The sequence below is a fragment of the Peromyscus maniculatus genome, chromosome 4, assembly GCF_049852395.1.
Source record: "Peromyscus maniculatus bairdii isolate BWxNUB_F1_BW_parent chromosome 4, HU_Pman_BW_mat_3.1, whole genome shotgun sequence".
Classification (NCBI taxonomy): Eukaryota; Metazoa; Chordata; class Mammalia; order Rodentia; family Cricetidae; genus Peromyscus; species Peromyscus maniculatus.
Window position 1 is genome coordinate 97354312 of NC_134855.1, and position 116626 is coordinate 97470937.

Below are 116626 nucleotides of genomic sequence, written 5' to 3' on the forward strand. Positions count from 1 at the left end.
GTAACGGAGTCTGGCCTGGAACCCCTGATCTTTCTGCCTCCACTTCCCAAATGCTGGGATTACAGGTCTGCACCACTATAACCTGCTACTCCCAAAGTGGAACAATTATAACTGACATGTACTCAGTGTTGGCTCTTTTTTAGAAAGTACTCTGAACACCTTTTTATATATTAACTCATTTAAAGCTTCTAAGAAATCAAAAGACAGAGGCAGGGGAGCAGGCTCAATCCTCATTTTGCTGACTGGAAACTTTCAATAAACATTTTGGAAAACATTCAGAAGGGATTTAGAGAGCAGCACAGTTATTCCCTTAATGTAGACACCAATTAGTCTCACTAAGGAGTAACTTGTCCCTGAATCCTTAGAGGACCCTTGTAAGTGGTTCAAAATTCATCAGATTTCACTCAAAGACCACCTTTAAAATTCACTGATTATGGGTTTTTTGCAATCCCGTGATGAATACATTTAAAGAAGCCTTATCAGAGGGCACCAGACTTAAGGATACCTAGAAACTCAGGAGCTTTTGTGGTTGTTTTGTGTGATCTTGGCCATGGACTTCGAATATGCTGGGGAGTAGATGTGTAGGCATTACTGTTAGGGAAAACTCTTCAGGAGTAAAGTGGTACCTGGGTTTTATTTAGCTTGAAAACTTCTTTTCAAGTAGCTAACAGTAGACAGTATTTTCTCTCTAGGGATGGCATTGTGTGTGTATGTATGCATATATATGTGTGTGTGCGTGTGTATACACACATATATACACATTTTTTATATATACATGTTTTATAAATATACACATTATACACACACACATATATAAACTAAGTCTTGCTATATAGCCTAAGCTACCCTCAAATATGTGATCCTTCTGCTGGAGTTATTACTGTTTTGAAGCATGCACATTTGTTATTGTTGGTTTTAATACTAGAGATTGAGCCTGGGGCCTTACATATGCTTCTAAGCACTCTGCCACTGATCCTCCAGCACTTTATTTATTGAGAAAGGGTCTTAGTAAGCTGCTCAGGCTAGCCTTGGACCCATTATGCAGCCTTAGGCAGGCCTGTGTTCCTTATGTTCCTCCTGTCTTAACCTCCCAAGTAGCTGGAATTACGGGTTTATAACGCCACACTTGGCAGGGATCTTTGATGTATATGGTAGTTGAGTTGAGAAAAATCAACTTACAGAGTCAAAGTGGGACAGTGAGCACAAGAGTGAGCTCATCAACCCAGCCAAGGAAGCCTTAAATTCCAAAGTTCACTATTAGAATGCATGAACTAGTGGGCTCCAAGAAGACTGGAGAACAGCCTCAACTTATTATGTATATACTCGCTAAAATACAAATCCTGCTGCATATGTTTATATATATACATATATGTACACATAGACCTTTCTGGTGCTGATCTTTTTTGTTTTGTTTCGTCTTTGTTTTTTGAGACAGGGTTTCTCTGTGTAGTTTTGGTGCCTGTCCTGGATCTTACTCTGTAGACCAGGCTGGTCTCAAACTCACAGAGATCCGCCTGGGTCTGCTGGGAGTAAAGGCGTGTGCCTAACGCCGGCGCTGATCTTTTGTCAGATGATTTTAAATTCAATACGGGGATAAAGCATTTTCTCCTCACCTCCAAACCTCTCAAAAAGAGCTAGCTTGCCTTCACCTTCCTAAACCAAAATCTGCAACCTCTGCCCAATCTCAAGTCCTAGGAATACTACCTAGCAAATAATCCAGAACCCATCTTCTTCTCTATTCTCGGTCTCTTCCGGTGTCGAAGCCTTCGTCGTCCCTTACCAAGACAGGACGACCCAAGCGAGTCTGAAACTCCTTAATATAGCTCATTAGAAGCTGCTTTCCTCCCGGGCTTCGTCTTCTCAACTCATCCCACACTCCCGACACCTGCTGCTTTCCCACAATGAATTTGAGTTCCCCAAACTAATTTTATTATCGCTGGACTTCTTCCCACGATGCTATCGCCTGGAATACTCTTCCCGAATTCTTTGGGTCGCAGTTCGCCTGTTACTAATACGGCTCAGGCAGGGAGGCTCCAGTTCTTCCACCCATAACCTCAGCGAGTTCCAGGCGACTGTCCTCCACACTGGTGGCTCCTGAAGTCGCCTTCCAAGGCTGGAGATGCATGAGCTTCCTTAGAGTGGACCCTGGTCCGGCGGCTCAAACCAGCTTCACGCAGAGAATCCCTGGGCAGCCCGCAGCTCCGACACCGCACCAGCTTCCGGCCCGCGGAAAGAGACGGAGTTAACTCCCGCCCGGAACCAGCGGGAGCGTAGCTCCGCCCCTCGCGCTGCGTCGGGGGTGGGGCGGGGCGGGGCTCCAGGCCTCGGCGAACGGCGTGCGCCCGGCGGGGGGCGGGGCCAGGGGGCGGAGCGGAGCGCGCATGCGCGGTCGCCTTTGTGTGGGTCGAGCGGCGGCGGCGGCGGCGGTGGCGGCAGTGGCGGTCCCACTGGCAGGCGGGCAAGAGGGGAGTCCCGGCGGCGTCCGGCGTGGGAGCCGGGGGACCACCATGGTAAAGAAGCGGAAAGGCCGTGTCGTAATCGACTCGGATACGGAAGACAGCGGCAGCGACGAGAACCTGGATCAGGTGAGGGCAGGCCGCGGAGGCGCGGGCCGGCGGAGCGGGAGGGCTGAGTTCTGGCCGCGGGAGCTGGGAGCCGCCCGGCCCGAGCGCCCGGCCCGCCCGGTGTCCGGCCCGCTGCTGCAGCCCCTTCCTGTCTCCCCGCTGAGTCTTAGGCCCTGGAAGCCCGGGCCAGGCCTGGAGACGGAGCCCCGAGGACTTGGCGCCTTGGGCCGGGAGGCGGGGCAGGGATCGGGGCTGATGGGCCTCGGGGTTTGGGGTACTGAAGGGGGCCGCTGTCCGCTTGGGCCGGATCAGGGCGTCCTGACTGCAGGCCGGGAGATCCGGGCCGGGCGAGATAGGAAGTATCGCTCGCCAACCCCAATGGCTGGGAGATTTTGGAGGAGGTGCAAGGGTGAGCATGGGGCTGTGGGAGGGAGAAAATAGTCTAGAAGGTGTGGACTCTGGAAGATGAAGTTTTTCAGACCAGGCGTGTGGACATAGGAGGGACACCCATAAATGTCCGGAAAAGAGCTTCCGCGGTGTTTGAGGAGGAAGACTTAGCTGTGGTCCCTTTGAGACTAGGGTCATTTGCCGTCGAAATGGGTTCCAGTTGGGATGTCAGACCCCAAAAAAACTTTCGGGAGGAGGAAAGAGGAGAGATAACTGGAAGTTGTGAACTGTGTGGCAGCGTAGAGGGACTGTGGCGCAAGCTCTTAGCCTTTCTTATGCAGCAGCCCGGAGTTCTTTTTCACTTGAAGATCGGGGAGCAAGTATTGAAAGGAACTCGTGGCCTTAGTGTCTTGAGTAGTCCGCTTTGCTTGTGTCCTCTAGAAAACACTACAGAGAGGAAGCTGTTCTTGTAGCAGTACTTTGATGGTATCAGGAGATACAAAGATAGTTTCCTCCATGTTTCATGAGTAAGGGACATAAAAGAAGAGTATGCAAGATGCAATAGCTTTATAAATTTATAAATAGTAGATTACTAAATTCGGAATCTGAAATTCTGAGCCTTAATTGCTTTCTAGTCGTGTACCTTTGGTCTCCACTGTAAAAAAGAGGTATAACATCAGCCTTGTGTATTGAATTGGGCAATTGCATGGATCAAATGTTTATAATAGTGTTGGTATAAACTACAAAGTTGTTGTATAAAAACCTTCTTGGGAATTTTTAGTAATAGAGCAGAGGTCTGAGGATTAATTAGGGCTTGAAAAGGAGGGCTTTTAAGAGGGAAGGGCTGGAAAGGTTCTAAAGAAGACCCACTTACACAACAGTTTTTCTTGTTTGATACAGGTCTCAGACTACAGCTTAGTCTGTTATTGGACTAAGCCAGTTGTCTGTCTTGGCCTCTTGAGTGCAGGGGTTACAGGCATGGGTCACCACACCTGGCAAAAATAAAACAAAAGACAAACAAAACTTGTAAAAGGGTGGTAGGGAGGTGGGAAGGTAATGGGGCCGGTAAAGGACTATCCAAGGACAGGAAACCCTGCTCAGGGCTAGGAATTGAGTGAATAAATCGAAGGCATTTTCATTGAAAGACTGCTAAAAATCTACCAAAAATGTATTGCTGTCTATAAAAATTTTATTGATAAATGTTTAGACTGTCCCTCTGTTTTATGGAGTGTAGATGCAATCTTACTTTATATCTGAAATAAATTAGATAAGTACCTTGATTAAGTGCTCCATTTACATGGTCACACTTTCAAATCATGGCAAAGTTGAACATATTTTTCCCACTTTACATATGAAGAAAATGAGATTAAAGGAGCTAAGTAATTCTCTAGCAAGTAGTAGAAATGGAATTTAGCCTAGACATTTACAAGTATACTGTTTCTATTACATAAGGTTAGTATATATAGTCTTTTAGTTTTTCATATTGCAAAATGAAAATAATGTGGCTTTTAACTTGTTTATATTTGTTTGTATATATATTGTGTGCATTGGTGTTTTGCCTACATGTATGTCTGTGTGAGGGTACCAGATTCCCTGGAACTGGAATTATAAACAGTTGTGAGCTGTCATGTGGGTACTGGAACCAAACCCAAATCTTCTGCAAAAGCAGCAAGTTCCTGTAACAGCTGAGCCATCTCTCTAGATCTTGGTTTGTTTTTGAGGTAGGGTCTTGCTATGTGGTCTGTGCTGGGTTTGAACTTGAGGTCCTCCTGCCTTGGCCTTCAGGGTGTTGGGATTACAAGCTTGAGCCATAGCCACATCCTGTCTCATGGCCAGCTTCCATGTTGCTAAAACTGACGGTTTTTGTTTTTGTTTTTTTGGTTTTTCAAGACAGGGTTTCTCTGTGTAGTTTTGGTGTCTTTCCTGGATCTCAGTGTGTAGACCAGGCTGACCTTGAACTCACAGAGATCCACCTGCCTCTGCCTTCCGAGTGCTGGGATTAAAGGCATGAGCCACCATCACCACCACCCGGCAAACTCATGTTTTTAAGATACACTAAATAGAGAAAGTTATCAAATCAATTAGAAAGATTGTTTAGGGTGCTTGGTAAAGCCTTCTTACGAATGAATCAAACGATCAGTTATTCTGACCTTACTGATTTCCCCACAGAATTCTGATGAATGATTGGGTGGATGCATCCATCGGTGGTAGAGATATTTTACCTGATCCACAAAGAGCATTTCCAGGGACTGGAGAGATGGCCCAGTAAAAGAAGCATACTGTTCTTGCAGAGGACCTGGGTTCAGTTGCCAGCACCTATATGGTGGCTCACAACCATCTGTACTTCTAGTTCTAGGGGATCAGATCGCTCTTCTGAACTCCACAGGTGCCAAGTGCATGGATGACGCATAAACAAACATACAGGCAAAACATAAACACAAAATAAAAATAAATAAATCTAAAAAAAAAAAAAAAGTATTTCCAAAGTAGTAAGTGAAGGAGGTTCCAACTTTAGATCTAATTCTAAATATCTACTTGAAAAAAGAATGTGAAATTTGTATGTGGTACCAAAAATATTTTAGGAGCAATTCTACCTCCCCTTAAGCTGCTTGTTGGCATGTTTGCTGTCAGATGGGCACTGGCTCAGAGGTCCCTTTCCTTGGACATCCTAACAGGGCACCTGTGCCTCCATTTGTTTCTGTTGTTTGTTTTGTCTGCTTGGCACTGAGCCAGGCTATCAGAGGAATCCAAGAGAAAGATCTTTGTCTTCTAGATGGCCTTACCAAAGGCTTTTAGAAGAAATTTTAGTCAGCCTGATTTTAGGACCTTAAGGAATCTGCAGAACATAGCCAGTGCATCCCAGGTCTTTCCTGACTAATGCTGAGTTTTCATTGGAAGTTTGACATTGGGCTTGGCTCGTTCCTAGTCCTGTGGAAAGAACAAACCATGACAGATCTGCCAGTGTCTAGTAGGAGAGTGGTGCACAGTTAGTAAGGAGGCTTTTACCCCAAGTTTTCAGGTGGGAATCCAAGCCATTATGTCGGAATTTCTGTAGCACCTCCAGATGAGTACTTACCTACCGAAGGGGCGGTGGGTAAGCTGCTCATGGGTAACCTTTCCTTGGTGTTCAGAAGAAGGACCGTCTGTGTCAGAAGCCACCTGGGTTGTTTGTTTAAGATGTAGGTTGACTCTAAAACCCAACACTATGTATGATGCATAAACAAACATGTGATGAAGATAAAAAAAAAAAAAGACTGGGGGCTTGAGGGACATAGTTCCTACTTCCGGTCTACTAAACCAGACCCTCAGAGACTAAAGTCCTGGATTCTATATTTGTAACAGGTACAGACTAGTCAGTTATGATTCATGTTCATGATGGAGACCACTGCTTTGTATGCAGGTTCATCTTTGTTAGTAAGAAATGTAACTAGCTGGGGAGGGAAATAGCTGCTCGTGTTTCCTCCAGTGTATCCCAGTGAAGGGCATACATGCAACCCAGAGAACTTGACGGAGATGTTTGAAGTGGCAAAGCTGCTAGCTCATTTAAATCTCGAATATGATTTAATTGGTGGAATGGCTTTTGTATTTTGTTGCTGTGCTGGCATTGAACCCAGGATATCATGCACTCTAAATACATGTTTTACTGCTGAGCTGCATACCCATCTACTAGGGGGGCTTTGTTTTTTTTTTAATTTCTAAAGATTTTATGTATATGGATAGTTTACCTGTATGTATGTTTGCATACCACATTCATGCCTGATGCCTGTGAGGACTGAAGAGGGTGTTGGATTCCCTGGAACTGGAGTTCCAGATGGTGATGAGCTACCATGTGGGTGCTGGGAATTGAACCCAGGTTCCCTGGGAAAGCCAGTGCTCTTAACCACTGAGCCGTCTTTCCAGCTCTAGAGATTCTTTTTCTTGAGTCAGTAAATCTTTCTTCTTGGGAACGTGTGTGTATGGGGTGTGTGTTTTGTGTGTGTGTGTGTGCACACACTCATGAAAGTACCACTGGAGATTAGACCCAAGGTATCACATATGCTGGGAACATGCTCTGCCACTGAGCTACACTTCCAAGCCTTAGAGGATTTTCTTTTTGCATGTAACCTGATAGTGTCCCTGTTTTTTTATTTTGGCCATCTTATTCCTTTCCATTTTTAAACTGCAGGATCCTTGTCATTGGTGCTTTTCTCAGCCCCAACCTGCCATGGAAGTGCACATCTGTAACCCTGAAGCAGGAACCTGAAGCTGGAGGAACAAGAGTTCAAGGCCAGACAGGACTACATAACGAGACGCTTTCCTTCTTTTCTCCTTCCTTCCTTCCTTCCTTCCTTCCTTCCTTCCTTCCTTCCTTCCTTCCTTCCTTCCTTCCTTCCTTCCTTTCTTTCTTTCTTTCTTCCTTTGCCTTTCTCAAAACTTGTTCAGTTATATTCATACTAAAAGTATAGTTTTATACTTTTCTTTCTTTCCTTTCTTTTTCTTCTTTCTTTGTAGAGAGAAAGTATCTCACTTGTAGCAAAGCTGGCCTGAAACTTAGCATAGTTGTTTGCCTGCCTCAGCTTTCCAAATGCCAGGATTATAGTGTGACCCACCACTCCTGTTTTATAACTCCCCCACCCCCATCAACTTGAAAGGGCAGCAATGAAATTTGTCTTCGGAGATGGCCTGGTGGCACAGACCTGTAATCCCAGCAGCAGAATCACAAGTTCAAGGCTGTTTGCACTGTAGAGTAAGCTGAAGGCTAGACTGACTGGGCAACTTGATGATATGATATAGGGATATGATTTAATGCTCACCTAGTGTGCAGGAGGCTTTAGGTTCCAACACCCACCATATTGCAAAAAAAAAAAAGAACAGTCTTTATCTTAGATGGGCCTACTAGAGATTTTCTAGGACCTCTGTTTAGCATTTTGTATAAAACATTGATATAAAGTATCTTTCTGTAAATGTTCCTCATAAAAGTTGGGAAATTGACAAGTTATGCTTTTCACTGCTGCTGTGTTGTGTTAGCCAGAGGTAGATTTTGAAGGCCATAATGAATTGCAAGTGGCAGTGCTAACCTGTGAAATACTAAGTTTGTATAATAGTGTGACGTATAGCTTGTTGCAACTTACTTACTAATTTCATTTGGCTTTTATATGGAAATGGTTAGAGAAGAGTGAAGTCTCTTGGCATCTTTGAGTAATTCTCTGTGTGTGTGTGTGTGTGTGTGTGTGTGTGTGTGTGTGTGTGTGTGATCTCAAGGGTTGCACATGCTAGGCCAGCACTCTACCACTGAACCACTCACTCTTCCCTAGCTTTTTGGTTTTTAACTTTTTAAAAATTACATTTGTTTGTTTGTTTGCTTATTTATTTATTCAGATGTGTGTAGGCTTGAGTGCCATGCCAAGTAATATGAAGGTCAAAACACAACTTTTGGGAGTTGGTTCTCTCCTGCTTTGTAGATCCCAAAGCCTGAATTCGGGTCATTAGGCTTTGTCTTGGTAGTGGGTGGCTCTCTTTACCTGCTGAGCCATATCACGGGCTCCCACTTGTGAGTGTCCTATTTTAGTTGAGAGTAATGGGACTTTAAGCATGTACCCCTACATGTAGCTAAAGAGCTAAAGATTTATTTTTAACCCCAGCTTACAGTAAAATAATTTATATATCCACTATATAGATAAATGAAATACAAGTTAATTGAAACAATACTTATAATATCCAACAAACTTAAGTTTTCTCTTCAAGTCGTGTGTGTGTGTGTGTGTGTGTGTGTGTGTGTGTGTGTGTGTGTGTGTGTGTATGTAGTTTTTCGAGACAGGATTTCTCTGTGTAATAGCCTTGGCTGTCCTGGAACTCACTCTGTAGGCCAGGCTGGCCTCCAACTCACTGAGATCCACCTGCCTCGGCCTCCCAAGTGCTGGGATTAAAGGTGTGCGCCACCATTGATCTGCCCATCTTTACTTTTAATGTTGCCTATAATGCATTAACCTTGACTTCTCCATCCTCAGAGTTAAAACAGATCCTGCTTCTGCAGCTAGGTTAGATAGTTCACTTCTGTGCTGCCTGCACTTAGGCTACTGAGGGAAAAGGTCTGCCATGAGTTCAAGGCCAGCCTGCATTGTACAATGAGATCCTGTCTCAAAAACCAAAACAAGACATATACAACCCTCTTCACTCATTCTGGGTTTCTTTCAGTTTCATGAGGGGGCTCAGTCTTTGGTGCCTCACTTCTGTACACGCCGGTCTCTCCTCAAAAATGAACACACAACATCCTCTCTTTATCCTTCAGTTCCCTAATCTCCTTTTCCTTAACATCTGTTTCAGATCTCAGCTTCAATGCCATCCTTATCAGGCCAATATAAAGCCTCACATATATCTGCCCTTCCTTCATAACCTGCAATCCAACGTAAGGAAAATGACTAGGTATCTTACCCTCTCTGCCGCCTCTTTACAAGGTCCTTTAAGGTGACAAACACTTTCATTTTGTTCATCTAACCTAACACATTTGTTGACAACAATCTCTACTGTTGAGTGAACAATAGGTATACCAACAGAACCAAATCAAAAATGGTTTGGGGCTGGTGAGATGGCTCAGCAGAAATTTTTAATGAGTTTTGTATTTTTCTTTTTCTTTCTCCGCCCCCCCCCCCCCCCCCCCCCCCCGTTTTTCAAGACAGGGTTTCTCTGTGTAGCTTTGTGCCTTTCCTGGAACTCACTCTGTAGCCCAGGTTGGCCTCGAACTCACAGAGATCCAGCTGGCTCTGCCTCCCGAGTGCTGGGACTAAAGGCGTGTGCCACCAATAGAATAAGAGTTATTTTTTCTTAAAAGCTTTGATATCGAAGGGAAGGCTGGGGATGGGAGGAGGGAGGAGAGGGGAATCTGTGGTTGGTATGTAAAATGAATAGAAAATGTCTTAATAATAAAAAAAATGAAAGAAAAAGCTTTGATATCAGAGCTGCCATGGGAGGTGGAGATAAAGATCAGTAGTAGACAGCCTGCCTAGCATACCTAGGAATGAGCACACAGGCACTCAGACAGACAGACAGACACATACACACACACACACACACACACACACACACACACACACACACACACACACACACAGAATTAATCTTAACACTTCACAAGTTAACACTGCCACTCACAAGTTCATTATAGCCTTCAAAAATCTACCTCTGGCTAACATGAATCAATATCAGTGAAAAGCATAACTTTTCAATTTCTCAAGTTTTATGAGGAACATTTACAGAAGGATACTTGCTTAACAGAGGTCCTAGAAAATCTCTAGTAGGCCCATCTAAGATAAAGACTATCCATTTTTTGTGTGCCTGCAAAGGTTAGAGGACAACTTTTGGGAATCAGCTCGCTCTTTCCACGACGGTCCCAGTGATGGATTGTGGTTGTCAGGCTTGGCTACAGCACCTTTACCTGCTGAGCTATTGAATCACCACATCCCACTTCCCCTTCCTCACTCTTGCTTTTTTTTTTTTTTTAAGATTTATTTATTTATGTACTTTATGTATATGAGTGCTCTATTGTGAGCCGTCACGTGGTTGCTAGGAATAGAACTCAGGACCTCTGAAAGAGCAGCCAGTGCTCTTAACCGCTGAATCATCTCTCCAGCCCATCCCTTCCTTACTCTTTTTTAAAAATATGTATTTATTACGTATTTATTACATTCTGCCTGCCTGTGTCCCTGCAGGTCAGAAGAGGGCACCAGATCTCATTACAGATGGTTGTGAGCCACCATGTGGTTGCTGGGAATTGAACTCAGGACCTCTGGAAAAAAGTCAGTGCTCTTAACCACTGAGCCATCTCTCCAGCCCCCCTTCCTTACTCTTAATAAACAGCCAGTGCCCACTGTTTGAATCACATTTCTTTGCCAGTGATGTCTCTATGAAAGAGAGAACATCAACAAACATCTTAAATACAACATTCTGTAGAATCACATTTCTTTGCCAGTGATGTCTCTATGAAAGAGAGAACACCAACAAACATCTTAAATACAACATTCTGTGGGTTGTTCTTCCTTAGCACCTCTTCCGGCCTTCCCAGTTCGCTCCATCCCTGTGGCTGCTTACTTGTCAGGCCACCATTTCTCTGCTCAGGAGGGAATGGGTCTCAGACCACTGCTCTACACTTCCACCTGGCCCCACGTGCTCCTCCGAAACCCTTAGTGGCTAGGTTACTCCTCTCCTCTCCTTCAGACCATCGGGTGGTTTCTTGCTGTCCTCAAATAAAATCTCTGCTTCTGACCCTGCTTTGCAGTCCACTGATACAGTTTCTTCTTCCTCTGACCCACCTCATTTCACCCCTCCCCCGTGCGTGCTTGCTTAAACATCAGCCACAGTTTCTCTTTCAGTTCTGTGACCCAGCCAGCATCATCAGCTTCATGGCCTTAGCTGTTTGGGAGGAGGCCTCTGTTGGGAACCCCATATGTCGTCCTTTCCTGGGAAGGTTTCTAATCCCGACCTCCGGAGAGCCCTCTCCTCTCCTGGCTGCAGACAGGCTCCCTGTGTGCTCAGCCTGCTTCCTTCTTAGTGCTTAACTGCGTTCCCGCTGACTTTTCCTCTTGCCCTTAAAGTCTATGAAGTAAGGAGGACATTTGTAGCTTTTCTTTGCTGTTATCTACTTGCCCTATGTTTGGAACATAATAGATGCTGGTAGCAAGGTAACCAACCAATCTAGTTTGTCTGGATTGAGGTGTTTCTATGAGTGCAGGAGTTGTAATACTAAAAAATCAGGATAGTAATGGACAAATAGTACCTAGCTGTTGATGTTTATAGAGTTAAGAAAAAAAGCTTAGCATGCTAATTAGATATGAACCCTTAAGAATTTTATTCATATGAGCCTTTTATTCTTTCTGGGTTTTTTTTTTTTTTTATACTGAAGATCCTGCCCAAGTATCTTGCACATTCAGACAGATGCTCTACCACTGAGCTATAGCCCCACCCCTTTCTCTTTCTTTTTCTTTTTAAATTTTTTATTTTTATTTGATGTGCATTGGTGCTTTGCCTGCATGTGTGTCAGTGTGAGAGTGTCTGATCCCCTGGAACTGGAGTTACAGACAGTTGTGAGCTGCCATGTGCGTGCTGGGATTGAACCAGTGCTCTTAATAGCTAAGCTATTTATCTCCCCAGCCTCTTTTTCTTTTTAAGGCAGGATTTTACTATGTAGCCCTCACTGGCCTGGAACTCGCTTTGAGGACAAAGAATCTACCTGCCTCTACCTCCCAAGTGCTGGGACTAAAAATGTATGCCACCACAGCTGGCATCTAGCCCTTTTAAAATTTTGAGACAGAGTTTTACTGAATTTCTTAGGCTGCCCTTGAACTCTCTGTAGCTCAGGAGTCCTTGGATTTAAGATTGTCTTGCCACAATCGCTCCAGTATCTCGGATTATAGGTTTATGTTATCAGTCCAGTCTCTTGCTTTATTTTAGGTCTAGTTTGTACTCTCTACTTAAATGTGGCCTTTGAACAGTGTGATTGAAACTGCTGTACAAGCTAGACACGGCATCTCTTCACAGCTAGGCCTGTAGTAGATTGGGCACTGATACATTAAGCACATCTTTGGTTTAGCTTAAATATGATAGATCATGGTGTCACCTCACACAACATTTTTCTTAAGACATGTCAAGATAAATGTGAAGGTTTTCACTAGATGAGATAAAATACAGGGATGGTAGTGAAAGAGATCACTGGCTGTAAGAACTGTGACCAGCCATTGTAGAATCATGGAGTGGGTTATAGGTAAAAGATAGGTTTGTTCCTTGTGTGTGGACCACTTTTTTTTTTTAAAGATTTATTTATTATAGGCCAGGCAGTGGTGGAGTACTCATTTAATCCCAACACTGGGGAGGCAGAGCCAGGCGGATCTCTGAGTTTGAGGCCCCTGGTCTATAGAGCGAGCTCCAGGACAGGGCCCAAAACTACACAGAGAAATCCTGTCTCGAAAAACGAAAAAAAGAAAAAAAAATTTATTTATTATGTATATAATGTTCTATCTGCAGGCCAGAAGAGGGCACCAGATCTCATTACAGATGGTTGTGAGCCACCATGTGGTTACTGGGAGTTGAACTCAGGACCTCTGGAAGAGCTGCCAGTGCTCTTAACCTCTGATCCATCTCTCTAGCCCCATAGACCACTTTAAAAAAAAAAATACAGGGGGCCGGAGAGATGGCTCAGAGGATAAGAGCACTAATTGCTCTTCCAGAGGTCCTGAGTTCAATTCCCAGCAACCACATGGTGGCTCACGACCATCTGTAATGAGATCTGGTGCCCTCTTCTGGCCTGCAGTCATACATGCTGTATACATAATAAATAAATAAATAAATAAATAAATAAATAAGTAAATAAATAAATAAATAGATAGATAGGTAGATAAATAAATAAATAAATAACAAACAAACAAACAAATAAATAAATCTTAGAAAAATACAGGGGGTTGGGGATTTAGCTCAGTGGTAGAGTGCTTGCCTAGTAAGCGCAAGGCCCTGGGTTCAGTCCTCAGCCCCCCAGGCGGGGAGGGAAGATATCAAATAAATCACCCTTAAACATCTCTTTATGTGGGTGGAGAGATGGCTAAGCAGTTAAGAGTACTTGTACCTCTTTCAGAGGACCCAAATGTGGCTCCCAGTACCCCTGTCAGGTGGCTAACAGCCACCTGTAATTTCAGCTCCAGGGGATCTGACACCCTCTTCTGTCCCTCTCATGCACACATGCACGAGTGTGTGCATACACGTGTGAACAAATAAAAATCCTATCATGTGTGCAGTATTGTGGAGACTTTTTATTGGCACATTGTTCTAGCCATCTACCTAGGAGCCCTCATTAGGATATAAAGGATTAAGCCATGGAGTGGTTTGATCAGGAGTTCCCTGAGTAGCTTTCTAGGTTGAGCTCCGGAAGTAGAGAGGTCAGTTTTCACAGTATTAAGGTCATTGTTGTCTCCACACTCTGGTAGTGTAGCTAATATGCTACACAAAGTGAAAGTGTGCTTATCAGATACATTTGGTAATGGATTTTGTCGGGTTTTTAGTATAAACTGGTACCTCTTGTTTTTTGTTTGTTTATATTTTTGCTACCCCAGGATGGTCTGGAAATCCTTTCAGTCCTAGGCTGACCTCAGGCTTGTGTCAGTTGTCCTTTTTCCGTCTTCCAAGCTCTGAGGTTACAGATTCATTGTGCAAGATAAAGGTGTGTGTGTACGTGTGTATACACGCGCGTGTGCATGCGAATGCACGTTTCTGTCTGTCTGTCTGTCTGTCTGTCTATCATCTATCCATCCATCCATCCATCCATCCATCCATCCATCCTTTTGGTTTTTCAAAACAGAGTTTCTCTATATAACAGCTCTGGCTGTCCTCATAGAGATCCGCCCGCCTTTGCCTTCTGAGTGCTGAGAGTGAAGGTATGTGTCACCCAGCAGTGAGTGTACTTTTAAGTGCATAGGTGTATGGAAGTCAGAGGACAACTTGAGGTAGTTGGTTCTGTCCTTTCACCTTGTGGGTTCTGGGGATTGAATGCAGGTTTTCAGGCTCATGACTGGTTTCTTTGACCTGCTGAGCCATCCTGCCAGCCCAGTTTCGGTAACTTTCAATGAGTATCTACTGAATATAATAGCTACTGTTTTAGGAAAGGACTTGATTGCAAGCTGTAGTCAAAATTTCATTACTGTAATGAATTAGGTTACTTCTTAGGGAGAAAGGGTGTACCTCGCTCACAATTTTGGAGGCTGGAAGCCAACAGCATGGTACAGACTCCGGCTGGATGACATCATGGTGAGAGACATGAATAGTCCATGTGTCTGTCTGCTTACAAAGCTGTCAGGAGTCAGTCATGAAGCTGTAACTTCCTTAAGCCCCACTTCTGCACACCAAAGCTAAATCAACCTCCTTTCCTCTTAGTACCATCAAGTAATTCTCCGTGGATTAAACTACTGCAAGAAGCTGGGTGTTGTGGCACATGCCTAGTTCCGACACTAGGCAGTCAGATCTCTCTCTGTGTTTCAGGCCAGCCAGGGCCACATAGTGAGGCTCTATCGCAAAACAAAAACTAACTACTACAAGAGTTAGGGGGACAAAGCATATTCAAACCAGAGCAAGAGTGTATCCAAATACATGTTCTAATGAGTGTGTGTTAAAACCAAATTCTACAGTCCTCAAAGAGATTCAAGATTGCTTAGCAGGTACAGGTGCCTGCTTCCAAGCTTGACAACCTGAATTCAGTCCCTAAGACCTAGGTGAAAGCTTCTGGTGGAAGGAGAGAACTGACTTTCATGGGTTGTCCTTTGGCTTCCATAACCATCGTACATGCACACAAACACAAATAAATGTAATAAAAAGTTTGTTTATAATTTTGCATTAAGGTAATATAGGGCAAAGTGTAATAGCAAAGGCCATCATCAAATTCACATACAATCCTATTTTTATCCCAAGTAAATAGAAACTGTGAGCATGAAATTGCTCCACAAATGAAAACAGTCCAAGTGATTTTCATCTGGTAGGTGATATACACTAAGATACATTCATATAGCGGAATGAAGTTTAGTATTAAAAATGGACAAACTTGGGCTGGAGAGATGGCTCAGGGGTTAAGAACACTTACTGCTTTTGCAAAGGACCCAAGTTCAGTTCCCAGAACCCATGTCAGGCAACTAATAGCTGCCTATCACTTCAGGTAATCGGATCCTGTCCTCTTCCGGACTCCACAGGTACTTGCACTCACATGTACATAACCCCCCCCCCACACACACACACACACACATACACACATAATTTAAAATAATAAAATGGGGTGGGGCTGGAGAGATGGCTCAGAGATTAAGAGCATTTGTTGCTCTTGCAGAGGACCTGGGTTCTGTTCCCAGTACCTACATGGTATCTGTAACTATCTAGTTATCTGTAATCCAGTTCAAGGGAATCCAGTGTCCTCTTTTGATCTCCTTATGAGGCAAAACACTCATAGATATATATAGTAAATCTAAAATCTTTTTTAAAAAAGGAGAGACTACTGTTACATGTTGCAACATGGATGAATGTCAGATGTGTAATGCTAAATGAAAGAAGCCATATTCATGCCAGTGAAATGGCTGGGCAGTTAAAGATACTTGCTGCCAAGCCTGATAACCTGAATTTGACCCCCAGGACCCAAATGGTGAAAGGAGAGAACAGATACTCAAAAGTTGTCCTCTGACCGCCACATACGTGCACCCACAAAAAAATAATAATAAAAAAAATTTACAATGAAAAGTAAGAAGCCACACTCAAAAGAGGCTGTAGGCCATGTGATTCCGTTCTTGTAACAGTCTCTAAATGGGCAAACCTGTAGGGATGGAAAACATGATCATGGTTGCTGGGAAAGGAGGAGGAAATTTGGAGGGATGCTGGGGTTCTGTATCTTGATTCTGGTAGTGTTAAACTTATGTATTTGCTAATTTCTTAGAGCCATCTATTTGAATGATATCTTGGGGGGTGTGTGTGTGCACATTTTTTTTTTGTTGTTGTTGTTTGGTTTTTTTTTTTTAAAGACAGGGTTTCTCTGTGTAACCCTAACTGCCCTGGAACTTACTTTGTAGACCAGGTTGGTCTTGATCTCATAGAGATCTGCCTGCTTCTGCCTCCTCAGTGCTGGGACTAAAGGTGTGCATCACCACACCCAGCTATTATTTTTAAACCATTAACCATAACTATCATCATAGTAGACTATGCATTTGGTCTATAGGAGTTACTTCTGGTCAAAAGAGGGATGTCCTTGTGACTTGTAGCCTTTTCAGAATATGGTATAATCATTCTCCAGTGACATAAGAAGAGTGACAGACATCTCATGACTGCTTATGAAGAAGAAGCATGTCAGCTGTTAATCTCAGAAGGTCATTTTCTCATCCTGGCCGAGGAAGGACAGTGCTCCTAAAATAGAAGGAGACGGGTAGGGAAACAAGCTTTGTACCAGTCTTCTGCTCTGCAGTCCGCCCTGCACTCCACTTCTCGGGCATGGCACAGCACTCGTCAAGGATCTACTGCCAGTATTGATTAACTGCACTTTCTTTGGTACAGTGGGAAGAGGTTTCGACTAGTAAAGCATGACTGCATTAGGAGCCAGGATTCTACTGCCAGGTTCCAGTCCTGTACTCTCATGTACTAGCTGTTACTAAGTATATTATACAGCTTAGAAACGTTGTTTAACCTCTTCTGCTCCACATGCTGCTTTTAAAAATGTATATGTAAGTGCTAGAGAGGTGGCTTAGTAGTTGAGAGCACTGGCTGCTCTTCCAGAGGTCCTGGGTGCAATTCCTATTACCTACATGGTACCTTACTACCCTCTGTAACTCCTGTTCCAGTGGATCCAACACCCTCACACAGACAGACATGCATGCAGGGAAAACATCAATGCACATAAAATAAAAATAGATTTTAAAAAAATGTGTGTGTAAAATTGTGTGTGTGTGTATGATGCACGTGGGTGTGTGATGCGAGTGTATGGGCTGATATATGTGCAGAAGCCAGCGGACAGCTTCTTGGAGTCTCTTCTTCCCTTCCACTTGACTGCGGGCTCTGAGGACCAAACTCAGGTCATCAGACTTTCGAAGCAAGCACTGAGCATCTCACCAGCCCTCCCGGTGCTTCTCTCTCTTTAAATAATGTGATAATACATATCGTGGGTTGTTGTGAAGAGCAAGTGTCAGATGCTGAGAAAAGTGCCTGGCATCGAGTAAGAACAGTCTTAATTGTCAGCGGGTATTGTTACTGCGGAGAGTTGAGCGGGTGACCCTTTGCCATGTTCTTGAATAAGCGGACTGAGAATGTGGGAGAAGTAATGGGGACCATGTGACAGTGGACAGCCACCACCACCACTCTCGTATTTAAACCACCAGGACAGGGTAGTGAATGTGGGTGTTGGGATTATCTTATTAGAATTCTGGCCATCACATTTACTTCTTACTTTCGTGACCCTGGATAGGAGATACCTCTTTTTTTTCTGATTTACATTTTCAAAATATAAAATGATCTCAGAAACTTATAGTTGGTAAGCTTTTAGATAGAATAGCCACAAATGCTAAATTTACCATGAACTACAATAAAAGATCCTTGGAGTGTTGGCTGCCTGACCTTTGAAACATGAAGCAGATTACCTTTGCACACATAGCTCTTACCATTCAGTATCGGTGGTCGGTACTCGGCTGTGTAGAGAGGAATCTGGAAGTCTGAGTAGCTGCATTTCCATTTCCTGTTTGTTTCATTCTCTCGAGAGGGCAGGTGGTGGTGAAGCTTTGGTTTTGCACCATGGATACCGCTCTTCTGTCTGTTTGCTCATATGCCCAGTGCTCATGGGTGTGTACTCAGTTGAAAGCATAGGCATGAAGTGATCAAGGCGGGCACTTTTCTATTAAACACAACTGATGTGACTGTTTCTGCCCAATTAGGAGCTCTTGTCCCTGGCGAAGCGGAAGCGCAGTGACTCTGAAGAGAAGGAGCCTCCTGTGAGTCAGCCTGCAGCCTCGTCAGACTCAGAGACGTCGGACAGTGACGATGAGGTGGGTGTGGAGGAGCTAGGCCTGTGTGATTGGCAAGCATTCGATGAAGATTCCTGACTTGATGATGCCTGATAACCTTGCTTCCTTAAACTAAGACCTATAACCCAAGACCTACAAGAACTTAGTAGGGAAAAGAAATGAGCAAAGCTTTGAATTATACACCTTACATGGTGGCCATTTTGTATTGTGGAAGGCCCAAACATAAGTTACCTTTTTAAACAAGTCATCTTTTAAATACCACTTTTATGTTAGAAAACAAATTCTAAGTCAGGCATGTGGCACATGCCTATAATCTCAGCATTCAGAAAGCTGAAGTAGTAGGATCAAGAGTTCAAGGTCAGCTTGGGTTATACCGGTCTCCCGGAGAAAGGTAATACAGAAAAAAACACAGAAATACAGAAATACAGAAAAATGCCGTATTTATTTTAGTGGTCACTACTGTGAGACACAAAGCTTTCTTTGGGAAGATTTATTACAAATCAAACAGCGTTCATTGTCTAAACCAGGGCAGTTTTCTCAAGTGTCCATGACAGAAGCAAAGCCCTGAGAGACCCAGACCATGGGTGGAAGATTGGCGGGTAGGTTTCTCATTTGACTTAAAGAACTTTTCACCTTAGTTATTTCCTGGAGGGAGACATTGCCCTCTGTTCAATCTCTTGTTCTACAGAATAGGAGATTACTTTCAACAGATTTAAAAATGTTTATTTAATAAAATGATGTTTAATTAACATCTGAACAGTATTTACCAATTCCCATTGTATGTAAATTGAGAATGTTTGCATTCTGATTGATTGTAGTAATATTCTTTTAGTCTTAAATAATTCAGTAAACCTAAAATTGCTTCTCACAGTAAGAGGTAGTAAATGTTTATTCTTTTTCCAGTGTAGGGACTGTAATTTGCCTCAGTAAAATTACATGATCTATTAGAAAATTTGTGAGGCCTATGAACTAATTTGATTTTGAGCTTTTTTTTTTTAATGCATAAACAATACAGAAAAATCTTGTTGGTATTTCTTTTGAGATGGGGTCTCCCTCTGTAGCCTTGATTAGCCAGGAACTCACTGTGTAGCTGTGACTGGCCATAAACTCCTGAGCTTCCTATCTCTACCTCCTAAATGTTTTGGGTTAGAGGCTTGTACCACCACAACCCCCTCGCCCTTTATCCTTCCTGACTGCTTCTGCTAGAAAGGTAGAGTGTGTTCGTTCACAGCTGTGTTCGAATAGATCCAGTGTCCTGGGTTGCCCTTGTTCTAACTATGTAAGTATTCTTTACCTTAGCCAAGCATCTTGAATTTGAAACTAGCTAGGACTGTGTATCAAGATCCTGTCTCAAGAAGAAACACCCAAACAAAAACCAAGTCGTCACTCCACCTCCCGCCACTCCTCAGCTGTCAGTTTACTTCAGGGAGAAAAAGCTTTCTTGTTAGGCTGTGCCCTGTCTCCCGTGGAAAGGAATTTGGAGTAGCTTTTTCCCTCTCAGGCTGTTCTTTTCAAGGTTTATTTTTTAATTGTATATCAATGTGTGGGTATGTGCAAGAGAGTGCGGGTGCCTGGAGGGGCCAGAAGAGGGCAGTAGATCCCTTACGCTGGAGTTACAGGTGGTTACGAACTGCCTGATGAGGGTGCTGGGAATGAGCACCAGCTCTGTGAGAGAAGCAACACGCTCTTAACCCCCTAGCCGTCGCTCCAGCACCCCGACAAAGTTAACTCCTGCTGCTGCCCACAGGCCACAAGCTTATTGTAGCCCCGTCTGATGGGGAATAGCAAGTCCTGTGTGAGTTCAACGATTATCTTTTCATCTAGCCCAGTATAGAGCACTTTAGAGTTAGAGCAAGTGTTTCACTGCTGTGGACAGTTGGAAGGTAACACGAGGGTGGGTTTTGTTGGGTTTTGTTTCCCCGTTTTTCATTCTGCTGCTCTGGCACTAGAGGACGCAGTGGTAGTGCCATGATCCCGAACTAGGTTGATATAGATTCTTTAGGTTGGTTAGGGGATCCTGAGGAATCCACCAGATAAGAGATTTGTGATAGGGGCTTATTGTCTTTTTTTCTCTGTCATAGTGAATATCCATCCATGCATATGCCTGGGGGGAAAACAGTACTGTGTTATATTATTTCTGCTTTGATTTTTACATCTTTGCTACTTACAAATCAGCCTTTTAAAATTTTTTGGTTGTTGTGGCCATCCTCAGTCAGCTGGTACATACATGTACCAGAAGCTTTGCTGGAATTCTTTCAAATATACTCCTTTGTCTTTGTTTCTTTGATCATTGGTCTGAGACAGGGTCTCAGTATGCAGCATCCTCCTGCCTCCATCTCCCAAGTGCTGGGATTGTAAGTGTGAGCCACCGTACCTGGTTGCTATTGTCCTTAGTCATGAATATACACAGAGATATTTTTTGGTCCCCTTAGGTTTTATAGGACAGAAAATTGATGAGAACAGTTAATTTTAACCTTTTAAATTTTTATTCACTGTTCTGTGTGTGAGTGAGTGGTAGCGTATGGGTGTGGGCACCCTTACCTTGATGCACATATAGAGGTCAGAGGATAGCTTACAGGAGGAGTCAGTTCTTTATTTCCTCCATGTGGGTTTCAGGAATTGAACTCGGGTCATCAGGCTTGGTAGCATGTGCCTTTGCTCACTGAGCTGCAAACCAAGAACAGCTCATTTAGAAGGTCAGTGGGAGCCGGGCACGGGGGCACAACCCTGATCCGGCACTTGGGAGGTGGAGGCAACATGACCAGTTCAGGACATTTTTATCTACAGATCTACAAGTTCAAGGCCTGTCTAGCTACATGAGACCCTGTCTTGCAGGGGCCAGGTGGAGGAGTTAATGAGTAGTTTGTCACAAGGAGAAAGGCTCTCTGATTTTATTTAGAGCAAGATAATAGCTACTTAATCGATATAGGGGGTAGGGGATTGGAGAAAAAAAACCTCCGTGACAGTTTCCTATTTAGAAGAATATATATACTAGACAGTAAGTATAAGATCCAACAAGTGAGGGAATAAGTGGATATTTTATGTGTAGTATTTTTTAAAGGGGAAACCTTAGGTTTAGTAATACACTGATGTGTTATTTGGGGTAAATGATTCTTGTGACACACATTAAAAATAAGCAAGGCTCTTTCTGTTTCATGTGGATCAAGCCTCAGAAACTAGAAAGACGTCAGTGGCTGAAGGTCATAATGCTGGGCTGAGGGGTGCATGCTTGCCATGCTTGAGGTCCTGGCCCAGTGCTTAATAAGAGCACTTGCTGCAGCTGGTGGTGATGGTGCACACCTTTAATCTCAGCACTGGGAAGGGGAGTGAAAGGCAGGTGGGTCTCTGTGAGTTCAAGGCCAGCCTGGGCTACAGAGTGAGTTTCAGGACAGCCAAAGCTACACAGAGAAACCTTATGGGGACAGGCGGATACACTTGCTGCTCTTGCAGAGGATCTGGGTTTGGTTCCCAGCACCCACATGTCACTTTGCTTACGTCCATAACTCCAGTTCTAGGAGATTTTTGATGCTCTCTCCTGGCATCCATGGGTACCAGGCATTCATGTGGTACACATACATACATGCAGGAAAAATACTAATACACATAAAAATAAATAAATAAATAAATAAATCTTAAAAATATAACAAAATCAAAAGTTCATGAACTCTATGTGAGACACATTCAGAATCCTCTTTTAGAAACAACTACCAGCTAGATAAGAAGGAAATGTGAATTCTTCCTTGTCCTCAGTAAAGTTGTTTGGATGCCTAAAATTTTTTTTTTGTTCAGAGCTAAATATTAGCTACATTTAAACAAAATAAAGAAATAGTAGAAATTTCTGCCTGAACAATAATTATTTGTTTGCTTTTTTAGTGTTTGACTTGTAAATTGTTATTGATTAATTAGTTGTTGAAGCAGGGTCTCATATAGTCCAGGCTGGCCTCAAACTTGGTATGTAGCAGAGAATGACTTTGAACTTGTGATCCTTCTCCTTCCACCTCCAGGTGCTGGGGTTACCGGCATTTGGACATCCTAGAGAGAGTTACTGTTTTAAAGTGTCTGTCTCCAGCATTCTGGAGAAGTCTAGCGTCTGGCCCCGCCCTGCAGCTCAGCGTCTGGCACCGCTGTATCTTCTCTCCCAGAACTTGCAGCAGTCTTTGGGAGTCGTGTTGGTGCCCACACCCCCTCTTCGGACCCACCTCTTCTTGCTGTTTATCTGCTTCACCACCCTCAAGCTCCTGCCTTCTCTTTCTCTTAACCAACCTGGCTTTTCAAGCTCTTCACTTGGACCTAGTTGTACCACTACTTACACTCTGTGATCTCTGGGTGTCTCTAATGCATGTATTAGTAGAAGAAAATGAATAGAACAAGGTATATGGTGCATACACAGAATCCCAGCATTCAGGATGCTAAGGCAGGAGGGTCAAGAGTTCAAGGCCAGATTGGGATGCATAAAGAGAGCCTATCTCAACTAAAGAGTAGAATGCTTTGAAAAAGATACAACAGCCCCCCCCTCCCGGAGCTGAGGACTGAACCCAGGGCCTTGTGCTTGCTAGGCAAGTGCTCTACCACTGAGCTAAATCCTCAACCCCCAGATACAACTTTTAATTTTGAATAAAAATGGCTGAGAGCATTTTGTTCTTGTTTTACCTTATAGATAATAATTAGTATATGTGTCCAATAAAGACCTTCACTGCTTCCTACCAAACAGTATTAATTATATTTTTTATGGCTCTGTATCACTTCTGTTCCACTTGTGGTTTTGTCTCTATAACTAGACTATAATTTTTTCTGATTTAGTGCAAGGATTCTTTATGCTTTTAGTAAGTTATGTGATTACCAGATTATAAAATACAATAGTACCTTTTGTACATTGATTAATTATACAATAGAAATAAGAGAAAGCTAAGCTAGTCTTCATGTTCTCTTAAAAATTTATGATGTTTATTTGTTTGTTTGTTTAGTGTGTGTGTACACATGCCACAGCATACATTATGGAAGCCATAGGACAGCTTCCATTCACCATGTGGGATCTAGGGTCAAACTCAAGTTTGTCAGGTGAGGCAGCCAACGCCTTAGCCGCTGAGCCATTGCACTGGCCTCCTTTGTTGTGTGGTACTAAGTTGCATTTACTGTTCCGCTCCTTTCTGTCTTTAGTGGGGCGGGGAGCAACTGCAGGAGTCTGGCTAGCTCAAATCCCACTCAGGGTCCGTACCAGTGAATAGAGAAGCCCTCTGACAGTTGCTTTGACTTCAGCACAAGAAAGGAGGGAAAGGGGCTGGAGAGGTGGCTCAGCAGTTAAGAGCAGTGCCTGCTCTTCCAGAGGCCCTGAGTTCAGTTCCCAGCACCCACGTGGTGGCTCACAACTGTCTATAGTCCTCTTCTGGCATAAAGGTGTACATGCAGATAGAGCACTCATACATAAAATAAATAAGTCTCAGGTTAAAGGCTTAGCTCTTTTCCAGTTCTTTTGACCCAATTCCAACACTGTTTGTTACTAGCCTCGCTATTATTCTTGAACACTATTTACTTGAAATGTTTTTGTTTCACATAAAAATTCAAATCAGAACCAGCATGGAGACCCATGCCTATCTCTGTGCTGGGAGATGAGGCAGAGGACCAGACATTCAAGCTCATTCTTCGATATATAGTGAATTTGAGGCCAGTCTGGGCTACGTGAGTCCCTGGCTCAAGGGGACAAATAAAAAAACAGTTAGCTCAAAGAGCCAGAATGGTTTCTTCTCTGGGTCCCAAGAGCTGGGCATGTAGATATTGCTGCCTCTTAGAGATGCTGTCTGAAGTCTTGAAGTGTCCTTGTTCTCCTGCCTCCAGAATGTTCATAGTACTCAGTATCTAGCTAGCCAAGTCTGAAGTAACCACTTCCATCCTGTGTTCCATCTCACCCTTCGACTGTTTGGAAGGAAACTGGTCCCAGGCTGCTTGTAACATCCACGCACCCTCAGGATGATATGGGGTGGTACAGTACACAACTTCTGATTTGTTATCTAACTGCTGCCCATTAAGCTGTTACCTCAGTGAGAATCAGGCTGTAGTCTGTTTTATTAAATAAGAAATATCTTCCCATGCTGGACGGTGGTGGCGCATATTTTTAGTCCCAGCACTCAGGAGGCAGAGGCAGGCGGATCTCTGTGAGTTCGAGGCCAGCCTGGGCTGCAGAGTGAGTTCCAGGAAAGGCACAAAGCTACACAGAGAAAACCCTGTCTCGAAAAACAAAAAAAAAAAAAAAAAAAAAAAAAAAGGCAATGTCTTCTCTAGCCTTTAGTTTGGGCTTTCTTTGCTATGTAATTATGTAGTCACTTGCCTGGTGTTATGTGAGGCTTACATACAGTTTGCTTAGGAGAGCAGCAGCAGGATGTCAGTATGTATGAGAGTCCTGACTGACAGCCCGATCCTCCTCCTTTCCCTGATAGTTTATGGGTAGCTTTCATTCGGGGATGTTCTGGCCTCTGTACTCAGAGTTCAGATGCAGACCAGGGGCTTTACACTGTCATAAGGTTGCATTTACTCTTCAATTCCTCTGACCCTTTTAATCTTTAGGGGAAAACGTAAAAAAAAAAAACAAAAAAACACTGAAGTTCAGAAATCATGCCTTCTTAGATATCCCTTTTGTGGCTGTTAGTATCTAGAAAAAACAAATACAGAGAGCCATCCTGATTAAAAACACCCAGTTCATATAAAGTCTCATAATGCTGAGAGGGTCTTAGAGATCATTTGGACTCTTGAAAGGTATCAACAGAGCTTCCCTTCACTACTACCTCAAAACAAATCCTCAAGGAAGAAAACATCAGAACATCAATTCTGACCTGTTTCTTTTTTTGTTGTTGTTTTTGTTTGGTTTTTTTGGGACAGGGTTTCTCTGTGTAGTTTTGGTGCCTGTTCTGGATCTCGCTCTGTAGTCCAGACTGGCCTCGAACTCACAGAAATCCACCTGGCTCTGCCTCCCGAGTGCTGGGATTAGAGGCATGTGCCCCTGCTGCCTGGCTAATTCTGTCCTGTTTCTCCCTCACTCCATTTACTGTGGAACACTGTCAATAACCGCTGCCTCAGTCAGGGTTTTGAAGGGATAGGTGAGCAGTCTCTAGCTCAATGGCCAAAGTCTTGACTATCTTCATTTATACTTTATTAGAGTCTGTATTTTAGGAGTATAAGTATTGCACAAATATTTAACTATATGTGCTTAGGGCAAAAAAATGTAGGAATATCTGATTTATACATTTTAATGTAAAATATTGCAAATGTGATCTACAGGGGTTAAAAAAAAATCTGGGATTATTGGAACCCTTTGAGTCCTCCCAAAAGTTGTCAAATTTTAAGTCTTTACTTTTGGGTGTAGAAATACAGGTGACTCTCCCCACTCTGGTGCTGGGAACTGATCGAAGGGCATTGCATGTGACAGTCTGTGTCCTACCACCGAGTACACCTTCAGCCAAAAATCTGCTTCGTAAAAGAGTTTTTATGAATTTTGTGTGTGCATTCATGTGGGCACGCACGAGTCACAGCATGTAGAGAGGTCAGAGGACAACTTTCAGAAGTTAGTTCTCTCCTCATCATGTAGGTTCTTGATTAAATTCAGGTTGTCAGGCCTGGCAGCAAATGTCCTTACTGAACCATTTCGCTGGCCTCAGAAATGTATTTTTAGGTGTCATATTCTAGTTCCCCTAAAGGGTCACATATAGCATTATTGCTTGTTTTCCTTTGGTGTCATAGAACTCACTGAGTCAGCCTCATGAGGGGAGCAGCTTTGTCATCTTTTGGAAATTGTTGGAAGAAAAACAACCAAAGTTCTTTTCACATTCAGGTTTAGCCTCTTTTTAAATCAACATTTAAATTTCTTCTGTTTTTTACCCTTGTTTTTGTCCTCCGCATAAACTGGTGAGCATCACATGCAACAGATGATAGGCAGCTCCTGGGTTCAGGCTCAGGCAGAGAAAGAGCGGAAGGATGAGGAAGCCAGTGACTTCATAGTTCTTTCCCGCTTGGGTTCACTGTGTGACTTCACATTTAGGTAGTTTTTGCTCCAGTCAACCACCTCCCCAGGGAGTCCAGAGTTTGGCTCTGTTGCACATTAGAAACCCACATCTGGAGGCAAAAATAGACCTAGCTACTCTGACTCATGTGACCCTGGTGGCTCAGTCTTTTGCTCTGAACCATCCCCTATTTCCGTGGAGGAGTCCAGAGTGCCAGGCACTGTTGGGAAAAGGTGGATTGAGGCCATTTTCCTGAGACATTAATGAAAGTACTGTATGGATGTTTGTGCCATTTCTTGTCACAAGAACCATTGGAACAATATACATTATTGACTCTTAATACTGTCTGCAGAGAAAATGGATGAATTTTTAGCTCAGCTAACTTAAAAAAAATTGAACATTGTGGACTGTTTTGAATTCTTTTAAACCAGCTTATTTTTTTTTTTAGGCATTTAAAACTAGAAATGCCTGAAACTTCAGATTTAAGATAAAATTACAGTTTCTTTCTAGGTGGTGATCTAGGTATTGAAATGTAACCATTTAGAAAGTAAATTCATAGATTCCAAAAAAAAAAAAAAAAGTAAATTCACCTATACAAGTCACTATTCACTCACATAATATTTTATTTCAGAATATACAGTTTTATATTATACCTATAATACAAATACTCAGGAGGATTGCCAGTTTGAGTTCAGCTGTGCTATGTAGGAAGACTTAGTCTCCAAAAACAAAACAAAGCGTCTTCAACAATATTTTATCCAGGTGAAGTAAGAGTGTGGATCTTAAAAGCGTATAGCTTCTGTGGGCTGCCTCCCCAGAATTACCAAAACAAGAATAAACACCACATAGCTTACAAACTGATCCTCATCAGCCAGGGTTCTTGTCCTGTTAGGGTAGGAGCAGAGACGCTGGGTTTTCATTAAGTAGTAAATGTAGAAATTTGAGTTGACAAAATTGAACAGTCTGTGGTGATGAAAGGGTCTCCATATTTAGTGCACATTTCTCAAGTGCTTTTCTCTAAAGTCATTCCAGAGTAGCAGCTTAAAATGTCAAAAGACTTTGGGCTGGAAGTACACATGTGTGCTACCTGTTGTTTTAATGACCCAAATCGCAGGTTCTCTAAGTTTAGAAGTCCAGGATCTCATGTTTATGATCTAATGAAACATTGTTACAGTGTAATCCAGATTACTTCTTTTTTTTTTTTTTTAATGTGTATGGGTGTTTTGCTTGCTTATATGTCTGTATACCATATTTGTATGCCTGGTGCCATGGAGGTCAGAAAAGGGCATTGGATTCCCCTGAAATTGGAGTTAACAGATGACTGACTGTGAGCTACCATGTGGGTGCTGGGAACTGAACCTGGGTCCCCTGAAAGAGCAGCCAGTGAGTGCTCTTACCTTCTGAGTTGTCTCTTCAGCCCCCCACCCCCGTCTTTATAACATTGCAGGTGGTAAAGTGCAGGCGTGAAGATCATGAAGATAGGAGTTCAGATCCCCAGCACCCACATGGAAGCTGGGTGACATAGTGCTGCATAACCCTACCGCTGGGGCAGTGGAGACAGGTGGATCCTTGGAGCTCACTTCCAGCCCGTCTGGCCTATCGGTGAGCTCCAGGCTCAGTGAGAGACCCTGTATCAAACGCTGAGGTGGAGAGCAGTAAGGGGAAGATACTTGACATTGACCTCTAGCTTGTACATGCACAAGCATCATGTGCATTCACGTCCTCATGTACATGTACACTACCCACAGAAAAATAAATATCACAGGAGGAGACATTGTCACCACAATGTATTTTGTGAGTTCTCTGACTGTTCCAAATCTAGTTCTGCACTTAAATGCAGTATGACTCAGTGCTCGTCTGACTGAATCAGATCCTCTGCAATCACAGTGCGTGCCCTTAACTGTTGAGCTATCTCTTGCAGCCTCACAGCCCAGATTTGTAAATGAGATTCTTACTCAGACTCAACAATCTGACTTTACTTACTGCTTCCTTGGAGTTGCCAGAAAGTTCTCCCTGTGCTTTTTGTATTTTTTTCCTGCCGGAAGTTCCCTGCCTTCCTGAGACCCACCTGAGTGCTCAGCTGTCCTGTGTACTCTAACCCAGCATGCCAGCCCTCAGCAGCTATGCTATCTGAGCCACAGAAAACAGGAAAAGTTGTTTTCACTCAGTTTTGTGCGTGTTTAAAAACACAGTCTCACTATGCAGCCCCAGGCTAGCTTCAAACTCAGAATCCTCCTGCCTCCCCTTCAAGAGTACTGGTATTATAAGCATGTATCACCTCATTAAAGTGCCTAGTCCTGTTTCAATTTTCCTTTTTTCCCCTCCTTATAGTGGACATTTGGGAGCAATAAAAATAAGAAGAAAGGAAAAGCCAGAAAAATAGAGAAGAAAGGAACCATGAAGAAGCAAGCCAACAAAACTGCCTCCTCAGGCAGTTCAGACAAAGACAGTTCAGCTGAGAGCTCAGCTCCTGAGGAAGGTGAGCTCAGCACCCAGCCCAGGAGGAGGCTGTGAGGATGGGCGGAGGAGCCTGGGTGACAGCTGGGCCTCTGCTGTTAGAGCTGGGGGCTCTCGTAGTTTTCAGTGACCATGGGTCTGTGATACCTGAGGGCTGGTGAGGCTGCTGGAGTCTGACCGTAGCTCCCCTGCATCGGTCTCCTCAGTGTTAGGACCTTCTCTTCCCTTTTCTGGGTAATTCATGGTCTGACTGAGAAGGGAAATCCCTTAGAAAATAACTCTTCCACGAAGACAGTTTAGAAATTTGTCAAGACTACTTTGACAGCTGAACTTGTTCCAGGACTAGAATGGTAAACTTTACATTTTCTTGCCCCCACTCCCCCTCCAAAAAAATGGCCTAGCCTGGTTTTAAGCCCATGTCTATGAGTGCAAATTGAATCAAGCAAATTCTGGTTTAACTGATAATTTAATATCCATTAGTAATATATGCTATCTTTTTTGTTTTATTGTTGTTTTTGGTTTTTTTGCCATTCAGGTCAAACTGGCCTTGTAGTTTCTATGTAGTTCAGGTTAGCCTTGTACTCTCTGGGTAGTCCAGGTCAGCCTCGAACTGGTGATCTTCCTGTCTCAAACTTCTGAGTCTGAGAAAAGTGAAGTAAAAAAGAATACAGAATTACTAAAATCCACTGGATGAGTTTGAGTTTGTGAGGGACAAGATGTTTATGCTGTCTAAAAGCATTGCCTAGTGCATACTAGCCCTTATGCAGGGAAATCTGAGACTAGTATCTAACCAACTAGTAATCCAAGTTAGCACTGCCAGTAGCCACAGGACCACGAATGTTAGTCTGGTCCTCCTGCTGTGATGCTACAAGGGAAGGGGGAGTCAGTTGCCTAGGGGACAGAAAACTACGGTCGCACTAGGCCTAGCATAGGAGGAAGAGGGGTGAAGGTGACCTTTTTTAAAGGGGTTGGACTGTAGCTGGCGGGGGACAGCCCACCTGTCTATCATGCTCCAAGTCCTGAGTTTGGTCCCCAGCACTATGGAGGTGGAACAGCAAAGGACATAAATCACTTTTGGAATATGCTTGCCAAGTTCATAGCCTAAATTCTTTCTTGACAGAACAAACCCATTGAAACCAAGTTGCTATTAGTTGTTGCTATTTAAACATAAATGAAATACAACTCATATTTAAATTTTGGTTTCTCAGTTGCACTACTCACATTCAGTTGTCTGTCAGCTACTTGTGGCAGTTACCATTCAAATGAATTATTAATTTATGAAGAATACAGGCTGAGGTGGAGAGATGGCTCAGTGGTTAAGAGCATGTACACTCTTACAGAAGACCTGAGTTCGGGTCACAGTAAACCATAAGTACCTGTGACTCCAGCTCAGAGAAGATTTGATCCTCTGGCCTCTGAAGGCACTGCACTTATGCACAGATCCACACACATACATAGATACATACATATGATTAAATTTATAAATAAAAATGGGGCTGGTCATTATACAGAGAAACCCTGTCTCAAAAAAATAAAAATAAAGTATAACAAAACAGAGGGAAAGAAAAAAATAGGGCTGGAAAGATAGTTCAGCGGTTGGGAGCACTGACTGCTCTTCCAGAGGACTGGGTTCAGTTCCCAGCACCTCCATGGCCGCTCACAACTGTCTGTAACTCCAAGATCTCACACAGACATGCATAACGACAAAACACCAATGCACATAAAGTAAAAATAAAAATTTATTAAAGTAATAATTTTTTTTAAAAAAAGAATGCAGGTTTCTTCACTCATGGGTATAAAGACTGAGATGCCCAAGACAGGGCATTCCCCCTTCTGTATGGCTTTTTTACTGGTGCACACTCTACAGAGGTAGGCAAAATGTGGTACACACTCTCAATTTTAACACTTGTGGGGCAGAGGCAGGACAGCCTAGTCTACAAAGAGAGTCCAGACCAGCAGGGCCGCGCAGTGAAGTCAGGGTTAACTTTCCTGTTGCTGTAATAAAATAAGGGAGAAAAGGTTTATTTTGGCTTATAAAATTTGGGGAAAAGCCCATTATGGCAGGAAAGGCATTGTGGCAGGAGCCTGAGGTAGCTGGTCACATTACATCTGCCATCAGGAAGCAGAGAGAGATGAATGCTGGCACACAGCTCCCTTTCTTTGTTTTGTGCATCCAGGGCTTAAATCCAGGAAATGATGCCACTCACTTTTAGAGTTGGTTTTCCCACTTCAATTAACCTAGTCAGGATGTCCCCTCGTAGGCATGCACGCCTGAGGCTTGTCGTCTGTGTGACTCTAGATCTAGTCAAGTGGACAATATTCACCGTCACACAGAATAGGCTTCACAGGGTAAATGTTTTCATCATACCTCACAGAAATCTGTTAAACAATATGGCAGGCTTTAATTCTTGAAAACTGTATTGGCATTGAGACTGATCCAAGCTTGGTGATGTAATCTCAGCTGCTCTGGAGGCTGAGGCAGTACAATCACATGAACTCAGGATTTGGGGGCCAGCCTGGACATCACAGTGAGCCTCCAGCTCAAAACAAAATTAATTGGGCTTGCTAGATGGCTCAGTGGGTCAAGATGCTTGCCATCAAACCCAGAACTGAGTTTGATCCCTGGGACCCCAGATGGTAGGAGATCACTGACTCCAAAGATTGTCCTCATGAGCTCTGACATATGCATGCACATACACACACTAAGTAAGTAAATGTAACAAAAAAAATAGTTAATTAAAAATTAAGAAATATAAAGGCTAATCCTCATTAAAGGATACTGGAGAGATGTGTAAAGTTTCGTAGGCAGTGTTAACAAGTGAATCTTAAATAGAGTATGGAAGTCAAACTAGTCTTTCTGTTTGTTTTAGTTTTTCAAGTCCTGGAACTAGCTCTGTAGACCAGGCTGGCCTCTGCCTTCTGGGATTAAAGTTTTGCATCACCATGCAGAGCTAGTCTACAGGTTGTTTTATAGGCCAGTAATTTCTTCACTGTAACAAAGTTGAGTTGAAAGATGGGTATGGTGGGGGGCACAGCCTATCAATCCAGAACTCAGGAGGCTGAAGCAGGAGGAGTTTGAAGATATCTTGTGCTACAGAGCAAAACCCTGTCTCAAAAAGCAAAAAAAAAAAAATGTGGTGGTTAATTTTTCCAGCCTAAATTTCCCTAATCTGTTTGCATTTACCAAAGGTGGATCAAGGAGACACCCTAAGTGCGTGGAAATGGCTGTGTGCCATTTCATCTGGGAGAGCCAGGAGGTGGCAGGTGTCCTCCTGGGGTCCCCATAATGTAGTGTGATCTGATGTTGGTCTCTGTTGCAGGTGAAGTGTCAGACTCTGACAGCAACAGCTCCTCTTCGAGTTCCGACTCCGACTCCTCCTCAGAAGATGAAGAGTTCCACGACGGCTATGGAGAGGATCTCATGGGGGATGAGGAAGACAGGGCCCGGCTGGAGCAGATGACGGAGAAGGAGAGGGAACAGGAACTCTTCAATCGCATCGAGAAGAGGGAGGTGCTGAAAAGAAGGTAGGCTCTGTGCTCCCTTTGTCTCCACAGTGTGGCGTGGGGCGGTAACCACACAGTTATTCCGTTTCTCAGTCATTACAACTTTTGATAGGTTACATGAGATAGAACACTTCATCTCCCAGGAGGATTGTGAGAGACAGTTCAGCCAAACATAATAATGAAGGTGTTGAGGGCTGGCAAGATGGCTCAGTGGGCAAAAGCAGTTGCCGCCAAGCCTGACGACCGAGATGGTCCCCAGATGCCATGTGAGGGAAGGAGAGAACTGACTCCCAGAAGTTGTTCTCTGACCTCCACAGTTTGTCAAGGCATGTGTACATTCTCCCCCCCACAAAATAAATAAAAGTAAAAATTAAAACATTTAAAGGACTTTTAACATGCTGAGTCAGGCTAGGCTATGATGTGTGGTAGGGTGATGTAGTAAATGCCTTTTCAGCTTTGAGTGTTTCAGCTCCTGTGGGTTGAGATGCAGTCGCTTACTGGACTGAAGAGAATCTGTTCGTAGGAGTGGACAGTTGGAAATCGGAGTGCTAATGTAATGTGAACCAACTAGTGTACTTAGGGTGCCATCAGCTCCACTAGTGTGTGTTAGTCAGTAGGCTTTTCACTAACTAGTCTGTGGTTCTGGTGATGGAACCCAGGGTCTCAGCATGCTAAACAAGATTTCTGCTACTGAGCTGTGTCATGCTTTTTGATTTTTAAGACAAGTTTTTGCTGGGCATAATGGCACATTAATTCCAGCACTTAGGAAGTAGAGGCAGGCGGATCTCTGAGTTTGAGGCAGCATGGTCTATATAGTGAATTCCAGAACAGCCAGAGCTACATAATAAGACCATGTCTCAAACAAACAAGCAAACAAAACACACAAAATAAATAAAATTAATTAATTTTTTAAACTTATTTATTTATTTATTTATTTATTTATTTATTTATTTATTTATTTATTTATTTATTTATGGTTTTTCAAGACAAGGTTTTGCTTTGTATCCCTGGCTGCCCTGGAACTCAGTTTATAAGCCAGACTGGCCTCTGCCTACTGAGTGCTGGAATTAAAGGCATGTGCCACCACCACCCAGTGTAGTTAATTTTTTTTTTTTTTTTAAGAAAAAAATTAAGTAAGTATATTATTTAATTTCTACCAGACAAAAATTATTGAGAAAGTCAGAATCTTGTCTTGGTCTTTGTGTTTTATATGTGTATGTATTTGTTGTGTGTAACATGTATGTAGGTATTCATGTCTGTGTGTGCATATGAAGGTCAGAAGAGGGTGTCAGGAGTCCTCTTGTACTCTGCCCATTCATTTAATCAGGGTCTATCCTGAACCTGGGACTCTGGTTTGCTTGGCTAACCTCGAAGCCAGCAAGCTCCAGTGATGATCCGGTCTCCTTCCCTTAGAGCTGGACTTACAGGCCTGTGTAGGCTGCCTGGTTTGTTATGTGGATGCGGCGATCAGAACTCGATACCTCATGGTTGTGCAGCATGTGTTTTAATCACTGAGCCGTCTCTCCAGCTCTTGAATTTAGATGTCAGTTTATTACTTAGCAAAAGTAATGTGGGCCAACTGTGGTAGCACAGGCCTGTAATCCCAGCACCTAGGAAGCCAAGGCTGCTGGCTTATTGCTGTAGGCTTAAGGCCAGGCTGGGGCTCCAGAATGAAACTGTGCTAAATAAAACAAAAGGCTGAAATGTTGGGCTGGTGATTGGCTCAATGTAAATTGCTTGCATGGTTTTCCCAAGACCCAGGCTCAGTCACCAGCACTGCTGTGCAAGCTGACCTATTTACTCAGGCTGCTTCAGGTTTCTGGCTGGGGGTTTGCCATATTTTAAGTGGCAAAAGTTTTTTCTCATCTCCCAAAAAGGTCAAAGTAAACCTGGCTTTTGTTTTGGGTAACAGAGTGCCCAGAACTAGCTTCCTTTCTGTATCTGCCTAGTATCTTGAGAAGAAAATTGAATGGGGCTGGAGAGATGGCTCAGAGGTTAAGAACACTGGCTATTCTTCCAGAGGTCCTGAGTTCAATTCCCAGCAACCACATGGTGGCTCACAACCATCTGTAATGAGATCTGGTGCCCTCTTCTGGCCTGCAGGGATACATACAAACACAATCCAGTATACATAATAAATAAATAAATCTTTAAAAAAAATATTGAAGCACCTTGGCAATTAGTTCCATTGCCTCGGGGAGCCTCTTTGTCTCTCTGGACATATTAAGTGTGTTAAGTATGATGAGTTATCCTAGACGAGAATGTTTGGCTTACCATCAGCAGAAAGTGGTGGGCATTCATTAAGTGTAAATGCCTCCAAGGTAACCTGTTTTACAGAAACCAGGACCTGGAATACTGCACAGGGGTTGTGGGTGAGGAAGGGGGACTTCTAAAGTTTGGATTCTGAACTGTGGAGAGCATAAGAGTTTGACAAAAAAATTCCAATATCACAAATTTTAAGGGTAATTTGTTACAAACTTCATATATTAGTTTTATCTTTCTGTTTTTGTTGATTTATTTTTGAAACAGGGTCTCACTGTGTATCTCTGGATAGCCTAGAACCCGCTGTGTAGACCAGACTGGCTTCTAACTCACAGAGATCCACCTGTCTCTGCCTCCTGAGTATTGTGACTAAAAGCATGTGTCACCACACACAGAGAGTTTTATCTTTTTAGGGGAAGAGAGGAGCTGGGGATCAACCCAGGGAGCTTTATCATGCTGGGGAAGTATGCTATCACTGAGCCCGTTGTTTAAATTTTTTCCTCTGTAAGGATCAGTTGACATTCAGTGACATTTTTTAGCAACTATAAGGATGTTGGAAGGTGATGATATAACTACTCGGAAACACCATGTTCTGTAGCTTATGCATTTAGTTCTGGAGAGACACAGCATAGCCACTCAGAAACACAGTGTTCTGTAGCTTATGCATTTAGTTCTGGAGCAACACAGCATAGCCGCTCGGAAAATTCTCTTCATCTTTGTAACTAGAGTTTTCCTGCCTGGCCCACAGTCAGGACAAATCTCTGTCACCCACCAGTCCCACGGCTGCTCAGACCCAACCAAATAAACACAGAGACTTATATTGCTTACAAACTGTATGGCCGTGGCAGGCTTCTTGCTAACTGTTCTTATAGCTTAAATTAATCCATTTCCATAAATCTATACTTTGCCACGTGGCTGGTGGCTTACTGGCATCTTTTCATGCTGCTTGTCATGGCGGTGGCTGGCAGTGACTCCCTCCCCCTTCCTGTTCTCACAATTCTCCTCTCTGTTACTGTTAGTCCCGCCTATATTTCCTGCCTGGCCACTGGCCACTCAGTGTTTTATTTATTGACCAATCAGAGCAATTTGACATACAGACCATCCCACAGCACATTTTTTTTTTTAAAGCTTTAATTTTGTTTTTTTGGTTTGGGTTGTGGTGTGTGTGTGTGTGTGTGTGTGTGTGTAGTTTCAGGGTTTCTCTGTGTAACTATTCTCTGTATCCTGGAACTCACTCTGTAGAACATGCTGACCTTGAACTCACGGAGATCTCCCTGCCTCTGCCTCCTGAGTGCTGGGACTAAAGGCATGCACCACCACCGCCTGGCCTTTTTTTTTTTTAATTGTTTTTTAAATTTTCTTTTGTATATGGGTGTTTTGCTTCCATGTATGTCTGTGCACAGTGTGTGCCTGGTACCTGCAGAGGCTAGAAGAGGGCCCCAGATCACCTGGAGCTGGCAGCCACAGGGTGAGTTCTGAGAAGCTAACCCAGGCCCTCCAGGAGCTCAGCCTGTGCTACTAAGCATTGAGGAGCCATCTGTCCATCCTCTAGAGACAGACGCTTGCTATGTTGTCCTGGTACCCTGAGCTCAAATAGTCCCTCCTCCTCAGTACCCACCCCTTGGTGGGACACATGTGTGCCTGTGCTCAGCTTCACTTCATGGTTTTAAGTTAATCCATGTAACATATATTAGCACTTCAGTCCTTGTTAGAGCTGAGTAGCATTCCATTATAAGTGTATACTATGGTTTGTGAATTTATTCAATTGTCATTAAAGTTGTTCCTGCCTTTTTCTGTTATGAATAATGCAATTATAAAAGTTGATATTCAAATATTTGAGTGCCTATTTTCAGTTAATTTGGGTGTATTCTGCTGCATTTTTGTTGATACACAATTATTTTCTTTATTGAAACCGAGTTTCACATATCCCAAGCTGGCCTCAAACTCACTATATAGCTGAGGGTGACCTTGAATTCTGATCTGAATATTTTCCCTTAAGGCCATTCCAATTTTATGCTTTTGAAGACTTTGTTCTTTTTTTTAATATTTTTATTTTATAATTAATTTAACTTTACATATCATCCACGAATTCTCCCGTCCTCCCTCCTCCCACTCCCCTTGTTCTTTTAAGTTTATTTTTATGTGTATGAGTGTTTTGCCTGTCTGTGTACCACAGGCGTACTTGGTGCCCACGGAAGCCAGAAGAGGGCATCACACTCCCTGAAGCTACAGACAGTTGTGAGCTGCCATGTGGGTACTGGTAATCGAGCCTGGGTCCACTGGATGAGTAGACAGTGCTCTAAATCACTGGCCCCTCTCTCTAGCTGCACAGGCGACAATTTTAATGTACTTACGGTACATTGGAGTTTCTTTCAGGAAGCCAAGAAATTATTTTTCTGTGAGTGTCTGAGACTCTCATGTTCCAAAAGTGTTCTACTGCTTTCCTTACTTCCTGTCCCCTAGCCGAGTAGAAACCAGCCTTCACATATATTTTATTACTTTTTAAAACTAAGTATCTTTTAACCAGGTTTGAAATTAAGAAAAAACTAAAAACAGCTAAAAAGAAAGAAAAGAAAGAAAAAAAGAAAAAGCAGGAAGAAGAACAAGAGAAGAAAAAGCTGACTCAGATTCAAGAATCTCAGGTAAGTGGTCATCCACAAGTGGGCTGAGGCTGTGGGCGGGAGCATTATGCCGGAGACGGCACCGGTAGCCTAGGTTGCTTGTGCAGATTGTTCCAGCGGCCTCACCCTGGGTCTCCTTAGTCTCTGAACACCATTTCACTGTTGCCTACACCATAAACTCCTTCCGACTTGTTCACTCAAGTCTGGCGAAATAGGAGCCCACTAGAGTGGGAGCATCCCTGAAGGGTAAGTTGATAAACTTCCTTTCCCAAATAACCAGCTTGAGTATGTTCACTGAGACATGCGTCACCCCTCTGCATTTGAAATAACATGTCAAAAGATATTAGATCATAACATAGAATGTCTTCCGGAAGAGTTCACTCTGATCATTTTTTTTTCTTTTTTGAGACAGTCTCACTGCATAGCCTTGGCTGTCCTGGAACTTGATACATAGACGAGGCTGAACTCCTGAGCGCTGGGATTTATAGGAGTTCACCACCACACCCAGCATGATCATTTTTAGATTTGTTATCTATTAGGCAAGTAAAAAGAGGGCTAGGTTTACTTCTACACCTCTTTGTCCACAGAATCCCCTCTCTTAGACAGTTTTTTGTTTTGTTATTTTCAAGACAGAGTCTTACTATGTAGCCCTGGCTGTCCTGAAACTCACTCTCTACACCAGGCTGGCCTTGAACTCAGAGATCCACCTGCCTCTGCCTCCTGAGTTCTGGGACTAAAGTCATATGCCACTGTGCTCAGATAGGTTTTTAAGTTTGTACAGTTAGGAATTCATAGGGTTGAAAGTGTTGGTTGTTGACATAGAGAATCTTAGCAACACTGAGTAAAAAAGCCACCCATACATACCTCTGCAGGTAACTTCCCACAATAAAGAGCGGCGTTCCAAACGGGATGAGAAACTAGATAAGAAATCTCAAGCCATGGAGGAGCTAAAAGCAGAGAGAGAAAAACGGAAGAACAGAACAGGTAAGTGGAGAAATGAATATTGACTTGTTTTCCTTTTTATAGCTCTATATTTTATGGAAGCTTCCAGACATAATGGTAGTAGTATAACGATCAGCTCTGTTCCCATTATCCAGTCTCTACTTATTTCATAGTCTTTCTTGTTAATCTATATTTCCTCGTGAAGTGAATGCCAACATCACTGTATTTTAACTGTAAATAATTCAACGTTTCTTATAGACAAGCAGCCCAGTGTTGTTGTGTGTGCTAGAGATAGAAGTCAGGGCTTTGTGCATGTTAGCCAGGCGGCCCTCTCTACTAAGCCACCTCCAGGGCTCATGTTTGTTTTGTTTTGTTTATCTGAAAACATTGTCTCATAGCCCATGCTGGCCTCAACTCACCATGTAGCTAAGGATAACCTTGAACTTCTGATCCTCCTGCCTCTCTACCTTCTGAGTGCTGGGATTATAGGCTTGTACCATTAGGCTCAGTCTCATATATCTCATTTTGAACCTAACTTTTTTTTTTAATATTTATTTATATATTTTATATACATGGATACTCTGTCTTCATGCACGCCAGGAGAGGGCATCAGGTCCCATTACAGATGGTTGTGAGCCACCATGTATGTGCTTGTTGAGAATTCAACTCAGGACCTCTGGAAAAGCAGTTAGTGCTCTTAACCACTGAGCCATCTTTCCAGCCCGTTTTTGTTTTTGAGATAAGGTTTCACTGTGTAGCCCTGGCTGGCCTGGAACTTGCTGTGTAGACCAGGCTGGCCTTAGCAAAGATCTGCCTCCCTGTGCCTTCCACGTTTGCCACTGTGCCCTGTTAAACTTTTCTTTTTTTAAAATTTAAATGTAATTTTTAAAATTTATTTCAAAATTATATGTCTGTTTTGTCTGCGTGGATATTTGTACCACATGTGTGCAATACTGTGGGAAGCCATAACAGCATCAGCTCCCCTGAAACTGGAGGTACAGACAGTTGCAAGCTACTCTGTGGGTGCTGGGAACTGAACCCAGGTCCCCTGCAAGAGCAGCAAGTGTTCTTAACTCTTAACCATCTCTCATCACATTAAGTTCTATACCATAAACACATGCATGCACACACAGACATGCACATAGAGTAGCAGGGCTTGATAGATGCCTCAGTGGTTAAGAGTGTATCCTGTACAATCATGAAGAACTATAGTTTGGATTCCAGCACCCACTTAACAAGCTGAGCATCTTGCAAATGCCTAAAACTCCAGTTGCGAGGATTCTAATGCCCTCTTTTTTTTTTTTTCTTTTTTTTTTAAAGATCTGTCTTATTTTTTTTTGGTCAGAGCTGAGGACCGAACCCAGGGCCTTGCGCTTGTTAGGCAAGCGCTCTACCACTGAGCTAAATCCCCAACCCTCTAATGCCCTCTTGGCCTCTTCACACAAGCAAGAGCATGCACCCACCCACATACATGTACATAGACACACATACACATGAATAAATCTTTGCCAGGGGGGATTGGTTTTGATTTTTTGAGACAGGGTTTCTTTGTGTAGCCCTGGCTGTCCTGAAACTCACTCTGTAGACCAAGCTTACCTCAAATTCAGAGATCCTTCTACCTCTGCCTATGGAGTGCTAGGATTAAAGGTGCGTGCCACCACTGCCTGGCTATAAGTCTTTTTTAAAAAGCATTGAATCCCTCATGATGCAATGTATCCTCAGTGTTTGGCTCCCTCTTCAGCAGAGATCCCCTGAGCCTTGTAAGGAGAGAGTATGATATAGATGCCCCATTTAGGACTGGGCATTCCGCAGTTTTATTCTCTGTACATGTACCAGTTGTGGGAATTGTTTTTAATATCTATGTGAACTTATCCATGTTTTGTTTTAATCTGGTACTGCTGTTATTCTTCATATTCAATTAGTCAACCAGTTATGGACCCTTGACAAGACCCCCGTACTCCTTTCTCTAAACCCTTCTTTCCCTTCCCTTTCCCTTTGTTGGTAAAATTCCTTTCCAGGAAGAGACTAAGCAACATCTATTCCTCCCCTCAAGGTCCCAAGGAGGCATGATCCCACCAGAGTTCACTCTGGAGAATCAGTGAGTTTATTGGGCTTCCTTACAGACATGGTTGTATTAGTTAGGGTTCTCTAAGAGTAACAGAACTTACAGAATGATTTCTCTCTCTCTCTAATATATATTATATAAATAATATGTTACATATAATATATTATATAGATATAGGGGTTTATTAGAATGACTTGCAGGCTGTGGTCTAACTAATCGCTGGACCGACAATGACTGCCTATGTATGGAAGGTTCAAGAATCCAGTAATTGTTCAGTCCACAAGGCTGAATGTCTCAGCTGGTCTTCAATATACACCGGGATCCGAAAGAAGTAGGCTCTGATGCCAGTGGAGGAATGGACTTGCTAACAAGGGTGGGAGGAAGCAGGCAGAAAGAGAGAGCTTCCCTCTTCCATGACCTTTTATATAGGCTCCAGCAGAAGGTATGGCCCAGATTGGAGGCAGGTCTTCCCACCTCACAGATCCAGATTAGAAGTGGATCTTCTCACTTCAAATGATCCAATTAAGAAAAAAAAAAAAAAAAAAAAAAAATCTCTCACAGGTGTGCCCAGCCATTTTTCTGTTTTAATTTCAGATGTAGTCAAGTTAACAACCAAGAATAGCCATCGTAATGGGTGAGGTATTTCTTACAGAAATGTAAGTGTTCCTTCCTCCAAAAGCCATATCCAGCAGAGATGAGGGCTTCCCTGAATAGATGGAGCAGCCCCACTCTAGTCCCCCACCCCATACTCTAGTGCCCGCCCCCCCAGCCACATGCAATTATAGCAAAGTTACATACAACAGGTGGTAGGGATCTGCTGGGATATTCTGGGGAGGGTCTTGTGACCCTCTCTTTTCACCCCTCCCTGAGGGGGTGTAAATAGTCAACAAGCCCAGCTAGGGTAATCCTTTTACAAGGGGGCTCAGCTGAACTCCCCAAGATGGCTTTTGCTTGGCTCCAAGGATAATCCTGCACAAAATTCTTCTTTCTCTTTTCCTGACCAAGCCAAGATTGGACTAGGACTTTGTACATCTTAGGCAAGTGTTCTGTCATTGACCACAACCCACACCTTTAGTCATTTAGGAAAGTAGGATGCTGGGAATGGAACCTAGGTTTCAGGCATGCCAATATGATGCTAAGCCACATCCTTAGAGTGCCATAACCCCTCCAGTCTATATACGTTCGTCCTTTTTAGATTTGGAATTAGCCATTTCTCTTTCTTTCTCTCTGTGGTTTTTTTGAGACAGGGTTTCTTAGTGTAACCTTGGTTGTCCTAGAATTTGCTCAGTAGACCAGGTTGGCCTTGAACTCACAGAGATTTACCTGCCTCCGCCTCCTGAGTGCTGGGATTTAAAGGCGTGCACCACCACCGCCCAGCCTTAGCCATTTCTCTTTAAAAGCCTTTTTTGCTGAGCAAGTTAGAGAGACTACAGTCTGGACAGAAGAATATTCATTCTACTGATTATTTCTTCCAATTTTGTACCTTTTCAGTGTACAGAGCTAGGATTTTGGTTCATTTGTTTGTTTGTTTGTTTTTGTTTTTTGTTTTTTTGTTTGTTTGTTTTTCTTCGAGACAGGGTTTCTCTGTGTAGCTTTGCGCCTTTCCTAGAACTCACTCTGTAGACCAGGCTGGCCTCGAACTCACAGAGATCCGCCTGTCTCTGCCTCCCGAGTGCTGGGAATAAAGGCGTGCGCCACCACTGCCCAGCTGTTTGTTTGTTATTTAAAGATCACATCAAGAAGCTAGGCAGAGGCTGGAGAGATGGCACAGCAGTTAAGAGCACTGGCTGCTCCTCCAGGGTGTTCAGGTCACAACCCCCACGTGAACTGCACACAACCACTGGAACACCACTTCCAGGGAATCTGGTGCCCTCTTCTGGCAAGGCATGCACATGGTACATAGATATACATGGAGACAAAACAGCTATGCATATTAAATAAAATAATGATTTTTTAAAAATCAAAGAAATGATTTAGGTGTGATAGTGTACTTGGAAGGCAGAGGCAGACAGATTTCTGTGAATTCAAGGCCAGCCTGGTGTAAAGAGTGAGTTCCAAAAAAGAAAGAAAGAAAGAGAGAGAGAGAGGGAGAGAGAGAGAGAATCCAAGAAGCTAGGCATGGTGGCAACACAGCTGTCTTTGTAACAACTTGAGAAGCTGGGGTAGGATAATGGCTTGAGCCCAGGAATTTGGAGTTTGAAACTAGATTGGGTAACATAGCAAGACCCTTAGCTCAAAAAAAGGGGGGGAAAAAAAAAGAAAATTTCTATGTATCTCATCATACTTGCGTTTGTTTGTTTGGTTTTGTTTTTTGAGACTGGGTTTCTTTGTGTAGCTCTGTCTGTCCTGGAACTCTATTTATAGATCAGTTTGGCCTCAAACTCACAGAGATCCACCTGCCTCTGCCTCCCAAGAGCTGGGAGTTTTTCTTTTTACTTTTTCTTTCTTTTTTCTTTTTTGCTTTTTAAGGCAGGGTCTCTCTTTGTAGTTAGTTGTAGCTGTCCTGAAACTCACTATGTAGACAGGCTGGCCTCAGACTCACAGAGGTCAGCTTGCCTCTGTCTCACAAATGCTGAGATTAAAGACATATACCACCATACCCAGCTGATGTCTCTTTCTTTTGTTTGTATGAGTTTTTGATGTTATAGCCAAGAAATCTTTGCCAGATCCAATTTGATTCATCAGTGATTTCTTCAAAGAGGTTTTTTTTTTTTTAAAGATTTATTTATTATGTATACAATGTTCTGCTTCTGCTTGCACATATCCCTTCAGACCAGAAGAGGGCACCAGATCTCATTACAGATGGTTGTGAGCCACCATGTGGTTGCTGGGAATTGAACTCAGGACCTCTGGAAGAGCAGCCAGTGCTCTTAACCTCTGAGCCATCTCTCCAGCCCCCTCAAAGAGTTTTATAGTTTTTAGTTCTTACATTTAGGTCTTTAATCCATCTTCAGTTAATTTTAATATATGGCATAAAGGGGCCAATTAATATATTTTCTTTTTTATATTGTTATGGAGTTTTCCCAACACCCATTGTTGAAAACACATTTGCCCATTTATGGTATTGTTACCCTTTAAAACAAAAACAAAAAAAAGTTGATCAAGGAATGGAGAGCTGGCTCAGCACTTAGGAACACTGGCCACTCTTCGAAAGGACCTCTTTTTGATTCCTAGGACCTGTATAGTGGCTCATAACCACCTGTAACTCTGGTTTTAGGGGATCCAATACCTTCTTCTGACCTCTGAGAACTGCTGCATGCATGTGATATACATCTATATACTCAGGCACACACACACATACACTATACACACTACATACACTCCCCCCCCCCTCTCTCTCTCTCTCTCTTTCTCTCTCTCTCTCTCACACACACACACACACACACACACACACACACACACACACACACACACACACACACCTCTAATAGATGGAAGCCAATCTGAGTGACAAACCTTCACAGTGTACAAAGTATTATTCCACAGCATGAACTTGGATCTTTGTGACATTTGGTAAGTACTTTACCAGCAGAGCTATTACCACAACTCTCCCCTGTTGATTTGAACCAGAGTCCTGTGCAGAGCAACCAGTTCTCTTAACCACTGACCCATCTCTCCAGTCCCCAAACTTAGTTTCTTATGTGCTTGTTTAACAACAACCAACAACAAACTTCTGTGATCTTTAGTATGAGAGTTTCTTCCACTGCAAATGAGCAACTGATTGATTCCATGCCAGACATCACCTGAGTGTCCTGTAACTGAGTTCAAGTGCTGAGCGGACACTGTCCATCCTCAGGTTGAGAGCTCAGTCCTCCCAGGATATCCAGGCTCTTATCTGTGCTGCTGAGCAATGGACCTCATCCTGCTTCCCTTTGATTCAGTTAATTGCTACAGTGTTGCACAGAATTCAGGCACACTTAGTTAGGTTTGTTGGTTTGTTTGTGTTTTTGTTTGAGACAAGGTCTTATATAGCTTAGTCTGGCCTAGAATTTTATGCAGTCATAGGTGACTTTGAATTTGTAATCCTTGTGTCTCTACCTCCCGGGTGCTAGGATTACAGGTATATTCCATCAGGCCTAGTTAGATGATCCCTTTATTATAAAGGCTATTACAAAGGATTCAGCTGAAGCGATTCATAGGGTGGAACATTTGCAAGAAAAACTCCCCTGTCTTTCTGGACAGGCCACTCTCCAGGAACTTGGACTGGTTCAGCTACCCAGCTTTCCATATCCTATACTATGGAAGGTTTTTGTTTTTTGTTTTGGAGGCTTCATTACATAGGAAAGTGGAGCAAGTCATTGGCCATTGGTTCTGCTTAACCTTCAGCCCCTTTCCCTCCTTAGAGAATCTCAGTCTCAGCTCTCTAATACTGCCTTGGTCTTTCCAGGGAGCACACCCTGTCCTGAAGCTACCTATGGGCTTGCAGCCACCAGCCAACTATTAGCATACTAAAAGACACTATCACTTTGAAGATGCGATGGATTTTAGGAGTTGTGTGCCAGGAAAGGGAATGAAGATGTATTTCGTAATGTCACACAAGGTATATTAAAGGAAGTTCAGCTTCCACATCCTTCTACTTGATGCCTTGCCCCTCCCATAGTGAGCATCACTTAGACGTTTCATATGTATGTAACTATACCAAGGGGATGGGGTACCACTCAGTTGGTAGGAGCTTTGCTAGCAATGCACAAAGCCCTGAGTTTGATCTCCAGCAAGTACTAACCAGGCATGATGGCACACCTCTAATCCTAGCATTTGGCTGGGGTAGTTGAGGCAGTAGAATTAGAAGTCTGAGATTATCATGGTCACATGGCAAGTACAAAGCCACTCTAAAATATATCAGACCCCTGTTTCTCTGTGTATTTCCTTTCTTTCTTCTTTTTTGTAAACATAAAGACAGACTCACATGCAGTCTTCTATGAACCATCAGTAGGTAGCATACTGTACATACATACTTACATACATACATACATACATACATGCATACTCTACATACATTCCTGTTTCTTTCCTTCCTTCCTTCCTTCTAGCTGTGTTACTTTTGTATTCTGGAGGATTTTCCTGGTTTGGGGAAATTTTTTGTTGTTGTTTAGGTTTTTTTAATTACTAGAGAAAGAACCCGCCTACATGTATGTATATGAGAACTTTTTAAATTTTTATTTACTTTATGTTTGTATATATGGGGGCACATAGATGCCATATATGTGGAATTCAGAAGACATCTTCTGAGAGTTGGCTCTCTCCTTCCACCTGTGAATTCTGGGGATCAAACTCAGGTTGTCAGGCTTGGTGACAAGTACCTTTTGAGCTACTTCCTCAGCCTGAATGTTTTTGTTTTGAGACAAGGTCTTACTAAATTGCCCACACTGGCCTTGAACTCAGCTTTCTCAGTAGCTGGGGGTATAGACAAGTACTAACCACTACACCAGGCTCTACTTCCTTTTTTTACATAGCTGCTAGAAGACTACCATCTTTTGTGAGTTAATTCTCTTGCCAGCCAGGGGGAGTAACAGCATTCACAAGGCAGTCTCCATCACCAAGAGGACAAACTTCCTTAGGATAAAGCAGCACTCCTTTGTGCTTGCGTCTGCTCAGGACCACCTTCATGCTGAGCAGCTAAGTAGTTGAAGCAGCACAGGAACCAGAGGCCTGCGGTGTTTGCCAGCTGGCCCTTGACAACTCACTTTGTCACTCAGGAAGTAGGGGTGTCTCTTCCTTTTTAATTATGTGTGTGTGTGTCTGTGTAGTGGGGTGTCTGAGGATGCCAGAATAGGGCACCAGATCGTCTGGAACTAGAATTAGACGTGGTTGTGAGCCACCTCATAAGGGTGTTGGAACTGAATCAGGTCTTCTGGAAGAGCAGTAGGAATTCTTAATCCTGAGCCATCTCTTACCCATCTCTCCTTTTTGTATGTTTTTTGACTCATTTTTCACAGCTTTAACAAAATGGAGGTGTTACGGGTGATTGAGTGGTACTCCATTTGTGGACATGGAGTTTGCTTTCATTCTTCTGCCTTTATATAGTACTGCAAATTCAAAATAAAGTTCTCCTTAAACTCTAGAAGGGTAATGATAATGGCCCAGTATTGTGATGAAAGCTTGTGATCCCACACTAAAGCAGGAGAATTTTTTTTTCCTGAGAGGGTTTCTCTGTGCAGCCCTGTCTGTCCTGGAACTCTCTTTGTAGACCAGGCTGGCCGCAAACTCACAGAGATCCACCTGCCTCTGTCTCTCGAGTGCTGGGATTAAAGGTGTGCGCCACCACCGCCTGACCAGGAGAATTTTGAGTTCAGAGATAGTCTAGACTACATAGTGAAATTTTATCAAGAGTCAAACAGTGCTGATGGGGGATGGGTTGAGAGTGCTTGGTGCTCTTCTATCCGCCATGAGTTCAGTTCCCAGCCCACGTGTCAGGAGATTCTCAAGTACCGGAACTCCGGCTCCAGGGGATCTGACACCTTTTGTCCTCCTTGAGCACCTGCACATAATGGGTGAGAGAAAGAGAGAGAGAGAGAGCGAGAGTCCACAAGAGGTAACTGAGAGTTCTCCTCATTCTTGGCCGTCTAACTTGAAGCATCTGAGTGCAGTGGAGGACAAGGGAGCAGTAGGGTGGCTCCTCAGCTCGAAGGCGTTTGCCCCAGGACTGCCAACCTGGTTCAGTTCTGGACCCCACGTGATGGGGGAGAGACCTGCCTCCTCATGTGCTCCTCTGACCTCCTCAGACATGCATACATAAAGGAAGTAATTGAAACCTTCTCGGAAAGATCGGGGGCTGGATGTGTAGCTCACTGGTAGAACATTTGCCTAGCGTGGAAGAGTCCCTGGGTTCGATCCCCAGTATGTAGGGAGGGTTGGGGAAGTCAGTGTGATTGGTAACCATTTCTGCCACCTTATAACAACCTCCTGACTTTTTTTTTAATTGTCTGTCTGTCTGTAGGACCTGATCTTGGTGCCTGAATGTTTAACTGTGGTTTACCTCAGTATGGCTCAGGTTATCACAGACCAGTCTAGAGAGGTAGATTGTCTGCTCGGGTCTTTGTCTGTGTTCCAGTTCTTTTCAGAGGTGAAAGATGAGTCGATTCCTTGTTTGTGGAGAGAACACAGGTGATTGTTTCCTCTTTTCTTCTAGCTGAGCTCCTTGCCAAAAAACAGCCATTGAAAACCAGTGAGGTCTACTCTGATGATGAGGAGGAGGAAGACGACGACAAGTCCAGTGAGAAATCAGACCGCTCATCCCGAACGTCGTCATCTGACGAAGAAGAAGAGTAAGCTGTCTATTTCATTCAGCAGGATAGTGGGGTGAAAGAGTTTATTTCGTATTAAAGGTCCCATCATTAAGGGAAGCCAAGGCAAGAGCTTGAAGCAGAAGCCAACAGAAAAATGCTGCTTATGCCTTGCTCAGTCTGGCTCTTGCCCAGCCAGCTTTCTCATATAACCCAGGACCACCTGCCCAGAGATGGCACTACCCACAGTGGCCTGGGCCCTTCCACAGCAATCATCAGCAAGAAAATGCCCCATAGACGTGGCCACAGACCATTCTGATTAAGACAATCCCCTAATTTTGTATTCCTCTTCCCAGGTATGTCAAGTAGACGACTAAGATTAGCTGTCCTAGGAGGGTTCTTGGAAGAGAAGCTTAGTGTAGGTGTGGGGTTGCATCTTTGGCTTGATTCGGTATCCTGAATTCTGCATTCATTTCCCTGCCTCTGGCTCCTGGCTGCACCCCCCTGGTCCTTTTCCCTGGGCCTGGCAGATAGGAACTGACTGCATGTCACCTCACACTGGCCTTCAGCTTCTTTTCTGGGATGGAACATCAATCTGGGCAGTGCACACTACTTTAGATTAGAGTATAGTTCTTGTCTGGTCCTTTATTTCACCTACTAAGTTGATCGAATGCTATAAGTATTGAGAATTTGATGTCTGTCTTTCTGGTGAATACTAACTATTCTTTGTTTCTTCACAGGAAAGAAGAAATCCCTCCAAAATCACAGCCAGTCTCCTTACCTGAGGAATTGAATCGAGTTCGGTTATCAAGGCATAAGTTGGAACGTTGGTGTCACATGCCCTTCTTTGCTAAAACTGTCACAGGCTGTTTTGTGCGGATTGGCATTGGAAACCACAATAGCAAGCCAGTATACCGGGTTGGTATTCTTCCCTTGGACAATTCTGCATATTTTAAATTTAATGATTGTCTCCTGGGAGTGGGAGCCGCAGAACAAATCTGTTGTTCTTCTGCCACCATTTCACTTTATTAGTCAGCTTCCCTTGTAACTAGAAAAGTAGCCCACGCCTGTAATCCCAGCACTTGGGAGGCTGGTTTGAGGACTGCTGTGAGTTGGAAGCCCGTCTGGGCTACAGAGTGAGACCCTGTCTCAAGAACAGAAGAGGCCAGGTATGGTAGCATAGACCTATAATCCTAGCACTTGAGAGACAGGGACAGGAGAATTGCCACGAGCCAATAAAGTATAGAGAGGACGAGGGAGGCTGAGCAGTAGTGTACGGCTTTAATCCCAGCACTTGGGAGGCAGAAGCAGGCAGATCTGAGTTCAAGGCCCCCCTGGTCTACAGAGTGAGTTCCAGGACAAGGAAGACTACACAGAGAAACCCTGTCTTGAAAACAAAACAAGAAAAGAAAACTAAGAACAAGCCAACAGAAGCTCCCAGTGGTTTCTGCCACCTCCCAATATTGTCAACCCAGCACATGGGCCTTTGGGGGACCCTTAGGAGTCAGACTAGCAGAAGAGGAACCGATTGTAGGAGAGTGGTTCATACAGCCGTGAGAATCATTCACAACTAACTGAAAGGTACTTGGGAGCCCAGAGAACTAGTGTGCTTGAATTGAGAATTATTTTCTCTTCCCCTTTCACCATGAAAGGGATAAAGGACATTCATGACGTAGTTGTTCAGACTTATATAATATATAGAAGTTTTGTTCATTTGAGAAATAAGTGAATGAAATTTTTCTCTGTATGAAAAGTTGCCATGTCACATACCAAGTCACCTCTAGACTCAGGGAAGAGAAAAAAGATGACTCCACTTCTCCTAGTTCTCATGTGTCCCAGCACTGTTGCTGTGGTTTGGATGCTAGAACTGAGCTGTTTTCTTTTTCTTATTTATTTTTTAGACTGGGTTTTACTGTAGCCCAACACTGACCTTACAGTCCCATCTCCCTCTCTGGACACGGACGGACACACACACACACACACACACACACACACACACACACACACACACACACACACACACACACACACACCCCAAGACAGGGTTTCTCTGTATGGCCCTGCCTGTTCTAGAACTCGCTCTGTAGCCCAGGCTGGCCTCTAACTCAAGAAATCTGCCTGCCTCTGCCTCCCAAGTGCTGGGACTAAAGGTGTACATCACCATCACCCAGCGAACTGCCCCCTACCCCTTGGAGACAAGGGTCTCAACTATAGATTGTTGGAATTGAAAGCATGCACCACCCTGCCTGGCTTGGCTTTGAACTCTTGATTCTCTGGTCTCAGCCTCCCAAGTTATAGCCATGCTTGTCCCATTGATTGTTGTGTTTGGTTTTTTCTTGTTTTCAGTTGTCATTTAATGTAGCTCTTTGCTTGTCTAAGTACTAGTAACCATGAAACTCACTTCCACACTCTTGTCATTTGAACTATAAAAATTACTCAGTAAGCCAGACATGGTAGCACATGGCTGAAGTACTCGCACTCAGAGACTGAGGGAGAAGAACAAACTTAGTCAAGGTCAGCTTGGGCTCCACAGTGAGGTCGAAAGCAGCCTAAACTACATTTAAGACTGTGTATCAATTAAAAAACCAAAAAAAAAAAAAAAAATGATCTGAAGAACTAGTTCTCGGGCTGGGAAGATGGTTCATTGAGTCCAGTGCTTTTCTCAGTCTGGGGAGATGGTTCATTGAGTCCAGTGCTTCTGCATAGGCAGGAGGGCTTGAGTTCAGGTCCCAGCAGCCACACAAAAGCTCGTCTGGCCGTACACGTTACCTCTGCTAGAGTCAGAGAGTCAAATCAGGAAGACCCAGGAGCTCACTGGTAGTCCAGCCAGAGCGTCATTCTTCCAATTCAGTGAAAGACATCATCTCAGATAGTAAGGTAGAAAATGACAGAGGACACCTGGCTTTCTGGTCTCCACATGAGCACAAACACACAGGCAGGCATACCCACTCACATGCACATACATAAATTTTAAAATCTTAAAAATAATTACTTCACTGGGCTGGTGGCACACGCCTTTAATCCCAGCACTTGGAGGCAGAGGCAGGTGGATCTTTGAGTTTGAGGCCAGCCTTACTTACCTACAGAGCAAATTCCAGGGCAGCCAGAGCTGTTACACAGAGAATCCCTGTCCCAAAACAACAACAAAACAAAAACTATATCATTTATCATTACTGTGTGTAAGGTGTATGTTGGAAAGGTACACGTGTGTGGTGTGCATGAAGAATTCAGAGGACCATGTTGGAGTTGGCTCTCTTCTTTCATGTTCATGTGCGTTCTAGAGAGGTTGTCAGGCTTGAGTCATCAAGTAGCAAGTCCTTTTACCCACTGAGCCATCTTGCCAGCCTGCTCTACCTACCTACCTACCTACCTACCTACCTACCTACCTACCTACCCACCTACCTACCTACCCACCTACCCACCTACCTACCCACCTACCTACCCACCTACCCACCTACCCACCCACCTACCCACCTACCCACCTACCTACCTACCTACCCACCTACCCACCTACCCACCTACCTACCTACCCACCTACCCACCTACCCACCTACCCACCCACCTACCCACCTACCTACCCACCCACCCACCTACCCACCTACCCACCTACCTACCTACCTACCTACCTACCAGCTATCTCTATCTGCCTGTCTATATCTATCTATCTATCTATCTATCTATCTATCTATCTATCTATCTATCTATCTCTATTGCTATTGGAAGTGTAATGGTGTACATGTGAAGTCTGAGAGACTTTAGGAAGCCAGTTCTTTCTTTTCACCTTATTTTGAGGTACTGTCTCTTGTTTCTGCCATCCTGTGTACTCTAGAAGACTAGCTAACTCATGAGCTTCTAGATGATTCTTCTGTTGCTGTTCTCATCTACCCATGGAAGTTCTGGGATTCCATATTTGCACCACCATATCTGGCACCACCTTATCTGGGGCATGGGATGAGGTGAGACAAGGTTTCTCTCTGTAGCCCCAGCAGTCCTGGAACCTGCTCTGTAGACCAGACTGGTCTCAAACTCAGAGACCCACCTGCCTCTGCCTCCAAGTGCTGGGATTAAAGGATTAAAGGTGTGGGCCCCCCCCCCCCAGCCCAGCTCACATCTGGCTTAATATATAGGTTCTAGATATTGAATTTGGGTTGTCAAGCTTTGCACTTAGCGGTTCTGCCTTCCTATCCATCTTCCTGGCCCAAACCTCCCTCCTTCCCTCTCCCTCTCCCTCTCCCTCTCCCTCTCCCTCTCTCTCTCTTTTTGTTTGTTTGTTTGTTTGTTTGAGACAGAGTTTCTCTATATAGCCTTGGCTGTCCTAGAACTCCTCCATAGACCAAGCTGGCCTCTTTTAAACTCAGAGATCTGCCTGCCTTTGCTTCCCTAGTGCTGGGATTAAAGGTATGTGCCACTACTGCCCGGCCCAAACTTTTCTTAACACACACACACACACACACACACACACACACACACACACACACACACACACACACACACACACACACACACTGTAGTTGAGTGCTAGAAGCCTGGACTGGGTGCTTGGGAAACAGCCAGGGGCCTCATTTGAGCCTGGAGTTGAAGAACAGCCTGGCCAACATAGTGAAGCCCTGTCCTGTCTCATTTAAAGAAAAAAAAAGCAGGGAGGGGCTTTGGGGAGTGGCTCAGTGAGTGAGAACAGTGATCACCAGGCCTAACCACCTGAATTCAACCCCCAGAACCCACATGGTGGAAAGAGAGAGCCCACTCTGTGGGTTGTCATCTGAGCTCCACATATGTCTTGGCAAGAACATTCACGTAGCCAGAATGGGGGTTGAGATGGTTTAGTTCACAGACACTTGTCTCCAAACCTGACGCTGAGGTTGATCCCTGGACCAGCGCAGGAGGAGAGAACTGATTCTCACAAGTCATCTTCTGGCCTTCTGTGACCTGGCACATCCATGCCTGCACGTGTGCACACACACAAAATAAATGAGTAGAGTAGATTTTGTCTTTGTTTTTAAGGATGGGATGCTGGGAATGTCAGCATGTGCACCACTCAACAACAATGAAAGAGGAAAAGAGCTGACCTCTGATGTTTCTGTAATGGCCTCCAGACTAATTTGCCTTTTCTCCTGCCTTGCTTACCCTGAGGATAAGGCTCAGCAGCCTTAGCCATCTGAATTCTAAGCATGAGACAGGCCCCTGTGGGCTCCTCTTTCACAGTTCTTCTGTGTTTGGATAGAGACAAAAGAATGGTGTGAACGCTCTGGAAGAGGCTTTTTACTGGTATCTGTTTTTTCTCTTAGGTGGCTGAGATCACAGGTGTTGTGGAGACTGCCAAAGTTTACCAGCTGGGTGGTACCAGAACAAACAAAGGGCTGCAGCTACGGTAAGAGGCAGGCATGAAGACAGACCCCTGTAATCCCAGTACTCCAGTGACAGAATCAGGAGGATCTCTGCAAGGTCAAGGCCAGCTTGGCGTACGTGGTGAACTCCAGGCCACCTGGAGTTAGTTACCTAATGAAATACATCCTTCCTCCCGTTCTTCCCGTCTTTTCTGAGACGAGGTCTTGCTATATAACCAAGCTGGATAATGCTGCCTCAGCCTTCCAAGGGTTGGCATAACTGTGTCACCACGCCCTGGTTTAAGAGTTCCTTCTGCGGAGGCATTAGCTGCCTTTGCAGATGGACTGCTTCTTGGCCTGCCATTGCCTCCAATATGATGTTTGTAACATTGAGCGCTAAGTATGGTCCCCACAATGCACAGAGGAAAGCTTGGGTCTGTGCTTCCTAGAAGGTAGCAAGGATGCAATATGTTGGGGTGTATAGAAGAACAGTAACCGGGTCTATGAGACAGACAGACAGACAGACACACACACACACACACACACACACACACACACACACACACACACACACACTCGACAGAGCCTGTGACGTTTTCTGGACAGTCAGGAAACTTGCTTCCTTCTGATCCTGGCTCTCAACTAGCCTCACCTTTGCCAAGTAAGGTCAGCTTTCTAGACTTACTTTCCTCTTCAGTGAAATGGCAATGTCATTGACTTGGCACACATTTACTGAATCTCTACTCTGTGTGTGGCGCTGTTCTTGACATTAGGAAAAAGGTGATGTCAAATACACAAATCCCTGCCCCTTCCTTCATGAACCCTAAGAATTCTAAAGACCCCCATATCAGAAGGTGTAACAGGAGTTTGCCAGGATCATGTAGCAGATAGCAAGTAACAGATAAGACTGTCTGTCCCCTCGCCCATTTCCTGTCACTGCATTCTTTCCACTCCCCTCCCAAATCCTCATCCCACATCCTCCCTGGTGTGTTTGAAAAGAGTTTGGGGGCGGGCAAGATGGCTCAGAGGATAAAGGTACTTGCCACCAAGATGATGACCTGAGTTCAGTCCCTGGAGCCCCTGTGGTGGGAGGAGGGAGCTGACTCCTGCAAATTGTTCTCTGTGACGCTTGCAGTTGTAAGCACATGCACGCACACATGCGCTCGCACACAAGTTTGATAGTTTTAATAAGAGCTGGTTGAGGGATCGCTGCTTTTAGAGACCTTGGGTTTAGTTTCCAGCACCCATGACCACCTGTAACTATTTCTGGCCTCCCCAGGCACAGACATAGACACTTGTGGACAGATACACATATACATTAAAAAAATTTTTTTTACATTTAAAAAAGGTGTTTTTTTTTTTGTTTGTTTTTTTTTGATTTTTTTTTTTTTGTTTTTTTTAAGAAAAAGAAATCAAAAAGAGCTGATTGGGCTAGTGTCCAGAGAAATCTCTAAGAGTATGGCATTGAGTCCCCAAACTTTGCCAAGCAATGGTCTTCAGTTCATCCCAGGAACTGTGCAGAGTGCATACTGATGCTTCCTGATGGGCTCTGGGGGTTATGATGAACAGACTTCTGAAGCACTTGCCAGGCCTCCTTGGTTTCTACTGTTAGTTTTATAAGCTAAGTCCTGGCTACCCGTTGAAACAACCCCTGGTAGATTCATTTTGTGCCTGGGCTTAGTAGGTCTAGTTGGTGCTTTAGTGGTAGTTTTTGTCTCCTTGGCAATTCAGAGGGTAGCCAGGGTTGAGGCCCACAGACACAGGTCGTATACGCAGTCTGGTAGGGTTGCTTAGCTGGTTACAGTCAGTGTGTACGTTCTTTGAGATGCTGTCTCTCTTTCGTGTAGGCATGGCAATGACCAGCGAGTGTTCCGCCTGGAGTTTGTGTCAAACCAAGAATTCACGGAAAGTGAATTCATGAAGTGGAAGGAAGCAGTAAGTGTCTGGACTGCTGGCAGCTGCTTGTGAATGTGCTCTTTCCTAAAGCCCTCACTAACGGCTTTCTTATCACATTTTGTTTGGTACAGATGTTTTCTGCTGGCATGCAGTTGCCCACTCTAGATGAAATCAATAAAAAGGAACTATCTATTAAAGACGCTCTCAATTATAAATTTAATGATCAGGACATTGAGGAGGTAAGAAACCTGAATCCCAGGGGCTGGGTTGTTTAAGACCAGATTGGAGAAGATCTGTCTTGCCTTGGCATTTTCTGTGATATGTGAAATTAATTAAAGGGTTGCTTACTATTGCTACCTCGTAATTTATACTTCATGAGACCTTCCCTATACATTCTCATCTACAGTGAGACTACATAGACTCAAGTCTATTAGGATGTGTATTCCCCTAGGCTTGGTTCTTCCAGAACTTCCTTTCATCAAACTATTTTGGTCGAATTCTTGGATCTCTGCTCTCTTGGACAGTGGCTAGCCTTACAATCCCAGGCCTTTGTTCTGCTGCTGTTTATGGATGCCTGCCTGCTCCTTCAGACTGTCCCAGAAGAATCTCTGTGACCCCAGAAACAGCACAGTGTCCCTTGGAATGAGTCTGCTCCCCCTCTGGGGAGTGGCACTGCTTTAGGATGAGCAGTCCCCTCTAACTCCAGCTTACCTCCAGATGGGCTCGCTTAGCCCAGCTACCAAAGTAGTGTAGGAATACCTCACTGCTGGTGTCTCCTCTCTGGTACAGATCGTAAAAGAGAAAGAAAGGTTCAGGAAAGCTCCACCAAACTATGCCATGAAGAAGACTCAGCTGCTAAAGGAAAAGGTAGGACTTGAACCCCTGTGCTTGTCATGTTAAGATGGAGAAATCACACTCATGTCCATTCTCTGCCCGAGTCAGGGAGAGCAGGGTGGCGGGGGACCATGGTGGGCCCTGGGGTAAGCAAAACAGGGTGTTCCTTGCTGTAAGTGCAGTCGGTCTTTTCCTAGTCCTGTGTTTGCTTTGCTATGAACCCCACTGCAGCAGGTGGTTTTCCATTCCATCCGTCGAGATAGGATGGACCTAGTTAGGGAAGTTTGGCCATGTGGCCTATATCCTAAAGCTAATTAATGGTGCGTCATTCCTGTCTGGGCTCACAGAGCCCGGTAACTAGTGGGAAGGTAGGTATTGTACTGTTATGAACAAAAAGACACCTTGACTTTGTCGAGTACTTTTGTCGCTGTTTCTTCACATTTCCTATCATTGGTTCATCGTGTGGGGTGCCTTACCTGTGCTGTATGAGCTATTTAATAGAGAGCCAGCAACAGCCAAGAGCTCACATGTCTCTCTGTGTGCAGGCCATGGCTGAGGACCTGGGAGATCAGGACAAAGCCAAACAAATCCAAGACCAGCTAAATGAGCTGGAGGAGCGGGCAGAAGCCCTGGACCGCCAGCGAACCAAGAACATATCTGCGATCAGGTGTGTTAGTGATCCTGTTTTGGTAAGGACCTGGCCTTGGCCGGCCTGTAGTCTTGTACATTCAGTGCTACACAGACCCCACAGATCTCTGGGGTGCCGAGGTGCCAAGCTGCCCCACCCCTCTCACAGCCCACTGACTGATGACGCCTCTTTCTTTGTAGCTACATCAACCAGCGGAATCGGGAGTGGAACATTGTGGAGTCTGAGAAGGCTCTGGTGGTGAGTTTTAAACTTCACATGGATTACTGAAAAAACTCTAGTAAAATGATAGGAATTCCAGCATCATGGCACACACCTGTAATACCAGCACCTAGGAGGTGGCATCAGGAGGGTCAGTAGTTCAAGGCCAGCCTCAGCTGCTTATTGTCCAAAGCCAGTCTGGGTTATATAAGACTCTGCGTCAGAAAAGTAAAATTAGGACTAGTGAGATGGCATTGCAGGTAAAAATGCTTGCCAGGCAAGCTTGGTGCCCTGAGTTCAAGCCCTAGAACCCACAGAGGTTAAAGAACCAACTCTCCAGAGTTATCCTTTGACCTCCACACAGACAATCATGGCAGGCATGTGCCTCCCCACAAATAACAAAAGAATTTAGGTTAAACAAAAAAAATTTTTGTATTATCCATGTGTGGTTTTAAATTATTGAAATGATATACTTTTAGCATGCGTTCACTCTGCTTCATATCTGCCCCTAGCATTTTTAATGTATGATACAAACTATCGGTTTTCTGGCCTGTTCTGCCCTTACATTCATTTTTATCTTTGCCATTGGTGCTTCTGTATCTGTTTTGTTGGGGGTGGGGGTTGATTCTTATTCCTGTGTCTAATTTGTTAGTTGGGTGGGTGGGGTTGGTTCTTGCTCCTGTACCTGTTCTGTTGGACTTGGTATTGCTCCAGAATCTGTTCTGTTGTTGGGGGAGGTTTTGTTTTTGTTCTGTTCTGCAGCTCAGCCTTGAACCCAGGCCTTATGTGTGCTAGGCAAGTGCTTTATCACTGAAAGGACAGACAGCTTTTGAATTTTTTCCTAGTTCCTTGCAAAGATGTTATTTATAATGTAAGCTTAGGACGAAAGAGAGGAGGAGGAGATCTAATGCATATTTTCTGTTTTAGGCTGAAAGTCACAACATGAAAAACCAGCAGATGGATCCCTTTACTAGGAGGCAGTGCAAACCCACCATCGTGTCCAATGTGAGTGCCTGAAGAGGACGTTTTTAGTTGGGACCTAGATTCTAGGACATAAAATGAATTCCATTAGGAAATTAATAAAGAAGTTAAAAATAATGTTTTTCTAGCTGGGATTTGCTTGCCTTGAGCTTGGGTCTGGATTCTTCCTTTTTATCTTGCTATAGGGCATAACAGGTAGTGAAAACCTGGGAGTTAACCCTCTGTATCAGGGTGCACTGAAAACGTGCAGCAGATGTTAACATAGGAAGAGTCCCTGATCCACAGTGTTTGCGACTAGAAACATCCCAGAGATGGGCATATTTAAAGTTGGAGATATTTGCAGTATATAGAGAGATAAATCTTGGGGATGAGGTACAGGTCTACAGAAGAAATGCATTTGTTTTGAATGTATGTATATATCACCTGAAGGTAACTTTTAATCAGACCTTTAGTACCTGTTCTTGACAATAAATGAGATCAGATGTGGAATTGTCCACACATGGCACTGTGATGGTGCATGACATTTTAGATGCTGAAGCATTATGGGTTTGGGATTTTGATACTAGAGGGGCACAGCCTGTGTATGTTGGTTAGCATGGGGGCCCAGATGGGCTGTTTTGATGGTTTTAATTGTGCTTTTCTGCAGCTGACTTAAGGGAAACTCCCCTGAGCTGCTAATGGATGCCCAGTAGTACTCGTGATGTTAGTGGGAGTAAATGGGACAGAACTTGGCATGGGACTCGGAGTGTTAAGTAGTCTTCAAAATAATTTATGTATTTTCTCTCCCAGTCCAGAGACCCAGCTGTTCAGGCTGCCATTTTGGCCCAGCTAAATGCGAAATACGGTTCTGGAGTATTACCAGATGCTCCAAAGGAAATGAGCAAGGCAAGTATAGTACCTCCCTGCAGCTGTGGAGCTAGACTGCTGGCTAGAACCTCAGAGGCTGCCCTGCTTTGTGAAGGCCTGCTGTCCGTATAGGGAGGAACGTGGGTTGGGCTTGCGGGCCTTCTTCAGCTATTGGCGAGTGTACTCACTGGTACTGAACTGTCTTCGATTCTAAACTACTACTTAGGCCTTGCCTGTGTTCAGGCCACCGACTTTCTAGACTTGTGCAGCACGTTTCCTCTAGAGAAAACTGTCCTGTGTATCCTACAGGGTGACTAGAAGAAACAGGTGACAAGTAAGGAACAGACAGCTGTCAGTGTAAAGGCAACAATGGTAATCCAGGAGGGCTCCTTCTTTAGGTGTTTGTCTTGTTCCTCTTTTCCCTTCTTACTGTGGCCTTGGCTGGGCTTGAACTTGCAGAGACCCTTCTGCCTCTGCATCCTCTGAGTGCTGGGATTACAGCTGTGGTGGCACATGCCTGTGATTGGAGTACTCAGGAGGAGAAGAAACGGGACCAGGAGTTCTAGAGTTTGAAGGCCGGCTGAGGTCATGAGACTGTTTCAGAGAAACCGGAAATGAACAGGAGCTGGGGGCGTGGTCAGTCAGTGCAGTGCTTGCCTAGTGCGAGCCCCATGGGGACGGGTGGCTTATGCCATTATGTTTCCCTGGGCGGGGCGGCGACAGTGAAGGCTGATGCGTCAAAATTGAAGCGAGTAGTTTTCAGTTTCCCACGTTGCCCTGACTAACCCGTGACTGCCTTGAATGTTGGTCCGAAGGGGCCTACTGTCTCAAACCCACCTTTTCCATTCGTATACCACAGACAAGTCTTCCTTCTCCTTTCCACATTGCAGCCTAGAAAGACTCGAAAAGGGAAGACTGTTCATGGCCCCTCCTGGTTTCCCTGAGAAACAATCTGAAAGGGGCGTTAGAGCTAGAAAGACAGCTGAGTTGGAGAGAATGTGCCTGGCCGGCTCAAGGCACTGGGTTCCACTCATCAGTACCACACAAAAAGTAAATGTGTGTGTGTGTGACTTTATATATATGTCAATTACAGAAAGAAGTGTCAAAGCGGCGGGAGGCTAATGAGATGGCTCAGTTGGTAAATTCTTCCCTCAAAAGCATGAAGATTGGAGTTTGATCTCCAGAACCTATGTAAAAATGCTTAGGATAGTGGTTTACATCTGTAATCACAGTGTTGAGGAGGCAAAAGAGGTTCCTGGACTTGCTGGGTGCCAGCCTAGCCTAATTGATGAGATCAAGGCCAATGGGAGATGCTGTCTGAAAGGAGATATGTAGCATTTCTGAGGATCACATACAAGGTCGTCGTCCACATGTGTGTTACACACGTGTACATTAAAAAAGATGGGCGGGCTTATTATAAAAAGCATGTGATTTTGAGTGAGAGCTTTGACCATCCATGACTGCTGTTTCTTTAAATCTATTTGTATATTATTTATCTTATGTTGTATGAATGTTTTACTTGCATTTATGTGCCTGGTGTCCACAGAGGTCAGAAGAAGGCACCTGGTCCCCTGGAACTGGAGTTACCCATGGTTATGAACTTTCATGTGGGTGCTGGGAACTGAATTCAGGTCCTCTGAAAGTGCTCTTAACCATTTTGCCAGCCCACCAGCCTCTCTGTTTGCACTTGTGTTTTATAATTTGTTTCCTTTTCTCATTGCAGGGTCAGGGAAAGGATAAAGATTTGAATTCTAAGTCAGCCAGTGACCTCTCAGAAGACTTGTTCAAAGTCCATGATTTTGATGTGAAGATTGACTTACAGGTTCCAAGCTCAGGTGTGTGTGTGTGTGTGTGTGTGTGTGTGTGTGTGTTGGGACTTAGAAGGGGCACCAGATAGATTTGTGGGTCTCTCAGCTTTGAGTCTTGACTATAGGGAAGAAAAGGAGGTACCTGCCTCTCGGGATCCATAGAGCCAAGGTCAGATAGGGCGTGGGTCCTTCTTGAGAGCAGACTCCAGTCAGCAAGGCTCCCTGAGAAGGGAAGCCAAGATCAGAAGGCTGTACCAATCCTAAGTTGACCAATTTATTCTTTCCCAGAGTCCAAAGCTTTGGCCATCACCTCCAAGGCCCCACCAGCCAAGGACGGAGCTCCAAGGAGGTCTCTGAACTTAGAAGACTACAAGAAACGACGGGGGCTTATTTGAGCACTCCCAGCCTGCTGCCTCCAACCCTGCATGCCCGTCAGAGTCCAGCTTTCCTCTTCTCCTCTGATTTGCCCTCTTTGGGCTGGAGCAGCAGTGGAACTGGGAAGAGACTCTAAACTGCCAGTCATTGTAATATAAACCATTTGCTGTATAGACCTCCCTTGTCTGCACCATCTCCCGCCAGCCCCCAGGTCCCACCCAAGGTGGATCTGTCCCATGTCTTTAGGTTTGTGTTTGCCCTCCCCACCCACTTTTGGTTTTGAACTAGCAGTTTGGCCACTCTGCACATTCAGTATTCCGGGGAGCTGGGGTTCTTGCCGGACCCTGGTGGCAACAGTGGCAGCACTTCAGTGTCCTCCAGACTGCCTTGGGCCCGACCTTGACCATGGCCCCTAACCCTTGCAGAGAGCGGGAACTGGTGTCTGCCGAACTCTTTCCTCTCGTCATCCTTCCCTTCTTCCTGGGTCCATGGAAGAGGGATTTTCAAAAAGTTTAGTTTCCAAAAAGTGTACATTTATGGGGAGGGAGGGGGTCTAATTGAGAGAGTGTGTGTGTGGGTGTGTGTATGTGTATGTGTGTGGATTTTTTTATCATTTTTTAAAATGCAGTACTCTTTGTATCAGTCTGTCATGGGTCTATAGCTGTTTCAGATTTTTTTTTTTTTTGAGCTGTACTTGAGCATCTGAAACTGCAAGAAAGAAACTGATTAAATGTGATTCTTCTTACTAAACAGGCCTGACTGCTGTAGCTGTGTGACTTCCTCCCTTTTCCCAGCACTGCCCTCCCCACAGGAAACCCTTCTAGCCCCCTTGCCCCACAGGCTGTGCCCTGGCAGGTGGGCAGGAAGCTCGTGGCAGGTCCCAGGGAGGCTAGCCAGAGTCTTGCTCATTGCACAGGTACAGCCTAGAGCTTCTTGACTGAACGTAGCGCTTCTTGTCCCCTCCCAGTGTGCCTACCTGTCTTCCTAGTTGACTCTGTTTGATGTTTGGCAAGAATAACATTTTATTTTGTTTTTTAAAGAATTAATTCAACATGAATGTGGAGAGCAAACACAAAAAGATGTAGGTTTCAGATGTTACCAGCATGTGCAGTGGTGCGTGCATGAGTGCGTGCGTGCCCGTGTGTGTCTGTGTGTGCATATATATGTATGGTGAGCATATATATATATTGTTGTGCAGCTAGGGTGAAGCCAGCAAAGAGGTGTGTATGTCGTTATGAAATGTTTGAAAAGAGATAAGCTGACTGCTTGATAATCATTCTCAGGTGTAAAGCTCCAACTGTAAATAAAAGTGGCATTTAACAAATCTTTTCAGAACAAAGTACAGCTGATGATATCCTCCAAGCACTAGGCTAAAGGAACAGCTGAGAGCTGCTGATTCCACACGACGATGAGGCTCTGTACTTCACTGACTCCTGTATAAGGAAGGGATGATGGGAAATCATGGAATTAAGTAGTATTTAAACAAAAATGGACTTAATAGTTCTGGTGGTTCTGTAAAGCCTTGGTGTTGCTTTATCTTAGTTTACATTTTTACTTTTTTAAAGAGCAGCGACAGCTGGTTTTGAAGAAGTATTGTGACTGTAGATCTGGAAGTGGGCCCTGCCCCAGCCCTGCAGCTGTGGCACTGTGGGGCAGAGGACCGGTGATGGACTCCTTGCAATCATACATACTTGAAGAGTCCATCGACTGAAGCTCTTTGTAGACTGTTGTGTAAATGTGGAGTCACAGACTGTTGAACACCTGCACTCGAGCAGAGTCCTGGAGCTGCTGGGACCTCTCCTATCATGTCAGACTTGGACTTTTTTCTTCTTGTTTAAAGGACATAAAATCATAGAATCCATATAATCTGTGGAGTCATCCTGACCCACGTGTAGATCTGTATCTAGTATCATTTGGATTTGGACAAGTGTCAATGACATTATGGCTGTGTAATAAAATTTTTATTAAAACCACCATACACTGTAGCCCCTTGGCCACGCCCCACCTGCAGCTGCTGACATGCTGAGACCAAAGCACGGGGCAGGGAGAAAAGCCCACCAAAGAAGACTGAAAGGTAGCCTGGCGCCTGACCGCCTGTCTGGCCAGTCCAGTCAACATTCAGCATCTGCCTGAAGTCTCAGCTGAGGTGGGAGCTTTGAGACAAGATCTCAGCCAGTCCTGAGACCTTAGCCTTGGCCCACCAACAGGGCTTCCTGGTGGGTCAGTTTTTCTTGTGCTGGTAACAGCCTCAGCAGCTTGTCTACCACCCCAGCTTCTCTGCAGTGCTGAAAGGTGGAGCACCCAAGGCCGTGGTCTCCATCTTTTTCATTCTGGGAAGTGACCCTCAGTATCCAGATACCTAGATCATGCTGTCTGTAGATCTGGTGTCTGATTTCTGACGGGCAGAGAAAGTCTGTTTTTGTTATTTTTCTGTGAAGTCCTGACTTGTCACTCAAACTGTAAAGATATTTGTAAATAAACTTGATGGCATTTTAACAAGGGGTCAGATTTAGTACACAGCTTGCATCCCAAGTGGCACCCGTAAAGCCCCGTTTGAAAGTCTCAACTCCTTTGTCCCCCTGCACTTGAGGTTCTGCACCCCCAGAATGACAGTAGCTGTCCTCAACTCTTTGTTTGGTTTTGGTTTTAGGTTTGGTATTTGAGACAGGGTTTCTCTGTGCAGCCCTGACGGTCCTGCAACTCGCTATGTAGACCAGGCTAGCCTGGAACTCAGAGATCCGCCTGCCTCTGCCTCCCAAGTGCTGGGATTCAAGGTGTGCACCACCACTGCCCAGCTGTCCTCAACTCTGAAGCAGCATCCTCATAATGGTGGTTTCCTGGCCCAGTATGAGTTCCAGCATGATTCAACTGAGCACGCAGATACCTAATGTGCTGCCCAGCCCCGGCCAGAACCTGGTCCTAACAGCTTTCTCATGGCCTAGGCACAGTTCCTTGGCCTAGTGTGTGGAGCAGGAGGCCAGGGACTGAGTATAGCTGATTTGCAGCAATCTTGCCCTACATGGTGAGATCTGAGAGCTCCCCGTGGTGCTGAGGCGGTGTCGTATTTATTTCCTTACCACTGTGTAAGCAGCAAAGACCTACTACACTCACCCTCAACAGAGGTGGTAGAAGCCGGGCGCCAGGCTGCCTGGTGTTGCTAAGATGGGACCCACAAGTTACCAGATGTTACCACTCACTGCTTGACTGTTGGGTCCGGACAATGAGTAGACAAGCCACTTAGTCTTCAGTATCTGGTTGCTGTGTGGTAGCCACTTGCTGCCTGACTGAAGAAGACAACCTCCAGTACAGGTGGAGAGAAGTGTGTAAGCTTCTCCCAGGAGAGGAGACTGTTCTTTGAATGGCCTCGCTGCTCTAAGGAGCCAGGAAGCCATTAAACTCAGTTCAAGCTTATTTACTTGTTTAGTGTGTTTTCAGAGATTGAAGGCTGGCACTGGGTTCCTTTGAGGAACTACAAGGGGCAGCGTTTGTAAGAGGGTCCCCTGCAGCTGTAAGGCTGCCTAGGCCTTCCCCAGCGACCGGTGGATGGCCTGGGGTGGCACCCGGCCGCTGGAGTGCAGGCACAACTCGGTACTCCAGCCTGCTGTGTACCCAAGATAGCCGAGGACCAGAGGCAGCCACTGGTTCAGGGCCCATCACCCAGCACCACCGCTTAATCCCTAGGGATAACCCATTTCTGTGACACAGAACCCCTTCTTTAGATGGATAATGTGCTGGGCATGGTGGCCCATGTCTTTAATCTCAGAACAACCACCAAAATAGTGGTAGCTAAGTTGGCAGTGTTCGTCTGGCATTCAACAAGGCTCTAGGTTCAATCCTAACAGGTGGAGGCTGGATGGATTTAAAAAAAAAAAAAATCAAGGTCATCTTCAACTACATAGTCTCATCTCGCGTGGGGAATCTTCCAGGGGCCTCACTCCTTCCCATGTCATTCTCCGGCCTTTCAACATACACTTCCACTAAAGACTCACCCCCTGCCCCCACACCCCTCAAGAGTATTGAAACTCAAGCCAGAAAAATATAAAGAATCCCAGCAAATTTCCAATCCTCCCCATAACTACATCGAAGCCAGGTCCAGAAGTGCAAGTTTATCTCCACCGACTTACCCTGGGGAACTCCCTAGCTGAAAAAGTCACCTCCGCGGAAGCCTTCCTGGGACTCGCCTCTGCCGTGGGTGTCCTTCCAGCTCCCCCTAGCGCAGCACTTACCCATGGAATTGGGAGCTAACCCCAACCAGGGAGCCCAGCCTCAAGGAGCGCTTACTGGACCACAGATAAACGAAGGAGGAAGGAGGGGAAGGGATCAAGCTGACATCCTTCCAGGAGGACCGTAGCTTGGGTTCTAGAAACGGGCTGCGAAAGGTGGAGCCGGCCGGCTGGCTAAGAGGGTGTGTCGCACTGGATCTGATGGGTCCCGGGTCTTGGCAGCCCTAGCAGGAGGGTGAGCAGCAATTGGGATGGGCGTGGCCTGCACCTGTGAGTGCTTGCACGTGCGCGAATCCCGCCCTCCCCCTCCCCCTCCCCCCCCCCATCCCGCAGCTGGAGGCTCCCCAGGATATTAACGGAGCGAGGTATTTGACACTCAGACTTGCTCCTGGGTCATGGTGCCAGGTGACTCAGTGACCCAAACTCACATGCAGTGAGCCAATGGCAGCTTCCTGTGGTTCCAGCTTCCAGCCCTATTCTGATGCTCTGTGGACCAGGTCCCCTGAGAGGAGGTCACATCTGCAGGTTCCGTGTTTTAGTTGAGAGCTGTATCTCCTACCCCTTCGACTGGGAAAGGCAGGGAAGTTCCTGATGAGCACTTACCCAGCACATCCCTAGTGTGCGTGGGGCTTTAAGCAGTCAGCCTCAGTTTCTCCCTGTCCTCAGGCCCTCCCAGAGGTCATCACCTCCAAGTAGCTGGCCACTAGAAGAGGCCCTGCAGCTCCCTGTCCTCAAGAGAAGGTGTAGACTTAATGAACACAGGCTCCTGAAGGAACTGCAAACCTTGCTTCTGAAATGTGTCTGGAGGAGACACTGTTGTAACGGCACATACATAGTGACACTTGGGTTCATTTAGACAAGGGTGACATTATGGAGGGCTAGCCAACTGCTAATTCCCGGGCCCTGCTATTATTATGACGGAATATTCCAGAATATTGTCACAAAGACTAAGCTACTGGGAAGAAGAAGCTGGAGAAGAGATGAAACCCAGCACCAAGACCTGTCAGAGGTTGGGACTGTCCACTTTGCACATTTCCTTTTCCAGAAGGAGACTTGCTCTTCCCCACCCGAAAATTGAGATTGGGTCCTGGTTCCCACCAGTCCTCTCTCCAGAATGCTCTGGGCAGAGCCAAACATCAGAGTGGCCACTTGAGAATGTTGGAAATAGATGAAGAAACCGAGAGGCCAAGATTCTCGAGGCTCCACTGACAATCCACTGGGGACAGTAAAGGAAGCTCGGCAGCATCCTACGGCCAGTTTTCTGGTTGGCTCCTTTGTGGTTTTCTTCCCGGGAAATGTGAAATAGTGACCATTCCCAGGAACGGGGCCATTTGTTCCGATGTCCTTTGCATCGAGCACCATTTCTGGTTCGCTGCAGCTACTCAACAGGTGTTTGCTCTGTGAGTGAGTCAAGGCATTCCCACAAAACGCCGGAGTCTTACATTCAGAGCATCCCTTGGAAGGCCCATGCCCCCTGGAGCATGTGCTACCAGAATGAGATTTTGTATTCATCCTACCTGGTCCAGAGGAAAGCGACATCCCAACGCCCCGCTCCCCATCACTGAGCTGGCTCTGGTGAAGAGGACCTGGAGTCTCAGAGTAATGGGTCCCTCACTCAAGAGTGCATGATTTCTTGCCCCCTTTTCTTTCCTTGCTTGTCTTAAAGAACTGGAGGAGCTGGAGAGATGGCTCAGCAGTGGAAGTCCTTATCCAGAGGACCTGGGTTTGATTCCCAGCACCCACATGGTAGTTCACAACTGTCCGTAACTCTGGAGTTACAGTCCAGTCCCAGGGGAACTGACACCTTCCTCTGGCCTCTGTGAACACTGGGTACTCATGTGGCACACAGATAGGCATGCAGGTGAAACACCCAAATACATAAAATTATATATGTGTGTGTGTATAATTATATATATATATATAATTTTTTTTTTTTTTTGGTTTTTCGAGACAGGGTTTCTCTGTGTAGCTTTGTGCCTTTCCTGGAACTCACTTGGTAGCCCAGGCTGGCCTCGAACTCACAGAGATCCACCTGCCTCTGCCTCCCAAGTGCTGGGATTAAAGGCCATCACACCAATATATATATATATAGTGTGTGTGTTTCATTTAAAGAAGCTTGAGAAATTGCACCTGAGCTGATAGAGATGGGAGGTAATGAGCAGTTAATTTTGCTTCAGCACCTGGAGTGGAGGAGGCTAGAGAGAAATTAGACATCCCACACGCACACCCATCCCTCACCTTGCTCATCCCATTTCCAGGTTCCCCTTTCCCGTATTTTGTATCCCATGGTTGTCGCTCTCCAGGAAAGTCTGCCCTCACACATGAGTCCAGAGGGCCAGGCACAGAGACAGGACTCCTGCATCTTAGGATGTAGTACCCCCCACACACTGAGATGTCTCAAGAAAACAGGATGAAAGCTGGGTGTTGTGGTACACAGCCGTGATCTCAGCCCTCAGAAGGTTGAGTCAAGATTGGAGGTGGTGGTACACGACTTTAATTCCAACACTCAGGAGGCAGAGGCAGGCAGATCTCAGTGCGTTTGAGACCAGCCTGGTCCACACAGTGAGTTCCAGTACAGCCTGGACTACAGGGTGTGACTTTATATCAAGAAATGCAGGGAAGGGGAAGCAGGAAGGCAGGGAGGGAGAAACTTAACGTGACCCCCAGGAAGAGAAATCAGGGACCTAGTTAGGACTCCCCGGCTGTGTGTTTGAGCAAGCGCCCTAAACAGCACTCTGCCTGTGGGCTCCTACGCCTCAGTTCATCCATTCCCTATTGTACCCACCCATGCAACAAAATACACCTAGACAGGCATGGCAAAGAACAATTTATGTTGTTATTGTGGGGGAAAAAAATGGTATCATGTAGCCCAGGCTGGCCACCTTATTTATAGCTGTAGATGGCTTGAACGCCTAATCCTCCTACTTAAGCCTAAGGAGTCCGAATAATTGTTGCAGGCATTCAACATACAACAAAGGGCAATTGCTTGGCTCCTGCTATGATGGACCTAAGACTTGGGTGAGTATATGACATAAGAAGAAAAAGAATTGTTCTGGGTTTTCTCTCAGCCTACTCATATGCCCTGCATTGCTCACATAGGACCTGGCACCAGGTCCCCAGCATGTTCGCTCCTCCCTCTTCTCTGTCAGGTCCCAGTCTACCCTCTGAGGACCGCACCTCTGAATTCCCTGCTACAAGCTGGCATAGCTCTAGGTTTTACAGCTCAAACATCCTGACCCTCTACCTGCCCCCAGAGAAGGTGTTCATATCCTCCATGGAAGGGGCAAGGACTCAAACTTTTCTCTTGTGCTTTCATTCCCTACACACACACACACACACACACACACACACACACACACACACACCCTCTTGCCCTCTTGTTCTTCCTTTGGCAGTCCCCTGGGATCCTTTTTTCTTTGCCAAAGGTTCTCATGCTCCCTCTGAACACTAATTTCCCCTTTCCCTTGCCCATTTTAAATTCTGGCTGACGAGAGAAAAGGGAAGGCACATACATACTCTTGTGCCTTTGTCAGCCTTGGAGGCATTTCTCCTGGAGATGCACCAGCAATCCCAGGCTCTAAGTGTCCAATGAGGGTACCCTCAATCTTCTGGCATTTAGGGGAAGGCAGAAAATTCTGGCTTCTGCTCACAGTAGCCTTGCAGCTCCGCAGAACACCAGCATGCGAAATCCACAAACCTATCCAGAGATGACAAGGACTTTGCCATGTCTGAACTTCTCTGTCCCTTCTCTCTCCCCAGTTGCATGGCCCCAACTCTAGGCAGGTAAAGTTGTCGTCTGTTTACAAATAGGGATGAAAAGGGTGCCTACATTTCCATCTAAGAAATGGTGGGCCTGAGAGACTGGCAATCCACTACAACATTAGAGCATCGCACTTTCTTTCGTGTTGCATAGAATCCAGCATTTGCCACATGCTAGGCAATGCTCTACCATTGAGCTAAGCATCCAACACCCATCTCTAAATTTTCCTCTCACAGCAATCCTATAAAGTTGACAGCTCCTCTGAGAAGGAGAATCAGCAGTTCAGTTCAGAGAAGCGAAAGGACTCTTCCGAAGCCACAAAGCTCCAAAGGAAGGGGGGGGGAGAGAAACTTAGCACCTCCAGCTAGTGGGGGGCTGGAGAGGGCGGTGGGGGGGGGGGAATGCAGGCCAGACGTAGCTGGGATACTTGGAGAGAGCCAGGCTCCGCCTCTTGACCTTGTTCTCTGCCCGCCGGGAAGTGGGGAGCTTCGAGGGATGGGGGCAGGGAACAGTCTCAGCTCGACCCTGGGCACAGAATCTCCAGTTGGGCGCATGCCTTGGGGTGTGGCTTCCTTGGATGGCTGATGGCCTTGAACTCTGGATTAAGGGGCCTAGGCCAGAGAAAAGCCCCAGACACTCAGAAGCCTTTGACCAGGAAGATTGAAACAAGGAAAAGAGTACGAGGAAGCGTGTGAAGGAGCAGGCGCAGCTCCTTCCTGTGCAGGTCAAGACCCTAGGATCGCATTGAAGGAATCCTTCAAAAACCGGAGAGGGAATAGGGCTCAGAGTCGGAGCATTCCCTCCCACCTCCTCGAGGGCAGGTCGAGAGAGATGGTGGGGACCCGAGCCTTCGCTGCGACTCTGGGGGAACCGCAGGCCTTCTGCGGCGGCGAGGGCCGCGGGAGGCCCGCGCTTTCTCAGAAAGTGAAAGGAGTGGGCGGGGGGCGCGGCCGGGGCGGGGCCGGGCGGGCGTTGCCGAGGCTCCGCCCCGGGGCAGTCCCAAGCCCCGGGCGCTGAGCGTCTCCAGTCCCCGCCGCGCCGCGGGCTGGTGGGCTCGGCTGCTGCTCCGCTGTTGGGAGATGACCCTGCCCGGGCGCCCGACGGGCATGGCGCGGCCACGGGGCGCGGGACCCTGCAGCCCTGGGCTGGAGCGGGCCCCGCGCCGGAGCGTCGGGGAGCTGCGCCTGCTCTTCGAGGCGCGCTGCGCCGCGGTCGCCGCCGCAGCAGCGGCAGGGGATCCCCGGGCCCGCGGGGCCAAACGGCGTGGGGGACAAGTGCCCAACGGGCTCCCGCGGGCTGCCCCTGCCCCAGTGATCCCGCAGCTCACCGTGACAACCGAGGAGGACGTGGCCCCGGCCAGCCCGGGGCCGCCAGAGCCGGAGGGGGACTGTCTCCCGGCCGCTGGCTCGCACCTGCAGCAGCCACGCCGCCTCTCCACCTCGTCCCTCTCCTCCACCGGCTCCTCGTCGTTGCTCGAGGACTCGGAGGACGATCTACTGAGCGACAGCGAGAGCCGGAGCCGCGGCAACGTGCAGCTGGAAGCTAGCGAGGACGTGGGGCAGGTACGGGCCGCGGGGGCGGGGCCAGCGGGGGCTGCGCGCCGGGGACTCGGCTCCCGGCTCTGCTGGGACCGGCTCGCGTCCCCCGCAGGGAGTCCAAGCCTCACTGATCGGGAGATACCTAGGGGGGCGGAGAGGGACCCCGGGACGACCTCTCGCCTTGGTTCGTTTTCCGGGGCTAGGCAGAAGATTGTGGCTGAGCGCTTGGGCGTCTAAAGGAGGGTGAGGAGTGCGCGACCCACCGGGAGGGAACCAGCGGGCATACCTGGGTAACTGTCAGGTCGGGCTGGAGAGATCAGAGCGGGGTAGCCTTGCCCCGGGAGCCCGGGGAGAGAAAGGGGTGCGTGAGCTCTTGCCTCTTTCTCCTCCCCCTCTCGGTGCCGCGGCCCCACCCCCGCCGTTGCCACGGTTTCCCTCTCCTGAGTGGGAGTGGAGCGGAGCTCCTGGCTCTGCTCCGGAGCCGCTGCCGTCTGCTCCCCGAGCGCGCACGAGGCGTGGACGCGGGAAGGGAGGGGCGCGGGACTGGAAGCTCTGGAACCCAACGGAACCAAGATCCGCTTGGTGCGCCCCCCTACTCCCCCTGGCCTAAGGGTGGTGAGGAAGGGAAACTGAGGCTGACAGAAGACATGATTAGCTGGTTAGTCTCTGCCTCTAGTAGTGTGGATGTTCCGGAGCCGATTTAGCCCCACAGATAACACCGGCTAGTGTGAAGTGATTATTCGTGGTGTGGCCCTCCTTGGACAGCGGGGCCATCCCTCACTTCCCACCCCTGTACTGGAGATTGAACCCAGGGTCTCAAACGCCGTGGGCAAACACTCCACCACTGAGCTACATCCCCAGCCCTGTTTTGTTTTGAAACAGTCTTACTAAATTGCCAAGTTAGAATGGAAACACAGCAGGTAGCCAGTTCAGGCCTTGAACTTGGGATCACCCCGCTGCTTCAGTAATCTCCCTTGTTTTAACCATGGCCAGATACCTACATTAACTTCCCGTGGACTGTGCAGCGTTACTCTAGATGAATTTCATGCAGGCGTTTCTCGAGTGGAAAGAGAGACCGGGAACGCCCCACTCGGCTTCAGTACCCTCCAGCCCTGCCCGGAAGGCCGGGTCCTGGCGACCTCCAGTGAGAGTAAGACGCGCACCTGCGTTGCCTAGACGCCTTGAGACGCCTGAGGTGTGGCCTGGGCCTTCGGAACCCGGCATCGCTGCACACAGGGGTTGGACCGAGGGAGGGGGCTGTATAACGACTCGAAGTACGGCTGTGACTCAGAGGCTTACAATACCCAGAGAGGGGGTGACACAAGAGAGAAAGGGGGGGGGAGGGCTCACAGCAAGGCTGCCGTCCCTCCTCCCGCTCCCCGTAGCCAGGTGTAGGTGCGGGGGCTCAGTCACGAGTCCGCTGCGCCCCTCGCCCTGGGGCAGCGTGCCCTCGGGCAGGTGGTCGTTCTTGGGGCGACTCTAGGCTAGGTACTGGGGCGAATGCTGCCGAGGCTCCCCCAAGACCTTGGCCTGTGAGCAGTGGGAGGACCTCTCAAGAGCCTGAGCAGTAGATCGGCCACTCCCTGCTCAAATCTCTGACACCAGAGAGGCGGGTCCCCGGGAAGGGCGCGACCGGTGAGCTCGGAGGACCCGGGCTGGGACGCAGGCACACCGGCTTCCCTGTCCCGCTCCGGGAGAGGCTGCGCGGAGGAGGAGGACCCGCAGTCCAAATCTGGGTGCAGTGTAGGTAACCCAGGCAGGAGTCAGGACATCGAGGACTACTAGCTGAAGTTAGCCATCCCCTGCAAGTCTCCGTCGTCCTCTCCCACCCTGAGCCTTGGCGTCTCGGGGAGTCTCCAGGAGCAGGTCCAGATGGCCTCTCAGGGCCCTTTCAAACTCCCAGGCTGTGTCTTCCAGGCTTTCCCAACCCCCCAGCCCGCGGGGCCTCCCCGAAGGCAAACAGCCCCGAGCTGCAGATAAGCCTGGAGCTGTTGACAGAGGCTGCCTGCGTCTGCGTGGAAGGGCCGGGAGCGGACTTTGCCTCGCAGCAGGCCCACAGCATGCCCGCCCAGGCCGCCCGTAAGGGCTTCCCCAGGCAGAGCGGGTCCCACTGACCGTTAAGGATGCACCTGGGGAAAGATCCGGTGGCTGCACTCGAGGGCCGCCTCCTAGCCGTCATCTCACACCCACCCCGAGGCCCTAGGAGGCTCGGCCTTCCTCAGCCAGGCCCTCTGACCTTCCCTTTTACTTCCCAGCGCCTGCTCAGAGCAGGGCTTGTAGGGCTGGGCAGCTTTGCCCCTGCAGCGGCCTTTCCTCTGATGGAAGGAAAATTCAGGAACGGGAAAGCTGAGCGAGCCAAGGGAGAAGCTGGAGACCTCCTCCAAGGGCAGGTGCCGTGGCTCTGAGGCCTTGGCTGTCTCCTCGGACAGTTGTGGGGGTGACCCAAGCAGAAGAAAGGGCGTTTGGTTCTTCTGTGGTTTTATTCTCTCAATAACTCAGGCTAGGTAAGGAGACCTGGATGCTGTCCCCTCCTGGACTCAGAACCCCCACACATCATTTTCCACTAATTATAGAGCAGAATTTAGGTTAACAGACTTCCTTTTTAAAAAGCAAGTGCCCATGGGAAGGTGAAGTCGTGGGTCACTTATACCTTAGTGCAAATCATTTGGTAAATTTAAATTGCTTGCTCTCCCCACCATCACCACAGGGAGTGCTAGTTTGGTAGGACAACTGGAACATAGGGAGGGGGTTGGGCTGGCAGAAGTTTCAGCCAGGATCGGCGGTTCTCAACCTTCCTAATGCTTCGATCCTTCAATACAGTTCCTCGTGTTGTGGTGACCCGCAGCCATAACATTATTTTCGTTGCTACTTCATAACTCTAATCTTGCTACTGCTATGAATTGTAATGTAAATATCTATGTTTTCCGATGGTCTTAGGTGACCCCTGTGAAAGGTTAGTTCACCCCCCCACCCCCACCCCCACACACACACATACTAGGGGTTGAGACCCACAGGTTGAGAACCTCTGTTATAGAAGCAGGGAACAGGATGGAGGCTAAAGGCAGGGTAAAGGATGCAGTCTGGCAGGAAATAGGCTGTCTGGGTTGATGGGAAGAACAGACGTCCCCAAGGCTTCCAAACAGCCTAGACAAGGGAGGATCTGAGACTGGACACAGCAAGTCCCTACCTATGGAGACGCGCTTTCTGCTCATCTGTAGGGGTGAGAAATTATCAGAGGGTCCTCCTGTGTCATCATCAGGGAGTCCTAGACACAAGCTTCTTGGCCTTTGCTCCAAATATCCAGGTAGCCTGCAGCTGTGTGTTGGCTGGTGGAAGCGGCCTCTTCATGGAGGGAGGGCGGGACCATATCTTCCCTGCAGTTGTTTATGAGCCAAAATCCTTACCCACCCACCACCCCAAGAATGATTCTCTAGCAGGCTTTCTGGATACACTTGTTTGTGAGTGCATTAAGTTTCCTGCAGGAGAGGGAAGATGGGAGTGGGTTGACCTCCACGGCACTGGAATCAACTGGTTCCATGTTTGACCATATCTGTTATTGGCAAGGGAGCTACTGCTGGTTATGAGAAACCTCAGGAACGTCTGGGAGGCTCGGCTGAAATCTGGACATGAAAGCTCTTTGTTACTCTGCTGCTGTTTGTCCCTCTGGGACTCACAAAACCAAGGCGGCAAGAGACTTGTTGATACTGTTACCATACATTAACCAATCACCCCAGTGGTAGTATATACATTTTTTAAAGATCTATCTCAAATGTTTCTCAGGCTGGCCTCAAACTTCTGGGTTCACACAATCTTCCTTTTTCAGCCTCCCAAGTAACTGGGATCACAGACATATGTCACCATGTCCAATCATCCCACTTCTAGCAGGCTTCTCTTCCACCTTCAAACCCCTTCACTGAAACCACAAGACTCCGAAAGGAAGGATGGCGTAGTTTCCTCCCTCACACAGCCCAGCTGGCCCTCCCACCAGGATGACTGCAGAACTAGATGTATCCTGATTAAATCCACTCTTTCCCACTCCCCACTCTTCCACACCACTTTTTTTTTTTCTTTTTCTTTTTGAGACAGAGTTTCTCTGTGTAGCCTTGGCTGTTCTGGAATTCACTCTGTAGCCCAGGCTGTCCTTGAACCCAAAGATCTTCCTGCCTCTGCCTCCTGAGTGCTGGGATTAAAGGCGTGCACCACCACCTCCTGGCTTCGCCAAAACTTTTATTAGGCTTCTCAAACCACCCGAGCCTTTCACCATTAAATCCATCCTTTAATGAAGACAGTAGTGGGGGGCCTCAGGTCTGTCTCAGAGATCAAAACCTTCACAACACCCTATAACTATAAATTGTTTCACCTTGTAAAAATGGCCTGTCATATGGTATCCCATTGGACCCCCAGAAGGAAAATATAAAAACTGCTAGAATGATTGGACCATGGTAGGAAGTTGGCCTGATAGAGAGCATAAACCAGAGAGCTTGGGAGTCCAGAATCAGGGCATGAGGATGCTAACTTCTCTGAGCTTGCATTTCCTTGTGTAATGGGACTGATAGCAGCTCATATTCATGCTGTATGGGCATCATGATCATCATGATTCTCAAGCTGAATGTGAGAGAAGAGTTTTAGGATGCTTCTGCTAAATACTCATGCTACATACATCACCTTCCTGGAATTTTACTTGAGGATTTGGGAGGAAGGGAGTTTTATAATAAAACTTGGACTTATTATGCAGCAAAATGCAAACCTTGTATGTATTTAAAGATTTATAAAAGGAGTTTTGAAAGATGTCATGTTTCTAGTGGGCTGCTTCTGGCTACACCCCCAGATCCCTGGGGATTGGACATGTGATCACGCCCCAGTGTGCCATGTTGGGAAAGTGAGAGCAATGGTGACCGTGGGAGGGAGGAGAAGGTGCCTGGTGTGCAGTAGGCAGTCAGTAAATGGTGGCTCGTGTTAGGGCAGCCGCTACATCCTCCCAGAGGAAACAGGCCCACACAGATGCTGGCTCTGCTTGAACTCGCTGAGCTAGAAAGTGAACGAAGCCAGGACTGGAAGCGACGGCTCACTCCCACCCCACCTCTTCCTCACAGGCAAGGCTTTCTGGTCAGCAAGCTCCCTCCTCATTTCTTAGCACTCCATTTTGGCAAGGAGGCTGGTTCCTGGGTTCTAGTAATTCCTCTGCAAGACAAGCACCTGTGGGACAAGGCTTCAAACAAGACACACACGAGCAAATCCCTGCCCTTCGAAGAGCAGACGCAGGACTGCTGAGTTGGGGGGAGGAGGTAGAATGGTCCAGGGTGTGAGATGTTGTCAGAATTGAGTGGAAGCCGGAGTAATGGCCTTGAGGCCGGAGATAACGCCCACAGATACCTCCATTAACCTGCAGCTTATTTAAGAGGACAGGCCTTCAGCTTTGCATCTCATCTTCAAGCCTTAGGTTTCTCGATCCAGATCACAACCAAGGATGCCTTGGGCTTTGTCAGCTAGTAAGGAGTACATGGGAGTACAAGGGTAGCTAGAGGGTCTTAAGGAGCCTGTTCATAAGTCTGGCAGGCTACCCTCCCTTCCCTGGTCCTGTGTAAAGGGTTGATTGTGATTAGTCTGCCTCCCTAAGTGAGAAAATTAGGTCCCAAGTGAGTAAATCCAGTACCTAAATTTGGCCCAATTCTCCCCACGCCAAGGAATCTGATGAGGAGCGTCAAACTCAAGCTGTACTCATTTCAACAGTCCAGAAAGAGTAATTGTTTCCCCGTTGCACAGATGAAAAACAAAACAATACACAGAAGCCTTTTTCTCAGGCCTCCTGAGGCCTTGGTAGGAATGCAGATTTGGCCTTTAATCCCAGCACTTGGGAGGCAGAGCCTGGCGGATCTTTGTGAGTTCAAGGCCAGCCTGGTCTACAGAGTGAGATCCAGGAAAGGCGCAAAGCTACACAGAGAAACCCTGTCTTGAAAAACAAAAAACAAAACAAAACAAAAATGCAGATTTGTAGTTCCATCCCTGGCTTACTCAAGATGTCCCTGTGGTAGACCTCAGATTCAGCACCAAGGGTGGCCTCCAAGTGATTCTGATATTCACAAAGTTCAAAAACCTCACAGAGCAATTCAGTTACCTGCCCACTCTGTGGCAGAGCTGGTTTCGGCACTGAGCCTTCTGATACTAAATCTCGGGCTCCTTTCAGACGACTGGAGATGCTAGAATGACCTTTTCTCTGCCTGTCTCAGTACCTGCCACACTGGCTCACAATACATTTTCATTGGGTAGGTGGGTGAGTAGTGAATGCTTGGATGAAAGACCTCAAACTGCTTCTCGTGGGGTGGAGTCGGGGTGAATTCTTTACACTAGCAGGGAAGGGCTTCCCTGATACAGAGATGCTGACCTGGACTTGTTACTTTTAGAAAAGCCACTGGCAGAAGATTCGTACCATGGTCAATCTGCCGGTCATAAGTCCTTTCAAAAAGCGCTACTCCTGGGTGCAGTTGGCAGGGCACACAGGTGAGCATCGGTGCAGGGGGGTGAGGTGGTTGTGACAGGAAGGAGCTGGGCAGTTCTAACCCGTGCCCTTCTGCAGGGAGTTTCAAAGCTGCGGGCACCAGCGGCCTGATTCTGAAGCGTAGCTCAGAGCCAGAACACTACTGCCTGGTGCGGCTGATGGCTGACGTGCTGCGCGGGTGTGTTCCCGCCTTCCATGGTGTGGTGGAGCGGGATGGTGAAAGCTACTTGCAGTTACAGGACCTGCTCGATGGCTTTGATGGGCCCTGCGTGCTTGACTGCAAGATGGGTGTCAGGTTTGTGTCCCCTCTCTGGGTCGGGCAGAATCGGAGGGGGAACCAAGGAGCTGGGATAAAAGCTCACACGGGGGTCCCTATACGCACGCTTCCTGCGCTGGCCCCTACCTGCACCTCACAGAACCTACCTGGAGGAGGAGCTGACCAAAGCCCGAGAGAGGCCCAAGCTGCGGAAGGACATGTACAAGAAGATGCTGGCGGTGGACCCAGAGGCACCTACTGAGGAGGAGCATGCACAGCGCGCGGTCACCAAACCGCGCTACATGCAGTGGCGCGAAGGCATCAGCTCCAGCACTACGCTCGGCTTCCGCATCGAGGGCATCAAGGTGGGTCAGGCTTCCCTGGCTCCGTACAGCTTTGCTTCTGCCCGGACTTCAGCGCTTGCGTGTCCTTCCTTTCCTGACCTCCTGCCTCACCTGCCACCAGGAGACGCCCTCTGGTGGCCGTCTCTTGGTCCCCAGAGGTTAAGGCCCCAGGGAGGTACCACTGCCCTTTGCATGATCCTCTCTCCCCTCAGATGGGCCCGGGTCCCTGACACTCCTTGCCCACCTCCTTCAGAAAGCCGACGGATCGTGCAGCACTGACTTCAAAACTACACGAAGCCGCGAGCAGGTGACTCGTGTCTTTGAGGAGTTCATGCAAGGAGATGCTGAAGTGCTGGTGAGAGTGCAGGTCCCCAGAACCCTGAGGTTTGGGGGCACCTGTTTACAAGGGTGCCTCCCGGTTATTCTCTTTGCCGTCCTTACCTATGCCATCCCCCGACCCCCCACCCCCGCGGTCGCGCTTCCCTTAGTGTACTAAAATTGTTTCCCCCCCTCTCCTGTGGGAGCCACGTTTGGGGGTGGGGGCGGCTTGTGTCTTCCTCGGCACAGTAATTTGGCAAGCTGAAGTGCATGGTGCTTCTCAGTGTCCCTTGGTGGGAAATTAATTTCTCCACACTAACCCTTCCTTCCAGAGGAGGTATCTGAACCGCCTACAGCAGATCCGGGACACCCTGGAGATCTCGGATTTCTTTAGAAGGCACGAGGTAAGAGGTGGGTGGGCTCGGGGGCGGGGTTTGTGCTTCATGAAAGAGAATGGGAAGGGGGTGCTCTCTGGGAGAAGCAGGTGGCCTGACTGCCCTGGGGGTCGGCAGGTGATTGGCAGCTCACTCCTCTTCGTGCATGACCATTGCCACCGCGCCGGAGTCTGGCTCATCGATTTTGGCAAGACCACGCCCCTCCCCGATGGCCAGATCCTGGATCACCGGAGGCCCTGGGAGGAGGGCAACCGTGAGGACGGCTATTTGCTGGGGCTGGACAATCTCATTGGCATCCTGGCCAGCCTGGCTGAGAGATGAGGCTGGGCCCTTGTCCCCCCACTTGGGCCGGCTGGTCAGATAGATGTGGACCTGTGGCTGCATTCCCACCATGCATGCCGGCAAGAGACTGGAACCCCGCTGGGCGGGCAGTTCACATGGTCCTGCGGGACCAGGCGCCATCCACTAAGGGGGTATCCTACCAATACCAGGAGTTGGCCTCCACACAAGCCTGTTTCCCAGAGGCGAATGACACTAGTTTACAGGAGGGGAAGGAGACAATGGGCTTCTCCCTCAGCCCAGCTCTTCTCAAGTGGCTTTGCACCTCCCTAGAGGGGCCAGATCCAGAATTTCATTTCCTAAGTGTATAGACTTCCTGGTCTACCCTCCTACACTACAGTGGACACCCTTCCTAATAAAACTCAAAGACACAGCTTCTGTGACTCAAGCCTCATCCCCTCCTCCTCTGGTCCTCTCTTCCTTAGTTCCAGACTCTTTCAAGTTCACTCAGAGAAGTGGAGAATGAGACGAGTTTGTTGTTGTGGTGGTGGTGGTGGTTTTGTTTTTAATTATTATTAGAAACATCTGTGGCACTGGGGATGGGCCAGATGAAAGATGCTTATGGGAGAGGACAATCTGGGATTCCCAACCGAGTCCTGCAGTGGGTGGGTGTGTGATCTCTGGCTCCAAAGACAGAGAGTGGCCAGGCCCTTCCCCAAGAGGGTTTGGACTGGTTTCCAGTGTGGAGAGGCCAGGCTTCCAGGACAGCCCTGACACATATCTGACCGCCTGGTCATAGACTGCAGGGCAGAGGCTACTGGACTAACAACCCATCTAGATGCCTGGGAAGGAATGCAAGGAGAAGCCATTGCTGAAGTCAGTGCCTGAGTCTCCATCCTTGGGGTCCCTTGGGGTCCAAGAGCCATAGGTGGGGTTCCAAGTGCTCTGAGGTCGGAAGCATCTGGATTTGAGGGCCTTGAGGCCAGAGGGCAGCCAAGAGGCAAGAAGGCCTCCTTCCCAGCTTTTCAAGTTCTCTGAACTCAGCTCCAGGGCCTGTGGGGATCTAAGACCCTCCAAGGACCTGTTCCCCAGCACAGAAGCCCGTTCCTCCTCTAGAATGGGCCCTGGTTCCACTGGCAGGGGTGAATTCAGCACATCAGGATCCTATAAAGGGAAAGTGAGGGAACAGGGAACAGGCTTTCTTCCTGTCCTACAGAACCAGGAGAGTTGGAGGGGATCAGAGGGATATTCAAGAGTTGGGGGGCAGAGGCACACCTGAGTGCAGAATTGAAGGCGCTCCAAGATGCTGGCAAAGTCAGGGCGGAGCTCAGGTTGATGCTGCCAACACTGGGTCATGATCCTGTACCTAGAGAGAGGCAGGAGGTTACGCCCCCTAAAATCTTGAGGGACCTCCCTCCCTGGGAGGCACTGTTAACTCACACTGGCCCAGGGCAGTTCCTAGGAGGGTCCATCCGGCTCCCTGTGACAATGAAGTCTAGGACCTCCTGGTTGGTATGGCCAGGGTAGGGCATATAACCCAGTGAGAAGATCTCCCAGAGCAGCACCCCGAAAGACCTGTACCACAGGTGGGAGGGACAAAGGAAACCCATCAAATACAGCCTCCTCTGCTCTCCCATGAGGTGGCCTGAAAGGTTAGGATTGGCCTCAGGGCAGGGGAGGGGACTGCAAGAGGGCCATGCTATCTGTCACCAGGAGTCTGTCTTGGATGTGAAAATGCCCTCCAGGAGAGCTTCTGGGGGCATCCACTTGACGGGGAGCAAGGCCCGGCCCCCCTTACGGTAATAACTGGCCCTGTAGGAAGGAGAGAGAGTGTGTGATGAGTTTTTCAAATGCCGTCCGGCGAGTCCCGTCCTTGGAGCAACAGCTTTCCCACCTGCCCGGTTCCTGCTTACCGGTAGATGTCTCTTGCCATTCCAAAGTCTCCAATCTTAGCCACTCGGCCGGGGCCAGCGCAGCTCAGCAGACAGTTACGGGCGGCGATGTCTCTGTAGAAGAGACCGAACGACCGCTGTGAGAACTCAGTTGCTCTGGTTCTTCCTCATACGTTGCTTTCAAAGTTGGATATGGGGGGTGTTCCTTGAGGGGACACATGGGGCCGAGGGTCTCCTGAGTCAGGACGGCTTCCAACCTGTGGATGAAGTGGTTTTCCTCCAGGTAGTGGCAGCCCTGGGCGATATCCTGGGCCAGCTGCAACAAGTCCTGCATGGCCAGAAGTGATGGCTGGCCCTGGATTGGCAGAAGGCACATAAGTTGATCCTGGTCTTAGGACAAACGGTCAGGGTCTTAGAAGCTCAGAGAAGGGTCTTACCGGGTGTGGTCTGCTCTGTCTCAGAAAACTCTTCATATCCCCACCAGACATCAGCTCCAGCAGAATAAGGCGAGGGGCAGCCTGGAAGCTGAGGCCCACACAGCGAACGATGTTCTGATGGCTGAACTTGCTGGGTGGGAACGGTGCGCATGCCCCGTCACCAGTGGAGAGATGAGCATGTTCTAGACCCCGTTAAACTACCGAAAACCTCTGTGCCCTAGAACGCTGCCTCTCAGCCCTAAAGACAGGAGAGGCCGTTCCTGTGGGCAGGTCCTGCCTCCCAACACACCCTCTTGCCTGCCCTCAGGGGCACCTGATGATGAGAGCCTCCATGAGAAAGTCCAACTCGTCCTGACGGGAGCAGAGCTCTGGCAGCGTCTGGGAAGGGAAAGTAGAACTCTCCTGAGCTTTGGCTGGGTGCTTTAGGAGGGTGATTAACAAGGGCTCCAGTCCATCCCTCCATGGTGTCTACCCCAACCAGAAGTCCTACCCCTTCTCACCTTGATAGCCACCTGCAGAGGGCTGGAGTCCCCAGGAAGACCAACTACTAGTCCCTCATACACCTCCCCAAAGGCACCATGGCCAAGGGCTCTAGAAGAAAACAAGTGGAAGGGAGTGGGTGGTACAGACAAGGTCTATAGAGGGAGTGGTGCCCCTTCATCTCCTCAGTTCCCATGCCGTGTCCAGATGACCCTCCCTGAGCTCTCTCTGGCTGTTCTCAGGCACAAGCTTGCAAAGATAATGCTGACACACAGAAGAAAGGGCAGGTAAGGGCCGAGTCAGGATGCTAATGTGGGATAAGCCCTCTCCTCACGCTAACGCAGACCCTCCTGGAAAAGGGCATCCAGACAGTCATGTTCCGTTCCCAGGTCTCTGAAGCCCAGAACTGGGGCAAAAGCTGACCCTTTACACGTTACTTTCAGAGCTTGTGGGGTTTCCATCTCCTCTGTATAAGGGATTTGAGTCGCATGCTCTCTGGGATTCATAACACACCGTGACAGGAAAAAGGATGGAGAAGGGGGTTCAGGGTGGGTATGATCAGAAGGAGCGAGAGAACTCACCTGAGTAGAGTGACGTTGGCCGGGGAAACCTCAGTGAGCCCCGGGGGCAGAGGCCAGAACTGGGCAGGGCTGAACCCCACCTGGCAGTAATAGGGATTAGGGGCTGTCCTGATGGCAGAGGTTCGAAGCTTGCTCAGCTCAAGCTCAGGGCCTGGCAGCCTGGTCCCCCACAGGTTCTGCCACTTCTTCTGGTTCACTGGGGGTAAGAAGAACAGAGGCATACCCTCTGTCTGCACCACTAGGCCCCTCTGCTTCCCCGTGCCCAGAACACCTTTCTAAAAGTCTTTTCAAATACACATTTTCCCCATAACTCCCCAGCTTCTACTCCTAAAAGTCTCGGGGAGTCTATCATTTTCTGTGGGAGTAAGCACCCTGGAGTCAGCTACACTTGCCCTGGAACCACAAAGAAACCCATCACAGCCTAGCGGAGAAGGGCCAGCCTGCACCAGCCACACCTGCTAGATGCCCATACCTAGAATTAGGACTCCGCACGTCATAAGGAGGCTCAGTGTCAAGGCTGCCACTATGGCTCCCATCAGCATCAGAGGGCTTGCCGTGGTTGGCAGGTCTAGGGAGAAACACAGTCATCTCCAGCAGGCAGCAGGAGGGCTCCATTGTCCCTCTGCCCTCAAGTATTTTCTTTTTAATTTGTTTTGTGGGAGTTTTGTTTTTGAGACAGGGTCTCCCAGTATGATGCAGGCTAGCCTCAGACTCTCAATTCTGCTTTAGCCTGCCCACTGCTGGGATTACAGATGTGTTCTACCATGTCTGGGTACCCTTAAATCTTACCCATGCTCCAAGACTCAGCTCAGTGTTTACTTTTCCATGATGCCACCCACCTAGACAAAAGCAACTCTCCCTCCCGAGAACCCCTTAACTCTTTGATACCTTCCATAGCAACTGCCATTTTTAGATGCAGATCTATAGCTAAATATCCATCTTGCCTCCCACACTGGCCTACATGTTCTTGACAGCGGAATGTACCGTGATGCATTTCCAACCCTCTACCCGGCACTCCGTACAGTGCCTGGCACACAACAGGCCTTTACATTGTCTTTCCCAGTGCCCCACTGCTCCTACCAGCCTGTGACCCAGCAGTCAGACTGAGGGCAAAGACGAGACATACCCATGCAAGTGACGTTATCCACAGCCAGCTCCATGCCCTCTGGGCAGATGCATTCAGCCATCTGGAGCTCTGGCCGCCACTGGCAGTCTTTGAAAGAGCAGTGACTGCAGTTGACATGCTTTCGGATCTCCACCTCCCCGTGGCCCTCTGTGACTGTGAGCCAAAGAGTAGACAAGGCGGGGTGGGGTGGGGATGGGACATGCGGGACCTTCTAGCCACCTGGTTAATTCTTGCTCGGGAGTTTAGGGTAAGCAGCAGTACCAACCACACCAACACACCGGGTGATGACAGAGCCTGGGGACCTTTTGTCCTTCCATTGATTGATTTTATTCAGAGACAGAGAGAGGCATGCATGCACATGCTTGTGGATGTCAGAATTCAGCTTTCTCCTTCCACCATGGGATCTGAGCAATAAACTCAGGTCATCAGGCTTATGAGGCAAGGGTTTTATCAGCTAAGCCAGCTTGGTGGCCCAGCCTAGGGGACCTCAGTCAAGCTCACAGATACTTCTCAGATGTCCCTGTGCCATTTGTGAACTGGGTATCTCAGCTCAGAGCACATGGTACCTATGGTTGTGGGTCCAGGGATCGAGGAGGATGGCTGGCCAGGCTGAGAGGTGGGGGTTTGGGGCGAATACCTGCCAGAGGCTGCAGGTAGAGCTCGCTGCTGGGGTGTACAAAGGATATGCCATCTTCCCCGTCAGCCCAGAGGATGTCGGACTCTGAAGTATCACCACCTTGAAATTGAGAGTGATAGTGGTTTAACTACCAAAAGGGGCAGAGGGGCCGGGGGGGAGCATGCAGCTGCCTTGCAGTTGGGGAGCTGGTTTATGAACAGCAGGACAGCTAAGATCTCCCATTGTAAATCCTATGCGGCCTTCTCCACAACGACACTGCCTTACATGTGCAGAGGGGCTACAGAAGTGGGGTTTGGCTGTTCTGCTGAAACCCAAAGATCTGGCATAGCCTGGCTGGGACACCCTTTGTGTGAGCCCTGCAGACCCACATACTCAGCTGAGAAGTTCAGCCCACAAATTCCATTTCTGTGTGAACAAAGACATGCGTTGTAAAGTGTTTATGAACTGTCCAGTCCTGATAGACCAGGGGTTCCACTTCTTTACATCAATGTCCCCAAACTCTGGACCATTAGGACCAATTAACAGATACCCAACACCCTCCCCTGGAGTCATAGATTCTGGAGACTGGCCGTGCATTTCTCTTTAAAATTAAACATAGTAATTAATTTTTTTTTTTTTTTTTTTTGGTTTTTTCGAGACAGGGTTTCTCTGTGTAGCTTTGCGCCTTTCCTGGAGCTCACTTGGTAGCCCAGGCTGGCCTCGAACTCACAGAGATCCGCCTGGCTCTGCCTCCCGAGTGCTGGGATTAAAGGCGTGCGCCACCAACGCCCGGCTAATTTTTAATTAAAAAACAAAAGTGTATTTATTGTATACAATATGATACTTTGAAATATGCATGCATTGTACAATCACTTAAGCCAGTCAACATATGTATCATTTTTTGTTTATAGTAAGAATAACTCAAATCTACTCTTAGCCATTTTGTTATTGGGACTAGAGAGGTAGCCTAGTGGTAGAGCACTTCCCTAGCATCCCAAGGCCCTGGGTTTGATCCACAGGCTGTGTTTTATCCCCTACACTGACAGAACCAAAACATTGTTATTAATTGTGGTCGTCATATTGAACTAAAGATAACTTAAATTTATTCCTTCTATCTAATAAAATTTCTTTTTAATGTTTGACCATCATCATCCCAGCTTCCAACCCTGAATTTGTATTTTTTTTTTAATTCAGCCACCTACTTTTCTTTTCTTTCTTTTTTTAAAAATTTCTTTATTATGTACACAGTGTTCTATCTGCACAGCCAGAAGAGGGCGCCAGATCTCATTACAGATGGTTGTGAGCCACCATGTGGTTGCTGGGAATTGAACTCAGGACGTCTGGAAGAGCAGTCAGTGCTCTTAACCTCTGAGCCATCTCTCCAGCCCCCCTAAATTAGTAGTTGTTCTAACAACTTCTGTGATAACCACAGTTTGAGAATTGCCGTCTTTGCCCTTCCTGGCTTAGCTTGCCAACAAGGCCGGCTCTAAATTCCTTCGACTTTGGCAGAGTAAGGATTTGATTTGATTTGCACTTGATTTGAGCTTTTCTTTTTTGTTTTTAAGTCAGGGTTTCGCCGTGGGACCCTGGACGGCCTGGAATTTACATAGATCTGTCTGTTTCTGCTTCCCAAGTCCTAGGATTAAAGGAACGTGCCACCAAGCCTGGCTAATCTGGCCCTTTGTAAAAGACAAAACCAGCCTGTAGCGCAGCCTGTCCTCAAACTCTCTCTGTCGCTACTTTGCTTGAAATCCTTCTGCCTCCACCACGCACGTGCGGGAGTGTGCCACCACGCCCAGGTCTAACCTTTCTAAGAGCACCTACTGGGGCTTGGCACAGGGGAGAGTGGAGCATTCCCCATCTATCCTCCGGAAGGCTCAGGCCAAGGCCAGGTTCTTGGGCTCTACCCTCACATCACCCACCTACCCCGGTAGCCGCCGCCGCCGCCGCCCGCCGAGCAGGCCCCGCCGCCGCCCCCGAAGCCTCCAGCCGCGGCCCAGCGGAGCGTGGCCCAGGCCTCCGCGCAGCCCTCGCCGCCCTCGGCCCCTTCCCGCAGTGAGCGTCCCGCCTGCGGAGAGGGGGCCAGCGACGTCCAGCCGCCGCCCCCACCTGCGAAGCGACAGCGGTCCGCTAGCAGTGGCGGTGCGAGCGGCCAGCCCCTCCCCGCCGGCCCGCGCGCTCACCGGCCGCGCCTCCTCTCCCGCTGCTTCCAGGCGCCGCCGCGCGGTTCTCCAGTTTCTCGGGGGCCGCCTGAGTCCGGCCTCGGTCGGGTCGCCTCCAGTAGCCCCTTCCGCCGCCTCCCGCCGCCACCAGCAGCGGCTCTGGCTCCCCCGCGCGCAGCTACGGGGTCAGTGGCCGGTCAAGGGCCGCGCCCGTGGACGGAGGAACCCCTCCACCCCCGACTCCGGAACCCAGACAGAGAGAGGAGCCTGGGACCCCAACTCCCAGCTAGGGATCGGGGCGACCAGCATCCCCCCCCCCAACCCCCGTGCACCTACCCGGAAGATGTAGGTGGCACCCCCGCCACCCCCGCCCCCGCCGGCCCAGCGTCTCCAGCCTGGGACCCTTCCGGTCCCATCCGTTGCCGCATGCTCTCCGGTGGCCCAAGACTCTCCCAGACAGACGAGCTGGCTCTCAGGGCTGCCCTGAGAGGCACCAAGGTGGAAATCTGCGTGACCAGGGAACCCTCCTCCCCGTACTGCTGTCCAGGCAACAAGGACGCCTTCCCCAGCCCTCCGCCCGGGCGCGCCTTTCCCACCGGCTCCGCTTACTCCGGGACAGGCGTCCTCGCCCTGCTGCCCCACAAGGATGTACAACGGCTCCCCTCGACTGAGGAAGAAGACCGCCGAGAGGAAGATGCCGTGCGCCCGGGACAGGTGGTTTCTGGCGCCTTTGCCGCCCGCGGCTCCGTAGGCGGAGATCCTGCGGGAAGAGGACGCAGGGTTTGGCGCCTCCGTCCTGGGCCAGGCTGCGGCGGGAGGTCGGAAACCCGCGGTCGGGAAACTGCTAAGTGGCTTCGTGCGGCCGACTGTGAAGGGATGGGCAAACTGGGTTTGCAGTTAGGTTCCACGCGTATTTCAGGAGTGTTAATGGAGATGGCGGGAAGGGTCGAACCCCGTTTGGAGCCACTGATGAGGCGGCCGTCCTGTCCATGGTAACAGGATCCCTGCTACCCGCTAACTCGGGTCCTGTTGCTACATTTCTCGCTGGAAGGACAAGCCATCCAAGCGACTGACAGACACTAGGCATCGCTGCGGAATACTTTAAGACAAAAAGTGATGGTGCTCTGGGTCCTGATCCCCGGACTGTAGAACCTTAGGCTAGCAGGGATTGCCACCCTCGCCCTTGCCGGGCACTTACAGATACTGGCCGGTGTCTGGCGCTCGCCACAGCTGCACGCCTTGCAGCGGCCCATCAGCTCCCACCGTCACCGCCACACTGCTTCCTGTGTATGCCCCGTCGCACTGTGTCTGTGTGGGCCCCCGCCGGCCGCTGGCGCCACAGGTGCTGAACACCCAAGGCCCCCGTGCGCCTAGGTGCAAGGGAGAAGGAAAGAGTGGAGTGCCTGTCCAGACTTAGGAATCTGGTGATGGTGAGCCAAGAAAAGGGAGGAGCCTGAAGCCCACCTAGAGGATTTGGGAGGGAAGATGGCTCCAATCTACTGGGCGTGGGGGTGACTTTCTGCTCCTGGGAATTGGAGACTAGCACCGGCAAGGGCGAGGATGTTAGCAAAGGTGCCTGGAACTCTGAGTTGGAGCAAAGAATAGTTCCTGAAAGGTGACAGGGAGGAAGAGAGGTTAGAAGAAGGTGCAGAATGTGGAGAGACATAAGAGATTGACGGCCACTCAACAGTATCCGGCTTGTAGCCACACCCCTAATACCACCCAGCTGGCACACACCAGAGCCTGAAGCCAGAGACCTACCACCCAACCAGGTCGCCCGAGCCCCGCAAGGTGTCTGCATATATCAGATTCTCCATTCCGGAGTTCTCGCTGAGTGACTTGGGGGCTGAGCCATGCCTGGTGGTAAAGCACCCCCCACCCCTTTCCTCCATTTAGACCGGTGTCCTTACTCCCAGGTAGTGCCAGGGGCCCACCTGATTCTTAAATTTGTATGCGCTCCGCGCTTCTCTGGTTGCACACTAAGGCACAGACTAGAGAGCTTTGGTTCGAGGCCGCCTTAGAAGGAAACATAGAGACCCGGTCTGTCTCTGGCGCAGCCCTAAATCTAGGTGTGTCTAGTTGGCTGGTACCCTGACCACCAGACAGTACTCACCGGCAGCTCCCAGCCACAGCAGCAGCGGGCAGGAGCAGCCCATCATCGGATCCGTGGGTTCCAGCTAAGGGGCCATCCCCACTGCTCTGCGGACCTGGAGCTGGCCTGACTACGCCCACATGGGGGGTGGGGAGCAAGAGGAGGAAAAGGCGGGGCATGTGGGCAGTGAGGTCCCCAAGCTTCCGGGAGGAGCCTTGCTGAACTCCCACGGAGGGGCTCTCAGTCACGAGCCACTGGCTCGTCCTCTGGCCACCCTAACAATTAGGGTGAGTTCGTGGTAGGAGTAAAAGTTGGACCTATTCTATTCTTTTGGGATAGCAGCCTGGATGGCAGCTAGCCACATCCTAGGCGGTGGCTTCTGTGGTTTTCAGGATAGGAACAGAGTGAACGGCTTTATTGGTGGCAGTGTTAGTGTGTGTGAATGATCACACATGGGAAGTATGTAGAACCAGGTTGTCCTCCAAAGACCTACCCGCCTCTTGAGTGCTGGGATTAATGGCATATGCCACAATGCCTTGCAGGAAGTACTCTTTAAACTGTCCCCAGTAAGGCATTGCTAGGGTTATCACCCCTGACACCTCAGGACGAGACTTTCTGGGCTTGTTGCACACAGTTCCATTGTCCTGTGCACAACTCGTTACTGCCATGACTGGACAAGGTATCTGAGAATTCCGGCATGGTAGCTCACACTTCTAATCCGGTATCTGCCAGGTGTAGAGGACCCAATGCTCAAAGTTATCCTCTGCTATCAAACTAGATGCCAGCCTGGGCTACATGAGATCTCCTCTCCAAAAGCGAATCAAATTAAAAAAAAAAAAAAATGTGTCAGAGGACCCACGGGCTAGCACCCCAGTCAATACAGAGTAGCACAACCACAGTCCACATCTGCCAATCATGTGCTAGGAAACTTCTGGAAGTCACACAACAGCCACTTACTGAGAGAGCCACTGGAATTGAGCATTCAAATTGTTTTGTGTATTGTATTCTCTATCTTTTGTTCAAAATGCTAATGTTAAGCCAAGCATGGTGGCTCATGCCTGTAATTCCAGCACTTAAAGGCTGAGGAGGGAGGATTGCTATGAGTTCCAGACCATCCTGAGCAAGAGTAACACTTTGAAACAAAAGACGAATGAACAAAACCTCCCTACAAGAATACATTTTTGCAAAGGATTTCCTTCAACCACCTGCAGAGGAAAACTGAAGTTGTACCTAGCAGGAAACTAACTACTTAAATTCTGAGCCGGGCCAGCAGTGGTGGTGGTGGCGCACATCTTTAATCTAAGCACTCAGGAGGCAGAGCCAGGTGGATCTCTATGAGGCCATCCTGGTCTACAGAGTGAGTTCCAGGACAGCCAGAGCTACACAGAGAAACCCTGGCTCAAAAAAACCAACCAAACAAACAACAAAAAGCCAAAAACCCTTGCAAACAAAAAGCAAGCAGTGTGATGACACATGCCCACAATCCCAGCACTTTGGAGATAAAGGAAGAGGGATTAGTTCAAAGCCATCCTATGCTACACATGGAGTTCAAAGCCAACCTGAGTCACAAGAGACTCTATATAAAATAAAATACAGGGCCAGGCAGTGAAATGGTGACCACTGAAACGTTAAAACAGGGCCAGCGAAAGGGTGTTTGCTGCCAACCTGATGACCTCAACTAGATCCCTGGGACCCACACGGTGGAGGGAGAACTCACTCTTCTAAGTGCTTCTCAGACCCTCACCCCTTAAACACACACACACACACACACACACACACACACACACACACACACACTGGATAAAATGTAACTTAAAAGGCTGAGGGCAGTGGTGCACAGTTGTTTAAAAAAATAAGTAAATAAAATGAACTAAGTCAATGTGTGTTTTGATCCACTCCTCTCATCACGGTCCTACTAAGGGAAGTCCACTGTGTGGGGCTGGGGATGGCTCCGTGGTTAGTGCACTTGGGTTTGGCTTCCAGTACCCACAGCAGGCAGCTCACAACCCCCTATAACTACAGCTCCAGGGGAGCCAGCATTATCTCCTGGCCGCTGTGGGTACTGCACACACGGCATACATTCATACAGATACACACATAAACTTAAAAAAAAAGCCCACCGAGAAGGGCATATTGGAGAGTACTACATCAGGCTGACATCTGGCCTCACTGACCCCTGTACTTCCAGGGGCCTGCACTGAGTTCTCCAGGACCACACCCAGTCCCAAGAGCATTGTCACTATCACAAACCTCTAGGACACACATCTCTGCCATCTGCAGACGGAGACCGTTTCTACCTCCCATTGGGATGTTTTTCTCCCACTTCTCTAGAGATAATCCACCCTTGCTACCAACTATGAACACAAAAAAACCAGTTCAGACCAGCTAGACTAGAAAAGAATTTATTTCAACGGGTAGCAGAGCAATCATACACCCATGTCTGGTAAGGACTGGAGTGGGTGAGGAGAAGGGTCTCAGACTGTTCTGTGCCCACAGTGGGGTAAATAGGTCACCCTCCACTCCTAGCAAAGCCCTCGGAGCCCCAGATCCTCAGCTCCAGTATCGGGATGTAATAAGAGTTCCTTCTGTTCTAAAAATGGCTCAAACAATGTGCTCTCAGGAAGGCAAGTCCCCCACTTCCCTTATGGACTGATGCTCTTCTGTTAGAGCAGACTTCCGCTGGCAAGCCCCAGGAGAATATATCCATCTCTAGCTAGTGCCTAGTGTACTACGTCTTGAATCCTCCATTCTGGAGCACCTCTGTGGGCAATGTCTGCAGGTACTGCTGTCTTAGGCGAGGTAACTGGGAATACAGCTCAAAGCCCTCTGGGAGGCTGGAGTTGGGAAGCTTATAGTGGAGGAGATGCTGCCGCAGACCCTGTAGAGAGGGGAAAACCATGAAGTGGGGGGTGAGTCTGTTGAGGTTTGGTTCCTTAAGCCCCAGCCCACCCCAGCCCACCCCGTATCCTTCCCTTTCCTAATACCCACAGTCCTACCTCATCTGCCAGCAGCCACGTTTTCTGAAGCATACTCCTTCGGGCAGCCTTCACCTCATCCTAGCAGCAGAAGAGGGAGATGTGGGACTTAGTTCAGCACTGGCCTTGCTGAACCCTCACCCCCTCCCCAACTGGCCCGCCCACTAGCTCCCCCTCCCTCTGAACACTGGGATGTGACTCACTGAGCTCTTTGGGTCTTGAGAGAAGATGAAACTATTGACATGAGCCACGACCACAGTGTAGAGGACAGGGCACCAATGTGGACGGAGCACGCCGGTAACCAGGGCCCGGAAGTAGAGCTGCAGGAGAGCCAGGCTGTCTTCAGCAGGCTCTGTGTAGCACTCCAAGGGCACAGGCAGCTGTCATGGAGGGAAAGGATATGCTGAGGGCGAGGGTGGACATGAGCATCATTGGACACTGACTGCTAGTCACAAGTAACCAAATCCTAAGGGCAGAGAGCAGGCCCCAGAAGGACATTTCCCTTCTTTAGTACATGGGTGAAAGCTAAAGAGCAAAGACCAGTGCTGGGGTGTGGCTTAGAGCCCCAGCACCTTCCTGGGATGCAGAAGGCCCTGGGTTCCATTTCCAGCACACACACAGTATTGATTTCTTAAGTGTTTTTTGTTTGTTTGTTTTGTTTTTTCCCCAGACAGGATTTCTCTGTAACATTCCTAGTTGTCTGGAACTTGATTTTTTGTAGACCAGGCTGGCCTTGAACTCACTGAGATCCACCTGCCTCTGCCTCCCAAGTGCTGAGATTAAAGGTGTACACTACCACATCTGGCTCTAAAACTTTTTTATTATTGATTTATCATTACTTATTTATTTACTTACTTATTTATTTGGTTTTTGAATACAGGGTTTCTCTGTGTTACAGCCTCGGCTGTCCTGGAACCACAGAGATCGGCCTGCCTCTGCCTCCTGAGTGAGGGATTAAAGGCGTGCACCACCATGCCCAGCGTGAGCCTGACCACCCTTTAGAACTTTGTTTCTTAGCCTTATTTCCAGTAAGTGCTCCACAGAAATTTCTCAAAAGAGTCAAACTCTCCCCAAACTTCCACACCAGGTCAAACCTATCTCCCCCATAACACCTTTTCCTTATGGGAAGTCCACTCTGATCGTTTTAAAAATTCTCTGAATTCCGACTTAACAAGCCAAGAATCTGAGTAATTAAGAACTATGGTTCTGATTTTGGTCTCAGCATATCCTTCATCTAGACTGCAGGAGTTTATAAGCAGAAGCCAACCCTTGATAATATGGATACCTACTCTCTGTCTGCCAGATTCCAGAAAGGGAAGGGGTCCCTTCTGTTCTCTACCATCCTGATGGTAAAATGAGGAACCGAGGCCCCCCAAAGCTCCGCACTGCTCAGGACTGCCCCAAGGGTCCAGTACAGGGGTCTTGGCAGACCCTGAGGGCTGAGCACGTACCTGAGTCAGCGGCAGGCCCAGGGCTCGCAGGACTCCCACGTGCTCCCCAAAGAGAGCGAGGCGCAAGGTGACATTGAAGCGGCGCTGCAGAGGAAGGAGGACCAGAGCCCCAAACAGGTGGTCCCCAAAGGAGACAGCCTCAAAGTGGTCCAAGAAGCTGGCATAGAGGTCGGGAAAAGACGTCAGGCCAGGGAGTGGGCAGTCCAGGTTGAGGCTTGGCAGGACCTGGGGCTGACAGAGCCGCACTAAAAGAGCCGCCACCAGACGCTGCACCGGAGTCTCTCGGAATAGCTCGCTGTCCACCAGGAACACACACATGAGCCGTGCCAGGCGGGCGGCAGGAGGCACCGCCCCGAGGGCCTCAGGGCGCCAGCTCTCCAGAAGTAGCACCCACTGTAGGACCCGCGTGGCGATGCCTACAGAGTCAGCAGCAGGAAGCCCAGAGGGAGTATCTGAAGCCTGATGGTAGAGATGGATCAGTGGCTGGAAGGGCCAGTCGGTGGGCAGCAGTGGCTCCCTGGGCACAGGCAGCAGCAGGCTTGAGACTTGCAGCAGCTCCCCACGGTATAAGGCTTGGGAGGTCAGCAGGCTGCCTCGGGCTGGTGAACAATGGGCCAGGTAGCAGCTGCGGATGCTAGGGAGATCCTGGCAAGCTTGAACTAGGAGAGCCCCTCGTCTATACTGAGGGTCCCCACTGTTCCCTAAGGACAGTCCATCAGAGAAGTCAGCTGCTTCTGGACCACCTGACGCGTTTTCCCTGTAACAGGACACAAAAGCCAAAACTGAGGGCTGGGACCATAGCATCTAGACAGCTGCATCAGCGCTCCAGGGTTCCCAAATGCAGTCCTGGGCCTTTCCGCTCCCCTGAGAGCGCCTCACACCACAATGTTGCGTAGCAGTTAGGAGATGGGACAGAGGCAAGTTGACTTAAACGTCTGTGCTTGATCTCGAGCTGTGCTGGGACTGAGGTGTGTTCTACCCAACTCCTATTTCCTTATTTATTCATGAGACAGCCTCATTCTGGTGTGTTCCAACCAGCTCTTGTTTATTTATTTATTTACTTTTGAGACAGTCTCTTTCTCATGCAGCTGACCTAGAACTTGACAGGTAGCCAAGGCTGGCCTCGAACTCCTGACTTTCTTGCTGCTATCTCCCAAGTGCTGGGATGACGGGTGTGCATTACCATACCCGGTCCCCCATAGAATCAGCCTCGCACATGCCACAGGCGTCTACTGTTCAGCGGCATCCCAGCTTATGCTCCATTTTTTAGCCACAGTCACATTGTAAAGTCTTATCATTCTCGGGTGGGACGAAGATGAATAGCCTCATCTTCACTTTACTGAGGGAATAACAAATTAAGTATAATACCTGAAGGAAAGAAACTAAAACCTAGGTTTCTTAGCTCCAAGATGCTGTTTGGGTAACAAAATTAAGCAGTATCCAAAAGTGCCAAACACCTGATGCCTGAACCCCCTGGACTCACGGCAGGAACTCCAGCCGGAACACAGAGCTCAGCAGCAGCTCTTGGGCGAGGTGTTCACTTCCAGGCAGCAGCCGGCTCAGCAGGGCCAGGGCCAGAGCATGGTGGAGGGCAGGGTTGGCGGCTGGCTCTGGCTGCAGTGGTGCCTGGGGAGGAAGACAGGACATTAGTCAGTGCAGGGAGGGCGGCATGGACGTACAGAGAGTGAGGCAGTGGACAGGAAGGTGGAGGACATGAACCAGGGACTCTGGCCTCAGGAGGAAGTGCATGGCCTGCAGAAACAGCCCCGGCAACAGAGAGGCAGGGGTAAGTGTGGGATTGACTCCGCAGACAGGAACCCACCACTTTTTGGGCCAAGGAGAGCACCAGGTACTGCAGGTGGTACTCATGGCGCAGGGCCCAGGCAGAGCAGGGTGTGAGCTGTGGGGCAGGCCCAGGAGCCACACACTGGAGAAAGTAGTTCTGGAGTCCCGGGGTAGTCAACACTGCAGCCAGCTGAAGAGACAAGTTTGTTCAGACCTGGAAAGTGACTCTAATGTGTCCTAGGGCCCCCGGGCTGCTGCCCTCCCAGCCATCCCTTCTCCTGGCCCCTCCCCCTTCTCCTGGCCCCTCCCCCTCCCTTCTCCCAGCCCCTCCCCCACTCCTTATCCTGGCCCCTGCCCCTCTCTTCTTCTGACCCCTCCCCCTCCCTCCTCCTGGCCCCCTCCCCCTTTTCCTCCCCCTGCTATCTTGGCCCCATACCTGGCCTCTAAATAGGCACCCAAGGTTTACCTGTCCACAAAGCCCCCTGTGGATCCGGACAAGAGTGTTGAGAAGAGAGAGGAGAGCAGTGAGGAAGGGGAAGGGTGAGGCTGAGCCAGCCACACTGTGAGGGGGACAACCTCCTGCACAGCCCAGCGACACCAGGCTGGGGAGCGCTTCAGGAGCAGGAGCGCAGGACAGCGGATTGCAGAGCGCAGAGCAGAGCCTGCAGGAGAATGTAGATGCTGAGGAGACTCTGGTCTGGGGAATGCCAGTGGGGACCTGGCTGTGCAGAGCAGGGTTCTCCCCATGGCAACCTGGGTTTCTTTCAGGCCCCGAAGGGGGCCGCATCCTAGGGTGGATTGGGGAGACCGAGCCAGGAGCCCTCCAGGAGAGGAAGTGCCTCCTCCCCACATTCCCCCAGCTGCCCACACAGAACATACCTCAAGGAATCCCACAGACGGCCCAGAGAAGGCTGATTCAGCAACGGTAGCAAGAGCTCGTCCAACAAGCGCTCCATGTCCTGAAGCCAATCCTCTGGGCACGAGTTCGCCTGGAGGAGCAAGAGGGTCCCCCAGCTGATGGGCCAAACACCCATTTTCCTAGGCCTGGAGACCCAGACCAGTGCCCTCATGCTAAGAGGGTCCCCGTGCTGATGGGCCAAGCACCCATTTTCCTAGGCCTGGAGACCCAGACCAGTGCCCTCATGCTAAGGGCCACAGCCCGACCTTTCTGAAGGACAGACAGCCCTGAGCTTACTCTAGCACACAACATCTAGGGGAACAAGAGAAGAAAAGACAGAGGCTGAGCTGCTGCTCAGGGGTCTCTGGTCCCATCAACAAGGTTCCTGGGAAACAGGAAGGAAGAGACAGGGAGAGGAGAAAAGGAGAGGCGGGCTCAGTGGAGGAGCAACTGCCTAGCACGCCTGAGGCTCTGGAGCCAGCCTTCCACTCAGTACCTACCACATGACACATGCCTACCCAAGCCCCAGAAAGGAGAGGTGCCGACAGAGGAGGAGTGGGGAAGGCCAGACAGAAGGACGTGGGGCCTGCAGACAAGGCAGGCCGGCTGCACTCACCTGCCGGCTCCAGGCCTGATAGTAGGCACTCAGGAACAGCAGGCAGGCGCTGGGCACTGGGCCCAGGGCAGTCCAGACATCAGGTCTGGGCAGGCACTTCAGGGCCTGCTTTAGACATGGCTCGACCAGCGGCTGAAGTCCAGATACCTGTGTCCAGGTGACTGAAGAAGGGATGGCGGACACACAGGCCTCAGCAGGGCCACTGTCGGAGAGCCAAAAGGGACAAAGGTAAGGATCTGGCCGCCTTGTTCCCTCTAGAGGAGCATTCCCATTTGTCCTGGGGTTGCTGCTGCGCATGCCTGCTGGCAGGCTCAGACAGAGCTGCCTACCTGGTGGATTCAGGGTGTGTGCTGCTAGCTGCCAGGGTCAGCTGGGTAAGCAGAGTGAGCAGAGAGGCCATCCGCTGCATGGACAGTGGCCGCGGGGGGTGGGTACTGAGCTCTGAAGGCAGTGTCTGCAAGGCCCGCATGAGCACTGGGTACAGCTCCCTGGGGAAGAACAATTGGCCTTCACTATCTGAAGAGACCAAGATGAGGCCACAAAGCACAGGCCTGCCAGGAGCTTCAATCTGGTGACAGAGGATCAGGAGGGAGAAAGCCCTAGGAGGGAGACACCATGCAAGGCTAGGTCCTGAGAACTGAGAAGGCTGCAGCCCTTCATGGTTGCCCCCCAAAAGGGAACTGGCACCTGACTGCACCAATACACTAATGCTTTTGTCAAAGACTGCAGTTCATGCTCTTCCCTAGCAGGGGCTCCCAAGTCATCGGTCAGCACAAATCCCCTCGTCACCCTCGGCCTCCCTTCCTGGGGACCTTGAACAAAGCTGAAGGAAGTCACAGGTAAGACTCAAAACGCACAAACAGCAGGGCCCTACGAGAGGCCTACCTCTTGCCTCTCCTCACCTGTAAAGGTCACCACCCTGGCCGTAGGAAGCGACCACAGCCCACAGACGGAGGGCTTCAGTGCTCAGCATCTCTGCTTCCTCAGGGGGCAAGGCCAGCTCCTGAGGCGCTTCGGCTATGAATCGGCACAGACGGCTCCTGAAGTCAAGGCTGCTCAACTGGAGATGAGCAGAAGGTGTGGTATCAGGATTATCCACCGAGTATCGGGTTCTCTCTTGGAAACGGGCTCAAGCAGCTCCCTCTCTAAGTCTGTGACCCACGGGGCCTGTGGCTCTGGGCAGTGGAAGAACCTCAGCCCTTCCTTCATCTTTTTTTAAATGTTTATTTGGGGCTGCAGGTGTTCACATGTCACAGCATGTATACGGAGGTCAGACGAAACGTGCCCGGTCATTTCTCTCCTCTTCTGACTGGCCTCAGGTCTCAGGCTTGGCAGGGCAGCAAGTACCTTTACCTGCTGAGCCAGCTCACTGGCCAGCGCCCTTCCTTCTTTTTAGGCAGCATTTGCTAGGTGCCTTTTCTGCTGGGCTACAGGTGATGAGTGCCTGCTGCATGCCGCAGCGCTAGACCAGTTTGGTGTCAGAGAACCCTCCCCACATTATGAGACCGGAATAGGTCCAACAGACCCAGGTGCCCAGGCGCCTGCCTGCTGCTCGTTTCTCTTGAATTTCTACGCAACGGGACCAGAGGGGAAGAGGAAAGTCTGGAGTGAGGTAGCTATCAATTCATGGATCATGCTTAATCCAGCCCAAACGAGGCTGGGCCTGTGCCCTTCATCTTTGCCCTGTGTCCTGCTTACCAGCCGGGCAGCAATATTCCTCCCAGCTGAAGCCAGGACTCTTAGCAGTTTCATGGCAGCGGCACAGGGCACTTTGTATAGACTGGAAGTAGGCCCCACCCCCATGGGGGACCAACTGGTAGGCAGGAACTCTTGAACTATGGTGTCTATTAGCCGAGGACACTCCAGGACCTACAGGAGACAGGAGGAAAAGGGAGGCAGAGAGGATCAAGATGAAGTTCATCAGCTGGGCACAGACCACGGGCTCACACCTATAATCTCAGTACCCAGGATGCTGAGGAAGGATGTCCACAAGTTCCAGGCCAGCCTGAGCTATATCATGAGCTCTAGGCCAGCCCTTGCTATAATAAGACCCTATCTCAAAACAACAACAGCAACAAAAATAACAATAACAAACCATAAAATGGAGAAGAACGAGCCCATGGGTCGTTTGCCCATTCAGTGCCCTCCTATCTATCTTACCCTCATAGCTGACTCCAGGGAGTGCCGGGCCACGCGGGTAAGCACAGCCAGGATGTCAAGGACCACAGAGGGCCCTGGGCAGGTCACCTCCAGCACATACCGCAGCCGAGGCAGCAGGTTGGTAGCCAGGAGCCCCTAGGACTCAGAGAAAGAAACCATTGCCACATGAGATGGAGTGCAGGTCTTGATGACCCCTGCCGCCCAACAAACCTGCCCGCTCGGTCAAGGCCTGGAACGCAGATTGCCCTCTACCTTGATGACATCGTGTCTGGCCAGGTCGGGTGGAGGGCGGCTTTCCTCCTCAGGGGTCTTCTTCTTTGCCTTTTCTGTTGTGGGTTCTTCCTCCTCACCTTCCTCCTCTTTGTCCTCCTGGCTGGGCATCAGAGGGAACACCGAAGCTCCATGATACCAAGAGAAGGCGCTGTCAAGGAGCTCCTGGCAGAGGTGGGAAGAGACGGACAGGCAAGGAATGGTTCCGGGGTAGAGCAAGCTCTCCCTCCTGACACACAAATAGCAGAGCCAAGGCTCCCGGGCTTGTGGCGTTGAGAAGAGGCTGCCACCTGCTCCCCAGTCTCCACTCTGCCTGTGGAGCCTTGGCAGAGGGCGTACCTGGGATGCAGAGCAGACCCTGCCACCTGAGCCCACTCCCACCCCTGACATACCTCATCTCCAGGAGCTACTAGCAGGGCACGAAGAGCCCGGACAGCCGCTGCGATGACCCCGTCTACCCTGTCATCCAGAGAGAATCGCAGCAGGAAGAGGAAACCAGCATCCAAGAGGAGGCGCAAGATACTGCCCACCAGGCGGTCTCCAAACTCCCCAGCCTGGGCCTTGGGGTCGGGGAAGAGACTGATGAGATGCAGAAGTGGTACAGGCCCTTTGCTGACCCGTGACCCTGCATCTGTCCCGTTCCTAGACTGACCCACAGTGAAAAGAAAGAGTCTACGATCAGGGCTAAGGGATGGGGTGGGACTAGGTAGGACCAGGCCAGCAGCAGTCCACTCACCCTGCCGATGATCTGGGACAGCACATGCAGTGCCAGTGCTCTCTGCTGGGACACCTGGCTACGGGTCAGGTGGAACAGCTCCTGGAGAGAGTACCCTGCTCTCTGGTGCAGGGACAAAAAGTCAGAAGGGATCGAGACATAAGGGTAGTGTCCCCCAAATACCCAGGAGGGTGTCAAGGAAAAGGCAACTAAGCAAATGATATCTAGTCCTTGCCCTCCTTGGAGCCTCAGGCTGATAGAGAGTACAGGACATGCACACAGCAACGGTAGCATAAAGCAAACGTTCTTAAAGATTTGTTTATTTCATGTATATGGATGTATATATGTATATGTCCACTCGTACGCCTATCTGTACACCAGAAGAGGTCATCTGCTCCCATGAGACTACAGTCACAGATGGTTGTGAGCCACTACATGGGTGCTGGGAATTGAACTCAGGACCTCTGAAAGAGCAGCCTATAGCTGATGTTTAATTTCCAATCAGAAGACAAGTGTGGAAAAGGACTGTCTCCGTAGGTAGGTGCGGCTCCAATGGCCCAGCATGAGCTAAGGGTGCGGACATTCCTTGGAGGGAGCCCTGTTAGGCTGTGAAAATGGCGATCGTGTGGCAGCATCAGCGGATGGTGGAGCAGGAGTAAAGGAGGCAGAGCTGGAGGACCTACAGGCTGTCCTGCCAGGCTGAGGAGCTAGGACCTCACTCTGTGAGCAAAGGAGAGCTGGGGAACGTTCCAAGGTAAGGGGCGGCTTGACTTAGGCCAGAGGAAAACAGGATGGCAGCCCCATGAGACATGGAATGGCCTGAGGGAAAGCATGCAAGGCCTGGCTTTGAGTTCCACAACACAGCAAAATGCCAGAGAAGGAACAGCACTTTGACTCTAAGAAACTGAGTGAGAGCAAGGCCGGGAGCTGGAACAGGGTACCCAGGTCAAAGGCAGACCGGAGCTCCTTTTCTGCAGTTGTTAAACACTTGCCAAGAGCTGCCCCGTCTTCTTTGGGTCCCAGACCTTACCTCTGCCTCTTCTCCATGGTGGTGCAGGCCCAGATGGGTGGGCAGATCCACATCGGGCGCCAGGAGCTCTCCCTGAAGGCTGAATCGGGCCTGCATTCTCTAAGAGAAAGAAAAAGACTGGGCTTGGAACAGCGGCACCTTCTCCATACTCCACCACCTCAAGCTCAAGCAATTTAGGATTAGGTCTGGGCTCTACCTCTGACTGGAAATGAGGCTCATTTCCTTAGGGCAGGCAGGAGATAGGAGAGAAGCTGAGGGCACAGCAGAGCTCGTTCTCAAGGCCCAGGTCTGGGCAGGAGCGCAGCAGCCCCATCCCCCCTGGTCCCTCACCTCCTGTGTCTGCTGCCGCCGGAGCGGGGGCAGGTCCTGGGTCCAGTGGAGCTTCTCCAGCTCAACCGTGTCCATGTGGAGCCACTCTTTGTGGGGGGTCATGGGCAGCTTCAGTGCTAGGGAGAGAGAAGCACAGTGTTCCTCGGGGGCTTGGCTCACTTGTCAGCGGCCACAGGCCCTCTGCACTGAATCTAGCAGCTTCTACCCCTAGCTATGGCTACATGGCATGGCTTGGGGGCTGGAACCCCTGGGAACTGATGAACGTCTCAACTACAGCAGACACAGGCAGTCCTGCCTCCAGCCCCTCGCTGACCCCCAAGACTTGTTCGAAGGAGAAAGAGGAGAAAAGGAAGAGGAGGAGGAACGGAAGAGGAAGACAGGACACCACAGGCCAAGGGAGGTACAGCAGTCCACTCTCTGGTCCCAGACCGCTGAAGGACAGGGACAGGGACAAAGAAGAGGTGGCAGCTAAGCTGCCCCAGTGGCCCAGGATACCACATCCTTCAGCTTCCCCACCCCCCACCCCCCCTCAGCCTGCCTGGCTGGCCCAGCAGGCCTCCAGGAGCAGGCGGTTCCGGGTCCTAATTCAATTTTCTCTTTTGTTAATCCCTAATGGAATAATCTTGTTTCTGGGAAATAAGTGTGTCCACTGGCCTCTGCTTCTGGTCTGGCATGTCTGAGGTCCTGCATCAGCTTCTTCTCCCCTCAGGCTGGCCCTGCCAGCCCTGAAACACTGAGGGAAGAGGACGAAGCAGGAGCTGTGCATGCGCGGCAAGGGCGGGAAGGTGGGAGGGAGCCGCATCACAGCCTCTCGGGTGACTTCTTGCTGCCTCTTCAGGTGTGGGGAGGAGGTGTGGGGAGGAGTGGGGGGAAACAGGACAAGCAAGCAGAAGTATATGCAGGAAGCGTACCCCAGCAGAGGAGGACTATCCCCGCCAATTTACAGGCACTAATGAAGATCAACATTCCACCTCCAAGGGCAGAGGCGCATCCTCTTCCCCACCAGCCAGGCCAAGGAGAAAGCAGTTTTTTTCTACTTTTTCTTTTTTTACATTTATTTATTTTGTGTATGAGGGTAGGTGTGTATGCGTGTTACAGCGTGTGTGGAAGTCACAAAACGGCCCTTGGCAGCTGCTTCTCTCTCCCACCATGTAGGTTCCAGGGATCTACCTCAGGCTCTCAGGCTTGGTGGCGAGCACCTTTAGTCTCTGAGCCTCCCATCAGCCCACTCCCCTCTTTTGTAGCCTTGGCTGTCCCGGGACTTGATATGGAGACATCAGGCTGGCCTCAAACTCACAGATATCCCCCTGCCTCTGCCTCTCCAGGGTGCTGGAAATAAAGACGTGAGCCACCATACCTGGCTATTCTCCTTTTTGCTCTCTACTCTTTTTCTTTTCTTTTTTTTTGGTTTTTCAAGACAGGGTTTCTTTGGTAGCCCTGGCTGTCCTAGAACTCACTCTGTAGACCAGGCTGGCCACGAACTCACAGAGATCCACCTGGCTCTGCCTCCCGAGTGCTGGGATTAAAGGCGTGCGCCACCACCGCCCCCCTTTCCTCCCTGCTCTTAGCCATCAAAAGACGTTATCTCTCCTCCACACCTGGGGCTCTTGGCTCCGGCTTGTCCTCCTTCCTGGACTCACTGGCAGAAGTTGACATGATGGGCTCTTCTTTAGTGACAGGAACTGTGGGACTTCCTGGGCTCTGCTCCTTGGCGGCCTTTGGTCCTGCTTGCTCCAAGGCATTGCCATGAGATCTCAAGAAGGCAACCAAGCTGGGGTCTGGGGTAAAGGTGGATAGAGTAAGAAGCGGGGTGGGTACTCCCGCGCCTCCTGCACACCCGACACCGGCTTAAAGTCTCCCAGGCCTGGGTGCCAAGCACAGGACAAACTGCTTCCCCCCACAGCCCAGGACCCCTGCACTGTCCTGTGGCCCTTTAATGACCCTGCCAGCCCACACCTGTACAGCCCTGGGGCCTGACTATCCCCCAGAGCCCCTGCGCTCCAGTCCTCTGGCCCAGGTTCCCATGCCTGAGCCTCGGCTTGCCACCAGGTCAAGTCTGAAGCAGCTGTGGTTTCCTGGATGTTGAACAGAGGCCTTTCTTCCGTTTTTCCTCAGTCAGTTTGCACATACATTGACTAGAAACTTAGCACACGTTACCTAAGCGCTCCAGACAGTGGGGACAGGACTGACTGGGAGAAGGTGCGGCACAGCACCCTATCAGGTGCAACAGGAGTACTGTGGTCGCTTACACCCAGTGATGAAGTATGGCCAGATAAAGCACAGCGGGACCGGCAGCAGGCAGCACAGTCACACATGATGGGCCGGGGGCTAGACCAGTGAGAAGCACTAAATCTTAGATTTCATCCGTATTTGTGTCTTAATCCGAAACACAGGGCCAGGTGTATAAAGCACCTTGCCTGGCATGTGCAGAGCTCTGGGTTTCAACTGCAGCACCCACCCCCCCACTTCCCCCAGTTAATCCACTCTGCAGTTCTCACCATCTATGTGACTTGTGGACAATTTAATTTCTGAGCCTCGTATTTTCCCCCTTTCGAGGAATCCTTTGTTTTAAGTTGTTACAGGAGATATGGGGAGGTTGTATGTGCCATGGTGCACACGTGGGGTCAGAGGACAACTTAGTGGGGTCAGTTCTCTCTTCCACCTTCACGGGGTTCCAGGAATCGAACCCTGGTCATCAGGCTTGCTCAGCAGGCACCCTTACCCACTGAGCCATCTCATGAGCCTCACGTTTTCTGCTGGTGAAGAAGGGTCTCACTGAGACAGCAGGCCTCAAACTGGGCATGGAGCTGGGCATGGACTCGGGCCTCCTCCCTCCACCTCACAAGTGCTGGGGTTCAAGGTCGGTAGCACCCTGAGCAGCACAGCCGTGGCTGCTTTTGGTTTTGAGACAGAGTTTCTCTGTGTAGCCTGGGCTGCCCTGGCACTCTGTAGACCAGGCTGGCCTCGAACTCAGAGATCCACTTGCCTTTGCCTCGTGAATGCTGACATTAAAGGTGTACAGTACCACTGCCCAGCTATTTTTTTGTCTTTTGGTTTTTGTTTCATTAGTAAAACTAAGTTAATACCATATCTCTCCCAGGCGAAGAGGAACAGTTTAAGGATAAAACAGAAGAAATGCACGAAAGTATTCATCATGCAGCCTATCAATTTCCAATGCCTCTAAGTAAATAAATACTGGAAACAGGTCTGACCTGTACTTGTACATACTTTAGGGGCTCACTGCTTCCCTCAGCTCCTTTAGGGGCTGGAGGTACAGTTCAGTGGTATGGCATTTGCCTAGAATATGTAAGGACCAGGGTTCAATTCCAACTACCAAAATAAACAAGCCAACACACAGCGAAGTACCTGGCCCTCACAGAAGGCCTTCCCCAACAAGGGGCAGCTCTTCCTTAGCTTGGCCCCAGCGAGAAGACCTAGCACCCATACCAAGCTGAGCCAGTAACTGCTGCTGCTCCTTCAGGATCTCCTCAGGATCCATGGCCTGCAGTCTTGCCACATTCTCTTCGTGGATGGTCTGGACTTCCTGCTCGGCCGCCTGGCTCCTCAGCCCCTTCCCTGTGACCAGATTCGATCTGTGGAAGTCATGGCTGTCCCCTGGAAACTGGCTGCCTTTGTCCCTGGAGGAGGGTGGCTCAGAGGGCACAGCACCTGAAAGAAGTGCACCACCAGTTTTATTACCCTGCCCTCTTGGCTCTACCTGGACCCTCTGGTCTCTTCAGTGAGGCAGCTAGTCCCACTGGACACAGAATGGAAACCACACAGCAGTCCAGGCCTTCTGGGGAGGCAAGGTGGCAGCTTCTCATTCATTCTTCACTTAAGACTTTTATGGGAAGACTTCCCTCTGAACCATCAGATCCGGACGTAGCCACCTACCACCGGTTTACCTCAGGCTCTTTCACGAGGAATTCACATCATTAATGAAAACTTGGTCAATAGCTTTTACAGTCTCTACCAGACACTTCTAACCCCCCCCCCCAATACTCACTCTTCACCAATGAGCCTGGGTTTTCAATACTGCAGATGATGTAGCACTCAAGGATGAGAGGCAGAATTAATTACTCACCCTCCCTTAGTATTTTCTATATGAAATCAATTAAAAGTATGCTTGAAGGAGTTGTAGACCAGGCTACCCTCAAACTCAGAGATCCACCTGCCTCTGCCTCCTGAGTGCTGGGACTAAAGGTGTGGACCACCACACCCAGCTGCTAGTTATTCTTTATTTAAAAAAATACACAAAGCCCTGGGTTTGACCCCTCGAACCGTATAAACTGGGCAGGGTGGCCATGGGAAGCAGGAGGGGCACAATTTTAAAGCCATCCTCCATTACAGCCAAGCTCACACTGAATCCATCAGACCTGCCTCTGCCCCATCCCACCACAGCCAGAAATACAAAGCATATTTATAAGGGACAAAAAAGACTAAACGCAAGCATTTCAGCAGCACTCACCCTCTGGTGGGTCTAGGCTGGGGACAACTTCCCCAGCTGCTGGGATCCTGTTTTCAGTCACCCTCCTGGCTGCAATCTCTTGGGCAAAGATGCTCCTCTTACCCGATGCTGCCGATTTCCCCTGCTAGACAAAGAGAAAAACCTAAGCTGTTGATATTAATTACCTGCTCTTCCTTAGCTCCTTAACCAAGGCTCTGGAACAAAGAGGAAAGAAACTTTCTCAGAGAAAGCAGAACTTCTGGGATATGGTGGTACACATCTAAAAGCCAGCGCTCTGGAGGTACAGGCAGGAAGAGCAGGAGTTCAAGACATCCTCTGCTACACAGCAAGTCTGAAGCCAGACCGAGAAATGAGACCTTGTGTCAGAAGCAAAAAGAGGATCAGCAGGAGGGCTGAGTTGGTAAGGGGCCCTGAAGCCTGGCCACATGGGTTTGATCCAAAGACCCGCAGGTTGGAAGGGCACAACTGACTCCTACAGGTTTTCTTCTGATCTCTATACCCAGGTATGAACACACTTGTGAGCACACATACAAACACACCACACACACACATACACAGTAAAAGTATTTGCTCTGGCTGGGCGGTGGTGGCGCACGCCTTTAATACCAGCACTGGGGAGGCAGAGGCAGGCGGATCTCTGTGAGTTCGAGGCCAACAGAGTGAGTTCCAGGAAAGGCACAAAGCTACACAGGGAAACCCTGTCTCGAAAAACGGAAAAAAAAAAAAAAAAGTATTTGCTCTATAAGCAGGAAGACCTGAGTTTGAACTCCCCATAACCCAAGTAAAACTGGGCACAATTAGCACATATCTGTAATCCCAGTACTTCTAAAGCAAGATGGGAGATAGAGACAAAAGAATCCCTGGAAATTCAAAGGCCATCTAAGGCTGGGTATGGTGGTGAACACCTTTAATCCTTTAATCCCAGTACTTGGGAGGCAGAGGCAGGAGGATCTCTGTGAGTTCAAGACCAATCTGGTCTATCCAGTGAGTTCCAGGTCAGCCAAGACTACATAGAGACCCTGTCTCAAAACACAAAACAAACCCAAAGGCCATCTAGTCTGACACGCAAAGCAGGGAACAATGAAGATTAGAAGGTGGGAAAGACACCTGAGGTGGTCCTCTGACCTCCAGAGTTCACACATACAAACGTGTGCACACACATCATACACTCATATACACACGCCAACAGAAAAAGGAAGGAAGTAGGACTTGGACAGTGGATAGAGATCAGGGTGCACTGTCTGCCCAGCAGCAGGAAGTACACTGCATTCAGTTCCCGCAACTGCAAAGAAACAATGCAATTCCAACACTTAGGAAGGCTGAGGAAAAAAAAAAACTCCTGTGAGTCTGAGGCCAGCCTCCTACTGAAACTGTCTCCAAAGAGAGAGAGAGAGAGAGAGAGAGAGAGAGAGAGAGAGAGAGAGAGAGAGAGAGAGAGAGAACTGGGATGTGGCTGAACAGATGGCTCAGTGGTTAGCAGCACTTGCTGCTCTTGTAGAAGACTTGAGTCCAGCACCCACAAAGTGACTCACAACCATCCATTAATTTCAGTTCCATGGGCTCAAAACCCTCTTCTGATCTCCATGGGCACCAGGCTTGAATGTGGTGTACTTACTTACATACATGCATGCCGGCAAAACACTCTACAGATAAAAGTGAAATTTTTAAGAGGATTGGAGAGATGGCTCTGCAGTTAAGAGCACTCACCATTCTTCCAGAAGACTCAAGTTCAATCCCCAGCACCCTCCTCAGGCAGCTTTTAAGAGCTTATAACTCACTTCTGTGGGCACCAGCACTTGTGTGCACATACTCACCCATACATGTACAGTTTAAAAAAAAATTTTTTTTTTTTGAGACAGTATTTCTCTGCGTAGCCCTGGCTGTCCTGGAACATGCTCTATAGATCAAGCTGGCCTTCAACTCACAGAGACCCAGCTCCCTCTGCCTCCGGAGTGCTGGGGCTAAAGGTGTGCACCACCACATCTAGCTTAGTTTTAAAATAAAATAGAGCTTTCCCCAAGTGCCTACAGAAGATTCATCCTGAGACTCACTCACTCTCTAAGCGCCGCCTGTGCTAGATAGCATTTGCCAAGGGACACAAGCTGGAGCCATGTGAAAGGAGGGAACCTCAATTGAGAAAATGCCTCCATAAGATCCATCTGTAGGGGGCAGGAGAGATGGCTCAGGGTTAAGAGCACCGACTGCTCTTCCAGAGGACCTGGGTTCAATTCCCAGCACCCATATGGCAGCTCACAACTGTCTGTAACTCCAGTTCTAGAGGATCTGACACCTTCACACAGAGTATATGCAGGCAAAACACCACTGCACATTAAATAAAGAAATCTTTAAAAAAAAAAACAAAATAAAACAATCTATCTATCTGTAGGGTATTTTCTTAATCAGTGACTAATAGGGGATGGCCCGGCCCATTGTGGGTCGTGTCATCCCTGGGCTGGTGGACTTGAGATCTATAAGAAAGCAAACTGAGCAAGACATAAGGAGCAAGCCAGTAAGCAGCACCCCTCCATGGCCTCTGCATCAGCTTCTGCCTCCAGGTTCCTGCCCTGTTTACATTCCTGTCCTGACTTTCTTCACTGATGAACTATGATATGGAAACGTAATTGAAATAAACCCTTTCATCCCCAGGCTGCTTTGATCATGGTGTTTTGCTGCAGCTATAGAAACCCTGACTAGGGCCCACCTGAGGTGCCCCCGCTCACCTGTCTCTCCTGGGAACGATGGAACACAGGGGGGAAAGCCACGCCACTGGGCACGGGCAGAGTCACGGCGACTGAACTCGTATCTCGTTCCTGTGGCAACAAAACACAAAGGAATGAAGACGCACAGGTTTCTCCAGGCTGAACCCTATTCCCCTGGCCCCAGGACCCTCATTCTGGGGGGTTCAGGACCCTCATTCCGAGGGTTCAGGAACCTACGCTGGATCTGCTCTAAGTAGCTCTAACCCAGCCCTAACCTGACGGACTGCAAAGTGGGAAAGTCTACCTTTCTGCAGCACCCTCTGCTCATAAACCCCTTTCTGCCCCAAACGGGATGCCCTGCCCACCCAGCTGGCCTAACACGTACAATAATTTTCGACAAGACGGCGGTGATGTGCTGGTCATGCCTACTCAGCCTCTCCTCAGGGTCTTCATCCTCTGGCAGCGGGTGGCCAGGGCTGGCTCTAGCTCTCTTTGCAGGAGCAGGCACCAGAGCTGGGGGCAAATCTGGGAGATCTGAAAGAAAGAACCCAGATGTTGAGTATATTCACACTTTCCTAAGAAGATATCTGGGTTGGGGGCAGCCGCAAATAACAAGACAGCTGCTCTGGGCCCTGGCTCAAGCTGTGCTACCTTGGGTATGACATTAACCTCTCTGAACCTCAGTTTCTTCATCTATATAATGGAGCTGTAGAGCTGCAGAGCTGTGTGTGGTGGTGCACAGCTGGTCTCCCAGTATTTGCAACCTTCGCCAGAAGATTGCCACAAGTTCAAAGTCAGTTGGTGCTAAATACTGAGCTCTAAACAAGCTAGAGTCCCAGAGTGAGACCCTTTCTCACAATCAAAATAGAATACTAAAAAACAAAAATAAAACAAAATTTCAGCAACAGAGGTTACAGTTGGAGCAGAATTCAGCCACCTCAGGGTAGAAGTGGGCCCCCAGGCTGACCCCTCTCTCCTCATGCCCATGCCTGCAGGCACTCACTGTGCAGGGTCACCACATCCCGGCGGTCCCGGAGCGGAAGCTGCTCTGGATGAGCATCACCACGTCTCCGACTTCCTCTCACCAGCTGCACTGCTGGAGCTGCGCCGGCCTTGAGGAACTGACTCTGGAAGCGCAGTAGGTCCACCTCAGACTCCCCAGGCTTCGGTCTGGACAGCATCCTGGCTCTCAAGCTCTACCCTTTGTGTGACTCCTTCCGGCACTGCTTTCCTGGTGTGGAGACTCACTCTCATTCACCCCTGAAAGCAATAAAACAACAGCCTTCATAACTGGTCATCTTCATGTTTTCATGAGCTCCTGCGAACTCACTCCTCACCGCTATTTCCTTCACCATCAGCACCCTCTGGACAACAATCTAGTAAAATTATTTATAGGCAAGGCAAGGGTGGTAGCACACACCTGGAACCCCAGCACTTGGGAGTGAAGCCAAGAAGGTAAAGAGTTCAAGGTTATCCTTTCCTACACAGTAAGTTCAAAAGCCAGCCTGAGATACATGAAACCCTGTATCAAAAAACAAACAAGAGTGGACGTGGTGGTGCACCACTTGGAAGGAAGAGGCAGGTGGATTTCTGTGAGTTTGAGGCCAGTCTGGTCTACCTAGTGAGTTCCAAGACAGCCAAGGCTACATAGTAAGACCCTGTCTCAAAAAAACCCAAAACAACAACCAAAAAGGATATATAGCCAATTTAGGTTATTTACAATCCGTGGGTGACAAAATACTCAAAATATTCTCAAATTAGATGATATTGGTAGCAATCTTATGTATGTACTAACAAGCCACTGAACTGTACACTTTAAAAAGATATATTCGCCAGGTGTGGTGGCAATTAGGGAAGCAAAGGCTGGCGGATCTCTGGGAATCTGAGGTTTGTTTGGTCTACATAGAGAGATCTTGTCAAAGAAAATAAACAAAAGCCGGGCGGTGGTGGCGCACGCCTTTAATCCCAGCACTCGGGAGGCAGAGCCAGGAGGATCTCTGTGAGTTCGAGGCCAGCCTGGGCTACCAAGTGAGTTCCAGGAAAGGCGCAAAGCTACACAGAGAAACCCTGTCTCGAAAAACCAATAAAAAAAAAAAAAAAAAAAAAGAAAATAAACAAATAAATCAACAAGGGCTCAATGGCTCAACCAACAAAGAAAGACACTTGCTGCCAAGCCTGGCAACCGGGATTCAATGCCCAGCCCACGTAGTCAAAAGAGAGAACCAACTCCTGCAAGCTGTTCCCAGATCTCCACAAGCACAATGGCATGTGCGCCTACCGCCACAAAATACATTAAAGAGATAATGTAATACAAATAAATGTAAAAATACGGCACATGGGAGAGCCCAGTACGCTGGCCATTTTCTAACGGCTAAGGGCAATAAGAAGCCAGGAGATATACTAGCCAGGCAGATCAGATCCCGACAGTGCCGAAGAATAATGTACTCCCTTACTCTTCGTCCACCGCTGTGCAGGATCAGATGTGATGACTATAGTCATGAGGCCAGTATAGAAAACATCCCTAACACAAGGGCTAAAGGGGACAGAAATGGAAAACAACCACGTGAGTGTATAACTTAAGGAACAGAACCAAAAGTCATCTGTGATTGACTATGCCTGTAACCCCAGCACTCAGGAGGTTAAAGCAGGATCAAGAGCTTGAAGACAGTTTGTGCGATAATATAACAAAACCTTGTCCCCAAAAAGTAAAAAACAAAACCAAATAATATTACCCCTAAAAATGCTTTTTAAGTTTTCTCTGGGCTGAGTGGTGTACAAAAGTCTATAAATGTTCACAGTTATTATCACAGCTCTCCACATCTACATAATTAGCTCTAGGCCTACCTGGATGACAGTGTGAGACCATCTCAGAAAAGAAAAAAAAAAGAGCTAGACTAGGCTACCAGGCTAGGAGACACTGTGTGTGTGTGTGTGTGTGTGTGTGTGTGTGTGTGTGTGTGTGTGTGTCAGGTGTAGGTCAGTGGCACAGTAAATGCCAGCCTAGGCTACTAGGGTAGGAGACACTGTGTGTGTGTGTGTGTGTGTGTGTGTGTGTGTGTGTAAGGCCTTGGTTTCATTGCCCAGTAAACACACACACACACACACACACATAGGGCTGTTGTGGGTAGTTTAGCAGTAGTGTTAGAAATCAGTAAGTCAGAAATCAAATACCAGCTCCACTACTTACTAGAGTAAAAATAGGCCAATTATTTAAGCTCTTCCAAAATCAGTTTCAACTGTAAAATGCACAGGGCTGGGACACCGGTAATCGTAGCATTTGGGAATCAGGAGGATCAGGAGTTTCAGGTCAGCCTGGGGTAAATGAAACCTTTCAAAACAACAACAGCAAAAGACTATTGCACGAAACGTGCCTACCACAGTACCTGTTATATAAACCCCAGTGAATGAAAATAGCTGGTTCCGTGCTACGGAAAGAAGCCAATGTACTCCCCCACAATCTCCAGGAGAGATTTGTGTCAAATCAATTTGTGCTACAAGTTACACCCTGAATCCCGGTAAGGATAGTTCCTACAGATTAACTCGGAAGCGAAGGAAAACTAACCATGGATCTACTGGGTTTTCGAATTGCTTCTTACACCGCAGCCTTGACTTGGACGACACAACCTGTCCGGAGACTGCGCCTAAGACTCTAGCCAAGCATCTTGGGTCACACCCGTCAGCCGCCGAAATGAAGGGCTGCGCCCCGGGTCTGTGTAACACAGGGGTCTCAGCCACTGCTGTGCAAAGACTCCCAAGCAGGTTATGACAAATAATCGGACACCTTGCTCCTGGATTCTCCGCCTGAGCCACTTGAAGCGGGTCTCTGCAGCCAGCCACCTACTCGAACGACGAACGCCTGGGCGCCGCCATCTTGCCCGCGCGGAGCCGCACTTCCGCCGCCGCTAGAGTTCAGCTTCCGCCGAGCAGTCTGGCGGGCGGCGATCTGCCTTGGCCGCCAGCGTTCTAAGGCTCCCTGTCCCGCGTCGAACCTGAGCCCCAAGCAGGGAAGCCTGCGGCATCTAATCTCTGCACGGACACTTGGAACACGCGCGTTTGGTGTACTGCACCCAGGCCTTCCCACACACACAGCACTGCTGGCAGAGGCAAATGCTGGCACGGATGTCCTTCTGCACTCACCACCGCGCTTAACTGCATCCTATATTCCAGCGCCAGTGCTCGCAGTCAGCGTACAAAAGCCTGCACACATGCTAACGTGACCTCCCTAGTGTGCTTACAGCCAAGAAGGTAACCGTGAGGGGAACACAAAGAATGCAACACTCCCAGAGAGCGCTGTAAGAATTGGGGTGTTGGAGAGAAGACCGGGAAGAGAAGGACCTTGTCATGAAGGTTACCCGCTTCCTAAGCACCTTGCCTTTGTTCATGCCAGTCTCCCTTCTTGGGAATGCAACCCCTTTTCCCTGCCACCCGCTCCCAAAAGTCTTTCCCCTTGAAGGTCTAGCCAGGGTCAACAATAAAACCTTTACACATCAGGTCTGCTCACTGAACTGAACTTGGTTGGTCTGGAATCTAAGCACCTGCACTGATTACTTACATAGCAGGCTGCAACAATTACTGGTTACCTTTTCACGAGAGAAGTTCTTTCAGCCTTGTGACATGGAAGGCTTGTGTAATCCCAGTACCTGGGGGATTGATAGTGAAGGATGACAGATTCAAGGTCTGCCTGGGCTACAATGTGTGTGTGTGTGTGTGTGTGTGTGTGTGTGTGTGTGTGTGTGTGTGTGTTTTGTTGTTGTTGTTGCTGTTGTTTTATCTTTTTGGTTTTTTGAGACAGAGTTTCTCTGTGTAGCCTTGGCTGTCCTGAAACTCACTGTGTAGAACATCTGCCTGCCTCTGCCTCCAGAATGCTGGGATTAAAGGCATGAGTCACCACCGCCCAGTTTCGAGACCCTGTTTTTTATTTTTAGATTTATTTATTTATTTTTAAGAGGGGCAGTGGTGGCACATACCTTTAGTTCCAGCATTCAGGAGGCAGAGGCAGGTGGATCTCTGTAAGTTCTAGGCCAGAGTAAGTTCCAGGACAGCCAGGGATACACAGTGAAAGCCTGTCTCAAAACAAAACAAAAACCTTTTAAATATACAATTTTTTTGTCTGCATGTATATTTGTGTACCATGTGCATGCCTGGTGCCCCAAGAAGCCAGAAGAGGGAGTCAGATTCCCTGGAACTGTAGTTACAGATGGTTGTGAGCCACCATGTGGGTGCTGGGAATCAAACCCAGGTCCTCTGGAAGAGCAACAGGTGCTCTTTAAAATAAATGTTTTTATATGTATTCATTTAATCGTATAAGTGTATAAGTGTTTTTGTTTGCATGTGTGTATATTTACCACTTGTGTGCCCGAAGCCCCAGGAATTAAAAAGAGGGTGTCAAGAGGGTATTGGATATCCTGAACTGGAGTTACAGACAGCTTCGAGTCACTATGAGAGTGCCAGAAGCCACACCTAAGTCCTTTGCAAGTGTGAAAGTGCTCTTAACTGATGAGCCATCTCGAACCCAAGGCTCTGTTTTGGTAAAGTAAAAAGTCCTGTTGCCAGGCAGTGGTGGCACACACCTTTAATCCCAGCACTCAGGAGGCAGAGGCAGGCGGATCTCAGTGAGTATGAGGCCAGCCTGGTCTACAAGCGAGTTCCAGGACAGCCAGAATGTTACACAGAGAAACCCTGTCTCAAATAAACAACGACAACAAAAACCAAACGAACCCTCAGAGCTTCTGACTCACTAGACCCCTAATGGGACCTAGAGTTTGTACTCCTAACAAGTTTTTCAGGTAGTTCTGACAGTCAAGAGTGACCTCAAATCTGTGTAACCCTTCACAGATTCTCCACACTGGTGGAGTCACACTGGTGAACTTCGGCTACTAGGATTTAGCCAGCCTTCAGATTTCAAACAGTACAAGGAGACCTAATAGGAAGTTCTGGAGGTGGGGGGAGGGACTGTCACAAAGACTGCAGAATGAAAGTGAGGAGGAAACCATAGCTCAATAAAATAATGGATCCAGAGACTGGAGGGACGGCTCAGTGGTTAAGAGCACTGCTGCTCTTGCAGAGGACTCGGGGTTCGATTCCCAGCACTGACATGGCAGCTCACAACTGTCTATAACTCCTGTTCCAGAAGAGCTGATGCCCTCATACAAATATATACGTGCAGGCAAAACACCAATGTACATAACAGTCTACTAACTAACTACACCCTGGCCAGTTTGTTTTTGAATCTTCACAAGGTCTAATGTAAAGCTCAGGCTGGCCTTGAATTTACTGTGAAACCAAGGATGACCTTGAATTTTCCAATCCTCTTGCCTCCACCCCCCACCCCCGTGTTGGGAGGCACCACTCCCAGCCTTTACTGACAAGCCTTAGCATCATAAAGGTGAGACAGTGGCACACAACCCCTCTTTTGATGTGATGATGGCTTGGAAGTACCAAACATCTAAGAATCCCTGTCCCAAAAAATCAGAATAGAGCCGGGTGGTGGTGATGCATGCCTTCAATCCCAGCACTCAGGAAGCAGGTGGATCTCTGTGAGTTCAAGACCAACCTGGTCGACTGAGCGAGTTTCAGGACAGCCAGGGCTACACATAGAGAAACCCTGTCTCGAAAAACAAAACAAAACAAAACAAAACTCACCCCAACACCCACCTCATCTATAAACTGCTGGAGCATGTGAAGGGGCTGGACCTGCAGATCCAAAGCTGCAGGATCTCCATGACACAGGGCAACAACAGGACATCCAAGAGGAGCCCCAGTGAAGGCCTGGTATCGATGGTGTAGCAGAAGCCAGAGGCCTTGAACCAGATCAATGACTCATTGCAGTGAACATTTATAAGAAAAGATATATGGACTAAGGATAGACTCTGTGACTCACTGGGCCACACTACAGCTTCCACTCTGAGATTTTGTTTGTTTGTTTTGTTGGCTGGTTTGGTTTGGTTTTACTTTTAAATTTTGTTTTGTGGGGAGGTTGCAGGGACAGAGGGCAGAATCGACGGGATGGTAAATGAGTGGGATCAGCTGCATGATGTGAGATACACAAAGTCAATAAAAAGTTTTTAAAAAATTGGAATACAGCCAAGCATTAGGACCTAGCAATATGAAATAATAGCAGTACAGGAACATAATATACAATGACCCAATACAATTAGCTAAATTCAATTATGGATAAAGGATATAGGAATAAACCAATGACCCGTTTCTTTTGTTAACTGCGTGTCTCAGAGAGAAGGGAGAATCTTTTGTAGATTTAAAATTACTTAAGGAGCTATCTTAAACTGAATATGTGGTCCTTATTTGTGTCCGTTACTGTTACTGCTTCATTAAGACAGGGCAGCCCAGGCTCCCGTGAAACTTGCTATGTTGTTTAGCCTCAAATTCTTGGAAATCCTCTTGCTTCAGACTCCAGAGTGTTGGGATTATGAGCCACTAACCCACTGGTGGCCTTTTGTTATTATTTTATTTCTATATATGTGTGCCTGTCTTTGGAGGTTCGTGCATGTGTGTGACAGTGACGCTGCCTTTAGAGGCCAGAGGTGTCAGATACTCCTGTAGCTGGAGTTCCAGGTAGCTGAGAAGCTGCTTGGTGTGGCTTCTGGGACTTGAACTCTTCCTCTGGAAGAGCAGTGTGTGCTCTTTTGTGGTTTGTTTTTGTTTTTGTTTTTTTGTGGTTTTGTTTTGTTTGTTTGTTTTTGTTTTGTGGTTTTTTTTTTTTTTTTTTTTTTTTTGAGACAAGGTTTCTCTGAGTAGCCCTGGCTGTCCTGTTAACTAGCTCTGTGGAGCAGGCTGGCCTCAAACTCAAAAATATCCATCTGCCTCTGCTTCCTGAGTGTTGGAATTAAAGGTATGCACCACCACCGCTCTGCTAACTAACAATTTGTTAAGTATGTTGGGAGTTGGGATTGCTGAGAATTGAACCCAGGGCTTGGAGCATAATCAGTATGCTTTTTACTACTGAGCTGCATCCCCAGTTGAATTTTCTAGATATTTTATGGGTTTTGTTAGCTTTTTTGCAGTTTAGAGTAGTTCTGGTAGGGAATATTGTAGAATGTTTCTTAGGATTTGACAGGTCCCAAAGAAACCAGGGACAAGTCTAATTCAGTACCTGTGGCTCCCCCCAGCACTTCTCACCATGCCCCCTACCCTAAACCTCTCCAGCCCAGGAGCTGGCCTTCCCCCCCCAGCTTCTGACTCCTATATAATCCAGCCATTTTGGCCTTGTGCTCTCTTGGCTCCTGACTGGCTTCCTCTTTGCCCTCTTGGCTCTCTTCTCTTCCTCCCCTAACCCCCCACCTCCACCCCATCTCCTCTCATGACCTGGTTCAGTCTGGACCCTTCCAGAGGCCTCTGGCTGAACTCTCTACAGTCTACCTTTTCCAACCATACCAAGGAGCCATGTTCTCACTTCCATTTAGGATTGTTCTGACGTTTCTTTCAGGATTAGACTTAGGTTCTAGGCTTTTGGTTTTGTGTTTTGAGACAAGGTCTTTGTTGCTCAGGCTGTGGTTAAGGCTAATACTCTAATACTAAACTCTTAGGCTCAAGTGAATTACTTGCCTAGCCCCTTGAGTAGCTGGAAATACAGGCAAAGGGCTCAGTTTGGGGTATAGGGCTTTTTATTTGTTTTGACTTTTGTGTATGAGTATTTTGCCTGTATGTATGTCCATGCACTAGGTGTGTGCAGGGTCTACAGAGATCAGAAGAATCCCCTGAGACTGGAGTTGCAGATGTTTGTGAGCCCTCATGTGGGTGCTGGGAATTGACTCCAAGTCCTCAGGAAGAGCAGTTAGTGTTTTTAACCACTGAGCCATCCTTCCAGCCCACTGGTTTGGGATTTTTTTTGAAACGGGGTCTTTGTCACCGTGGCTGCCTTGAAGTTTTCATCTAGACCAGGCTAGCTTTGGACATGTGGCAATCTTCCTGTGTCCACCTTCCCAGTGCTGGAATTATAGTTGTTTAATATCCAGATTAGCTTTGTTTGTTTATGTTAGTTCCCTTCTATTGCTGTGACAACATGCCATCACAAAAGCAACTTACAAAAGAAAGTGTTTAGTTGCCATGATCAGGGAGCAAAGTCCTGGCAGCAGGAACAGTTGATAACCCCTGTCGAAAAGCTAGGCACAACAGTGAACAGACAGACCCCTCTCCTTGCCAGACAGGATTTCTCCCTGTAGCCTTAGCTGTCCTAAAACTCGCTCTGTAGACCAGACTCGCCCCGAACTCACAGAGATCCACTTGCCTCTGCCTCCCAAGTGCTGGAATTAAAGATGTGCACCACCACTGTGAACAGACTTTCAAGCCTATTGCCGGGAAAGCAGAGACAAACATATCCCTTGCTAACTAGCAAATCTGATCCACTGGGTCATTTACTCTGGGCATGGTGCATGCCTTTAATCCCAGCACTTCAGAGGTAGAGGGAGGTGGATCTCAGAGTTTGAAGCTAGCCTAGTCTACATCATGAGTTCCAGGTTAGGCAGGGCTACATAGTGAGATGATGTCTCAAAAGGGGGTCCAGGAGGTGGATGGTACCTGAGGAATAACATTTGAGGTTGGCCTACACACACGTGTACACATGTGAACATAGGAACCTGCACACACACACACAAACCCCCCAAATAGGTGAATAAATATAGTGAATAACTAGAGAATGAAAAACCCTCACCTACCAGGCCACAATTAAAGAGAATCCAAGGGCCAGAAAGATGACCCAGTGGGTAAATGTGCTTGGCTGGCAAGCCTGGAAACTTGAGTTTGATCCCCAGAACTCAAGTAAATGTGGGGAGAAAAACCCAACCATTCCCACAAAGTCCT

The 116626-nt window shown here is 48.1% G+C and overlaps 4 protein-coding genes and 2 long non-coding RNA genes across 11 annotated transcripts; 2 read left to right on the forward strand and 4 right to left on the reverse strand.

The window, feature by feature from the left end:
- The first annotated feature begins 2376 nt into the window (after positions 1-2376).
- Positions 2377-62917, forward strand: Rtf1 (RTF1 homolog, Paf1/RNA polymerase II complex component). Its single transcript, XM_006991252.3, has 18 exons — positions 2377-2585; positions 18356-18466; positions 28765-28912; positions 32211-32415; positions 37184-37298; positions 38150-38261; positions 47414-47549; positions 48248-48425; positions 52793-52875; positions 54679-54766; positions 54859-54966; positions 55517-55594; positions 56107-56228; positions 56390-56447; positions 57336-57413; positions 58179-58274; positions 59959-60070; positions 60332-62917. Exons 1-18 carry the CDS (start codon positions 2382-2384, stop codon positions 60436-60438), a joined length of 2139 nt encoding a protein of 712 aa, XP_006991314.1. The 5' UTR covers positions 2377-2381; the 3' UTR covers positions 60439-62917.
- Positions 62740-66107, reverse strand: LOC143272974 (uncharacterized). Its single transcript, XR_013050677.1, has 3 exons — positions 65070-66107; positions 63530-64865; positions 62740-62875 (listed from the first exon to the last, which is right to left on the reverse strand). It is a non-coding gene; the product is annotated as an uncharacterized LOC143272974 (long non-coding RNA).
- Positions 66108-68535: 2428 nt separating this feature from the next.
- Positions 68536-69867, reverse strand: LOC143272975 (uncharacterized). The gene is made up of 2 exons (XR_013050678.1): positions 69729-69867; positions 68536-69012 (listed from the first exon to the last, which is right to left on the reverse strand). It is a non-coding gene; the product is annotated as an uncharacterized LOC143272975 (long non-coding RNA).
- On the forward strand, positions 69410-78461 carry Itpka (inositol-trisphosphate 3-kinase A). Its single transcript, XM_006991251.4, has 7 exons — positions 69410-69963; positions 76341-76437; positions 76514-76730; positions 76852-77056; positions 77289-77390; positions 77686-77757; positions 77866-78461. The coding sequence occupies exons 1-7, from the start codon at positions 69481-69483 to the stop codon at positions 78067-78069; spliced, it is 1380 nt and encodes a 459-aa protein (XP_006991313.3). The 5' UTR covers positions 69410-69480; the 3' UTR covers positions 78070-78461.
- A 99-nt stretch (positions 78462-78560) lies between these two features.
- Ltk (leukocyte receptor tyrosine kinase) lies at positions 78561-87562 on the reverse strand. Of its 3 annotated transcripts, XM_076570391.1 has the most exons (20): positions 87435-87562; positions 86786-86929; positions 86520-86691; positions 85931-86081; positions 85658-85804; positions 85343-85499; positions 85086-85268; positions 83181-83279; positions 82544-82696; positions 81890-81985; positions 81418-81613; positions 80857-80947; positions 80670-80734; positions 80357-80486; positions 80177-80274; positions 79941-80033; positions 79738-79839; positions 79468-79602; positions 79303-79393; positions 78573-79191 (listed from the first exon to the last, which is right to left on the reverse strand). In XM_076570391.1, the coding sequence occupies exons 1-20, from the start codon at positions 87478-87480 to the stop codon at positions 78862-78864; spliced, it is 2679 nt and encodes an 892-aa protein (XP_076426506.1). In that variant the 5' UTR covers positions 87481-87562; the 3' UTR covers positions 78573-78861. The 3 variants fall into 3 exon arrangements, with proteins under 3 accessions (XP_076426505.1, XP_076426506.1, XP_042131916.2); XM_042275982.2 differs by lacking the exon at positions 85086-85268; XM_076570390.1 differs by lacking the exons at positions 85086-85268; positions 85658-85804; positions 85931-86081; ... (1 more) ...; positions 86786-86929; positions 87435-87562 and having other exon boundaries at positions 78561-79191; positions 85343-85647.
- A 2237-nt stretch (positions 87563-89799) lies between these two features.
- Positions 89800-110740, reverse strand: Rpap1 (RNA polymerase II associated protein 1). Of its 4 annotated transcripts, none has more exons than XM_042275983.2 (25): positions 110373-110740; positions 107814-108070; positions 107196-107344; positions 106832-106921; positions 104112-104235; positions 103091-103312; positions 101242-101421; positions 99644-99759; positions 99314-99412; positions 98305-98406; positions 97961-98128; positions 97551-97733; positions 97299-97433; positions 96837-97007; positions 96041-96198; positions 95468-95626; positions 95139-95340; positions 94504-94613; positions 94091-94286; positions 93662-93814; positions 93323-93465; positions 91840-92596; positions 90592-90768; positions 90410-90469; positions 89800-90291 (listed from the first exon to the last, which is right to left on the reverse strand). In XM_042275983.2, the coding sequence occupies exons 2-25, from the start codon at positions 107989-107991 to the stop codon at positions 90142-90144; spliced, it is 4182 nt and encodes a 1393-aa protein (XP_042131917.2). In that variant the 5' UTR covers positions 107992-108070; positions 110373-110740; the 3' UTR covers positions 89800-90141. The 4 variants fall into 4 exon arrangements, with proteins under 4 accessions (XP_042131917.2, XP_042131918.2, XP_076426504.1 ...); XM_042275984.2 differs by having other exon boundaries at positions 110592-110719; XM_076570389.1 differs by having other exon boundaries at positions 104112-104232; positions 110592-110708.
- Positions 110741-116626: the final 5886 nt, after the last annotated feature.

Coding starts and splice junctions, on each gene's coding strand:
- Rtf1 (XM_006991252.3), top strand. CDS start 2,382: ATGCGCGGTCGCCTTTGTGTGGGTCGAGCGGCGGCGGCGGCGGCGGTG. Junction 54,967..55,516: donor ATGATCAGGACATTGAGGAG/GTAAGAAACCTG, acceptor TCTCTGGTACAG/ATCGTAAAAGAGAAAGAAAG. Junction 57,414..58,178: donor AACCCACCATCGTGTCCAAT/GTGAGTGCCTGA, acceptor TTTCTCTCCCAG/TCCAGAGACCCAGCTGTTCA.
- Itpka (XM_006991251.4), top strand. CDS start 69,481: ATGACCCTGCCCGGGCGCCCGACGGGCATGGCGCGGCCACGGGGCGCG. Junction 77,391..77,685: donor AAGGAGATGCTGAAGTGCTG/GTGAGAGTGCAG, acceptor CCTTCCTTCCAG/AGGAGGTATCTGAACCGCCT. Junction 77,758..77,865: donor ATTTCTTTAGAAGGCACGAG/GTAAGAGGTGGG, acceptor GGGGGTCGGCAG/GTGATTGGCAGCTCACTCCT.
- Ltk (XM_076570391.1), bottom strand. CDS start 87,480: ATGATGGGCTGCTCCTGCCCGCTGCTGCTGTGGCTGGGAGCTGCCG. Junction 86,692..86,785: donor TTCCCTCCCAAATCCTCTAG/GTGGGCTTCAGG, acceptor CCTTGCACCTAG/GCGCACGGGGGCCTTGGGTG. Junction 79,394..79,467: donor AGGAACTGCCCTGGGCCAGT/GTGAGTTAACAG, acceptor GCCTCTCTCTAG/GTACAGGATCATGACCCAGT.
- Rpap1 (XM_042275983.2), bottom strand. CDS start 107,991: ATGCTGTCCAGACCGAAGCCTGGGGAGTCTGAGGTGGACCTACTGCGC. Junction 96,199..96,836: donor GGAATATTGCTGCCCGGCTG/GTAAGCAGGACA, acceptor GCTCATCTCCAG/TTGAGCAGCCTTGACTTCAG. Junction 93,815..94,090: donor ACAGGGGGCTTTGTGGACAG/GTAAACCTTGGG, acceptor TTGTCTCTTCAG/CTGGCTGCAGTGTTGACTAC.